Here is a 139,048-nt window from a genome sequence, read left to right as displayed (position 1 = left end):
TCCAAAGAGTGACATTGGGGGTTGGGGTTCCACCAGACGGATTTTGGGGGGACACAGTTCAGTCCGTGGCAGAAGCTAACAAGGATCCCTCCTGACATGGTGGTTGTGGAGACTGCATAAAAATGAATATGGCAACGAAGCATGGGACCCTGTCCAGTCTAGGCAGGGACTGGAGGCCCGTTTTGGGTCAGGGTTCCCCAGGGCAGGGACTGGAGGCCTGTTTCAGGTCAGGGTTCCCCAGGACAGGGACTGGAAGACCTGTTTAGGGTCAGGGTTCCCCGGGGCAGGGACTGGAGGCCCATTTCGGGTCAGGGTTCCCCAGGGCAGGGACTGGAGGCCCGTTTCGGGTCCGGGTTCCCCGGGGCCACAGGGGTTTCAGGGCACACAGGGAGCCTCTGTTCGTCCCCTCTCCCCTCCCAGCTCACCTGGGCAGGCCCGGGCTTTCCCCGCTGGAGGGGCGGGTGACCTGCTCAACACCCCACACCTTCTGGAACGTCAGAGCAAGAGTGCCTGAGGCTAGGCTCTGAGCAGGACTTCCCGTGGGCGGGCAGGGGGCACGGATTCTTTGTCTTCCCATACGGAGAGAGGGGAGCGCTGTTCTTTCGCTGTCATTGCCTACTGTGCAAGAACCAGGCCTGACACCAAGGTAGGAGAGCTGCTTTAGCCGGCCTCAGCCTCAGGAGGTGGACCTACGGGGTGGGGAGAACACACTAGGAATCCCAGCGTCCCTCTGGAAGCTTCCGAGTGGGGCCGATGTGGCTGGGGAAGGGTCTTCCGTAAGAGCGACTAGCTTGACCCTTGCTCTCGGACCCTCCATTCGCTGCCTCTCCAGCGCCTCTGCCCAGACGCCCCTCTCCATCCCCACGTGAGCTCCTCTATCCACGTATGGGGCCAGTGAGAAGCCCACAGAACCTCAAAGATCCGGCCATGCGGTTCCACTGTCTCTGGGGGCGGGGGGAGGTGTGGAGTGAGAAGGGGAGCAGTGTGAAGACGTGGAGGGAATCATCTCCACCGTCTTCACTGGCATCCTCGTTACTCCCATCGCCATCAACCGCCCACGCTTTTTGAACTCCCTCGGGGGCGGGGTCTGAGCTGGCTGCAGTGGAGGCCACGTTCACTTAGGCTGAGTCCTGGTCCCCAGAAGACACCTCTTCTAGCTGGGGAAATAGGCCACTCAACAGCATGCGTAAGGTACTCGATGTGTGCCTGGCCCTTTGTACCTTCTCAAGGGAGCAAACAGGGCTCAGGTAGTCTGGGAGGGCTTCATGCAGGAGGTAGGCTTTGAGTGAAAACTGAATACAAAGCAGCAGTTAGAAGAGTATTATACGGGCGATGAGGGCAGAGGCATGCCGTGAGCCTGGTTGGGGCCCGGTGGTGATGCTGACGTAAGAAGGGCAGACGGAGTCTTAAGACCAGGCAGGGACTGGGGACAGTCCTGGGAGGGTCTCCAGTGTCGGGTGGGGGCCGATGGAGAGCTCCGGAAGCTGCATTTTGTCTCCACTCCGCCTGGAGCTAAGTCCCACCATTTTTCGACCGGTCTCTGCACACCGACTTCCTCTCTTCACTGTCCCCCCGAAGGTGAGACCAGGCACGAGCATCCATCCGTAGGACCATCAACCCGACTCCGAGCAGAAGCCCCTTGTCGCCGGGGCCTGGGCACCTGCTCGCGGTCTCCCCGCCTGGCTCTGTGTGAGGACTCTCAAACCCCCCTCCTTCCCTGGCCTTCACGTCCTAGCTCCCCGGCTGCGCACTCATGTGAGATCATAAGTCACGGTGCCATAAACCACTCTGGAGTGTGTAATAAGTGAATTATTTACCAATGACCCTGGCTAAATGTTCGGAGGGATAAATGATTAAGCCGCAGATCTGTCAAAAAGTTCCCATAAATAAGTAATTCTGTGCCGCCGTAATGGCCTTTGTAAATTACTCATTCATGCCATTGCCGGATCACTCTCTGGGGTAAATTCCTCGCACCTGCTGATTTACTGCGGCGGCCTGGAGACGATGGGACAAATCCTGCTAGCCAGCCGGGTAGACTCCCCGGGTGCCAGGTTCCCAGAATAGCTTCCCTTCCCGTGTCACCTGCCAAGAACGTGGGGTCAGAGGTGGACTGGCCTTCTTGGACACCTGGGGCTTTGTCCCTCGGGGTAGCTGTGGTGCCCAGGGTCCTTTCCTACAGATATTCACTCCGTGAACGTGCTCTTAGCGTCTCCTGTGCCCCCAGGCTCTGCGCTAAATGCTGGGAAGCCAGAGACCAGAAGTGCGCCCCTGGGAGCTCAGTCTGATGACAGGGACGGGCATGGGCGCACGATGTGACCCGTGTCTGTCTGGAGTACGGGGCGGGGGGCGGGGGAGGGGGGGACATGGAGTCAGCGAAGACACTGGGGAAGACGTCCAGGCGTGGGGTCTTCTGAGTCCTCACCGTGCTGGAGGGGCCCGGATCCCACTCCGTCCAGACAGGCTGAGCTGTGTTCTGATAACGGCCCCACAAAGGCAGACCGCGGGGGGCTGGTCCTTCCCCCGGGGTGCAGGCTGATGGCACAGCGATGCTGGACACCGGCAGTCGGTCGCCGAGCGCACCCTGGCTCCCAGAGCCCCCGGCCGGGGTGCCGCTGGCCTTCCCACGTCATCAGCCGGAGCAGGTCCCGCAGGGGTGCTGCAGCTCAGCGGAGACAACCCGCAGGGGGGAGAGAGAGACAAGGCCCCTGCACTTGTCTGTCTGTCCGTTTCCTCGGCTGTAGGATGGGGGCGATCGTAACAACTACTGTTTCTGGAGGATGAAGTGAGTCACCGTGTCATATGCTTAGCACGGTGCCTGGCGCGGGGCGAGAGTCCTTGGCGGCTGGGTGAGCGTCCGGCATCACTCGCTCTAGTAGAAGTGGACACTGGACGCTGGATACTGAGGACTGGGTCACAGCCACACACGCGTGCACAGGCACAGGTACACAGGGACCTGCCCGGAGACCCTGCCCTGGTGGCCCTCCCAGCGCCTGCCCACCGCCAATCCCAGCACCGCCTTCGGCCAGGAGCGGGCAGTGACAAGCAGCTCCCCTCCTCCTCTGTCCTCTGCACACACACTAAGTGTCCACGTTGTCCGCTCACTCGTCCGGTCCGGGCCTCGGGTGTTAAACTCCCTGCAAAACCAGAGCGACATTACCACCTTACAGACCGAGCGCTGGGGCCGGACGATGCCTCGACTTCCCCTTCAGGCCCAGGCCTTTGATTCTCGTCTCCGACCGCCATCGCCGCAGCCGTGAGCAACCTGGGCCATCCCGGGCCCCGTCCTGCGTGGCTCAGGCCTCGGCCAAGCCGTGGCCCTGGAAGAAGAGGAGAAGCATCAGACTCGGCCTGGGCTTCGCCCGCCTTCCCAGCAGCCGCACGCACCTGTTTCCGGGCTCCCGTGTCTGCACAAAGGGTGAGCCGAGGGAGCCAGGGCGAGAAGATTGTGTCAGCCGGCTTGCCTCCGAGGAGTGTTTCAAGTGGCTGTAGCGGCCCAAACCCACCGCCCAGGGGACGGCCCCGACCTGCCGCTGACCACCAAGGCTCGCTGCCTCCTCGCCCACTTTCCCGGGGGCCATCATGTTCGCGAGTGGCTTGCTGTCTTGAGTATCAAGGGTACAAGGCTGGGGCCACAGGTCCCGGCCCTGCTCCGCCTGAGCGAGGCCTTATGTCTGAAACTTGTGAAACTCCTGCCGGGTCTCCCGAACCGGCTCATTGCACACCAGGCCCCGCTCGGAGCGGCGGGCTGGGCCGCGGGCAGCTACCGGGTGTGCCGTGCCACCTGCGTCCCGAGTTAGAGCAGCTGGCGTGCACTGAGCACCTACTACGTGCCACACGCCTGCGGGCACCTGTGCGCTCGGCTTCGTCCCAGCCTCATGACAAGCCTGTGACGCAGACGTGACCCCGTCCCCCCTTATGGCGGAGGAAGCGGGTTTGGGGAGCGCAGTCGGCCCTGCCCAAGGTCACGCGTCTTACAGAGTGTGGAGGTCACGCCCCGGAGGTGCAGTTCTGGAGCCGGAATGCTGAGCTCCGGCGGGTGGGGGGAGGGGGTTCCCACACACAGGAAGCTGTTGCAGGTTTCCATGATGTGACGTGTGTCCTTCCTTCTACCTGAAATACCATCCCCGGGGGGCAGGGGGGTTGCTGGGGGGCTCAGTCGGTTAAGCGTCTGATTCTTGGTTTCAGCTCAGGTCATAACCTCGTGGTTTGTAAGATGGAGCCCCGCATCGGCTCTCTCTCTCTCCCTTTCTCTGCCCCTCCCCTGCTCTCTCTCTCCCTCTCTCTCTCTCTCTCAAAATAAATAAACTAAATATATATATACACACCATTCCCTCCTTTCTTTCCCCAGATAAAAGCCATTTATCTTTCAAGACCTGGTTGAGGACTCTAACCCGAGTCAGGTTAGAGTGTTTCTGTTTCCCTCCAGCGTGTATCCACGGGACCCACGAATGTCTCTATGTCACGACCTCTGCTTGGGTGTCTGTCTCCCCTCCTGGACTTACAGCAGCTTGGGGACAGACGGGGCCGCATCCGTCCTTTTCGTCCAGCTTGAAAGAGCGAAGTTGGGCGCTTCCCGTCCGGCTGCCCCTCACTTCTCCTCTCCCCACAGCACGGCTTTGGACCCGCTGCTTTTAAGGGCGGTCCCCGTGCGGGTTCTCGGGCCGCTCAGCCTGCTCCAGAGGTGTCCCCGTCACTCCACCAAGAAGGCTCCCGTCAAGGTCACCGTCACCCCTGCGCAAAGCCTCAGATCACCTTTCCTCCCTGGACCCTCTCCCTCAGCTCCCAGGACACCGTACCCCCGCCCGCCCACCCCGGGCTTCTCTCAACTGTCCTTCAGAGCCTCCTCTGCTGGCTCCTTGCCCTCCAAACCGTGCAGCGTCCCCAGCTCCGGTCCTTGGATCTCCTCTCTTTTCTGACCCACGCTCACACACGTCTTGGGTGACCTCATCCAGTCTCCTGGCTTTAAATACCATCTATATGCTAATGACTCCCCAAGTTACGCCTCCTGCTCGGAATACTCTCTCCTGAATTCCAGATTCCATCATCCGAGTCCTCACGGGCTCTCCGCTCGGTGTTCAGCACACGCCTCACACTTGGCGTGTCCGAGCCCAAGCTCGTGACCTTCCCCAGTGCCCCCTCCCCGGCCCGCCCAGGCCAGCTCCCTCTGCCTCCCTTCCTGCCTCACGGTCAACGACAGCCCCTCAACCTTCAGTGGGGCCTGACCCTCGGGGTCACCCTGCTGTCTCTGTCGCCCCTCGCACCTAACCCAACAATGAATCGCGGCCGTCCCACCTTCAAAACGAGACCAGAGTCCGTCCCTCCCTGCACACCCCCTGCTCTGCCTGCTTCCCACAGCAGCGAAATGTTCCTGTGCAAACCTGTCAGGCCGTATCATTATCATTCCTCAGCTCAGAACCCTCCACTGGCGACACATCAGCGTTGATATTAAAAGCCCTGAGCCTTTGCGATGATCCCTCAGGCCCCAGGGGCCTGACCTCTGCGCCCTACACTCTCCTCCTTGCTGTTCCTCAAACACATTGGACACGTTCCCCCCTTGTAGCCTCTGCACCTGCCGGACCCAAGCGGTCCCTGGATCTCTGTATGTCCAGCTCCCTCCCCGCCTTCCGGCCTTTATTAAATGTCCCCTCCTGGGCGGATCTTTCCCTGGCAAACCCACCCCCTCCCTAGCATCTCCCCTCCCCTTTCTGCTTCATCTGCCTCTGTAGGACTTATCATCACCTAATGTGCTATGTGTTGTATTTATGCATAACGTGGCCTGTTTTCTTCCCATAAAGGTAGGGTCGTTCTGTCTGCGTCTATCCCTGCTGTTTCTCTAATGCCCGCTGCCATCGCCAGCACATAGTAGGCATTCCATAAGTACTGGCTGCATGAATGAATGAGTCTCTGGAACCCAGCACCTAGCCGCTCAGTAGTGCGCATTCGCTGAACCCAGCAAGTCCTTCCAAGTCACCCGGTCTGGTGGCCGCCACTCCATTCACATGTAAATACAGAAACGTAGCCCCGAGCCAAAGAGAAATTACTTTTGTGTTCTCCCCGCGTGTGGATTGCGACGCCTGGGTCCCATCCGTCACAGAGAACAGCCGTCCACTGGAATGTGGTTCACCCACAAACAGAAGAAGCGACTTGAAGCCCAGCTACTTGATGAGCAAAGTTCTGGAAAATGCTGTCTTCAGAAGGAGACAGGCAGTTTCTCGCTCACCTGGGAGGAAATTTCTGGTTTATTGTGTTTCTCTCCAAAGTTACGGCTTTCCAATCCTGCCAGCAGCCACCGGGGGAGAACTGCCTTTCAGAGCAGGGTTTCCAATTCTGAAAAAAAATTAATTTTAAATAGAGACACATTACACCTCCCCGCAGAGCACTTTGCGGGAGAGTGCTGCTTAGGCTGAGCTTGGCCGCCAAGTCGGCCCCGGGCTGGGGCCCTGCCGGTGGGTCGGTGGCTCCCTGGCCCAGCAGCCGGTCCCCCGAAAGGCCCTGCCTGGCTCCCCTCCCTTCCAGGGTGTCTGCACACAGCCCGGACTTCCCTCGCTCCCCGACAGCCAGGTGCATGGCACAGAGAAGCATCAAATGTCTGGTTTTCACCTTGCACCTTGCTGGGTACTGGGAGAGGGCCTGTGGACAGAATGAATGTGACGTCACTTCATTCCCTGGACTCGGAGAAGCCAGAGTACAGACTCCCTCAAGGACCACATCTTCGGGACCTTGCATCCCCCGAGGGCAGGCACTGAGCCTGGGCTGTGCCCAGGCCAGCACATTATGCACACACACACACACACACACACACTCAACAGATTGGATACTAAGGAAACGCATTAGTCGCCCGTGAGCCGGGAGGTGCTTTGCTGTGGCTGTGATAACACACCGTCCGGCTTAGGGCCATGGCCGCCTCTTCTGTGCTCCGGGTGACTTCACTTGGTTTCCTCATCTGTAGAACAGGGATGATGACCCCTCTCCTGCCCGCTTCCCAGGCTAGCGTTTGTAAGGACACAGGTGGCATCATTTAAATCCCCGTTGCCTCTGGTACAGCTGCTGCTGATGGACGCAATCGCTGTTCTGGAAAGGGACCGGCCAGCCTGAGCACTCCCAGAAGGCTTCTTGGAGGAGGTGGACCTTACCTGGAGCCTGGGATATCGTGATCATCTCCTAACTTTGCCCATCTGCAGTCTGACCTTTGCCCACTGTCTGTACCGCAAGTCTGCTGGTTCACGTCTTTGTCGTGACACGGGTCACTCCCCCGAGTCTCGTGGCGTCTGTGGTCTGGGACACCCTGCCCCACGTCAGCTCCTGCCGAGGCCTTGCTCGAACCCTGCATGCTGGCCGGGCCGACGCCCTCCAGGCTCCCCGGGCTCCTACGTCCTGGCTCTTCTGTCCCGTGAGGCACCGGCAGCCGCTCCATTCATGCATCTCACGTCTAGTCCATCTACAAGGCAGAACTCAAAAACCACCTCCTCCAGGAAGCCTTCTGTCACGCCCAGGCTGACTTTCTTGCTCCTTCTCCGTTATCCCCCTGTGCCCTGCCATGTGCCTCGGCCTCTGGCTCGGCACTCGCCCTGCCCTGTGCCTCCCAATCCCTTCCTCCAGCCTGCAAGCTTCCTGAGGCCCTGGAAAGCGCCTTCTCTCTGTGCCGCCCCGGTGCACGCAGAAGTCTCTCAAAAAGATACTGGCTAAATGACAATGCACGCCAAGGAAGAGAGCAGACTCAGAGGGAAGAGCTGAAAACCACCTTCCAGGCAGAAATACAGGCACAGGAACTGGGGTGGGGGTGGGGGAGGGGGGCACCGAGCACACCAGCACCCAGAGCCCCTGCCAGGAGCCGACCTGGGGTGGGATGGGGGGTGCCTCGCGGGGCCTGGCGGGGAGGCTGCGCTCCGGATCTGATCCCACGGGTGTGGACGTGACCGGGGCTGGCCAGGGAGCGGAGCTGGGAGACACTTCGTCCGGGGACAGGGGGGGTGGGCCCCGGGGGCCTGGCCTGTGTGCAGAAAGGGGGTCCGGAGGAGAAGCCTGGCAAGTGCTGGGTAAGAGTCAGTTGGGCAGTAATGAGGGCGGGTCAGACGCGAACTTGGCGAGCGGGTTTTCCGGACGTAATGAAGGGCCTCGAGCCGTTGGTTTCGAGTTAGTCAAAAGGGAGACTGTCCTGAGTGGGATGTTCACTCAGATGAAGCCCCAGAAGGGGGAGCTGGGCCTTTGAGCAAGGAGCAACCAAAGGCAACAGAAAATCTGCTGCCCTCCAAGCCAGCGCCCCTGCTGGGAACCGCCTGGAGGGCTGGCTTCCAGAGCCAGGGGCCTCAGCCTACCCCACAGAGGGCAGAGCCGAGGACGCCCTCCCCCCACCGAGCCCAGGCTCCAGACCCGCTGGTCCCTGCCCACCTGCCCCCAGGTCCAAAGCCTTCCCGTCTGCCCAGGCTTCTGACCTACAGAGCTGTGAGCAGGTCAGCGTGTGTCACGTACAACTGCTCAGTCCGGGGCACTTTGTCACCCAGCAGTAGATGACTAACACAGAGTGGGAACCAATGGCTCCCGAGGGCTACTTCTAAGCATAGCCCCTTTGTCCGGGGGTCCCCAACATGAGAGGTCTTGAACGGGCAAGGCCGCATCAAACCCCGGGTCTAGCGCGGGCTTCTGTGGGTCCTTCGGCAGAGACGCCTCCACGGAGCATAGCCGCCCCCGGCCCCCGGCAGTTCCAAACCCTCCTGCCTTACCTTGCCCAGGTGTGGGGACACAGCCCAAGGGTCCCTCTCGGAGGGGTTAATAAACGGTGTCACAGCCATGACGGGGTGGCAAGCAGGTGGCCCCTGAGGGCTAAGGTGGAAGAAAGCGAGTGAAAACAGTGAATACGCCTGCTGTATACGAGCTGAGGTGTGTAAACCGGGGTGTTCGTGTGGCCTCGCAGAAGCTGGGGAGAAGCAGCGAACGCTAATTCATCGGTTCCCTCCGAGGGCGGGGGAGGGGCAGGGTGCACGAAGGTGGTAACAGGGAGGGCCCTCAGTAGGGTCCTGGATATCGTCTTCTGAACTATTCAAAATGCATCGATAATCCTGAAGAGCCAGGGTGTGCCTCAGACAGTCACAGAGAAAGCGGCCTGAGGCCAGGTGGGGTGATTGGACCAAGAGGGTGACATTTGCTGGGAAACCGCGGCCTGCGTGTGACGGGTCCTTCCAAGAGGTCCTGAGTATGTGGGGGGCACGTGAGGGAGGTGTTAGCATGTGTCGTGCAGCTGAGTTTGGGGGGGTGTCACAGTGCCTGGTCAAGGGCAACCCTGTTACCTGCGGGATCCAGGGGGCACGCTGGGCTCCCGGGGAAGGTGTTATGGGCTGGACTACAACCCCCAAAGGCGCATGTTGGAGCCCTAACCCCAGCACCTCAGAATGTGACTGTAATGGAAATAGGGTCTTTAAGGACGTAATTAGGTTAAAATGAGATTAGTGTGGGGCCTCATCCAACGGGGCTGGTGTTGTTGGTGTTGTTAATGTTTATTTATTTTTGAGAGAGAGAGAGACAGAGACAGAGACAGAGAGACAGAGGGCAAGCACGGGAGGGGCAGAGAGAGAGAGGGAGACACAGAGCCCAAAGCAGGCTCCAGGCTCCAAGCTGGCAGCACAGAGCCCAGCGCGGGGCTCGAACTCACAAACCGCGAGATAGTGACCTGAGCCGAAGTTGGACGCTTAACCGCCGAGGCCCCCAGGGCCCCCAGGACTGGTGTTTTTAAAAGAGCAGGTTAGGACACACAGGCCCAGGGGGAGACCCCGGGAAGGGAGGGGAGGGGATGGTCACTTGCAAGCCGAGGAGCTGGCCTGGGTAGAAGGCCTTGTTGCTGACACATCACTGTGGGACTTGTAGCCTCCGGGCCTGCTGGAAAGGCCAGGGCCACCCCGTCCGGGGACCGTTTCCGGCGGCCCTGGCCCACTAACAGGCGACTGGAGCACAGGAGGCCAGCTCTGGAGGGTCCTGGGAGAACTGGAAGACGGAGGGTGCCTGTGGGGAGGGGAGGACGCCTGGGCAGAAGGCAGCAAGTCTCCCCTTTCTCTCTCAAACTCCCGAGTCCCCAGAGCCGTTGGGAGCCCTTTGCTCAATGTCCCTCTGTTCTGCTTGGGGACAGGACTGTGCAGAGCTGTCTCCGCCCCTCCCCACCATCTGACGGCCCATTGTGCCCGAGGGGCTGGTGGGGCACCCTGAGGGGATCCCTCCCCTCCACCCAGGGAGGGGGCGCAGCCTGGGAAGGAGGTGCAGACTGGGGCGGAGGGGGGGAAGCAGAGGGGGGCAGCAGCCTGGGGAAGGGGTGCAGACTGGGGAAGGGGAGCAAACCTAGGGTGCTGGGGGGAGGCCTGCCGTCTCTGACCCCCACCACCCAGCCCCTTGGCAGCTGGGCCTGCGCCCTCCCAGGCCCCAGGCCTTTGTGGCTCTGGTTTATTTGCCAGTTAATGAACCCGGGGAAGGCGGGGCCACCGCGGCTGCCCAGGGCGTCGCTGCAATGCCCAAGGCATCTCCTGCAGGCTGCGCCTGCGCCCCAGGCTGCCCCAGGTCACACCTGCCCAACCACCTTCACAGGTGGGCCTCCCTCGCCTTCCTGCCCACCCCCTCCAGGACCATGAAGGGCCCTGGTCATGGCTGGTGCTGGGTGGGGGGGGGGGTACCTAATGCCTCTCCCCTCCCCCGCCAGCTGTGTGTCCCCCAGCCAGTCATTCAAACTCTCTGAGCACAAGAGGAGCTTGGGAATCTGGGGTCCCCGCTCTTCCCCCAGGGCAGGAAGGTGAGGAGGGCGACAGGACTTAGATCAGGACAGACAGACAGGACACAAGCCTCTGCGTCGTGTCCGGGCTTGGCAACCTCCCACCTGTGCAACAGCGGCTAGGTTACCTAGCGTCCCGGGGCTCCGTTCCTTCATCTGTAAAAGGGAGGAAACCATAAGTCACTGGGCGGGGAAAGGAGACAAGTCACGGGGTTTGGAACACTGCAGACACACAGCCAACTCCAGCACCATCCTCGTTCCTCAACAACGTCTTAATACAACACGGATGCTGCACCCAGGGTGAATCCCGTTTTGTGGGGCCCGAAGCCTGTCCTGTTTGGGGGGGTGGGGAGAAGACCCCCTTAAAGGAAAGGAACTACAAAATTACAAATGCAGAACTAGATAAAGAAGTGAAATTGCATTTTAAAAACGAGAAAAAGAGGGGCGCCTGGGTGGCTCGGTCGGTTAAGCGGCCGACTTCGGCTCAGGTCACGATCTCGCGGTCCGTGAGTTCGAGCCCCGCGTCGGGCTCTGGGCTGACGGCTCGGAGCCTGGAGCCCGTTTCAGATTCTGTGCCTCCCTCTCTCTCTGCCCCTCCCTGACTCATGCTCTGTCTCTCTCTGTCTCAAAAAAAAAAAAAAAAAAAAAAAAAAAAAAACTTAAAAAAATAAATAAATAGAAATAAAAACGAGAAAAAGAATCATACCAAGTTACAAGTTTTTAAACGTTGGCAAATGAAGAAAAATCCTTAAAAACCCAGGGAAATAACATTATCATTTTTATTACCCGCACGACACACCGTGTCCTATTTTTTCTACTTTTTTAGCTGCATACCCTGATTTAGGAATGTTTCGTTTTTAAGTTTATTTATTTATTTTGAGGCAGAGAGTGAGAGTGGGGAAAGGGCAGAGAGAGAGGGAGAGAGAATCCCAAGCGGGCTGCACATTGTCAGCACAGAGCCCGATGAGGGGCTCCAACTCGCAAATCGTGCGATCATGACCTGAGCTGAAACCAACCGTTGGACGCTTAACCGACGGAGCCACCCTGGTGCCCCGGTTTTGGAAAGTTTCTTATCGAAAGAGCAAGATCATCCCATTTTCCTCTGGTTTGGTTGATCAAAATTTATTTTCTTATTATTGACAGTGTCTAAAAGTGTCTTTCAACTTTAAAATTGCTGTATAGATAATACCATACACAATCTTAGGATTGTTGTCAAATTCGGGGGGGAAATAGACACTTTTTTTCATCATTGAGTTGTGAGATTTCAGGACCGTTCAAGTTCTCTGATGTTATCATGGGTCTTGTTGGGAAGGACACGGGCCACTGTTAACCAGATTGCCCCTTGTCGTCATGGCCTTTTTGCAAATCTCATGCTGTCTCTGTCAAATCACCACGAAACGTACAACTTTTTCCAACGTAATCATGTAAGTCATCCCTCTTTGTTAACTGGATTATTAGAAATCTATCTCTTCCTCTTAATGCAGGATCTCTTTGGAAATACTCTGAGTGTTGCCTTATAATTCACTTTTTAACATCCAAATAATGTCTACCTAACAATTTCACGTAAGAATACACAGGAGGGGCACCTGGGTGGCTTAGTCGGGTGAGCGTCTGACTCCTGATTTCGGCTCAAGTCGTGATCCCAGGGTTGTGAGATCGAGCCCCATGCTGGGCTCCGAGCTGAGCCTGGAGCCTGCTTGAGATTCTTTTCCTCTCTCCGCCCCTCTCCCCAGCTTGCGCTCTCTCACTCTCTCTCTAGAACAAAATAAAACAAAACAAAACACAAAACCAAAAACACCCAAAAGACAAATACGCGGGAAACATCTTTGTGTGGCGTGTAATTTCTACACCGCGTCATCAGGCGGATCCCTAGCAGAAGAGCTTGTGCTTTGACGAAGCATCAGTGAGGACCAAACCCACCACTTGTAGCGTTACACGTCTGGCGATTAGAAGAATTTCCCATGGACTAGCTCCTGCCTCTATGTGTTTCAAATACTGCTTCCGGATCCGGGTGGCCCTTGCCACCCTGAGCCTCTGGGTCCGCACCTGCCTGTCCCAGTCTTGCCCGAGTCAGCCTGGCGGCCCCTGGCACAATCTTGAAGGCCGTTCCTGCGCCCGGAGACTTGGCATGATCGTATGTTGCAAGTTCTGTGAGCCACACCGCACAAGCCTTTCATCCAACCTATATATATGGACTCTCAACTCCATTTCCACTTGGGCAGAGCCCCTCAGAAAGCCCGGGGTTCCTCCACCACCTGCCATGAAGGAAGGTGGGGTGGAGGGGAAGTCAGAATGAAAAGAAACAAGAGACTTCATCACTTGTGGTTGTAATAGCTCACTCTCGCATCGTTTCTGCAGGGTCACATGGTACATCAGCAGGTGCTGCCTGGAGCCTTAGAAGGGCCCCGAACAGGGAACATCATTAATTTCATGGTAAGTCTACCTCTGGCTGTGGACTCTTGGGCTAGGTGTCATTTCAGAAGGTTCTAGAAGGTTCTAGAAGGTCTTTCTTTTTTTTTTTTTTAATTTTTTTTTTCAACATTTATTTATTTTTGGGACAGAGAGAGACAGAGCATGAACGGGGGAGGGGCAGAGAGAGAGGGAGACACAGAATCGGAAACAGGCTCCAGGCTCTGAGCCATCAGCCCAGAGCCTGACGTGGGGCTCGAACTCACGGGCCACGAGATCGTGACCTGGCTGAAGTCGGACGCTTAACCGACTGCACCACCCAGGCGCCCCTCTAGAAGGTCTTTCTGTTGTACCCCCCTCCCCCCCACCGGCTGCCTATCAAGTATAAAGGTGTCTATAATTACACGGTCAGAAATGTGTGTTTTTGGTTAAAGCACGGCCCCAGCACTTGCTCTCTTTGAAAATACACCTGGGGCTGGGGTGAGAGTGGCAGGGGGTAGGATATATAGTCCTTCACGCTTTAGTATAAACTCATTCCCCAGAGGAAGTTTAGAGCAGTAGGAGAGCTCTCGGGATTGTGATATGAAGATTCAAGAGAGAGAGAGACCGTATCACCGAAGGCTAACTTCCTTCCTTCCTTCAGTCCACGCTGTGCGTGAGGAATGAGTGTACTAGCTTCTGCAGCCAGTTTGGGGGTCACAAGTGACCCGTGGGAGAAGGTGGAAAGGGGGAGATTCCCTATAGCACTGGAGCATCATTTTTACTCAATTTTCAACCCAGAGCAATGATAGGAGAGGTAACAATTATTAGTAATATTAACAGCAATTTTTCAACACCATCACTCTGCTTGGTAGGTATTTTGGATTTTACCCAGCGTTTCAAGCCCCATGCCGGTGGCCGAGCTGAGGATGAGCCGGGGAAGACACAAGATTTTTCTGCTCTGCCCTCGCTCGAGTCTCCCACCGTGACCTGCCCCCCTACTTCCCTCGGGGGGCACGTCTGTTTGCAGGAGACCATGACTCGGGCCCAAGCCCAGCTGAACTGTACCACCACGAGCTACCCCACCCACCTGGGGTAATTTCTACCTCTCACTTGCCCGGAGGTGAGCCTTTGGCGGCTTGTTGGGGACAAAGAGAATCTCCGTTCACCTTCGCTTCTCTTTCCACTTGGGCTGTAAACAGACGTGGTGGCAAAGTCCCAGAAGAGAATCCAGAGCAGAGGAGGGGAGAAGGGAGCCAGCGCTGTGAGGGCGGGTGGCTGCAGGGTGACTGTCCCTCTTGGTGTCTCCGCGGCCTCTCGTGCAGGTGAGGGCTCAGCCTCCAGAACACAGGCAGGCTGCTGCTTTGACAGCAGTGATTCCTGATGACCCAGCACCTGAGCGAGCCACACTGGCTACCTTTGAGGAGGCAGGCCGTCAGCGGGCTGTGTGCACTCTTTCGGGAGAGGCTACAAGTCCTGGGATAGTAGACAGAAGCCAGGCTGCAGAGCACGCAGCCCAAGGTCTCCGGGAACAGAGCAAACACGGTAGAGTTTTGACATCCTGGTTGAGAATCCTATGGTCGCCTTTACTAGCTGTGTGCCTTTGGACATGCTACTGAACCTCTGCCTCAATTCCCCTACACAGAAGTGGGGGGTGGTGATGCCCTCCTTGTCGTCCCGAGGACTGAACATAATGCCGGTACAGCTTCCAGCTCAGTGTCCAGACACATTGTAGATGCCCGAGGGGGACCAGGCTCACGGAGGGGACAGACGTGTGGTTGAAAAAGCCTTCTCCAGGGGCGCCTGGATGGCTCAGTTGCTGAAGTGTCTGACTTCGGCACAGGTCACGATCTCCCCATTGGTGGGTTCGAGCCCCTGGAGCCTGCTTCAGGTTCTGTGTGTGTGTGTCTCTCTCTGTCTTTCTCAAGAATAAGTAAACATTAAAAAATATTAAGAAAACAAAAGCAAAAACAAACGAAAGACGAAGAAAAAGCATTCTCTGAGCTTCTCCCCGTGGGAGGTTCTGAGCAGACCCTGAGGGAGAATCTCAGGCTAGTTTGTGGCAGAGCTGAGCCGCGTCTTGTGTGTGCCTGCCTGCGACGGTGAGCGGAGAGCCGGGAGCCAGTGGCATTGGAAAGAGGACAGCCAGGGACACGTCATCCCCGGGGCAGGTCAGTGAAACTGCTCCCTCTGAGCTGGGCTTCGGAGGAGGAGTTCTGCTTGGAGATTTATGGCAGAAAAGGACACCCCGTGGAGGGGACCAAGGAGCCCGGGCACCGGGGCAGAAACCTGGGGTGCTCTTTGGGGAAGGTCCCAAGACTGGAGATTAGGGACCACGTGGCATATGAATAAGGCTGGAAGTCTGCCCGTGGAGCTCGAAGGTAGGTCGGGACAGGGTGGAGGGGCGCGGGGGTGGGGGGGGGGCGGGTTTGCGTATCTTCAGCGCCCGCCTAAGTGCTCAGCGTTCACAAACCTCACAAGCGGGGACCCTCTGCAGTTTTCAAATGCTCGTGTGCACAGAGACCGCTCCATTCTTCAGGGCTGGCGAGTGCCCAGAGCCGCGGCCTGGCCCCGCCTCGCCAGACGACGAGGACCGTGGTGGCCGCGAGTGGGGGAATGAGGGAGGGCAGGCGGGCAGGAGAGGCACGAGTGAGTTACACCATTATAAATACACTTTAGGGCCCTGTGACTCGGCCGTAAATCTCCGTGCTGTGCTCAGGTGATGTCACCCGATGCTCGACTGTATTTATAGCTTCGTTCGCTGTTCCCCGGGTTGTTGTTGTTTTTTTTTGTTTTTTTTTTTTTGCACCTTCGAGGTAGCATGTGTCTCCCCCCCACCACACTCACCCTGAATGAGAGGAGGTGAACTTTCAGGCCACTCCCAGTGCCTCGGAAGCATGATTTCTCAGAGCCCCTTAAATGCCTCGTTGGCGGGGAAGTTCCTCCTGTGGTCTGATTGCCGGCCCCGCGGCTCTGTAGTCCGCACAATGCAGCCTTTGCACAGTTCAGCAAAGGGACATCTCTCTCTTTGTCTCAGCTCAGGGAGCCCACTCCACGGGAGGCGCTAGGGTCACCGCCATGGACGATACCGGGACGGCTCTGCCTGCACAGGCCTTCCGAGTCAGCAGGGGACAGACGCTGAATACCTAATTTCACGTGTGATTGATGCTGCGGTGGAGATCGAGGGTGCTTGAGGGCAGGAACAAGGTGACCTGGCCTGTTGGAGGAATCAGAGGCTTCCCTGGAGAAGTGACATTTAGTGGGAGGGCTGAGGGAGGAGGGGGTGGGGTGGGGGCAGGCCCGGTGGGAAACAGCCCCATGGGCGGGGGGCGCAGGGAGGAAGCCCTGGGACCCCTTCCAGGTGCCTTCCAGGTGCCGGAGAGCACGAGAGGTGCAGAGAGCTGGAAGGTGAGGGGCAGGAGGCCTGGGGGGGAAGAGTCTGTGTCCGATCCCACGGGCAGGGGGAGCCACCAGGGAGGCTTGAGTAGAGGAGCGAAGCAGTCAGACTTGAGCTTGAGAAAGAGCACGGACGGGGCTGTGGAGGACGGCTCCGCTCGAGGAGCCCGGGGCAGACCCCAGGGGCTACTGTGGGGGGCGACCCTGCACACAGAAGGAAGCGAACCCTGCCCTCCAGGAGCTGGAGACTGAGGCGGGGATACGGACCCGGGGAGGAGCCCTCGAGGGCAGACCAGCAGGGGCCGGGGTTTGCACAGGATGGCCGCTGGTGTCTTCCTGGTGATGCTGAGGTGTGACCGACCCACAAGAGGCTGTGTGCATTTAGTGCCTGCCTCCTGGTGAGTTTGGAGACGAGCGTGCATCCACGAAAGCGTCTCCGCAGTCGATGCCAGAAACTTACGCGTCACCTCCAGAAGTTTCCTCCCGCCCCCTTCGTTTATCATTGTTTCATTTTGTGATAAGGACCCTTGAGCTAAGATGTGCTCTGAGCAAACGCTTACGAACAGAACACGACACCGTACTGTTAAGTCCGGGTGGGATGCGACACCTGTCCCCGGTCCTCCGGGGCTTACCACTCTTGTGTAAAGGAAACTTCGTACTTTTGACTACTGCGTTCCCTCCCCCTCCCTGGTCCCCCGGCAGCCACCGTCCTCCTGGTGACATCCTTGGAAGGAGGACCCTGAAGGAGGAGCCAGGTTTCTGCTGTTGGTTCTTTTTCATGGGGGGCGGGGGGGCGGGCAACATTTTCTTCTGGATTTGTGTTCTCCTAGGGCTCTTCCCAAAGCCTAGACTTGGGCTCTAGGTGGAGAGGACTTAGGCATGGGGCTGGACGAAGGTGGGGGTCGGGAGGGAGGGCTGCAGGAGGAGGCAAGCCTGCCGTGGCCCAAAGGGTGGGCACGATCCCAGGGCCCCACTGTTGGCTGTGTCTTGGAGACTGGAGGAGAGGCACTGGAGGGACATCAAATCAACGTCCTCCATCTGTCCATTTAGGAAATGCCACCAAAGCCAGCAGCCAGACCCTGCCTGGGAGGCGCAGCAGGGCCTGGTCCCTGGCCCCGGGCGAAGCTGGGAAGCCAGTGGGAACAGGCTCAAACAGGCCGCACCGCCCGCCCCGAGGGAACCCCTCCAGGGAACGGCCCCCGACTCCTTCTGAAAGGCCAAAGCGCCACAGTGTCATGGGTGTGTCAGCTGTGGCAGGAAACTGAGGCCTGGAGATGAGAAGGGTCTTGGGCCACACCTGTGACTTTGCCTGGGGATTCCCAGCTCTCAACTCCAGGAAACTTAAGGTGCCTCCAAGGCATGTTCCGTCGCTCCCGGTCCGCACTGGTGAAAACCGGGGGCATTTTTCTCTCTCGGCACCTCCCGCCCGAGCTGTAATGACCTGTCCCTCTTTCCCCCCCGAGAGTGGCTCCCGGAGAACAAGGGCGTGAGCCTTCCTCATTTCCGCGACCCAGCACTTAGCCTCCTGCTAGACACAGAGTCGGCTCGGAACACGTGTTTGTGAGGTGAACAGACAGATGCGTGAATGAGCTCGTCTTGACCCAAACCCTTCGCAAGCGTGTCCAGGGCGTGTGGGGCTGCGGTGGCATGGTTCAGGGTCGTGCTTTAAGTGAACAGCCCCTCTTCCAATAAGGGTAGAGTGAGCCTTACCTCTCGATTTCCATTCCTACGGACTCTAAACCAACCACGATGTCCGGTGACCTTATTGCAACTTCGGGCCATGATGCCGGCTGCTGGCATGATCTCCTCTCTAGGTCGGGTGCAGACGTAAGCCACCGTCCTCCGTCCCCGTCTTGTGTAAATGGATGTGATGATGTGGGGTTTAAGTCTTTGAAGGAGCCTCGGAGAATGCAAACGGTCCCGGGTCTGTGGGCTTGGGACCAGCATCCCCACCAAGCTAACCCAAGGGCCCAGGGGAGATGCAGGATCCCCCCTTCCTCCTCGGGACCACCCACCTTCTGCTCCCTTCATTCCCATTTTGAGATGCCGACGGGAGACCAGAGCTGTCTGGACGCTGGGGGTTCCGCTGATGAAGCATCTGGAAGGGTTCTGGGGTGCAGAGGTGGGAGTTAGCGAGACACATGGGGGCGAACCCTGGCCTGGGCTCTGGACCCAGCCCCGCTGGAACCTGCTTGGTGACCTTGACTCAGCATCTCACCAGTCTCCAGCGAGGACTGGACTCCCTGTTGTCTGGGGCCCTCCTGGTTCCGAGGCTGGGTGTTTGCGTCACTGGCTCACGTTACTGTTTCCATTTTTTCCTAATTAGTCTCTTCCCTGCTCTCCCTTCCTCGGCGCCCACACCCCCTCACCCCGCTCAGTGCCCCCGCCCCTGAACCTGAACCTCCTTCTCCTTTCCCCGAGCTGGTCTCAGCTGGGCTGCTCATTTGAAGCAGGGGGTCTTTCTATCCCTGGGAGTTCAGGCCATGAAATCCTCATTACATCTAACATGAGATAACCGGTCCATTTAGCACAAACTGTCTCCCCACGTTGGAGCTGCAATCTGAGGGGCCGGGAAGGGAAGGGCTGAACGGCTGGGAAGGGATGGGGCGCAGGGGCTCGCACTCGAGGCTGGCGTGCGGGAAACAACCCCTGGGAGCCTGTCTCTGCCAAGGTCACCCTCTCTGAGCCCCGCCTGGGAGCAGCTCCCAGCCACTCAGACCTGTCCCTCGATGCTGTGGACATTGCTCCTCAGCAGGCAGTCCCTTCTGGGGTCTGGCCTTTAGTCCTGCTTCAAGGGGAGCACTGCTCCCTCAGGCGCCCGCTGACACCCTAGCCCCACCCGCCAGCCTGACCTCCTTGTCCACCTCCCCCAAGGGTCCCCTGAGGTGGCCCTTCTTCCTGCCCTCACGGTGCAGATCGGAGTCTCTCCCCACGGCCGGTGAGGCTGTCCTCGGGCTCTGCTGTTATTCTTGTAGTCTCAAATCTCATCCTATGGAGAAAGAGAACAGGAGAAAGTGGGCCTTTGTGTCGGCCGGAAAGCCGAACCCCAGGCCTGACACCCGGAAGGGTTTATGCAGCCACTGGGGCCGGAGGGCGGGAAAGCGGGGAAGGGACCCGGAGAAGCCTCTGTGCTGGGAGCAGTTTTGGAGGAGGAGGGGGGCTGCGCTCACGGCTCTGGGCTCCAATCTCTGCCCGGGGTGCGGACGTGACGGCCCCTGGCTTTGGGGCCTCAGGTTATCTTCCAGGCTGAAAATCAGGATCTCGGCCCCTCTCTTCTGCGTCTCTGGCAAAAGCAGCAGGAACACCATCCTTCGCCCCTTCTAGGGGGAAAGAGGACAATTGATAGAATTGTTCTGCTGTTCTCAGCCCTCATTGAGACAAAGCATTCATTTCTGTCTCTCAGGGTGGCGTCTCCTGTGGATGGTCATAAATTGCGTTCCTGCTCACTCTTTCTGACCCCCTGAACTTTTTGCTTTTGTGCTCAAAAATTATTAATATTTCTCTTAACTCCATACATAACCTTGGGCCGCATCTCTCCTTTTTCTGGGTGAAGGTGCGTCCTCGGGGCTTATTCCCTCCGCCTCCAGGCGGGCACACTTCTGTCCGGGCAGGGCCCTGTGTCTGAGGACAGACACCAATCCAGCAGAAGGAAGGTTCGAAAGTCCCCGCTCTGGGAGCTCCCACAGAGAAAATAGTCACAGCCAGCGTCTCCTTCGCGCTGTGTGCCTAGCGCTAAGAGCTGCACAAATACCGACTCACTTAATCTCTCCAACCCCCTCCGCAGTAAGTGCTCTTATCCCTGTTTTCAGACGAAGAAGCCAAGGACGTGGAGGTTAGGTAAGTAAACTGCCGAGATCACACAGAAAGTGAGGGACAGATCTGGATGAGGATCCTCCCGGGCTGGTTTCCCGGTCCATGCGCTGTCCGTCTGTTGGGGAGAGGGGCTCCCCAGTTTCTTCCTTGCCCTCGGGAAATTGCAGGCTGAGGGGACACGCACAGCCCTTGCCCCCAAGGGGCCCCTGATGGCGGGGGGCAGATATGCGGTCCTGGGGAGGTATGTCTAGTCCGATGGAAAAGACACAGGCTTTGCCTTTGGGAACATCCACCTGTTACCGAGGGCTCAGCCCCAGGATGCCCCCAGTTTGATGCGAGTTATGTGATTAGACTCTAGGAGACTCAGTTAATTTAATTAAAATTGTGAACACAGGTGCCAGAGAGAAGAGACTGGAACAAAGGTAGGGGGCCAAAGGGGAGGACGGTGATGGAGGACCGTCAATCAGCAGCGATGCTGGAGGGTAGGGCAGGTGCCCTCGCGGAACGCCGGCTTGCAGAGGGCATTGCTTCTCAACCCTGGCTGCCCGTTGGACTCACCTGGGGAGATGTTTAAAAATACCAGTGCTTTGGGCTTCACCCTAGAACCATCAATCTTTGGAAGTGAGGCCAAGGCACTGCTGTGTTTAAAAAGCTTCTCAGGAGATTCTGTCACCGCTCGCGCTGAGGGCCACTGGTGGGAGCTGGGGACTTCAGCACTGGAATCTGGGATGCCGAATGGCTTACGTGGAGGGGATTCTGGAGAAACGTGTTTGCTACAAACTGAGCCGGTCAGGATTTGAGATTGAAGAGAGAGGTGGAAGGAGGGTTAAGGGGCTGGGCAAGACAGGTGACGTTACTGCTTTGGCTGGGCGAATTTGGTTCTGCTGCTGCTGGGGTTTCGAGGTGACAAAGAGATAAGTTTTGAAAACTCGGGCCCTCTTCACGCTGAGACTCACCGTCAAACCCGAATAGAAGCCAGGAGAAGGTGGGCAAGAAGCTGAGAATATTCTCTTCCCTCACTTCTGGGCTTTTTCTTCTCAACATTGCCCTAAATAACGATCACCGGGGGCCTCCCTTTCCTGCACCTTTATGCAGACTGAAAAGGAGAAAAGGCAGCCTCACTGATACGCCTGGAATACCTCTACCTCAGGGCCTTTGCATCAGCTGTTACCACCTACCTGCTATTTTTTCCCCCTCAGATGCCTGAATACCCGAATCCCTCAATTTCCTACAGCACAGCAGCTTTTCCTTATTCCTGTTGGTCTCCCACAGCATTTACTACAACCTGCTATATTGTGTATTTTTCTACCGCCTCTTCCTCCCCTCCAGAATGGAACGTGATGAGGGAGTGTGTGTGCGTGTGCGTGTGTGTGTGTGTGTGTGCGCGCGCGTATGTCATGGTTGTATCTCCAAGGCCTGCAATTCCGACTGCAACACAAACAGGCACAAAAGAAATATCTGTGGAATGCATGATTAATGAGCGAGTAAGTGAAAAGCCCTTATGTGTCTGCACATTGGTGTGTGGCCGTTTGAATGTATTTATGATTATACGCCTATTTCTTTGGGCTGGGTATGGCTTTTATTAACACTGTGGGGTTGCCTGTGCATATGTGCTTTTGCGTACACGAAGGATTCGCTGGGTCTGTGCACAATACGCTTCTGAATATGAGCTCGCGTGTCTCTCTGCCTGAGTATCTGTGCCCTCCAGTTGTGTGCGGATGTGTCTGGACCATTCAGCCCCGGGTCAGGTTCCTGGAAGAAACCGCCTCGCGCCGGCAGAGGGCACCGGAGAGCCACGCGCCTGCGTTCAGGGGGCCGAAACAGGGAATTCTTGGCGGGTAGTTTTAGGGACCCAGGAGACCGAGAATCTGGTGGAAAGAAGTGGAAAGCTCTCTAGACCAACAGAGTACTCTAAAGTTGTGCAATTCCTGTGCAACTTCTGTGGCTTCCCCTCAGCTCCTCTCTCAGGGCCCAGACGTCCAGGCACCCCCAACGACACTGTGAGCAGAAGCCTCTGTGGTTGGGGTGGGGAAGGGAGCTGGTCGCCAAGCTGGGCTCATAGGAAAGAGGAGGCGCCTACGGGAGCCCCCCCCCCTTCCTCTCACCAGGAGCTCCCTCCCCTCCCAGTTCCCGCATCTCTCAAGCCCAAGGATCTCCCAGCTCCTCCGTGCTTAGAGATCCTCGCGTGGCTGTCCTCCCCGTGGCCCTTCCCAGCCGTGGAGTTGGCTACTTCTCCCGCTGGACGGTACCACCCAGGATGAACAAAGGCAGGAGGCCCCTGCACCCCTGCCCGGCGGGCTGCGGGCTGCGACACCGAGGCTGGCCCCACTGTGTGCCGGGGGAGGCCGGGGCAGCGCTCCAGGTGGCCCCGGGAAGCGGCTCGCGGTGCCCGGCCCCGGGTTTTGTAGGTGGGGAGAGGAGCGCTTCGCTCCCCACCCCGGGATTCTTTAGCCATTTGAGAATTCCCAATTTGGAGAATCTAGGGCTTAGATTCCGGGTGTGGGATCAACAAGAGAAAAAAAAAAAAAAAAACCAAAAAACAAACAAAAAAAAACCCCAAGGATTTTGTGCTTTTTGACTCCGTGACCCACCACCTGCCCATCGCGTCCCCCCGCCCCCCGAGACACACAGATGCACGCACACGGCCTCCCTATCAAAGCCATCCCCCGGCCCACGGGCAGGTCCTCGCCCGGCCGCCCCCTCGGCAGCGGGGAGCCCCTGCCAGTGAGTGTGATGGGCGGGGCGCGGTGGCCAGTCCCGCGTTCCCCCCCCCCCCCCACCCCGGGTCCCGCGCCGCGGGCATCTCCGTCCCAGGGAGGGGTGTGCGTGCGCGCCGGGGGCCGGAGGGCTGGGGGAGGGCTGGGGGAGGAGACGTCAGGAGGGGCGGGGAGGGAGGGAGGGAGGGGAGGGGAGGGCCCGGAGGAGCGGAGAGCGGAAGAGCCCCGGAGAGCGCGAGCTGGGCGAGCGGCGGCACCGGGCGCGGGAGGGCCGGGGCGAGGGCGGGACCGCGCGGGCCGGAGGGGCCGGGAGGGAGGGGGCCGCGGGCCGGGGAAGTGAGTTGGTGCGCGCGGGGGTGCGCGCGTGCGAGTGTGTGTGCGCGTGTGCACGCGCGTGTGCAGGGCCGGGGGCGGGCTCCGGCCCCGCCGCCTCCTCCCGCCCGCGCCCCGCGCTCCGCCGCCAACTCGGGGCCCCGGCGCGGCGGGCGGCGGGCAGCATGCTCAGCCTCCTCGTCTGGATCCTCACTCTCTCCGACACTTTCTCCCAAGGTAAGCCCCTCCGCCCGCGCTCGGCGACCCGCCGGCCAGGCAGCTCGCCCCCACGGGGCGCGGGCCCGAGTTTCCCGCGGAGGCGCCCAAGTTGTCCCCGGCCGCGGGCGCGGGGGTCGGGCCGTCGCGGGACCCGAACGCGCACGGCGCCCTCCGGAGCCTCCGGCAGCCTCCCCGCCTCTGCCGGCCGAGGCCCGGAGTCCGCACACCCGGTTCCTGCGGGGGGATGGGGGGAGGAGGAGGAGGGTGGGATTTCAGATTTGGGGTGGGAGGTGCGTGGAAAGCTGGGGACCCGGCTCCCGAAGATGCGGCGAAGGGAATCCCGACTCCAGATCAGCCCCTGAGTGTGTGTGTGGCGGGGGGGGGGGGGGGGGGGGCTCCAGACTGCCTGGGCCGCCCCTTCTGGAGGAGGGGAGGGCTGCCGGAAAGGGGGGGCTCTGCTGGGACCCCTGCCCGCGGAGGCGGCGCCGGCTGGGGAGCGACTTCCAAAGGCAGCTTGGAAATGCCGCGGGGGGGGGGCGTGCACTGGGGGGGTTCACATCCCACTTGGGGTCGGGAAAGTGTTGATGTTGGGGGGGGCTTCTTTGGAACTGGCAGGGGAGAGGCTGGGGGAGATGAGAATGGTCGTGTATCCTGAGGCTGGGGGTTGGGGGGACCGCAGGGCCCAGGCTTCAGCCAGCACCGGGGTCTGTGGGTGTGCACCCTCGCCTCCTGGGTCTCACTCTAAGAGTCAATCCTGCCCGAGCTAGCCGCCCCCTGCCAAAAATAGAGCTGATACCCAGGCACCAAAAACCAGTCATAGACCCGGAGACAGACTGCTCACCTACTGAGACAGATACACCCACAAGCATCTCCCAAGCCGAGACAGACAGACACACAAAGACACTGACACCCTGGGGAACACACATTCCTCCCCCGTGTCGGCTTGCACATTCATGCACCCAAACACATCAAAACTCACCCAGACACGCTGCGTGTGTGCAGGCGGGCATTCACAAGGACATGCCACACACACGCTGAAGCCCTTCTACAGATACTGGCCCTCCAGCAAACAAAGAAACTTGAACAGACGTTCATATAGGCTGACACCTATGGGGATGTACAGACGACATCATGGAGGAGGTGGTCTCTTTTCGGGTGGAGGGGAAGTCAGCTTGGGCAGAATCCCCTCAGGCTTTGCCCTGTTCTCAGTTCCCTTCCGGGGCTGGCGTGTGTGTGTGTGTGTGTGTGTGTGTGTGTGTGTGTGTGTGTGTAGGGGTGGGATGTGGTGCTGGACCCCTCCTCTCCTTACCAGGCCCCTCCCCAGCTCCCAAGGCAAAGCCTGGCCGACTTAGTGGAGGGCTGGTTTTGATTCATCTTTCCAGTAAGGGCCCCCAAGCCCCCCAACACCAGCCCGAGACCCGGGGAGGGTGTGCATCCTGGGTGTGCGTGGGGTGGGAGGCGGTGCTGGGGAAGGAGGCCTGGCCCTGAGGCTGGCAGGCCCAGCAGCCACTTGGCAGAAAGTTGGGAAGATGACTTAAGTTCTGACTTTGTTGGGCTGGCTGCTAGGGGGGGGGGGGGGAGGAGGGCTGCTGGGTCAGTATCAGCGCGTGTTGGGGGCAAGCGGGCATCTGTCCCCGGTCCCGCAGCCCTGTGGCATGTCAGCAATACGGAACAAAATGAGCTTCAAGGAACAAAAGGTGCAGTTAGCGAACAGGAGAGCCTTGTGGATTGAATCGGGGACTAAACGGTCAGAGACTGAGGGGTGTGCTGTGGGCCTTTCTCCCTCTGGGGAGGGGGAGGGTCGGGCGAGCTGAGCTCCCACCTCCCCGCCTCCGAGCCTCCGACTGGGCTGAAAGCGAGACCCGACGGAGTGTGCAAAGTATTTGTGTGGGGGAGGGGTGCCAAAGAAAAGGAAGGGGGAAAATGGACGGAGGGGAGAGGAAGTCACCGCTGGCGGTTCCTGGGGGGAGGGACTGGGGGGCTGGCAGGGAGGGAAGGAGTGGGGACCTGGGGACACGGAGATACAGGGTGGGTGACCTCTCCTTGGCCTCTATCCTTAGAAAGACAGAGGTCCAGGTCAGGGACTAGGGGAGGCGGAGACGGAATGGGGGAGAGGGGTGCAGGGTGGGGGGAGGCTGGTGGGGAAAAGGGGAGAAGGGAGCAGAAGGCAGTCATATTGAGGGGGGGCATGGGGGTAGGGAGAGACTCAGCCCAGGCAGAGAAATAAAAAATCGTATTTTAAAGAATTTCAATGGGCTTCATCAATCTTCATTTTTCACTAAATAATTTTCTGTATCTTATCTAAATGAAAACCATTATCCTTCCCCCCGTTTCCATCATGTGCCGGCTCCTCAGACTGATTGCGCCGAAAATTGAAATATTTATTCATTTTCTGGGAGATTTTCTCGCTCCCCAGTCTCGGGGAGGAGAAATTGAAAAAGAAAGATTATAGCTAATCAGAGCAATGTGGGCTGACAGGCTGGCTCGGGGCGGGAGCTGCCTCCAGGGAATGGAGGGGGAGGTAGGAAAGTCAGTCCCTCCAGCCCCCAGAGGTCCCCAGGGCCCCCCAGCCACCTTGGCAGGGGGGTGAGGAGCAAAGGGAAGAGTGCCTCAGTGCTGCTCCATCCTGGCGAGAACAGGAGTCTGGAAAGACCAGTAGTGGGGAATCCGCTGTTGAGGGGACAGCTGCACGCAGGCTCCAGGATGCCCCGCTCCTGCCCGCCCAGCCCAGAGCAGGCCCTGAGGGTGGGGAGACAGGCAGAAATCAGGACGCCAGGCCCCCCTGTGACCTTGATTGGATTCCACCTTCCACTCATTTGGAGCTGAAGGGAGGCTGTGAACCCACTGCTCTGGGCTTGGCATCACCCTGGATTCCAGAGAACCTCGGATCAGAGGAGGAGGCCTGTAGGCCCTCGCTCCCACCTCCTGCTGGTCACCAGGCCGCCGACCGGTTGTCCTGCCCTGCCGTTGGTTCTCCGGCCGGGTGGGGGCGAGGAAGCCGGCGCTGTCTGCCACACTCCTGTCACCCCTTGTCTTGAGAGCCCAGGGCTCTGATGCGAGCTCCTCTGGCCTGCGTACCCTCAGGGACCAGGTCTCCGTCTCTCCTCCATCTCTCCCGTCTCTGACACAGCGCTCCGCCCTCGGTAAGCGCCCTTGAATGTCTGATCAATTGATTGGTCTGATGCACGTGTCAGGGTCCGAAGGACGCAGTAGGAAACGGTGATTACGTCGCGGGCTCGGCCCCTTGGTGGACGCGTCACGTCAGCTTGAACCAGGTATGCGCCTTCTCTGGGCCTCACTCTGCCCGTCGGTACGGCGAGGCCAGAAACCGCGCCTCGCGGGGTCAGGATGGCAGTTAAACGTGCCGTGCGTGCGCGTCAGGGCACGGGCCGGCGTCTGGCCCAGAGGTGCTCAGGAGTGCAGCCGTCAGGGGGACGTCAGTGCCCGGCAGGTGGGCTGTGTGTGCCTTCCTCGGGCTCCTCTTTATAGTTCTCTGTGCTCCCTCCAGCTGCTCGGGCTCCTGTCCTGACCTTCGGCGCCCCCTCGAGGACCTCTCCCGGAGAGGACTGGGCCGTGGCCGACCCAGGAGGGGGACCCGCAGCCTCAGCTGGCCAGAGACCTCGGAAAGCTGTGGGGCTGGGAAGAAAGCAGAGTGGAGCAGGAGCCCGGCCTTCGAGGGAGAAGGATGCAGGGCTCTTGAGGGCAGTGGGGAGTGGACACTCGGCTGAGGCGGCCGCATTTCTGAGGCTGGAAATACCAGCGATCATTTACGGAGCCCTTGTGCTAACTACCTGCTATGCATTATCTAATTTAATCTGTGCAGCAACCCCTGAGGTCAGCTCTGTAATTATCCCCCCTTCATGGATGAGAAATTGAGGTTTAACAGGTTAAGTGTCTTATTGGTAGTTGCGGGAACCAACTGACCTCAGAGCCTGCACCCTCCGCCCTGCCCCTGCCCCAGTCCAGGGACCCCACGTGGCCGCAGGGACAGAGGCTGGACCGGCACAGGTCTTTCCTGGTCCTGAGTGGAATGGGAACTCGGGAGGAAAGAGAATGAGCATCCCATGAAGGTAAACTCATTCACATTTTAAGAACAATCCTTCATTCGGAAATTCTGTCTTTCCACAATTTTTGGTATTGAGTGGTTTTTCTTGGATGGTACGATGGTGTTTATAAGTGGCTCTTTTAAAAAGGATTTTACTTGGCAGAAAAAGAGGGTTGCAGACCTGTGTTTGTTTCTAATATTGAGCACAGCCTTGCAGGTAGGTCTGTGAGCTACACTGGGGGGCTTCGTGCAAGGCTGACTCCTGAGAGATCCAGGGTCATACAGAGGCAAGGGCCGAGCACTGAGTGAGGGCACAGGGTGGGATCCCAGGTAGGCCACCTCCAAGCCAGGCCCTTCCCGGCAGGCACGGAGGCTGGGGTCCGGGGTGGCCTGTTCCGGTCCGCTTCGAGATGCCTGGCCAAGCATGGGTGAAAAGTGCTTGTGGGAGTGGACCCCACACCACAGCATCAAAATTACCTTTTATTGAATTCCTACTGTGTGTTTTGCACATTATCCCTTCTGCCTTTTAACGGCCTTGTGAAGTTAATGTCCCCCCCCCCCATTTTAGAGATAAAGCAACCGAAGCTGAGTTTAATTAACTTGTTCAAGGCCCTACCTTAGGTGTTAGATCCCAGATTAAAACTCTCTTTGTGTCCCTCTGCCAGGCACCTGCACGCACACACGAGTGCAGGGGGGCCCCTCGGAGCTGGGGCAGCCCAGAGGGACAGGCGGCCTCCTCTCCTCCTGCCCACAGTGGCGGGCGGGCTTCTCCTGGTGGCTGGCCTCTGTCCATCTCCCCGCCCTGCTTTGATGGCTCTCCTGTCTTATTCCGTGGGGGTCACAGCTGTGCACACCCTCTATCAGAAGGAGGTTTTCCATCTGTCCTACCTCGAGAGTCTTTAACTGTGGGTTTGTGTCGTGCCTTCCAATTTCAACGTTTTCGCATGTGCTATCTCATTTAATAGAGATATATGACCAGCCTGTGATGCGGGCAGGGTAGTTATTGTTCCTCCATTTGATAGATGAGAAAACAGACTGAAAACTTAAATGACTTGCTATGAGCAGAGGTTGGGCCGGACGGAAGGATGGGGCAAGTTCCGTCATCTCTCTAATTTCTAGGGGCTCCTTCCAGCTGAGGGTAGGGAGATCCCTCTCCGTTCCCCCCTGAGCTGAGAAAGCCTGGCCCTTTCCCGATCTCCCTGCTCCTGCTTGGTTTCTCCCCCAGCCTCCAGGCTGTTTTCCTAGGGACTCTGGAAACGGCTGGGGGTGTGGGGCTGGGTGGTCAGCAGTGGAGAAGGACGCAGCCATGTCATTGATCCTGAAATGTGAGAGGCCAAGGAAAAGGCAGTCTCGGGGCTCGGGGCTCACCCCAAGTGAGGGAGAAGGCCATTCACCTCTGTGACAGACCCACGTTGTGTTTTGTACGTGTTAGCACCTAACCTGACACCGACACAGTCTGTTAAAGGTGGGAGCTTCGTATCCTCGTGTTATAGACGCACGAAGAAGTTAAGCAGGTTGTCGGAGACGACAGAGCCCGGGCCTCAGCAGGGAAGTTGGGGTGGGGTCGGCAATATTCTCCGAAGAATGGTCCCTGAAGGTCAGCGCTTTGCAAGTCTGGGGACGCAGGCCCGCCTCCACCGTGTGTGTGCCGGTCCGCACGTGCGCGCACGCACCCCGCCCCCACGTACACGTGTCACGGACCCGTTTCTCGCCCCCAGACGCGTGTGGACACGGCCTGTCCATCCAGCAGAGCGCTGATGTGCGGCGTGGCCACGTTTCTGGGTACCACGCGCGTCCTTGAAGGCACTGCAGCTCGTCCGGCGTGCTCTGGGTCCCCCGTGATAGACGCCCACGCTCCAAGCAAGGTTAAGCGTGTCAGGACCCCGCGGTTCCGGTTCTGTGGCTCCAGCCCCTCTATCCCGCAGCCCCCAGCTCTGACACCTGCCTGTGCCACCCCGGTTAGGTCCTCTGAGCGCCCAGGGCGAAGGCTGCGCTAGCTCCGGGGCATCGCCGATGTCAAGGTTTGCTTCTTCTCCCTCCCCCCCGCTCGCCCCGCCCCACACCCCATGGGTTCCCTGAGCTCCCACTTTCGCCCTCCCTCCACATTTAATTTCCCCACCAACTTTTATTAACCTCTGTAGTCTCGGGGGACTGCCGCCTCATTCCTCTCTGCCCTCCTTGAGCCCATTTAACAAAATTGGGATCATATTGAAATAAATGGGCCTTGCAGCCAGCCACCCTCCTCGGAATGAAGGGTCTTCAATCCAGGGGTGGAAATCTCTAGCCCTCTCTAGCAAATTCTGCTCGTGCTCAGGCTTCATTCCTGTTGGGGGGAGGTTGGAGGCTGGCTCTGGGACAGTGTGTGTGTGGGTTGGGGTGGGGGGGGGGTGGTTAGGGTATCTCCCAGAAGGCAGCTGGGCCTGGTTTTGAGACAGAGAAGGGACAGCAGGGTGGGGCTGTCCCAGGAGGCTGTCCCACCCCACGCCAGGTGAGGGATGCAGATTCTTCTGGACTGGGCGTCTGATGCTCTTGTTCCGTGCCCTTTATCTCCTTCTGCAGCAGTGTGACAGCGCACCCTCGCTGGAAGGCGTGCGTCGGCCCTCCGTCCCTTCACGCAGCAGAAATGTGTTCTGTGCCTACTGTGGGCCAGACACCGGTGTCACAAACCAGTAAAGCCCTATCCCTGCCCTTAAGGTCTCACATTAGGATTTAAGTGCAGATGGCTTAACTTCAGTAGGCCTCAGTTTCCTTTTCCATCAAATGGGGAGAATTATTTTTTTTTAAATCAATGAATGTTTATTACTATATCCAAAACATACTGGGAGGCATTATGGAAAATTTAAAAAAACTGACATCATGGGGCGCCCGGGTGGCTCCGTCAAAGTTAAGCGTCTGACTCTTGATTTCAGCTCAGGGCATGATCTCATGGGTCATGAGTTTGAGCCCCCCATCAGGGGAGATCCTGCTTCGGATCCTCTGTCTCCCTCTCTGGCCCTCCCCTGCTCGGGCTCTCTGTCTCTCGCTCAAAAATAAATAAAAGCGTGTAAAAAAAAGTGACATCATGTGGTCTCTCCCCTCCAGGAGGCTAAGATGTGCACACAGCCGGATTCCAGGTGCCGGGAGAGCAGGGTCAGGTCAGAGCTGGAGCGTTCGGGGCAGAGGAGCCGCGTGGGCAGACGAGGCCAGGAAGGGATCCAGGGAGGAGGTGGGTCTGGAGGATGGACAGGATGTGGATGTGGCAGGAAGAGGGAGAGCACTACCAGACCCGCCAAGCTTTGGAGCCAAGGTGTGGCTGCAGAATGCGCGAGGTCCGTTGAGGCTGGTTGCAGCTGGATGTCTGGGTTGGGGAGAAACAGGCAGGGTGATCCAGAACAGACCAGGGCCGGACCCGGAACGTCTTGAAAAGCTAGGCCGGAGACTGTCCTGTAAGAAGCGTGGGGCCAGGGGCTTCTGTCGTCAAGTATGATCCCAACCTCACTCCTCACCAAATCGTCCCCTTCTCTTAGACTCCTCATCTGCTGGGGCGGCCCCTTCCGTTCAATGAAGAGGTGAAGTAGACAGGTAATCAGGGTTTGACCAGGCAGAAGTGAGCAGAAAACCTGGGGGAAGTCCCTCTTCTGGCCTGGGAAGTCTCAGATGTGTGAGCTGAGTTGGGGAGCCTCCCAGATGATGAGCAGAGCCCTCAGGTTTAAGACGGAGATGCGTGGGGGGCAGAGATCAGTGGAGGTAACCCAGACCAGCGCCCTGCCGTGTCAGGGGGCTCCCTGTGCCTGTCGGTGGGCCTATCTCGAGTGTGGGGGACCCTTCTGCTCAGGCCCAGGCTGTTTCCTCTGGCGGCCTCAGATGTGTGTGTGTGTGTGTGTGTGTGTGTGTGTGTGTGTGTTTGGGAGCTGAGCCTAGAGATTGTCAAACCTCTGGGAGCCCCTGAACTCCTTTTATCAAATGGAAACCTTTGAAGAAGGTTCCCACCAGCGGGGAGGGAGCCTGTGTGCAGCTAAGCAAAGTGTTGTCTTCATGGCTGGGCCCGGCCGGGCTCTCCACGAGGCACCAGGGTAGAAAGGTAAGTGGAGTGTGGTCCCTGTCCTTGGGGCTCTCCGGTCCCAGGATAAACACAGTGACAATACTATATGACCAAGGTTGTGAGGCAGGAATGTGAAAAATGCTGAGGTCTGAGCTCGGGCTGGCGGCCGGGAGCCTGGCCGGGGGAGGGGACAGCCCGCCTCCACAGATGTGAGGCTCAGGGGCTGCGGCCCTGGAGCTTCGGAGCTTCTGGAATGCAGCGCCCTGGACAATCCCCGATTGTGCCCCCCTGCTCCGGATGGAAGGAGCCGAGGAATCTGAAGGAGGGAGCCGAGGTCCCTCCCAAGGATTATGATTTCCAGGAACAAAGGCTGTTTCTCTAAAGCCCACTTTCCCCAAATCTCCTCACCTCCGGGGTTCAGCTTCCTCCTCCCCACCCCCACCCCACCCAGCGGAGCTCATCTCTAAATTAACTTTGTCCTTGTAATCAGCTTAGCCGAGTTGTTCCCCCTCCTTCCCGAATTCTCCCAGGAACAGCCTGGGGCCCTGCCCGCTCCATTACCCAGCATTGTCAAGCCAGGAGGTGCTTTTAATGGCTCTACCCATTCGATTCGCTTAACTGGGAGGTTATTATTACTAGGAAAGGAGCCGAGATGGGCAGAGGGGGGCAGAGAGAGGGACCTGGGGGTGAGGTGGCCGTGGGGGCGGGGGGAGAGGCATTTTCAAAGGAATGGAAACCCAGGGACGGGCAGGCTGGCAGGGTGAAGCCCCTGAGGGAAGGTTGAGGTTTTCGCCGCCTGGGTGCCCTCATCCTCCAGAAGGACTTTCATCAGGACAGCGGGTCTCCTGGGTTTTAATCCCAAACCCTGAGCAGTTGGCTTGCTCTGCGCCTGCGACCCAGCCTCCCTGGGAACCCACCAGCTGCCCTCGGCGGGACGGGACGGGGTGCCCACGCTCCCCGCACGCTTGTGGGTCACGGCTGCTGCTCCATAAGCTCGCCGCACCCACCCCTCCTCACCCCTGTGGATCCTGGACTCTGGTGCCTATCACCCTGCACGCACCCGGAAAGTCGCCCCTCACCAGGCGGTGGGAGCAGTGGGAATACACGCTCATTTTAATGTCAGTTTGAGCCAAATATAATTAGAAAGGAAAATCTGACTTTGCAAAAAAAAAAAAAAATCGAACGCCTTGCAAAGCCAAGTTGAAATGACTTCTGGATTATCTGCACCACCGCCGCTCTCCATTTGTGCAGAAAATTGAGAGCAAGGCTGCAGCGCCTGTATCTAGGGATTTGGTGTGTGTGCCCAGGGTCAGGTCATGGAGACTGGCCCCTTTCAACACAACCCCAGACTTGCATGACCCCTGGAGTGCCCCGGGGCTTCGGAGGGGGGATGGCCGCCCCAGTGGTCGGGACCGAGCCACTTGGCCGGGAGCCTCAGTTTGCCCCTCCATGCAATGGGTACAGTAGTGCCTCCTAACCTCAGAGGGTTGCCGTGAGGACTGAATGAGGGAACTGTGTATTAAGGGGCAGAACGGGGAACACAAAAGCTATTCAATAAATCAGAGTTATTATTAATATTGCACAGTGCCTGCTTCTCACAGCTCACAAGAGTGAAGAGGACAAGAGTAGTTCAAATACAGAGCCGTCCCCGGGTTCTGTGCCGAGGGAGGTGAACCGTGATGCCGGTAATTCCTAAGGTGATGGTCCCTGGGGCGCAGTGCGGTGGGAAGCTCTGAGGCAGTGGCAGAGCGTGATGGAAAGCGCCCTGGGTCGGAGTTGTGAGCCTTAGTTTCTGCATCTGTGAAATGGGGCGATGGCCCTACGTGAAGCTTGGAAAAGCACTCCTAACGCGGTGCCCAGGAAGCAAGCCCGTCGTCTTCACCCCCGTCTCTAGCAGGTTTCAACTCAGTGTATTAGAACGGATTCTCAGACTTGGGCGTGCTGGCGGGACACCCGGGGATCTTGATAAGGTGCGGACACGGCGCCTTCTGATTTGGAAGGTCCGCGGCAGGTGGAGTTTCTGCCTCGGCACCGAGCTCCCAGAGGCTGCTGGTGCTGCCGGTCCTGGGACCGCCTTTGGAGGTGTTGGAAGACGCTTTCCCCTGGAGAAATAGGCCTTCGGTGTTCTACTGAGCGGCAAGGGAAAGTAGAATCCTCGTACGTGAATGAATTCACCTGTCAGCCTGCTTTGTTGTATCACGGAGCCTGGATGGGTCACTGATTTAGGAGCTCCGATAGGTTTGTCTCAGGGAAGCAGGCTGTGGGGCAGGACAGGGGTGGTGCCCGCCAGGGCTCCCTGAGCTGCCCAGCCCCCTCCCTGCACCTCACCAGTCCCCAGCCCCCCTCCCGTCTGCCCTGGACAGCCGCTGCCAGCTGCACAGTTGAAACGCAAGCAGCCGGGGTGTTGTTGGGAAACCCTCCATGCCAGAGTCAGTCGGTCACCTCCACTCCATTTTTTTTTTCTTCTACGAAAAAAGTCCTCATAATCCAGCTCTTGGTTTGGTGGACATTTGGGGGACACAGTTCGACAGAGGTACCAAACGGGACCTTTGGCTTTGGCTCAAACATCGGGTCATGAGCGAGCGGTGTGATTTGGGAAGCAGGGTGGGTGGTGCGTAGGCTTAACTGGGGGCATGTTGGGGGGCCCCTGTCTCTGGGCAGGTCAGTTTCTCAGCAGACCTGGTGGTGGCTGGGCCAACATGGTGAGCTAACTCGCTCTTTCCCGCCTGCCCGTATCCGTGTGCAGAGCCCCAGCTGTCGAGGGAGATCCTCAGGCCGGAGCAGAGGGAACCTGTCTCTGCCTTCAGAGTTCCGATTCCCTGGGTGAAGCTTCGTCCTTATGTCTGCGGAATCCCGGCCACTAGGGGAAGCAGGAATGGGCACTGATTCTCCTTCCTCCTCCCCTCTCCCCAGAACCACACACTTTCCACCATTACCCGTGCACACAGGGGTGCATGCAGCCTGTATTCCTGGAACAGAGAACTGGGTTGGCGGTGAAAGCGGAGAGAAGATGCTTTACGAAAGCGCCAGGTGTTTAGACTCTGTTCAGGTCGGACTCACCTGACTCCACCTGGACCTCAGGGTCCGTACCTGCCGGAGGAGAAAGGAAATGCCGTAGCCTTCTGTGCTCGCTCACTTTCACAGCCAATAGGCCCTGACAAGCGGCAAGTTCCTCTCTGCGTCTAACCCGAAGCCTTCCTGCCCCCGCATGGAAAGCTGTCTCACTGGGGGCCGTAACTGAATAAACGCCCAGCATTCTCTCCGTGTGGATAAATGACGTCTTCCCTTGGTAGGTTCATCTCCTCACCTCCAGAGAAGGCTCTTCATGCTGGAGAAGCAAGCCCAGGGAGGTCACTGGTGAGCCAGAACAGGCTGTCTCTTCAGGGGTCAGATTTGCTTTCCGGGGAAACACCAAGGCTGGTCTCCCGGTGTCCCCAATCAGGGCCAGAGCCGCCATGCCCTGACTTGTTTAGTGTCCCCCCCTCTCTGCAGCTCAGAGCAGCTCGGGGCTGGGGGGCTCTGGCGTCCTTCCCACTGTCTCTAGCTGATGGTCTGGGGTAACCCCCCCCCCCCCCCGCCCCGCCGGGGCAGGACCTGTTCTAGTTTCAGAGCGGGAGCGGTTTCCTCTCGGCATCACACGGGGATGTCCTTGGCCCAGCCTAGCCTGGGTGGATCCCTACGAACTCCCTGTGGGTAGAGAAGGAAGGATCGGGATCTGCCTTTGGAGATCTCCCTGGGATACTGGGCCATATCTGGCAGGTGCAGACTCTTAGCTCTGAACTTGGACTTGAGGGAGGAGCCGTGGTTTCTGCTACGGGGTAACTAATTACAGTAGGAGACATAGGCTCCCCATCTCTTGGGTCTAAACACCCACGAAGATTGTCTAAACAGGGGGGGTTGAACCCTGTTGTGCGTCTGCCGGGAAGAGGCAGAGATATGGGTGCCGGAGGGTCAGTTGGAAGGTTCTCTGGCGGGGCACAGGGAGGGCCAGACTCGGAGGAGCCTGCCAGAGGCTAGCAGGCTGCAGGCTGGGGGGAGCTGGGAGCTGTGGCGTCACCTTGTCAGGTGTGACCCCTGCAGCATTCACACCGGAGGGCCGCTGACACACCCACGGAACAGGCAGCCAGCACCCCGGGAGGGGGCCCTGCTCCCTGGCGGACAGGGCTGCACGGCCCCCAGGGGGAGGAGCCCCCGGGGGGACAGGAACAAGGTGTCCGGGGCACTGGTGCTGGGGCCGCGGCTGCCCTTTTCCGAGGTAGCCAGCCCGGTGTGCCTGGCACGGGCCAGTCTGGTGGCCGGCCTGTGGGTGCCAGCCAGCCGCGGGCTCCTCCCGGCCGGTGCTCCGGCCTCTTCCTCCTGCTGCCCTTCCCCGTCTGCAGGTCTGTCACTCGGCAGGAGTGAAATGTGCCCTGGTCCTGGAGCAGTTGGCGCTTGATAATTTGTGGATTATAGCTAACTCTCGATAAAGATTCCCCTAATTGCTGGGCTCACCTCAGGTTCTATCATCAAAGCAAAGCCGCGAGGCCCCCTCTCGCCCTCCTTTCCTTTTTATTATCTCTTAATTAATCACTCTGGCTTTCACACTTAGCAGATAATTACAGTCTCCTGGGCACGCAGCTCATTTTCATAACCTCCTGCTCCACGCCGGCAGCAGAGGGGTGGGAGGAAGGGGAGAGACATGCTGAGAAAGGGGGGGAGCGGGTGGGATGAGGCCTGGGGCAGCAGCAGGCACCCCATGGAGCAGTTGGAGCCCTGCATCAGGCCTTGAAGAGGCTCCGCCAGGACAGGGAGGCCATATGCTCCCTGGGGGCGGCCTACCTGGTCCCCGACGCAGCCCCCCTGAACTGTGCATGGCTGGCTCCTTCAGCCTCCCTGGGTGGGGTAGGGTAGGGGTGTGGTGGGTTGGGGTAGGGGTTCAGTGGGGGTAGGGGTGTTGTGGGGTAGGGTAGGGGTGCGGTGGGGGAGGGGTACGTGGTGTGGGGTAGGGGTTCAGTGGGGGCAGGGGTGTTGTGCAGTGGGGTAGGGTAGAGTAGGGGTCCAGAGGGGGAGGGGTATGTGGTGTGGGGTAGGGGTTCAATGGAGGTAGGGGTGTTGTGGGGTGTGGTAGGTGTGCGATGGGGGAGGGGTACATGGTGTGGGTTTGGGGGTTCAATGGGGGCAGGGGTGCAGTGGGGTAGGGTAGAGTATGGGTCCAGAGTGGGAGGGGTATGTGGTGTGAGGTAGGGGTCCACTGGGGGCAAGGGTGTTGTTGGTTAGGGCAGAGGTGCGGTGGGGTGGGTTAGGGGTTCAATGGGGACCGGGGTGTTGTGGGATCGGGGAGGGTAGGGGTACAGTGGGGGAGGGTAGAGTAGGTGTGTGGCGGGGTGAGGGTACGTGGTGTGGGGTAGGTGTTCAATGGGGGTAGGAGTGAGGTGGGGTAGGGGTGTTATGGAGTGGGTAGAGGTGCAGCCAGGCAAGGTATGGTGGGGTGGGGTGAGGCACGGGCATGGCAGGGTAGGGTAGAGGTGGGTAAGGGTTCAACTTGGTAGGGGTGAGGCGGCGTTCTTCAGGACACATGCACAGGTTGCTGGGCAGAAAGCGGAGTGAGGAGCTCGAGGGCGGCCCAAGTGAGGTTCCTGCCCCGCGGGTGGGATCGAGCGGCCATCGAGCAGCGACTGGGGGACGATGGCCGAGCTGAGTCGCCATCCCAGCAGGACCCAGGTCTCGGGAAGCGTACGTTTCCAGGTGAGCAGGGACACAGGGCCTGGGGCTTATCCCAACCCCACGGGGTGACTCGGCGATGATGAGCCATCTGGTCAGGTGGGGAGGGAAAGGCCCAGGCCGCGTTCGCACCTGTAGTGGGGGTGGCCGCCGTGCGAGGTGTCCACCCTGGGTGCCCACCTCCTTTCCCCAGTGGGCTCCACCCCACAGACAGGCAGAGAGGAGCCGCGTCTGAAGGTGGATTTGAGAGGCTCCAGACACAGAGGAGTTTCCCCTCGGGGGCTGGACTCGGAGCTCCGGAATGAACCGAGTCTGCTCTTTGTGCGTCCGGCCAGGACTCCTGCAGGTCTGCAAGGAGGTGACGGAGGACGGGAGCATCTGTCTGTTTTTCCCTGTGTGTTGAGTTTTCCTTTGGGAGCCTGGCACCCTGTGCTTCGTCCTTAGAATGAAAGACACCGGGCCGTTCTCCTTTTCTGCCTTCAGCTAGTTGAGAGACCTTGGAGTCGTCCTAGAACCTGGGTCCCGGTTCCTTCTTGGACGAGTGGGCATCTTTGAGAAGCTCACAGGCGGCCTGCGTCAGACCCCGTCCCTGGCACGTGTGACCGTGCTTGGCAGGTGCCGGTGTTCCCATACCTCTTACACGACAGCACCTTGCCTGTGGCCGCGGAGCCACGCGAAACAGGGCGTTTTGTTTACAGACTGGGGAGAGGGGAGGGGAGGGTCCTTTCCTTCACCTTCAACCCGCTGCTCCTTCTGGGGTGCGTTCTTGAGCAAAGCCTGCTGGCCTGGGCCCGGACGGTTTTCTTTCCACGAATCAGCTGCGTGCTCAGGCTGGGGCCTGCTTCAGCTCAGAGCTTCTTGGGGTCCAGCTCCAGGCAGGGCCGATCCACCCCCTGGCAGACCCCTAGGCCTCAGGGGGTCACCGCGCCTGCTGCGGGCAGCACAGCCCTTGTGCCTGAAGGGTTAAATGTGGCGCGTCTCAGATGGCTTGTCACTTCTTTTTTAATGGAAAGTCTATCCATTGTTGTTTTTTTTTTTTTACTTTATTATTTATTTTGAGCCCCCTGGGCGCCCTTGGCTTGCTACTTCTGACAGTCCTCTGGCTTCCTGGGCCTTATAATAGGAATGTCTGTATGGGAGGGCGGGCGGGGGACAGTATGGAAAGAGCACTGGCTTGCCAGTCTGACTGTGGATGGTTAGCCCTGTTTGTGACCTTATGCGGTGACCTAGGCCTGCTTTCCTACTGTAAAATCAGAAGGTTAATCTCCCAAGATTCTTTCTGGCTGCATGGTTTTTAACTCTTGGCCATGCTGTGGGAGTTCACAAAAAGGACTGATTGTTCCTGAGTGAGGTCCTGGATCTCCAGTTCGGTTTTGGGGGGTACTGGTTTCAGAAGGCCAGAGCTGGGGTACCCCCAGATAGCAGGGTGGAGCTGGGGGCGGGGGTGGGGCAGGAAGCACACGTTGTCCCCGTCGTTGGATCGGGTCTGGACCTGGGGTAGGAAAGCATGGGGTGACCCCCCCCTCCCCCCCCTGCACACACCGTCCACTGTCGTGGGGATGGTCTGTCTGGCTGCTCTGGGAGGGTGGGAGGCCCCGGACCAGGGCTGTGGGTGCTCGGGTGTGCATGTCTGAAGGGCAAGCTCTGGCTTCGCCCTGAACTTCAGCTTTGGTCTATGAAAAGATTTTGCAGAGTCTTGTGGGAACATAAACATTTGGCAGATTTCTTTCCCTGAAAGCTATTTCTTCCCTTTTCTTTTTCTGGGAACTTTCGCCAGCAAGATCAAGGCCCCTCCACCCTTCCCTCCTCCCTCCCCTCTGCCCGAGACACCCCACCCCGCACTCCCCCCCCCCCACAGTGAAAACAAAGTGGTCTGGTGGGGGCACTGGGAAACCTCCCCGCAAACTGGGCCAGAAGAAAGACGTGAGGCAAACAGCTGTCCCAGGAGGAGAAGTTAGCAGAAGGGAGGGAGGTGGAGGGGAAAAGGCAAACGGCATCAGGCATCAGTGGGGGGGGTGGGGAGTGCGTTCCCGACATTTAAAATTCTTTTGGTTTTAATCATCTCAGCCCTACCAGAGCCCGGCTGTGGGGGAAGGGAGAAATGAAAACCAGCTCCGCGGACTGCAGGACAGCAGCCTCCTCTGGGACCCGCGGCCTCCCCAGCCTCCCCTACTGGGCTGCTCACCTCCCTGCATCCGAGGTTCCGAAGGGCGCCCTCCTCCAGGGGCCTTTCCTGACTTACCTCCCCTTTATCTCATTTCACAGTCTCCATTTAAAGCACTGACCTTTCAGTTTTCCGCCAGAGTGCAAGTTCCCCAAGGCCCTGGATTATGTTTTGTTAAAAACAAAACAAAAATAACAAATAACAAACCCCAGCCTCTTTCATAAGTCATGCCTGGGCCTCCTCTGCGGCGAGGGTCAGGGCCCTCAGAGAAGCTTCTGGGCCTGTTTTCCTCCTCTGTGAGCCGATTTGAAGCGATGGGCTGAGCCCCGGAGAGGCTCCAGGGGGGCGGGGAGGCCGGGAGGGCCCCGGGCCGTGTCGGGGTCTGCCCTGTGAGAGGCCTGGGGTCCTGGGCCACCTTCTCACCCCCTCCACCCCCCACCCCCGCCTCCGCCAGCCCAGGCCCCTGATTCTGACTTCTCTATCTTTTTTTCTTTAATTTTTATTTTAAGGAGGCTCCACATTCATCGCGGGGCTTGAACTCACGGCCCCGGAGATCTGGAGTCACACGCTCCACCCTGAGCCAGCCAGGTGGCTTGAGTTCTCTATTTCTTAACCCATCGGTAGGCAGCTTTCTCCATTCTCCTGACCCCCTGCCGTTTCTCCCCCTTGCCCTCCAACCTCCATCGCTGGGTGTTGGGACTGTGGTTCCCATATGGGCCCCACTCACTCCCTGTCGCCAGGGAGACGCAAACAGTGGGAGCTCCAGGGTAGGTTGGAGCCGATTTCAGGTGGGGGCCGGGTGACCCGGGGTTTCCGCGTCTCTCTTTCTGGGGTTTTTTTGGCTGCAAGACCGGGAGCTGACACGGTGGCGCCCAAGGCCCCTCGCGGTCCGGGCCGGGACCAGCGAGACCCTGTGCCGGGCACCCCACCTGGAGAAGCGTGCCCCCGCTTTGTGGGTGTGGCACGCACCGTGTCACAGCCCCGTGTGGACACTTGGCGGGGTATCCGGGACGCTTGAAGCACGCCATGCGTGGCGGCTCTTACTGTGAAATCGAATCCTCACGTTCTGGGCGTGTAGTCAGGAGACCCGCGTTCACATTCCGGGGTCCCTCCCGACTTTCTGTGTCACCTCACACACGCCCGTTTCCCTGACTGTAGCCTAGGGCTCCTAAACCCTGTCTGTGAGTACACGCTAATGTGACGTCCTGGGCGGGAAGGGCCCACTCCGCCTTGGTCTTGCACCCGTACCCCCACCCCGCGCTCGGGAGAGCACCAGCCGCTGATCCGCAAGGAGGACCCTGAGACTCAGGACCTGTGGTTCCCCCAGTGGCGCTCCCCACCCGCAGGTGCGACAATAACGAAGCGTCTGGATGTCTGCAAGTGTCCCCTGGGCTAAAATCGCCGCCCCTGGGGGGGCGCCTGGGTGGCTCGTCGGTGAAGCGCCGGACTTCGGCCCAGGTCACGATCTCGCGGTCCGTGGGTTCGAGCCCCCGCGTCGGGCTCTGTGCTGACGGCTCAGAGCCTGGAGCCTGCCTCAGATTCTGTGTCTCCCTCTCTTTGCCCCTCCCCACTCACACTCTATCTCTCTCTTGCTCTCAAAAAAAAAATTAAACATTTAAAAAAAAAAAATTAAACTCGCTGCACTTGGGAAGCACGGAGCTGGTTGGAGGAAGAGCTGGATAGGATAGACCTGAAGGTCCGGCCTCTCTGCTTGGAGCGTAGCTGGTTCTAAAATGCCACTCGCCTGCCTTCGCCCAGATGTTTGCCTTTGACCCACAGCCTGGACAGCGAAGAGAGGGGCTGCTGTCTGTCACCCAGGGGGAAGGAAAGTGTTCGGTCCCCAGCCCACTGCAAAGATGATTAGGTGCCCCCCCCCCCCCAGCCACAGCCTGCCTGTTTATCCAGGATTGGGGCTAGTGAGGGGGAGCAGGTGATGGGAGAGCCACCCGGGCAGCCCCCTAGCAGGGAGTGGCCGGAGCTCCTGGCTTCCTCCAGAAGCACCACAGTGTCTCGGCCACAGCCGATGACAGCCCACGGTGCCGGACGGTGGTGCCAGGCGGCAGGACTGACCGGGTCTCAGGTGTCCCGCCACCCCGCTCCCCCTCCCCCACCCCCGTAACTGCTGAGACTTCTCAGGTTTGAAAACCGCGGATTTGAGTTAGCAGTGAAAACCGGGACTCAGGAAGGAAGGTGACCCACTCCCCCGAGCAGACAGGGCAGTGCGGTTCCTGCCCCTGCCCAACACACGCCCCCCTCTCCACTCCCCCCTGCACACACCAGGAGGCCCCCTCTGGGAGGAGGGGTGATGAGATCAGGGACCCACTGCTTACGGAGGCCCAGAGAGGACTGGGGACACTTCTCTGGGACTGCTCCCGGATCCCCACGTCCCCAGACACCCTCCAACCTCCACCCGGAGCCCGGGGGTCTGGGGAGGGCTTAGGGAGGAGACAGGTGGAAGGAGGAAATGAGGGAAGAGGTAATGATAAGGAAGCAGCTGGGTGGAGGGCGCAGGGCGCAGGGCAGAGGAAGGTGAAGGGGAGGGCGGGGATGAGAGAGAAACCTCATCCATCCAGGAGAGAAGGGGGAGGAAGGAGGGGGAGGGAAGAGAGAGAGAAACCTCAACTTTTATTTAAAATCAGAGAGCGGTTGTACGCCTGGAGTCGTTGCCATGGCAACCGCAAAGAAAAGGAGATAGAGGCCTGGTGAAGCCGAGAAAACCCAATAGGGGTAAATGTTTAAAGCCAGGAACAAAAACCATTCAGAGATAATTAAGTAACAGGCTGCAGGTTCCAGACTCCTGCCCATTGTCGGGGGACTCGCCCGAGACTCCAGCCCGCCCTGCTCTCCCTTCTCCACCCGGGTGTCTGTCCTCCCTCGGAGCCTAGTCCTCCCTTACTCCAGGGGCTCTGGGAAGCAGCCGGGAGCACCCCGCCCCCCCCCCCCCCAGCCTCCTCCCCTCTGGCAGGGGGCTGCCCTTCTCGGTCCGGCCCCAGATGAGGCTGGACAGGCTTTCTCGACTGTTAGGAAAGTACAGTCTCGTAGGGGAAACAGGAGGGACTTGGGTCAGATCCACGGAAGAATTTCTGGGTCACTGGATGGATATGACACCTAAGGTGTGGACTTTCTTCCCTCTGGTGACCTCGAGGGTAAAGGGTGCAGGCTGACCTCTGTGTTGACCCTCGCCCTCCAGGTCTGAGATGCTGGGGTCCCCTGGGGCTCTTCCTCCAGAAGGGGGGTACGTCCTAGCTGGGAGCTTTGCTGGAGCTGCTGACCTGAATGCTTCTTAGGGCTCCTCCAGCAGGACTTAATCTTCCCAGGCCTCAGGATGGCTGAGAGCTGAGCTGGTATTTGGGGGTTAGGTGTGCTCTGTAGCCATTTTTTTTTTTTAATGACAAAGTACTTTTGTATGTTTTAAGTCAGTTTCACTCAGTCACCTCACCCCCCACCCCAGACATCACAACAGCTGGCTGGCCCCTTGCCCCACCTCCTTGGGACGATAATCCTCAGTTCTGCCTCCCAAGACATGGCGACTCTCAGAGCAGGTGGCGTTCTCTCCTCCCTCATCCGTAGAAGCCGCTCGGAACTGAAGGCCCAGATGGCTAAGTCGGAAGAGTCCCGTCTCCTGTCTGCAGCCCTCCTTCCCGCTGTTATGACCCACTTCCGGTCCTTGCCTCCAGATAGCCTAAATTTTATCCTTAGATTGCACCAGACCCTCGGAGAGTGATAAACCGAGACCGAATGGCTCTGGCCTCTCGAAGAATTACCTTCACTGAGCTGAGCATTTGGCCCCGTGCCACCGGCATGCACTGAAGAATGTTCTAAGGAGTAACCCTTGAACATATTGTATTTATGGTAGGGATGTTGCCCAGGTTATGGTTCAACACATCGCAGTATTCGTTATGTGAGGATCCTTGGAGAAAGTTCTGTAGTGGTGCTTTTCCTAAGCCGTCAGATGGTTTTTATTTTATGGATACTGTACGTTGCGTCGCTGATTTTGAATTTTTCCTTTTTGCACTTGCTGCGTGGAAGCTCAAGGCTAGCCTTGCAATTGGTCTCTGATGAAGCATGGAAGAGCTTGTGGCATGTATCGACTATATTACCTTTAGCCCAATCTCGATTTACTTCTCCAGTCCTTATTCTCTTTCCCTGCTTGCCCAGTCACCCCCACCTCACCCGATGTCGGCTTTCTTATCAAAATTTATTGTTTTGTTTTAATTTTAACGTTTATTTATTTTTGAGAGAAAGAGAGAGAGAGAGTGGGGGAGGGGAGAGAGAGAGGGAGACACAGAATCGGAAGCAGGCCCCAGGCTCCCAGCTGTCAGCACAGAGCCCGACACGCGGCTCAAACTCACAAACCGCGAGATCATGACCTGAGCTGAAGTCGGATGCTTAACCGACTGAGCCACCCAGACGCCCCTTGAAATTTATTGTTTATATCATTGACTAAGTGTCCACGTACTTTGCCTCGAATCTTTTATGCAATAAGTAAATCAATTGAGTTAAGATACATAAAACATACAGCATAGTGTCCAGCAAATAATAAGTGAGCAGCTACTAAAACGTCAGCTGCTATTTTAAGTAACAAAACATCCAAATTTTTGGTCATCTTCCTTTTCGAGGTGGAGTCCCCCGGATTAAAGACCTTCTGTAAACATAGTGAACTCCCAGCCGCACCATGGTAACACCCAGCCACTGCTCTTTCTAATCTTTTTTTTTTAATTTTGGAATACATGATGGTGATAATGACAAAGGTAATAATCAGATTTGCCTTGCTCATTACTGCTGACTGGGACTGCTATTTACATGAGGTCTAATTCCCTGCTTGCTCCAAGACTGACAACGAGAACATTCTGGGTGACAGAGGGAGGCAGCCTGCCCGGGATTAAGATTTTTCCATGGATAATCTCTAAAGTGAGAAACCCAAGGGCCCGTAATTGAGAGCTGATTGCCTTTCTTTGGATCAGTTGTGCCTAGCCAGACGGGGCAAGAACTGAGCCCGCGGAAGGCAACAAGGTGAGACCAGAAGCGGTTGACAACACGTGACCTCTGGGAGCCTTGCAGAACCGTGTCAGGTGAGGTTGGCCTTAGCTCGTTGTTTCTTGTCTGTTTCTTTTCTGACCAACCCTTCATTTGGCCCAGGGGAAAAGAAAAACAACAGGAACCCATGGCAGCCTGTTTTGTTCAGCCCTGCATTTATTGAGCATTTGCTGTATGCTAGACCCTAATAGACACTGTGCCTGTGCACAGAGGAGGGTTCTTTTTACTGCCTCAGAGCGGGCTTCTGCTTCTTTCTCTTCTAAGTGGGAGAAACTGTTTCATGGATATTGCAGCCCCATTGATGCAGACTCGAGTGCTCCCAGTGATGTGCCCGAGTGCTCCCAGCGATGGGCATCTGGAGTGCTCCCAGTGATGCGCCCCCGAGTGCTCCCATTGATGCCCACCCTAGTGCTCCCAGCGATGGGCATCCTGAGTGCTCCCAGTGATGTGCACCTGAGTGCTCCTAGTGATGGGCATCCCAAGTATTCCCAGTGATGGGCATCCGAGTGCTTCCAATGATGTGTACTGGAGTGCTCCCAGTGATGGGCGTCCCGAGTGCTCCCAGTGATGTGTACCCGAATGCTCCTAGTGATGCGGCCCCGACTGCTCCCATTGATGCTCCCCTGAGTGCTCCTAGTGATGGGCATCCCGAGTGCTCCTATTGATGCGCCCCTGAGTGCTCCCAGTGATGGGGATCCCGAGTGCTCCCAGTGATGCACACCGAAGTGCTCCCAGTGATGTACATCTAAATGCTCCCATTGATGCACACCCAAGTGCTCCCAGCGATGGGCATCCCAAGTGCTCCCAGTGATGTGCCCCGAGTGCTTCCAGTGATGTGCCCCCGAGTGCTCCCAGTGATGGGCATCCCGAGTGCTCCCAGTGATGAGCACCCGAGCACTCCCACTGATGAGCACCTGAGTGCTTCCAGTGATGGGCATCCCGAGTGCTCCCATTGATGCACCCCTGAGTGCTTCCAGTGATGGGCATCCTGAGTGCTCCCAGTGATGGGCATCCTGAGTGCTCCCAGTGATGTAGTACACCTAAATGCTCCCATTGATGCACACCCAAGTGCTCCCAGCGATGGGCATCCCGAGTGCTCCCAGTGATGTGCCCCCGAGTGCTCCCAGTGATACGCACCTGAGTGCTCCCAGTGATGGGCATCCTGAGTGCTCCCAGTGATGCGCACCCAAGTGCTGCCAGTGATGTGCACCTAAATGCTCCCATTGATGCACACTCAAGTGCTCCCAGCGATGGGCATCCTGAGTGCTCCCAGTGATGTGCCGAGTGCTCCCAGTGATGTGCCCCTGAGTGCTCCCAGTGATGGGCGTCCCGAGTGCTCTCAGTGATGTGTACCCGAATGCTCCTAGCAATGCGCCCCCGACTGCTCCCATTGATGCGTTCCCGAGTGCTCCCAGTGATGGGCATCCCGAGTGCTCCCATTGATGCGCCCCTGAGTGCTCCCAGTGATGGGCATCCCGAGTGCTCCCACTGATGGACACCCCGAGTGCTCCCAGTGATGCGCCCCCGAGTGCTCCCAGTGATGGGCGTCCCGAGTGCTCCCAGTGATGTGTACCCGAATGCTCCTAGTGATGCGCCTCGACTGCTCCCATTGATTTGCCCCCGAGTGCTCCCATTGATGCGCCTGAGTGCTCCCACTGATGAGCACCTGAGTGCTCCCAGTGATGGGCATCCCTAGTGCTCCTAGGCAAGAAACATCCTGAGTGCTCTGGGGAATGGGCATCTGAAGTGCTCCCAGTGAGTGCTCCGCCTCACGGGTGCCAAAGTGCTCCCACTGACAGGCGCCTGAACACTCCCCGAGTGCTCCCACTGATGGGCGCCCCAAGTGCCCTGTCACACGTCTCCTCACCCCTTCCTGCTTCTGCACTTCTGCCAGCCCCTCTCCTCTCTTTTCCTCAAGGTCTTTCTCTTGTTTTCCCTTAAACTAAATTTTTTAGAAAGAAAATAGCTCCATATTGGTTTTTTCTGTCTTTTATCCTTCAGGTTTTTTCTTTAAAAAATTTTTCCCCAATTACTGACGGGGAAAAAAAAAAAAGAAAGCAGCCTTTCCAATCCCTCAGTTCTTTTGCTCAGAAGACAAAAGATCCTTCAGAATTGGGGGTGGGGGGGGTGGGGAAGAATTCCAGTTAAAAATCTTCATCAGGGTCAAAAACCTGACAGAAAAAGCTTTGTTTAAAGGGAATGGGAAGGAGGAGGAGGGAACTGGCCACTAGCAACTCTCAACCTCAAAAGGCAAATATCTTGACAGTTGAAGGAAAGCGGGAGAAGGGTGCACATTCCCATGGAAGCGTTGGAATAGCTCTGATTTCCTTTTGAACCAGAGTCGTCTCCTTCTGAGGCTTGTGGGAAATGCCAGGACTGGGGAGGTGCAGGAAGCACTGTTTCAATTTCACCCTGGGTCAGGATTACCAAGAGTCAGAGTCATGGAGATTGCAGAGGAGGCCCAGGCCCTGGGACCTTGGGCCCTGGAGAGCTGTGCCCCTGGGCCTGGGCTCCCCGCTCCCCCACTCTCAGAGAGAGGGGACGAGAGGAGCACGGGGAGGGCGGTGGCAGTTGGTGGGAGAATCCTGGGCCGGACCTGTGGGCAGTGGAGGCCACGTGAGAGTGTTGCCACGGACCCGAGATGGGGAGACACAGAGGGGTGCCCTCCTGGGAACGGCGTGTGTGGGGGAGTGTGTTACGTGCAGAAACGAGGTTCCAGCTTCCAGCCAGGTCCTAACTTGGCAGGATTTGGGGCAGAAAAGATTCAGAAACGTCCACTGAAGAAGAATGAAGCCAAAGGGTAGCATGGGGCATTCGTGAGGGGGTGTCTAGAAGGGGGAAGGGAACACAAAGCCTGGACAAGAGGGAACACTGGACTCGAGAAGGAAGGGGAGAGGGGGCAGGAACCCGTCCCTCACTGAGTCCGTGTAAATGCCTGCCTTCCCGGGAGGCCATGCTGAATGCAAGGCCCGGCCGGCGTGAGAACTATTTGTGGCAAGTGTTTAATTCCCAGGCTGCTCGTGCCCTGGCGCCTGGGATCCAGCCATCGATTGATGTGCGATGGGGGAACGTGGGCCGGTTTTAATATGAGCCTGAGCAAAACGTAATCGGGAAGAGAAATTGTCTTCTGCCGTTCTGGCCACTGCAGAAAGAAGTTACATAAGGGTTCATTCAGATGACTGGGGAGCACTTTCCCCATCCTGGGCCCTGTATCTCTGGCCTGAACCAAAGAAGTAGGAGCCCAGACCTTCCATTCTGTGTTCTGGAAGTCCCAGCCACAGACATGCCGCTAGGAGGGAGCCTGCAGACAGGCCTGGGGTTGCAGGATTTTTGACCTCAGTACCCAGGGTTCCTTGTCTCGCCGCTTCGAGGAACGAAGAGACAGAATGAGCAGCAGACAAAACGTTGGAGTCTTAGCAAGTCCGAGGAGTAGGAAAGCTCGCTCTGCAGAGAGGGGGCTTTCGAAGGTGAATGCCCGCGACGGGGGAGGCGCGACGGGAGGCGAGGGTGCTTGTTTTACAAGGTGCTGGTGTCCCTCCCTTCCCTCCCTCCCCCCCCCCCCCCCCCGCCCCGGTCCTTCTCAGGTGCCTCCCTTACTGGCCGGATGGCGCTGGGCGCTGGGCGCTGGGTGGGCCCCTCCTGATTGGCTGGACTCCACTGGGTGAGGACTCAGACTGTGGTCATCCTGTCCCTCGTAACACATAAATTTTATGGTTTACTTTTTTTAGTTAGGTATTTTGATTGTTGAGGGGGAGTAAGTGGTGTCTTACATTCTCAAGAGGGACCTTCCGCCCGCCGGAGGGGCTTCCAAAGTATGTTTTTCTCCACCCAGACACCTCAGGCCCTAACCTCTCCCTCTCTGCCTGGCTTGTCCTATCTTTTCCTATCATAGTCTGCTCTCCGAACGCACGACTCCTAACTGCCGTTAGGAACGGGGATGACGACCGATTTTTTTTTTTTAAATAAATGTTTATTCATTTTTAAGAGAGAGAGAGAGTGTGTGTGTGAGCAGAGGAGGGGCGGGGGGTGGGGGGCAGAGGATCCAGAGTGGGCTTTGTGCTGACAGCACTGAGCCGACGTGGGGCTCGAACCCGCAAACCATGAGATCGTGTCCTGATCTGAAGTCGGACACTTACCGACTTGAGCCACCCAGGCGCCCCACGACCCATCTTAATTAACTACTTCCTGCTGAAGGGGGTGATGCCGGGGGGACGGCAGGGCAAGCTCAGAGGTCGATCCGGAGGTCCCATATAGTGGGAGGGTGTTTGGAACAGCTGGGCTAGCAAAATTTTCTTGGATGTCTTATTTTTCTGATATGTGTGATGGCACCTACGGATGACATAGAAAAAGCATATCAGACCAACGAGCATGAATATTCCAAGGGCAATGCCTCTTAGGGAAGAGGTCACACCATGGGCAGGAAAGACACATTGTAATCATCCAAAAAATCCCTGGCATGTCTGGTCATTTTTTTTTTTTTAAAGCAGTTTAACGATAGTTTTTCCTCCCCTGTCCATATTTATTTGGATAAGCACTTGAACTAGTTTATGGTCCTGAATCCTTAGTTTCTCCTTTGGCCATCCAGTTTCCCTGAGAACAACTCCATGAGGCATATTTAATTTTACCTCGAGCAAAGATGGATCTTGGATATCCAGATCGCTGTAAATTCAGGCAATTGTTTATCCGTCCTGGGGCGAGTGGTCCCGTTGTCCCAAATTCAGTCATTAATGTCCCTTCCTCGCAAGGGCGCATTGCTCTCTGGCATTATCAGAGAAGAGTGTTGGAAAATCAAGTCTCCCCATATGCACCCCAGGGGCTGAGAGAAAAATTCAATCAGAGGTTTTCCGGAGATGCCTCTGATAGTTACGTGCGTTTGGATGGTTGGCCGGAAGTGGGAAGGAGGACAGAAAGGGCAGCTCTGGTTTCCAGAAGGTAATCAACCGGTGTTCCTTCTGTTTCCAGTTACCCGAGGCTCTGGGTTTCCGATAGGTGGTGGGTTTGGGGGGGGCCACCATCAAGAGCCCCGGGCCCACCAGTCCCTCTCAGGGACACTGGTTATCTGAGCCCTCACAGATCGAGGTCCCCGAGGGCATTCAGATCTCTGGTGACTGTCTCCACACAAGGGGCCTGGCTTACAGTAGGGTTTCGACTTCGGTTGTCCTCTCCGAAGACCTTCTTGTTTCCAGAGCTCTGAACGGCCACATAAATGGCACCGGGTGCCAGGACCTCGGGAAGTCCCTCCCATCTGACATAGTACGCAAGGCCGCGAGTAAAGCCTCAGATTTTTTCTTAAGCCTCCTTTCCTGTTCTTTATTCTTCTCTTGATCTCGGTTGTAATATACCCGATTGGCAGCTCGTAAGAGCTCCCCCAGGGTCCCTTTCGGGCCAACAGCCAAACTTTTGCAGTCTTCTCTGAATATGTGGGGCCGAGTGAGGGACAAATTTGTCCTTCAGAATCGTCTCGGCCTTAGGGGTGTTAGGGGAGATAGCCCTACATTTAATGAGAGCCTCCCTTAACCTTTCCAGGAAGGCCACCAGGCTTCCATCCTGTGTCTGTAAGATAGTGGCTAATTCAGTGTAACTTAAGGGCTTCACCTTACTCCTTTTTAATCCTTCCAAAATACAGGCTTGAAAATGGCGGCGACACCATTCCCATTGGGATTATCGTAGTCCCAGCTAGGATCTTGGGGCGGAACTGCCTGAGCTCCAGTAGGGAATTGGAAGTTCCCCATAGGACCTCTGGTCCCATGGTAGTTAATGAGTTGCTGGTCCCCATATTTCTCAGCCAGTGCCGGAAGCCCACGTTCCTCTGTTTCGTTAAGAATCTGATTCAACAAGGGATGCCTGGGCGGCTCAGCCAGTTAAGCTTCCGACTTCAGCTCAGGTCATGATCTCACGGTTTGTGGGTTCGAGTCCCGCGTCAGGCTCTGTGCTGACGGCTCAGAGTGGAGCCTGCTTCAGATTCTCTGTCTCCCCCCTCGATCTCTGCCCCTCCCCCACTCACTCTGTCTCTCTCTCTCTCTGTCTCTCTCTCTCAAAAGTAAATGAACATTAAAAAAATTTTAAATTAAAAAACATTTTTTTTAATTAAAAAAATGATAAAAAAGAATCTGATTCAACAAAAAGCATTATATCTTTCTGGGTCAACTCAAAAACATACGTAATGTTCTGAAAAGCCTCTGTATGCTTATCTGGATCATCAGAAAATTTACATAGATCTCCACTTATCTGTCTTAAATCTCCTAATGAAAAAGGTACTTGTAATCTTATCATGGTGGTACCTCCCTGTGTTCCCCCTTCCTGCACCCTAGCTTCTTGTAGGGGAGACATGCCTGTCACATTGCGGGCCGGGCCTGGCTAAGGTAGGCCACAGGGAGAAGTGGCATGTTTTTGGTTTTGTTTTTGTTTTCAACGTTTATTTATCTTTGAGACAGAGAGCATGAACGGGGGAAGGTCAGAGAAAGGGAGACACAGAATCTGAAACAGGCTCCAGGCTCCGAGCTGTCAGCACAGAGCCTGACGCGGGCCTCCAACTCACGGACCGCAAGGTCATGACCTGAGCTGAAGTCGGACACTTAACCGGCTGAGCCACCCAGGCACCCCAGAAGTGCACGTTTTAACGTCTGGATGCACAGATCAAGGACTTGAGGAGGAGGAGGAGAAGACTTCCCTTCCTCCTTCTCTGGGTCTGTCTTGGGTATAGGCAAGGAGCCCTTAATCGTTTCCTCTCCTGACTGCGGGACTTTAGAAAGGGTGGCTGTTAAATCAGGATCCACCTTACGTTGCTTACACATATCTTGATTTTTTCTTAAGGCCCCAAAACATCGAACACAGGGGACTTCTCCCCATCTCCCCTCACGTTGCAAACCAAGTCCAGTCGTAGGATGGTATTTTAATTGATATTTCCCTCTGGCCGCCAGGTTTCCCCCTGCAGCTTGTATTGGGGCCAAGCCTCGGTGCAAAAGAAAATGAGTTGCTTTTTCCTCAGGGTTTGTGGATCAAAATCATCCCAACTTTTCACAGGGCATCCCAAAGGCATGTTGGCCTTGGTTGGGGAGCTGCCTATCTGTAGGGAAAAGGAGGAAAAGGCATCCCTTATCTCAGTTTCCTATAGCTGGCCAGGAAAATCCTCACCTCCTGACCCCCGTTGTTGGCCGGCTCTGAGACTGGCAGACGGAAGCCCGGTCAGTCTGGACAGGTGCAGAGAGTGGTCGTTCTTCCCCGGGCTTGACCCTACCTCTGAGAGCTGACCTCGTCTTCCCCGATTTCTCCTACCTCTCCGTTTCCCACCTGTGGGACTTTGGGGGGTATCGACTGTGGCCAAGTAAGACTCCCCTGGTGGTAGAAGGGTGTGCTAATTTTATTTTTGGCTGGACAGTAGTTTACGTATCGATCATCGGCTGTTGGGGGGGGGAGCGCTAAAAAGGCCAAAGTCGAGGTCTATTCCTCTGCCGTTTCCAGCAATGCCCACATAAATATGTTCCAGCCGTGTGGGTGTCCATTTTAAAGTCACTAGATTGGTGCAAGTCAGCATACGCTGGGCTAAGTGTAACACAGTGGCTCCCGTGTATCCCAGGAAAAGCCCTTCGTGTGTCACAGTCATCCACCCCTCATGGCACATCCCTCCATCCATCCATCTGCCTGCAGAAACAACACAAGTGCGGAGCGTTTGGAGGCCGGCAGCAAGGACGTGGCCACCATCTCCCCGGCCTTTTTTTTTTTTTTTTTTAAGTTTATTTATTTATTTTGAGAGAGAGAGAGAGAGAGAGCAGGGGAGGGGCAGAGAGAGAGGGAGAGAGAGAATCCCAAGCAGGCTCCGTGCTATCGGCTCAGAGCTCAGTGTGGGGCTTGAACTCACAAACCATGAAATCGACCTCAGTCGACACCAAGAGCCAGATGCTTACCGGACTGAGCCACCCAGGCGCCCCTCTACCCGCGAACTTTTACAATCCATTCATTTTAACCTTAGTCCCTCCTGACCGCACATAAAATTCGTTTCCAAGGATTTCCCCTCATGAGCCTTCTGCCACATTCCTTTGTACTCAGATTTTGCCCCAAGTCATTTCTCTCCAACAACCAGTCTCATGTTGGACAAAAATTACTTTTTTTTTTTTACCTTCGCCAAAAACGTATTTGCATTTCTTATATCTTTCTTACACGTGTGCTTTTCCACATACAAAGCTGCTTTCCTTATTTCCATCAGTCTTAAGTACATTTAGCAGAATTTTAACTCTTAGAAAACTCCGGTAGACTAAGTAGTAAGTAACTGTGAACCGTTACATCAGAATTCTTTAGAGGGAATTCCTTAGATGGGATCAATTAAGCATGTTTTCCAACAGGCCCAAATATCCTTAGTTTCTCTGCAAGAAATCAGAAGCACAGACCTGTGTTTAGTAAGTAATGCTTTCAGCATTCCATCGGATTTGGAAAAGGCCTAAGTGTCCAAAAAGTGTAATCCAGCTTATCATCCCAGCAAAACTTTACAGTTCCAGGTTATCAAGGGCCCTGAAAGCGAACTTAACGGTTGCCCGTGAAACCCAGGAGACAAAACGAACCATCCTGTTAAACGATCGTTTTGCGGGCAACTCGTAACAGAGATATTCATGGGCTTATTTGGTTCTGTAAACCGAGGTGGGAGAGTTTCATATATTGAATGCTGGTATCTCTGAAGACGTGTCTCAAAATGAAACCAACAGGCTTCAGTGAGTTTAAACACGGACTGTGTTCCACCCCTGCGTCCACTTATAAGTCGGTCCCTTGGTTCTCCGTTGTCAACTTTGCCTGGGGCACCAGTGAGGAAACATGAAGCGGGTGGCGTGAGCCTGAGGGGGTGCTCTTTGCTCCTCGACAGCGAGGGGGGGAGGAGCCCATGGCTCCAGAGGCCCCCAGGTGACACAGGAGCCAGTCATGCTGGCCGCACTGAGGTGGTGTAGAAAACAGGAGGAGTTAGGAGAAGGCAGAAGAGGTGAGGTGCAGCCAGGAAGGCCGGAGGCAGGCGAAAGCCCAGAGGGCAGAGAACCAGGTCTCCGGGTCCTGAAGCCTGTCGGCTCGGACAGGTGAGCAGATGCAGATTCCCCCCCCCCCCCCCCCAACAAGTGGCATTCGGGCAGTGCTTGTCGGGCCAGAGAAGACTGGGAAGTTCTCCGGAACAAAAGGCGTTTCGGCAGCTGCTTGGGAATATTCCTTTACGTCCCCGTCCCGAGGCGGACTAACCAGGCCATCTGCGACTCGTGGGGAGCCTGCCGGATGTCTTCTCTCCCATCCCCCCCGTGGGCATCAAGGGCAGGAGGCGGGTGCTGAGCCCAGAGGGCATCGGAGTAAGTCCGCAGGAGACGTTTGAAAATGAAAAGGAGAGTCCAAAAAATGGGAACCTGGGAGGTGAGCCATGCCAGAGGCTTGGAAATGGAAGCAGGGGGCCACCTTCCACCGTAGTTGGGAAACCTGTGAGAGGGGCGCCTCGGAAGTCACCCGCATCACTCCTAGAAGGGTATCTGAGGGATCAGTCTGGGGCTTTCCCACTATTTCCCAAAAGGAGAGGCTGGCCAAGACAGAGGAGAATGCCACCCGACACCCAAGCGGGCGGTCAGGGACCAGGGTCTGCCGACGGCCTTCAGGCGTCCACCAAAGAGTAGCCTCGATCAGGACCCTTCGGTTGCAGAGTCCGTGCATCTGGGCGTTCTTCTTGAGAGGAAATTGGGGCTCCGCCACACCGACGTCCCCAACTGTGTTGGGGGACCAGCTGGGAGGACACCCAAGGAGCCTGTCCCCCAAGGCTGGAGAATGGCCGCCACACTCTTCCCTCTTAACTGGCTGACGGGTGCCCACTGTTTGGTCTGAGAGCTTTGTTCAGGATGGAAAGAAAAGAGGGGGTGCCAGCTGCTCTTTCCTTATAGTTAGACAGCGTGGCTATCCTGGGATGAGCCCCCAAAGGCATGTCGCAGGATTTTTGACCTCAGTACCCAGGGTTCCTTGTCTCGCCGCTTCGAGGAACGAAGAGACAGAATGAGCAGCAGACAAAACGTTGGAGTCTTAGCAAGTCCGAGGAGTAGGAAAGCTCGCTCTGCAGAGAGGGGGCTTTCGAAGGTGAATGCCCGCGACGGGGGAGGCGCGACGGGAGGCGAGGGTGCTTGTTTTACAAGGTGCTGGTGTCCCTCCCTTCCCGCCCCCCCCCCCCCCCCCCCCGCCCCGGTCCTTCTCAGGTGCCTCCCTTACTGGCCGGATGGCGCTGGGCGCTGGGCGCTGGGTGGGCCCCTCCTGATTGGCTGGACTCCACTGGGTGAGGACTCAGACTGTGGTCATCCTGTCCCTCGTAACACATAAATTTTATGGTTTACTTTTTTTAGTTAGGTATTTTGATTGTTGAGGGGGAGTAAGTGGTGTCTTACATTCTCAAGAGGGACCTTCCGCCCGCCGGAGGGGCTTCCAAAGTATGTTTTTCTCCACCCAGACACCTCAGGCCCTAACCTCTCCCTCTCTGCCTGGCTTGTCCTATCTTTTCCTATCATACTGGGACAAGGGCACAGATGAAACAAGTCAGTGCATCCTGAAGAGAGGGAAGGGGGAGAGAGGGGGAGGAAGAGGCGGGGAGAGAGGGAGAGAGTCAGGGAGAGGAAGAGAGGGAGGAAGAGGGGTGGGGGGAGAGAGAGGGAGAGAGGCAGGGAGGGAAGGGAGGGGAGCCTGGGAGGTGGGGGGGGAAGGAAAGAGGTAGGGAGAAGAGAGGGAAGGGGGAGAGAGAGGAAGACGGGGAGGGGGAGGGGGAGAGAGGGAGAGGAAGAGAGGAGGAAGGGAAGGAGGAGGGAGGCAGGGGTGAGGGGGGTGGGGGAAGAGCAGCAGACCTGAATGGGAAGGAAGAAAGAGCAGAGGTGCCCTGTGGCCCCTGGCTCCTGTTGGGAGAAAGGAAAAGAAAGCAAAAACAGAGGCACAAAAAGACTAAATGATCCCAAGGCAGATGCAGCTGAGTCTGGTGTGTGTCCCGCATTATTACGGGCTCTGAGAGGGTGGAGGAAAGGGTGTGGCACGTTTTGGCCGAGGTCCTGGGTGGCTGGCAGGGGGGGTGAGGGCAGGGTGGCCGAGGGCGGCCCCGTGGGGACAGTCAGGGCCGCGGACCCCTCCCAGGCGCAGCGGAGGGCCCCTCAGAGCCTGGGTGGAGGGAGGCAGGGGTGGAAAGTCCAGGCCTAATTGCCGGGTCCCTCTCAGGCTCGCAGGGAGCGCGGGGCAGGAAATTCCTCGGATTCCAGGCCCGTAGGATCATTGCCGAGCGTAACCGCAGAGCCGGGAGGGAGGCCGAGGGCGGCCTCTCTCCATCTTTTCTGCAGTTTCCACGCAGGCCCACGAGGAGGGCGGGCCGAGGGGCCCCGGGCCGTCGGCCCCCCCGGTGGGGGCGCCCCGGGACCCAGTGCGGGGCCGGGACTTCCCTGGTGCATGGGCTGCGGGGTGCGGGGTGAGGCTGGGAGGCCCCGCCGTCTTGGCCGCATAACCGACTGTCCCTCCCCCAAGACCAACCGTACACCCCCAAGATCCCCCGTCCCCGCCAAAACTGACCCCCCAGACCGACTGTCCCCCCCCAAAACCGACTGTCCCACCCCCAAGACCCCCCGTCCCCGCCAAAACTGCCCCCACAGACCGACTGTCCCCCCTAAAACCGACTGTCCCACCCCCAAGACCCCCCGTCCCCGCCAAAACTGCCCCCCAGACCGACTGTCCCACCCCCAAGACCCCCGTCCCCGCCAAAACTGCCCCCCAGACCGACTGTCCCACCCCCAAGACCCCCCGTCCCCGCCAAGACTGTCCCCCGCAAGACCGCCTGTCCTCCCCAAGATCCCCGCCCCCACCAAAACTGTCCCCCCAAGACCGACTGCCCCCCAAAAACTCCCTCCCCAAGACCACCCGCCCCCGCCAAGACTGTCCCCCCCAAGACCACCTGTCTGCCCCAAGACCGACCGCAGACCCCCAAGACCCTCCCCCCGCCCCCGCCAAAACTGTCCCAAGACCGCCTGCTCCCCCCCCCCCGCCAAGACCACCCCCCCCAAGACCGACTGTCCCTCCCCCAAGACCGACCACCCCCTCCACCTCAAGACCGCCCTCCCCCGCTCCCTCCCAGGGCAGGGACCTGGTGGCCCTCCCTCTGCTCCGAGCTGGGCCTGTGGAATGAGGCCTGCCACACCGCGAGCGCACACAAGCGTGCAACACACACGCCGACACACAGTAACAAGCGCGTGTGCACAACTGCCCGCACACCGTTTCTCCCACTCTCTCGCGGACGCGCCCCACCGTCACAGACACGCCCACTCGCAGACACACCTCACGCTCCGAGGGACACACTCACACAGACATGCGTGCTCACGCGCACACACGCGTTCTTTCTCTCCCGCAGACGCACAGTCACACGCCCCCAGACACGCGCTCACACACACAGGCGCACACAGTGCTTGCCCAGCGACCATCCGGGGGAGCTCGGTGGGGTGTGTCCGCCGCGCGGGTCCCGGTGACCAAGGCTTCGTGCCGAGCCCCGTTCCTCTGCCAGCTAACCTAGCCGCTTCTCACACTGGCACTTAATATCTGCTCGGAGAATGCAAACAGGGTTTTAATATTATCTCCGGTAGAACATAATTAGGTGCTGCTAAAAATTCATTATCATGCTTTCTAAAGCCGAAAGAAATGACTCGTGCATCATCCGCCCCACTGCCTTTCCTCGCCGGTGCCGAGAGCTGCCGAGGGAGTGTTTTCATCATAACCGGTTGATGGGGGTGATGGGGCCTCCTTGAAGGGCAGGGGGGTTTCCTGGGAAGGGGGAGGGGGAGGGGGAGGAGGGGTCCCGCCTCAGCGCCAACCTAAAAATGGCCAGTGCGGGCTGGCCTCAAGGAGGCATGTCCCCAAACCCCCAAAAACTCACAGTCAGAGGCGCCGTGTCTGGATTTGCCCCAGGACTGTTGCACTTTCTTGGGACCGGATTATAAAATCTTTTCAGTTCTTCCTGAGACCTGCGTGTCCCCTTTTGTTACCAGATCTCTTTCCTGGGAGACCAGGACAGGTCTCTTCCTGAACTTTAACGCGGATTCTGCCCCGATAACACAGAATTCGGCTGGCCCCACAACGTTGAGATCACTCCCGGGTCTGGCTAATTCCATCAGCTGGGAAAAGGATGCACGAGGCCTTACCCTCACCTTGGTTTCCTTCCTGACTGCTAAGTGAGCCGTGTGGCTTGGGACAAGTTGCTTAACCTCTCTGGGCCTCAGTCTCCCCTAATGAGGAAGTCGGGCTAGGTGAAAGCAGAGGTTCATTTTGGCTGTAGCTTTGGGTGTTTCTATGTAAAAGGATTATGTTTTTCACCACTGTCCCTTACCTGGGGGACCGAGAGCCGGCCCCTTGAGGTTGTGTGGGCATGGCAGGTGCCGTGGACTTTATGAAAGGGGGCTTTCCTCAGTCCCTTCTGTTCCCTCCTCGGGTTTCAGGGGTAAATTACGCCTGTACTTACTAGGATACGTACCTAAGCAGCTGAGGCGTTAGGAAGGGGCAGGAAATAATACGGGGTGTGGTGATAGATGATGCTGGTTTGGCCAGGTTTCCTTAAAGGTGTAAGGTTGGAGCAGGGCTCAGGAGGAGGGGACGTGCGTAGATTGCCAGGGGAGGGAAAAAAGCACCCCGGTGTGTGGGTGGGTGCGGGGGGGGGGGAAGGAGGAGGGGCACCGTGGGAAGCCCTGTGCGCCTGGGTTTGAGGTGCTCCGCTCTTACGGGTTCTCGAGAAGTGGTCAATGAAATGAAGTTTAAGAAGCTGCGTGCAGATTGCCGGGCATATGGAAGTGAGGGGACACAAAGCAGGAGGGAGGCCGAAGGGCCCATTGTCCTCCGAATGAGACCATACGAACGGCGTGCAAAAAATATCTGGGGAGAAGGACGTCTCAGCACTGTCTCCATTTAGTCATCTCACTTGTGCTAAACCCTCACTGTGTTCTGGGGCATCAGTTCTGGAAGGGTCTATTGCGAGAAGTAGGGAGGGACCAGATAGGGGATGGGCCCTGCCCAGTGGCACACAGCTGTTTCCTAACTCCCAGCAGGAGCTAAAGACCAGAGCATTCCTTGACCTCAGTTTCCCTGTTAAATTTGCACCTAGTGCCCGAGGACTCCTTAGGGAGCCACCTTCACACACCCCGGGAGCTCTACTGTAGGGGTGCGGCTCCGCCCGCCCCACCCCCGCCACAATCAGAAGTCAGGACTTGCCCCAGATCCTGTGCCAGCCGCCTAAATCCCCGCCCGAGACTTAACCACCCCCCCCCCCACGAGGCCTTCCTGCGCAGATTTCACAACAGATGCATGCGAAGGGAGAAGGTTGAAAGTGTTCAGGCAAGCGCTGCTCCCCTGGGCTCCTCCCTGGCCTGTCCCCATCGGGACCCCGGTGCTCGAACAGTGGAAATGCACCTGCTACAGGGCACGGGCCTTGGCCAGCTTGCTGCCTCCCCTGTGGACTCCTACCTGCATGTACCTGGCATGGGTGTGTGAGGGAAGAAGCCTGGGATTTGGTCCAGGAGGGGCCGGGAGGACCCAGGAGCGACCACCCTAGGTGACGTCAGGGTCCACGGGTGCCTCCCAGAGTCCTCCGTGGAGCCCGTGGAGCCTCTGATCTCTCCTCTCATGGGCTTGGCCCGTAGCCATGAAGATGGCCAAGGGCGGTGAGTCTGCAGCCTGGGAGGCTGTGCCTGGCCCTCCCTGTCTGGAAGGGTCAAGAAGTGCAAGCCGTGCCCCCAGGGGCAGTGCCTGGTAGGGGCGGGCCCAGGCCCAGGGGGTAGGGTTCTGCTCTGACCCTGGGCTACAGAAGACCCCGTCACCTTCTAACCGAGGGTGCGGGCTCGGCAGGATTACCCGGTCAACAGAATGTTCTCCTTTCGGTTAGGTTTAGTTTGGCAAGCACTTACTGGGTGCCAGGCGCTGTTAGGTGCTGGGGAAACAGGAACGCAGTAGGGCTCCCTACGTCCAGGGGCACACAGTTCAGTGACTTTTTTTTATTAATTTTTTTTTAATGTTTATTTTTGAGAGAGTGAGACAGAGCGCAAGCGGGGGAGGGGCAGAGAGAGAGAGGGAGACAGAATCCAAAGCAGCTTCAGGCTCCGAGCTGTCAGCACAGAGCCCGATACGGGGCTCGAACCCACGGACCGTGAGATCATGACCTGAGCCGAAGTCGGACGCTCAGCCGACTGAGCTACCCAGGCGCCCCGACAGGTCAGAGACTTTTTATTTGAGACCAACAACACCTGTGTCAGACGTGGGAGGAGAGTGACCACAGGGAAGGATATCTGGCGATCGAGACGGAGTGGCATAGTTTCGGAAATCCCCGGCCACCACACTGGACCATCCGTTCTCCCTACTGGACTGGGGAGGCAGCGGGGACGAGGGAACGGGCACAGGACGAGGAGTCCGGGGACAACAGCGTTGCCGGTAACATTCCATCCGGGCCAGGCAACGCGCTGAGTGGCTCTGGCTCTGTGTCCTCTAAACTGAAATCATTTCTCTCCATCTTTAAGATAGAATCAATCCGGGAAGGCTTCCTGGAGGAAGTGCAGTGTTCGAAGCACGGGAAAGGAACATTAAATTATTGTGCTAGGAGAGGCATCGTGCTGTGCGGTGTCCCCTGGGAGAAACAGAGGCAGGAGTGAGTCGGGGGGAGGGAGGAAGTGGAGACCAAGGGTTTTGAACAGACGCTGTGAACAGCAGCGTAGGAACTGGGGAAGCCGGTGGGGGAGAGCATAACCCTAACCCTAACCTGAAGGCATACTGGCTTATAGAGGGAACCACAAATGGACCTGCTGGAGGGAACCAGATGTTTCTGAGGCAGGATCCTCCCTGACCTCAGAGCTGGAGGCCACTCGCTGCCAGCTGCAATTTTGGGACAGAGTGGCACGGCAGAGGCCCTCAAAGGTCGGAACTGCTTGCCCTCAGTTAAGGAGACCGGACCAGAAAAGGGTCCTGCCTCAGATTTCCGCAGCCGTGGGCGGCCCGGGTGTGGCTGGCAGACGGCCCGTCCCAGTGGTGGGGACTCACTGTGGTCCTGAGCGCCGCACCAGCGTCCTCCCCCAAGCTACCCAGTCCCTCCTCCCACCAGGAAGGGAGGCACAGGCCCCTCAGAGTACAGAGCCTTTCCCTGGATGGAGGCACCAGTTATGGGGGTGGGGGAGGAGCAGAACCAGCCGGAACAGGTGGGAGGAGGGGAGAGAGAAATGGGGGCTGGGGAGAAAGGGGGAGCAGAAGGAGAGGCGAAGAACAAGAGAGGCAAGAAAATAGGGTCCTGGGGCCAGGGACGGGGGGCTGGGAGGAGCAGGAAGGACAGGTGGCCCGAGAATGAGGTCAGGAGACAAGGAGAGGCCTGGGAGAGCCAAGGGAGGGAAGGCGGGGGGGGGGGGGGGACAGGATGACAGCGCAATGCGGAGGGAGGTGCAGAGGGGCCAGAGAAGCAATGGGGGAGTGAGGGAAGCAGGGGATGGGGAGACGGGGGCAGTGTAGCTGGAGGAGAGAGCGGAGACAGCGGGGACCCGGGGGGCCCCACCTCCCTCTCCCCGCTCAGCGGGGAGGGGGAGAAGGGCGGGAGGGGTGCCGACCTGGCAGGATGGCAGACGATGGCAGACGGGGACCCGCCAGCCTCCCCCGTGGTGCGGGAGGTGTCAGGGGCGCCCCTGCCCCCGCCTGGCACTCTGGAGCCGCTGGCCTCCTGGAGAAGCCACGGAGCCAAAACCACGGGAGGAGGAGGAAGGAGAGGAAGGAGCTGCCTGCCGGCAGGGGTTTCTTCTCCCCAGGCCTTCCCCCCCACCAGCCCCCCGCCCAGCGTCACCTACTCCAAATCTCAAAGGCGCAGGAAGCAAATTCGGGGCAGGCCCAGCATCCTCCTCCTCCTGTGCTGCCGGGTTGACGCGGGTGACGCATCAGCGGAGTCTACTACACGCTCGCCCTGGCCTGACTTGTCGGGGCTCACGCGGTCCAACGGCCTCTAGGGGCTGGAGCGACAGCGGGGGGTGGGGGGGGAGTGCACCCGTGATTCTCGAGCGCGTTCTAACCCGGCCCGACCTGTCGCAGACGGGGACAGTCTGGAGAAATGGACAGAGAGTGGGTTTTAAAGTCAGACTAAGGGCGCCTAGGTGGCTCAGTCGGTTACGCAACCGACCTCGGCTCAGGTCACGATCTCGCGGTCCGTGAGTTCGAGCCCCGCGTCGGGCTCTGGGCGGACGGCTCGGAGCCTGGAGCCTGCTTTGCATTCTGTGTCTCCCTCTCTCTCTGCCCCTTCCCTGCTCATGCTGTGTCTCTCTCTGTCTCAAAAATAAATAAACATGAAAAATAAATAAATAAATAAAGTCAGACCTACTTGGTTAGCGCCCCAGCTGGGTGGCCTATCGGGTGCTGGGCGAGTTTCCGAGCCTCAGTTAGTGGTGTGCCGGCACCTTTCTCAGTGATGGCCGTGCATTTATGCCCGGCTCGTTAATGGCCTTCACAGTGGCACCGGGGGTGAGGTAGGCATTTGGCGTCCCCATTTACAGAGGGGAACTCTGAGGCACAAAGATGCGAAGCGACTCGTCCAAAGGACAGGGCGTCTGGGGCTGGGGTCACGTGCCCGGCCTGGAGACCGTGCGGCCGATGACCTCGCTCCAAGGCCTTTCTCTGAAATGCGGATGATGTGACCGAGTATGGGGCCGCGGGGAGGACTAGATCCATGGGGAGCACTCGGCACATAGTAGGTCCTCAGTGTGTTCGTATCATCCCAGAGCAAGGCAGTGGGTGCTAACCTGCCAAGAAGTAGCACAGCCAGGAAGCTCCGAGTGAGGGCAGACCGCCTTTGTCCAGGTGCCCAGCAAGCCCGAGCGTCCGGGAGGAGTGACAGCAGTTCAGTCTTAGACACAGAGTGGGGGCGCCCCGGGGAAGGAATGATCATCCAGAGACCACGTCAAAGGGGCCAGCACTGCGACCTCCCCGTTACAGCCCCGTGACCTGCGCACTGCACCCCTGTGACCTCCCCAGTGCACCCCCCTGACTTCCCCACCGCACCCCTGTGACCTCCCCACTGTACCCCCACGACCCCCCACTGTACCCCCCATGACCTCGCCACCACACCCCCACGACCTCCACCGCACCTCCGTGACCTCCCCAGTGCACCCCCACGACCTCCCCACCGCACCCCCATGTCCTCCACCGCACCTCCGTGACCTCCCCAGTGCACCCCTGTGACCTCCCCACCGCACCCCTGTGCCAGTCCTACTTCCTGGCACCGGTACTGCTTCTCACTCCTCTGCTCCTCCATCCTGTCCCCCCAACTCCCTCCAGGTCCCCACCCAACACCTGCTCACTTACTAGTGGCTCAGGCTTGGGACATGCCCCCGTCCTGGGGTGCCTTCTCACCCCACCACCAGCCTTGGACCTTCACCTCATGAAAAGCAGGCTCAGCGCCCCCGCAGGACTGACCCTGGCAGCTTTGTAGCTGCTCAGATCGTCCCCGCCCCCCCTCGGGGTCCACAGCCGCATGGCCATTTGCACTAGTCCGTCTGTGCCTGGAACAAACACTCCCCAATGTGGGGAAACGTGTGAGGCGTGCTGGGATCCATCCAGGATGGCTAGAGGGCTTAGTGGGACATAACGGGATTGGGAGAGAACCTGGGCTTCTTCCCTTCTCTCCAGCTGCTCCCAAAGGTGGGTGCAAAGCGACTTTCCACGGAAGCAGCCAGCTTTTCGCAAGGCTCTCTGGTGCGCCCGGCCCGCTCGCCGGGATGCGCCAGGCCCTCCGCCAGGCCCAGGGGATCAGGTGAAGGAGACCGTTTCCGCTGCTGCGGATGGAAAGCTCGGGAGGCATTCCTGGTAATAAGGCGCCGGATGCTTGGACATCCCAGGCGCTGGCTCGGTTGTTATTTTTTTACTCTTCTTCCTTTTTCCTGAGCGGCAGATTCGTAGTGCTTTTCTGTTCACTAAGCGTTTCTCAGCCCGTTCGCTTGACTGCACCCCCGCCCCGCGAAGGGGCTGCTATCGTCCCCACTGCACCGAGAGGGGACCCTTCTATTCTGGAGCCGGGTGGCGCCGGGGAGGGCCGAGGACGCAGATCCGCGCTTTGTCCAGGTGGTTGTGCCCGTTCCGCTGCCCAGCGCTGTCCGCTGAAAGTTGCCCTGCCCGGAGGGCTCGCCTCTCTTTAAGTTGGAATAATGGAGTTGTATCTCTGTGGTCATCTGCTGCAACCTTTATTAAGCACATGATTGTGTCTGGCTCGGCGTGGGTGCGGGGTACGAGGTCCGGGCGGCCAGTCCCTGCCCTCCGGGGCCTGCGGTCTCAGCCAAAGCGCAGACATGGATGAGCCCGTCCAGGGCCGTGTAGACAGCAGAGTGAAAACAACGCCCTAACGTGGGCCGACAGCACAGTCTTTACAAGACTGTGCAAGGCGGGGGTAAGCGCGTTTTCGGGGTGGGGCGGAAGGCCACGGGGGTGCGTTTTCGGCAGCCACCCCGATTCTTGCTCCTCTTGCTGTCACGGAGCCCGTGTGCGCGTGCGTCCGTGCGTGCGTGCGTGCGTGCGCGTACCCCTTCCGGCCGCCAGCGTGCACTGGGCTGGCTGTAAGGCAGGTGGTGACGGGCGGCCTGTGTTCAGGGGGTGATGGGGAAACGTCACCATCCGGCAGTAAGATTCACTGTCCTCCAGCACCCATCAAGTTTCTCTCTTAACGCTGAGCCCTTATGAGACAGAATGAGCACCTGTAATGTAGGGAGAGAGAGAGAGAGAGAAAGAGAGAGAGAAACCCAACAGCAACTTCAAAATCAGAGCGATAGGGGTTTTGATCCTAGACCTGCTAATATTTAGTCACATCCGTGACATCGGGCCACTTATCTGCGCTTTGCCAAGCCTCGGTTTTGTCGTGTGCGGTTGGGAGAATTATCTGTAGCTCGCAGGGCTGCGCAGAGAGCGAGGTGAGGCTGTGTGTAAAGCGCTCTGTAACCCGATGATGTCATGTGTCTTTGTGAAGTTTTTTTACATTTTTTATTTTTAGCATGGAACGCACGTGGTACCAAATTTAAAAAAAAAAGCAGACGGGTACGTGGTGAAATCTCTCTCCCGTGGCTGTCTCCCAGCCACGTTTTGGGCCTCACAGGATCGCTCGGTGGTCATCCCTGTGTTTCAGGAATGGACACTGAAGGCCGGAGAGGCTGAACGGCTTAGCTGAGGTCACCCAGCCGGAAGCCCGGCTCTCACTTCCCGCTGTAGGCTGTGGTCAGAGTGGACCCCGTTGCTGCGTCCTGTGCTTTGGGGGCTGTAATCTCTCTAGAATCTTATGGAGGCCATTGATTCCCCTGCCCCCCCACCCCCACCCCATGCCATCCAGACCCACGCATAAGATTTCATGTGGCTTCTCCACCACGGGATCCCCAAACTATCCATCCCAGGCCTCTGTGTCCTCTGTGGGGCCCCTCTGGAGAGCCACGGCCCGCACACCATCTGCTCCGTGAGAAGCCCAGGGCTCTGGAGCCGGAAGACTTCACGTCTCTGCTCCCTGCCACAGTGTATCTCAGCTTCGTGACCTTGGACACGTCCTTGGGGTTCGAGTTTTCTCTCCCCAAAGAGTTGTCAATTAACATTAAGTCATTTTGGGGGCGCCTGGGTGACGTAGTTGGGTAAGCGTCCGACTTCGGCTCAGGTCGTTACCTCACGGTCCGTGGGTTCGAGCCCCGCGTCGGGCTCTGTGCTGACAGCTCGGAGCCTGGAGCCTGCTTTGGAGTCTGTGTCTCCCTCTCCCTTCCTCTCTCTTCCTGCCCCTCCCCCCAAAGATAAATAATAAACATTAAAAAAACCCATTAAGTCATTTTGCAGCCTCTGAAAGCATAAACAAATCTAAGATGTATTACCCCCCACAAGGCCTGGAGGGAGTGAGAAACGCAGAAGGTAGCTTCATACTTGGAATCTCCCCGCCCCCGGGCCTGGGCCGGAGCCTCTCCTGCCTGGTGGAGGCCATCCGGCCACCCGCCCCTCTCCAATCCCGCACCCAGAATCAAGGCCCCGGTACTGGGTGTGAGCACGACTCACACAGCGTCACGCATCCTGTCACCAGACCTCAGTGCCATCTGCTTGGCCTGGGCCAGGGTGAGCGGCGATCCCATCGTGAAGACGCGTCTCATTAAGAGGACCGGAAGATAGAGTCCCCAAGCCGCCTGGTGGGACCCACGCTGCTGCCTGGGCAAGCGTCCCCTCCCCTCCCCCGTTCATTAATGATCACGGGAGGTTTTATTCCCCCCAACAAAAGTGTTAATTAGACATCGTTCAGAACAGGGATATTACACAGATGAATTAAACCCAGACCAATCAACAAGCCCGCTCTGTGCTTCGGGTCCCCCGAACGAGAAGGGAATGAAGGCGGTAATGGGAGGCAGGCGGTAGGATGTCTACCCTAATATGGAATAACAGGGAGGAAGGTTCTCTTGAGTTCCGCACCGCTTCTGTGACGGCAGACACCTTTGTCCTTCTGCAGCTCTGTCTTCTCACCGCTTTCTCTTTGTCCCTTTCTGCACCACGCACACGCACGTGCACACACACCATTAGGATGGTGTTGTTTGCTGCTTCCCTGGTGTCTGGGCCTAGGGCCGGGTCGTCGGGGTGGGGATGGAGAGGCCACCCCAGTCAGGTGACTTCAGTTCCAACCCTCCCTGGGCCGTCCCTCGCCACCTCTCACTGCGGGCGAGGCCTCGATCGTTTAGAGCCAACCGTTTGTCTTCTGGTCAGAAGACCGGGTATATCTTGCTTACACGTTCCGTGGGTATGCAGTAGGTACTCAATAAATACCTGTTGCGTCCGGATGGCTGGGCGACACCCGGAAGCACTTTGTGGCCTGGCAGTGAGTCCCTGGTATTGATCGCCCTCTGTGGGCAGCGTGGGGAGAACTGGGGGGCACCCAGGGGGGGTGACTAGCGAGGCCCGGAGTCTGTTGACGACGAGCAACGAGGACAAAATGGGCACAGACTGTGAAGCACTTGGCTGGGACGGCGAGCTGGGCAGACCTCAGCGGACGCGCTCACACGGCCCGGAGGGGTGCAGAGGGTGGGTGGACGCTGGGGCGGGTCTGCCGGACGCCCCGAGGGCAGGCCCGACTCCCCAGCGCCCCACGGCCCGGGCCAGGGTGCGTGCTCCCGTGAAGGTGAGGGTGCATCAGACCCGATGCGACAGGCTGCTAGGGACGTGGAGCCCCCTCCCGTGGTCTCTGGGGTTGGTGGGGTCAGAGGGCATTGAAGGCACAAGACTTTCCTGAGGAGGGGGATGGAGAGTGGGACCGGAGGTCTGCTCAAAGCTCCCCTCCCCCCCCCCCCGGCCAGTCTGAGAGGAGCCGAGCTGTGGCTGTCCCTTTCTCTAGCATCAGATAGTCTACCCTGGAGCGAGACTCCCCCTTGTCCACAAAGCACCCCTTCGCTGGGCACCCCTCTCTTTACGAAACATCCCCAACCTAGGGCAGGACGTCCGTGCCCCCTTCTGAGAGGGCCGCCGCCCGGCACCTGTGGCACCCTGTATGGGAGACGTCCCCGCTGTGTTGGTCCCCACCGCTACCCAACTGCACAGATGTTTGAGCCTCGTCTGGAAGCCCGTCGCTGTGGGACGCGGCCACAGACTCTTGTCTGGCTCCCGACATTTCGTCAGTGGGGCCCGTGGAGCCAACATGAGGTTCTTCCCCCTCCTTCTCTTTGTTTCTGGATGCCTCAGTCGCCCACAGGCTCCTCTCTGACAGTTTCCATCCGGGTTCGTACCCAAGTGCTTGACCTTCTTCATGTCACTGAAACCCAAGCTCTGATAGGCTCCTGAATGATCCCGTTCAGGTTTGACCTCTGTATCCCTGAAACCCAAGCTCCGATAGGATCCTGAGTGCATCCCAAACAGGAGGTAATTGTCCAGTCTCTGTTACCTGGTCACCTGGACGTTTTACTCTGTGGTGTGTGTGCACATGCAGGTAAGCCACAGGCACGTGAGGTTGTGTCCCTCCCTTGTGACCTGCAATGTATTAGAAGCCAGGCGGGGTGCGATCAGACTCACAGTGTGCTCTCACCAGCTGTAGGAGCTTGGGGAGCTCGCCGAACCCCTCCGACATTCGGCCTCCTAGCGCTGAGTTTTACGGTTCAGAAATTAAAAGCAAGAGGACGATGATTTCTGAATCATGAAGCTGTTTGTCAGATGTCAGGGGTGATTACTCCTTGCCAGTTCTGTTAGTCCCTTACTAAGGCAGTCGGGGGCGAGGGAAGGAGGTCCTCGTGGAGGATCCACAGTGCCGCAGCCGGGGTGAACATATTCTCAGGTCACGGGGGGCCGCCCAGCCGCTTAACTGCACATCACTCCTTGGTTTCTTATCCCACCGGGTATGGGTGAAAGAAATTGAGGAACGCTGGGGACAGGAGCATTGAGATCGCCTCTGCTCGATGTCTGCTACCCGACCAGCATTTATGTGAACTCTGTGTGAGGGAGGGTGTGTGTGCACCTGCGCCATTGTCTTGTCTGTCCTCCTTACATCCTTTTCTTCCAGCTCTTTGGGTGGGGATCCTGTTTTGGATCGGGGAGTTGCAGCGGGATCTGGTAGGAGCCACGGTCCCGGCCTCCTGGCTCGTAGCTCTCCAGGTGCCCTCCCGGCCTCTTGGCAGGGATCAGTTACTGACCATCCGTCAGTTTCTTTTGTCTTTTGGGAGGAAACCTGTTCAGAGCGGCCCCCTGGGGACTGGGCCCCGGGCAGCGAGTGTCACGGAGAAGGGAGGTCCAGATGCCTGATGCTGGCGCGCACCTGCCCGTGGTGAAGGCCCGAGGCCAGGATTCGGGATCCTGCCCGGTGTCTGGCACCCTCCATGCACCAGAGGTGGGGGGCGGGGGTGGTGGTCCCAGGAGGGACGCAGGAGACCCCGGCCTTCACGCTGGGAGGGCAGATACGGAGCACGGACGGAAACCAAGGGACAGAATGAGTATGTAGTGGGTCCTACCCCACACTAGACATTCTGCTAGGTATCCTACTTACTGTTGACCCACTTAATTTAATTCTCCTGGAGCCTTGTTAAATAAAATGACGAATTCTCTTTTCTGGAAGAGGTGCGAAGGCCCAGGGAGGTGACGGTCGAGGTGGGATCAAACCGACCCGTCTGAGCCCTGCTGTGTTCCTCAGTCCTTGTCTCTCTGGCCTCAGGGAACCTTGCTGAGGAGGGAGGGAGGGAGGGAGGCCCGTTCCCGCTCCGCAGCGACCGCGGGGCCATCAGCGGTAACTGGGCTGTGCGGGTGATGGAGCACCGTCTGCATTCCAGCCGGGCCTGTGATTGGGGGGGGGGGGGGGACGTCCCTGGAAGAGACTTGCTGCCACCCAAACCGTAGGTGTGGATCCCACAGAGCCCCGCGGAGCCAGGGGTCTGGGGCCGCACAGGTGGGTCTCTGCGCCCAGAGGCTACCTTCCGCCCAGCCCCGCCACCGCAGACACCCGGTGCGGACGGACGCTTCCCTAAGGGAAGCACCAGAGTCGGGGCTCCTGGATCACCGGGAGTGCTCCAGGATCACCGGAACTGCTCCTGGATCGCCGGAAGTGCTCCGGGTTGCTCGTTTTCCTCCCGGGAGGGAGGCTCTGGGGACTTTGAAAGTGGGGGTGTCTGTGGTGACAGTGTAGACGGCGCCCCCTGGAGCACAGAGCCGGAAGAAGGGGACTCAGAACATTTACCAATCCATTTGTTTATGAATCACTGTTCCGGACTTACTTTCTGCCTAACTTATTGGGACGGGCACAGGGGTGAACACAGAGCGCGGGCGTGCGCATCAGCCGGTGGCATCCTGGGCAGCCGCGAGGCTGCCGAGGGGGCTCGGGATGTCATGCGCTTCATGCCCAGGCAGCGGGGCACTCCACTGGGTAACCTGAATTCACACCTGGACCCCTGGTGACGGGCCATGTTAGTCGCTAGGGCCGTCGTCACAAAGCTGCACTCACGGGGAGGCACAGGGGTGGCTGCGTGGGTTCAGCATCCGACTTCGGCTCAGGTTATGATCTCACGGTCTGTGGGTTCGAGCCCCACGTGGGGCTCTGTGCTGACAGCTCGGAGCCTGGAGCCCGCTTGGGATTCTGTGTCTCCTTGTCTCTCTGCCCCTCCCCTGCTGGTACTCTGTCTCTTTCTGTCTCTCTCCCTTAAAAATAAATAAACAGTAAAAACAAATTTAAAAAACCAACCAAAACACCAAAGCCCCACAGATTGGGCAGCTTGGGACGCAAATTCATCTGTTCACGGTTCTGGAAGCTCCAAGTCCAAGATCAAGGTGCCAGCGGACCTGGTGTCTGTGCCGCAGGCAGACGGCTGCCTCCTCCCCGTGAACCCACGTGGTCTGTCTTCTGTGGGCCGACCCCAACACCTCCTCTTCCCACGGGACACCCGTCAGATTGGGCTAGCACCCTCCCTCATGGCCTCATAGACCTTAATCACCTCTTTAAAGGCCCTCGATGGGTCACGCTCTGAGGTACTCGGGTCAGGGCTTCCGCCTGGAGTATGGGGGACACCTCAGCCCAAGCAAGGGGCACAGAGAACAAGAACAGTTGGAAAGGCTCCTGGGCCCGTCCACATGTGGGCAGGCCCCCCAGGGGCGAGAACGAGTGTGTTTTGGGAGTGGCAGTGGTGCCGACTCTCCCAGATGAGCCACAGCCTGGATGACGGGCCGGGGCCAGTGCGGCCTGGCCCAGCCACTGGGGCGGATGCCCCCCACGTCAAGGGAGGGTGGTGGCTCTCGCGTTTTCCGGTCGAAGCTTGAAGCGGGGGAGCCGGGTGGCTGGAGAGCTATAGGGGCAGAGCTGTGAGCCCGGAGCAGGGAGGCCGCGGGGAGGGCTCTGAAGGCTGGCAGCCTCGACAGGTGCCTCTGAGAAGCCGTGGCCCGTCTGCAGTGAGCCTCCACGGGCTCTGGACTCCGAGGGGGCCTCGGCTACACACAGTCACAGCTCTGCTGTGGGAGCTGGCTTTCCCACGACGGAAGTCCCAGAAGATGCCATGGCATCCCGGGGGCCACTGGTGCCATGATACCCGCTGACGTCTGGGGACCCGCTGACACCGTGGCAGCAGCAAGTTCCGACATGGGGTCTTCAACACCTGGGCTCGAGTCCCCACGTTATAGGACCTTAGCCAAGTTCCGTCACATCTGAGCTCTGCTTCTCCATTTATGGAAGGACTCCCTCGTATCCCCTTCCCTGGAGTTGTGGGCGTTAGTTAAATGAACCGGTGTCCGCAAGAGGTTAGCAGGGTGCCCAGTATGCTCCAGTGTTTAATGAGCGAGCGCTATGTTAAATGGTTAGCTCTCAAGCCCTTTTTCTCGTTCCAAACCCTGTCTGCAGCCCCCTCCTCCAGGAAGCACTCTGTAAGCTCACAGGACTCCTCTACTGAACCTGGGCTCCTGAGGCCCCACTTGGTTTTCCCAGGTAGCTTTGGCTTGTCATCCCGAGCGTTCCAGAAACACGGTCTCCAGAGTGGGGGCCTGTCTCCCGTCCTCCCCACATCTGTCCCCGGAGTCCAGCACAGATTCCCCCCTGCAGGGCCCACGGCTGAGCCGGCTGCCCCTCACCCCCGTTGCCTCAGCAGGAAACCGTCCGGGCTCTTGTGTCAGCTAGACGCCGGGCAGGACCGGCCTGCCAGCCGCTCAGAAACTCTGGTGGAGTCGTGGCCTGGCTCTGTGCCCACAGACCTTCCCGGGAGGCTCTCTTCTACCGGCCCCCCCATCTGCCTGGCTGGCGGGGGCGGGAGGCCGGCCCTCTCTTCCCCGGGGCGGGCGACGGACCCGGAGGACAGAGGCCTGTGCAGAGGCCATGTGTGAGCCGAGGCTTATGCCTCAGTCCACGTGGTCGTGAACTCGGCAGATGTGTACGTGTCTCTGCCACGTGCCAGGCGCTGTTCTAGGCCCCAGAGATGCACGGTGGGGAGGTGGATGAGGCTGCCCTGGCGTGGCTGGAGGGAGCCGGCTGGACGTGCTGGCAGGAGGTACAGGACGCTAAGCAGACCAACCAGGAACAGGGGCCGTGATGCTGGAAGTAACCAACTTCTGGTCCTTCCGCAGCTTTGCCTCCCTGGGCACTAGGAGAGACCGCGCTCGGCCCTCCGAGATCTCACAAAGGGAAGACTGGACCCAAACGGGGCACCCAGGGTCTGGGGAAGAGGGAGCACCCCGTGTCACATGGAGGAAGTCTTAGACTGGCCCACTAGATAGAAGCACCCCAAGGGACATGGTGCGTTCGTGGCTGTAACTTCGGAATCTCCAACAGGCATGAGAAGTAGGTCTGGCCGGTGCGGACCGGCTCCAGAGGGCCGGGCGGGGGGATGGATGTGGACGTTGCAGAAGCAACAGAACTTCTGGACAACCTGAGCGTCCAGCGAATGAGAAGGGCTGCTTCACGAGGCAGCAGGCCCCGCGGCCCGGGGGGCTTCCGGAAGAGCCCGGAGGGCCGTGGGCTGGGCACGCTGGACCGGGGACTTCTGATTGAGGAGCACGTTGGCCAAGGTGACCTCCACCGTCCCTTCCAACCCCGGGGCCCTGCCATTCCACGAGCACCGTGCGCGGGCCCAGCCTGCCTGGCCTCGCATCATGAATGCCTGGACTTTGCTGACGGTCACTGTGTCTTGCTTGCAGTAGGGCTGTCCATGACGAGCCCTGACGGATCAGCATTAAGAGGGAAAATCGCTTGGAAACGGGCTTCCCTTTCCTGACCCTGCAGCTCTGTCCCTGTTTTATTTTTCCGTATCCGATGGCCAACACTTAAATTGCTGGACGCCCCTCATTCCCACCAGTTGGCCGGTGGAGAAAACGATTAGCGGCATTGGCCCCAGACGCGACAAGGGGAGGGGGGTGGGGAGGGCGGGGGTGGCGAGGGGGCCGGGACGAGCGTGCGCTCACGTCCCCACATGCCAGGGACCTCCCAGCCCGTGCCCCACACCAGCTCATCAGGCTGGTTTGCCTCCCGATTGTTCTTGGACACAGGGGCTCGGGGTGGGTTGTGCCTCAGCATTGTTCCCCTCGCCTCCCCCACCCCTTCGTGTCCCCTGACGGGCCCGGGTTGTAGATACAGTCTGGCCAACTCTATCGATTTTCTGTTTCGAGGCCTTCTTGCCGAGTGGCCTGGCGTTACCACCCCTGGTGGTGTGGGTCTCAGAGGCAGGTCCCAGAAGGCGAGGGATGTGTCTGTCTTGTTCTTTGTAGGGAGCCGTGCTTGTCACCTGTGGGTGTTGTTGTTATGTTTCGTGGTTTGTTTTGATGTGTTTGGTGTTTGGTTTTCGGTAACCATGCCGTCTCCTTGAGGGCTGTTGGTTTGCTTATAAAACAGAGCTCCGAAGAGAGCATCCGGTTGATGCTGGGAGCAGGAGGCGGGGTCCCCCAGGTGGGTCTCCTCCGGACAGTCCCTCGTCGCGGCTCACGCCTGGGGAGTGATGTAACCCTCAGTGCCTCCGTTCGCTCACTTGTGTGTCTGTTCGATTAACCATTTACTGGGGACCTTGTAGGAGCGCATTCCTGGGCTTGGCCTCCAGGAACGTAGATCTGAGTAGCCGTACGTGTAACCAGGGGTGTAGACCGACGCGTGCCGTAGACACAGCAAGGAGGCCCCATAACGGAGGTAGGAGGCAGTGGGGTGGAGGAGAAAGACCAGGGACTCCAGAGTCCGACAGACTGGGGTTCGAATCCCGACTCTTGCTTTCACTGGTTCTGTGATCTCCTTGAGCCGTGGTTTGTGGAGAGATTAACGTCTGTCTTCCAACACTGTGCTGAGGAGGAATTAAACTAGATCATGCAGCAGCATCAGACCCCATAAATATGGGTCCCCCCTCCCCTGTCTGGGCGAGTATAACGGGTGGCTCATTTTGCCTGGAGGGCTTCACGGTGGGGGAGGCCGTTGAGCTCAGAGCAGGGATGGAGGGGAGAGTCGCTTCAGCATTTCCTTAACCCAACCCGGTAGGGAAAAGACTGGGCCGCTTCAGAGAAGGAGGGCTGCTGTGTGCTGGGGGTGGGTGGCCAGAGGCAAGGTGGGGAAGGGGGCGGGGGCCTGGCTGTGAAGGGCCTTGGGTGTCCAGCTAAAGATTTTGAACCGTATCGTGAACAGCAAGGACGTAATGGAGTTTAGAAAGCAGTGAGTTATGGACTCGATTTCGTGTTTTGGGATCATAACTCGGGGGCGGGGGGGCAACGTGGAAGCCAGAAGGAGGTGTGGAGGAGGGGAGAGACAGCAGGGTGATGACCGACAGTCAGTCAACAAACGCTTATTGAGCAGTTATTATGTGCCAGGCACTCTACAAAGCTGAGTGAGGTAGGATCCCTGAGGGAGAGAATAGAGGACACGCTTTGGAGAGAGGCACGGGTCGGAGGGAGCCTGAGTGGGGACAGCCAGTGAAAAGCGGTGGACAAGGCTGGCATTCCTCCGTGCAGATGTCATTCCCACCGACAATTCACGGTGTGGCAGGCGGTCCTGGGACTGAGATTGTCCAGGAGACCGAGTGCCAGTTAGAACCAGGGACGCTCAGGAAAAGTATTTTGGAGTTGGAACTGATCATGGATTTGAGGCAAAGATTGAGGGGAGGAGGAGATCCAGGCCCCCTAGGGAACGGCCCCTCGCGGGGGGTGACAGCAGGCCGGGGATCTAGCAGGGGGAGACTGCTGTGGGCCGGGCTGGGAGTCTGGGCTCTCCCCTCCGCTGTCTGGGGCGGGCCTCTCCTCTCGGGAACCCAGGGCCTTCACAGAGGCTCGTAGGACTTGCTGCACTGCCCAGCGCGGCCAGCGCTCGGGAGGTGGGGGGAGGGCCGGGGACAGGAAGAGAGCTCTTCATAAACCAGAGACTGAAGAGGTGAGGTCCGGGCAAGACGGTGGTGGTAGGGCCTTTCCCCGGGGACAGGTGAGTGAGTGTGTGTTAAGTCAGATGGTAACTGAACAAGGCTTCCAGGTGAGGGGGGCATCCAGGGTGGGGGGCAGGCGGCCCCCGTGCCCCCCAGCTGCTTCCCATTTCCCTTTCCCACCCCCTACGCCCCATTTCCCGTAGGGGGTGGGGCGGGGGGCCGCAAATGTTCTTTAACACGGGCAGCAGGCTGCATCCTTGGTTGTGCGTGGCGCCCCCTGTAAGCTGGGCCTCGGTCGCCCACGTGCTGCCATAGGGGAGGCGCCCCCTCCCTCCGGGTGCTTTGGGGACAGAAGCCGCTGCCGTGTGCAAGGGGCCACCCGCTGGGACAGCGGCCAGCAGCGTTCTCTGGGTGTTCCCCGAGTGCCGGGCCCTGCTCCGGCTGGACCCGTGCACACGGCCTCGCCACAGAGTCACCTCCACCCGAGGTCAGCTCGTGTGCCCCTTCTTCCTGACGGGCTGTTCCTCGGGCCTGTTGCCTTACCGAGTGTCCTGTGAAGGACTGACATTCGTCGTGCGGGCAGGAGGATGGTGGGGAGACCGCGAGCTGCGTGCAGATCCATGAGGGGAGAGTGCGTGGAAAGCGCCTTTGAAACAAACACGGGCACAGGCAGGGCACCAGCTGGCACCGCTCCTCTCCCGGGGGGGGGACCGCAAGCGGACTTCGGGCCGCCCCGTCCTCCTGTTTGCCTCCGCCCTGCCCCGGGCCCCTGCGCACTCCCTTCCCCCCTGCCCCACGGCCTCGCCCCAGCCAGGATCAGATATGGCCTTTGTCTTCATGCCTCGCCGCTCCCTTTCAGGGATAAAGGCCTCCGTGTCTGGGAACACTGACAGTCCAGGGGACCCCAGGGGGCAGGGCTCCCGCCTTTTCTCTGAATCTATTGCCACTCTCCTCTGCCACCTGCCCCGTGCCTGGGCACCTCATCGCGGTGAAATTGCAGGGGCCACCGGGGAGGCTTCTGCCTTCTCGGGTCCCCGCCATCCAGGGAGGAGAGGAAACAGAGCGGAAAACGGGCCTCCTGGAGAGGCAGTGAGGAGGCCGGGCGGGGGGCCGTGAGCCTCAGGAACAGGGTGAGGCTTCCTGGCCGGCTCCCCCCAGCTGCCACCGAGACCAGCCGTGGGGTGCCACAGGGCGCCGGGGCCCCTGGCAGCCCGTGCCCGGTGGCTGTGGCCACGTGGACTGCGTGGATCCCCTCCCAGGGGCGGGAAGGTGCCCTGCCAACTAGGGTAAGGCGAACTGCGGGCCTCGGTGTGGACGACAGAGGGCTAGAGCAGCTTCAAGTCACTCCACTAACACCTGCCTCTGACGCAGCGTGCTGGACGGCTAAGCACGCGCCCGCCTCTACCCGCCTGGTCCTGGCAGTCGCGGGTGAAGACACTGAGGCCCCGAGGGGCGGCTCGCCTGTGCACAGCCACGTTGCCGTTGAGGCGGTACAGCCCGGAGGTTAGGAGGACGCCCTTGGACACCAGAAGACCCAGAACTTAATCCTGTTTTCCCGTCGTAACGCCATAAGTAAGACGAGGTTGATTGCTTGCCGCGTAATGGGGAGTGTTGAGGATTCCGTGAGACCGTCCATGTACAGTGACGCGCGTCCTGTCTGGAACGTTCATTCGTCCATTCAGCAGGTGTGAATCGGATGCCGCCTTGGTGCGGGCACGGTGCTACCCGCTGGGCCCACAAGAGTGGGTGCGGCGGACGGGGACCCTGTGCTCCTGGAGCAGGGACTGTCTGCACGGCCCGAGGGGCACCCTGTGCACAAAGCATCATGTGAAAGGCGGCTAGAAAAAAGTGGCAAAGGGGTGCCTGGGTGGCGCAGTCGGTCGAGTGTCCAGCTTCCGCTCAGGTCGTGATCCCGCGGTTCGTGAGTTCGAGTCCCAGATGGGGTTCACCGCTGTCAACGCAGAGCCTGCTTCGGATCTCTGTCCCCCGTCTCTCTGCCCGTCCCCTGTGTGTTCGCTCTCAAAACTAAGCTTAAACACGAAGGGGCATAGCCGGAGGTGAACCCCCTGCTGTCTGCCTCCAGTGCTGGGTGTGACATTCTCCCTGGACGAAGAGGAGTTCCTCTGCACCGTCCTGGGGGACCCACGCCAGGCAGCGTCCATCCTTTCTGGATACCCGGCTCAATGGGAAGTAGGCCAACTGGACGGTAGTAAAGCTTCTAGAAACCGTAAAACTCATTGTTATTCATCTCGTATCCTTAAAGTACCAGGCGCTTTTTCTGGGCGCTGAGGATACAGCAGTGAGCAAAATGTGTGTGTTGTGTGTGTGTGTGTGTGTGTGTGTGTGTGTGTGTATTTCTACCCTCACAGATCTTATAAGGCTTCGTGTCAGGGAAGGAGACGATAAACAAATTAATACATAAAATAAAAGGTAACTTGGATATTGATATGCGCTATGGGAGTAGTAACACAAGAGAAGGGGCTTCCGGAATGTCGTGGGCAGTTGTGCAATTTTAAGTGATGTGGTTCGGTAGGAACTCACTCAGAAGGTGGTACTTGACACAAGGTCTGAAGGAGGGAAGGGAATAGACATACCAGGGGGAAGCGTTCCCGGCAGAAAGAACAGTAAATGCAAAGGTCCTGAGGTTGGAGGGTCCCTGCTGCGTTTGAGGAAATCCAGTATAAATGTACCAAAGTGAGCAAGGGAACGAGTGGTAGAAACAAGGTGTGTGTGTGTGTGTGTGTGTGCACACGTGTGTCCATATACAACATGCACGTGCATGCAAATCGTGAGGGGCCACACGCACACCCTGTAGTTCTGATACTAACCATCCAGAGTTAGCTCAGACTCCACGTGTTCCGGGCACAGCCCCAGCCAGGGTGGGATCCCAGGCCACCTCCTGAGCGCCCTTCTGACCGCGGCCCCCTCAGGGGCCAGGAACGACTCTAACTTGGCAAAGTGCCTTCCTTACAGCTCCGCTAGAAAGGACGCAGATCGGGACCAACCCGATGAGGAGAGGAGCCCCCACTGCCCTCCCTGCAGAATCAGGCCATCACCCTCCCGGCACACAGAAGAGTTCACCAGCTGGAAAGTTCCCCTGAGCCTCAGCGTCCAGTGTTTATTGGGGTTTGGTGAGTGAATCACCGGCCCCACGATGGAACTCACTGAACCCTCTTCCTCTCCCAGGTCTCAGCAGGTCAGGCCGGTGTCTGTGGCCCGCAGCCCCAGCCCACCGACCCCGTGGCTGGTCCACCAGCAGTCCCAGCCCCCACCCAGACTCACTTCCTTAGCACAAACCCAGGTGTGGTCCAAGAGCCCAAAGACACCCTTATCACTGGGGAAGTTCCAAGGCTCGAGAGCCTCTGTCCCAGGAACCCAGTTCCAGGACCAGACAAGTGGTTAGGAGACGAGAACCTTGAAGGAATCACAAGGACCCGGGTTTTCACTTCGAATGAGATGGGAAGTCAGTGCTGGGTTCTGAGACCTAATTTCTGTGTTAACAGAGTCACTCTGGCTGCTGTGTTGTGAACAGACTGTGTGCGGACAGGGGACCCATCCGGTGGCTCCTGCGGACGGGGCTCGTCTCTGGAATTATTTGAGGATTAGAACCGGCAGGATGCACTGGTGGAGGGGAAGCAGTGGGAGAGAGGAAGGGAAGGGCAGAGAACGGAGCTTGTCTTGAGGACCCGGAGGAAGAGGGTGCTCTTTGCTGCGGGGCCCAGGCTTGGGGGAGGAAGATGGGGAGCTCCGTTTTGGAGGGAAGTGGGAGGTGCCCGTGGGACACACAAGTGCAGCCGTGAAATAAGTGTCTTGGCTGAAGCGGCCGGAGCTGGGGGCGGGGGGGAGGTCTGAGCTGGCTGGAGGCGGTGGGTGTGCGCCCGGTGAACTCGGCAGGGAGCGAGGGCAGAGGGGACCACAGCAGGCACAGGACCAGGGTGAGCCCCGGGAGAGCGCCAGGCCGCCAAGCCCCGGGGGCAGCGGCCGGCCGTGCCAGATGCTGCTGGTCCGTGCAGCAAGGTGGGAGCCAAGGGGAGGGTAGATGTTGGATGTAGCCGCTTGGGGGTCCTTGGTGACCTTGACCCCGGAAACCGTGGCGTGGGGCCCCGGGAGGAGAGCCCCGCGTGCAGGAGCTCGTGGTTTGCTGTGAGTAGAGAAGCGGGGCGGGAGCCGGGCCAGGGGAGGACACCCAGCCGGCGTGTGCGCAGGGCCCGTGGGGAGGAAACAGCAGTTTAAGAACGCGGGCTGTCTGGTCACGAGAAGAGGAGACTCTGGGGCACGTCATAACTCTGCTCACATGCTTGAAGCACTGTCATGTGGAGGAGAATTAGATTCATTTTATGTGACTCTAGAGAGAGGAACCAGCCCCGGCGGTTAGAGGCCGCGGATGGGGGGGGGGGCCTGCAGGGCCGCCGAAGGGAGAATTTGTGCACCTGCTCGTTGACTCGCTGAAGACAGCCACGGTGCGTGCCTACTGTGTGCGTGACACTGGCCTGGGCGCCCGGGGTCGAGCCCTGCGGGGGACTCAGCCCCTCGGGCTGGCAGGGAGGGCGACCCCCCCGGGGTCCGCCTGGGGAGGTGGTGCGGAGAGAGGTCAGGCTGTGCGGGGGAGCCGTGAAGTCTCGTGGAGGCCGGTCACCTTCCGATGACTGAGAACCTGTTTGGCTTAAATAAATGAGGCTTAAAAAGGTACTTGAACCTCAGTTATCAGGTACATTTTCTGGATGGCTAGGCCGTGTAGTTACAGCCTTAATAACATCGAGGGCTGAGAGCTGGGTGCCGCTTTGTCGTTTACGGAGCACACGTGATCCCGCCCAGATCGCTCTGCTGTCCCTGTTTTCTAGTTGGGTGAACTGAGGCTCAGCGCGGTGAGCCTTGCCCGAGGTCGTAATTGCTACAGAGCCGGGGCCACAGCCACGTTCCCGAGTCCCCGGTCCCCTGTGCACGTCCTTCCCGGAGCGGCCAGGGGCTCGGCCACACTGGTTATAACCTGCTCTGACCCGCGCACACAAGAGTTTCAGGGCCAGGGTTTGGGTGTCCTGTGGAATGTTCCATAAGCCGTGCCCCCTCCCCGGTGTGGCTCCCACAAAAATGATCTGCTCTGAGTGAGCTGGCAGGTCCCTTCCTCTGCCCAGGACTTTCCTGCGCCTCCCCCGGCCCCGACCCTCCCTTTCTCTTGACCAAGAGATCTCTGGAGCCCAAGAGCAACCTAGCCCTGGGCTTCCGCGGGCTTCCTCCACCAGCACTCCCGTCCTTGGCTCCTTGGTGCCGATGACACTTATCAGGTCCCCGAGATCAAAAAGGGTGAGGAATCCAAAAATGAAATAAGAAAGATGGAAGGATCAGGCAATCATCATCATCATAACAACTAAAACTTGCCCGGGGCTTAGTCTCTGTGAGGAAATACTGATATCACGTCCGTTTTACAGACGAGGACACTGAGGCACAGAGACGTGAAGCCCATGGTCCCAGGCTGCACAGCAGAGCTGGCTACTGACCAGCTTAGCTCCTAGATGCGCCTGCCTCCCGTGAGAGGAAGAGGGGAGAAGCAGAGACCAGGAATGGTGTCCATCCAGCACGATTTTTCGAGCCTCCGGTGTACGAAGCCAGGAGGGAAGAAATAGATGTAGTTCCTGCCCCCAGTGAACCCACAGCTGCAGACGCACCCAGCATCAAAGCGGGAAGGGATCTCGGAGCTGTCGCCCAAAGTGGGACACAGAAAGGTGCAGAGAAACACCTAGAAGGAAAAGGGAACACACACCTTTGCTCGTGTACAAAAATAACATAAAACACACAAGTCAGCAGTTCAACACAGGCCCTGGACAGCCGTGACCGTGCATCTGTCACAGCCAATACACGTGCGGTGGGGCTGGGGCACAGTCCTCGCCCCGCAGCTGGAGGAGGAATTGCAGGGGTAAGAAATCTTATGACATTGACCACAAGCGCAGGAAGCATTTACTGCCTTTGAGAAAGAACGAGTGGGCTGGTTTGGGAGTGGAGCTCACTCTCGGGAGAGAGGCAGCAGAGATGCTAAGCCGTGTGGCACAAGCTCGGGGGTGCGGAGGGGGGCAGCTATCAGGGAGAGCTTCTTGGAAGAGGGGGCATTTGCATGGCACAGAAGAAGAAAAACTTGGGTTAGCAAGTGAGGAGGCAGAAGGAATAAAATGTATTTGTAGGGCGAGGTAGGAAGAGAAGGTTAACTTTGGGGTTCAGTTCAATTCCACAAGCGTTAGTTGAGCGTCTACGAGGAGATGGGCGTCCTTGCTCAGTACAAGGCTGGATTACAAACAGCGTCTGTCCTGAGGTGCTTGTAGCTCAGTGCTTCTCAGTCCTAGGGCTGTAAGTACCCTGTGAGCTCAGTGCTGCGCGGGCTGGGGATCCGGGAAGGCTCCTGGGGCCCTGAGCCTGAACTGCTCTTGGAGGAGGAAGAGGGGGGGAGCCCGGTGGCAGGGGAGGGGAGCATGCAAGTTGGAGGGCTGAGGCAGGATGGGCACGGAGACCCCTGGCATGCTGGGGTTTCTGCAAGGCGGAGCGCATGTCCTGGAGAACAGAAGACACTGTGGGAGCAGTGAGGTTGGCCGGGACCTAAGCTAATTTGTGCTTCGTCCGGGGTCACTGGGGAGCCACTGAAGGTTTCACACGGGGTGGCGATAGATTTGTGTCTTAGGAAGATCATTCTGGCAACTGTGTGGAGAATGGATTTAAGGGGCGCAAGCTGGAGGCGGAGGAACCAGTCAGGGGTGTTGCCATAGTCCAGGGAGAAAAGAGGGGGCTTCAGCGAGGGGAGTAGGTGTCGGGGACAGGGATGACCGAGACCTGTTGAGGAGGCGTGTCCGGGGCTGGCTGGCGCGAGGTAAGCCAGGAGGGGTCCGCGGCGAGTGCCTGGTTTGGGTGCGGGCAGAGAAGTATTGGGGTCAGTGGGCAGAAGGACCAGGAAACCAGGCTGAAGGTGCTCGGGTCACAACGGCCACTGCCCGCTTGTGACGAGGGCTGGAGGCGCAGTCACAGCCCTCCTGGACTGAGCTGACCTCATGTTCCAGTGAGCACTCCCTGGGAGCCCCCGCTTGGGGGCCGTTGGCCGGTTTTGAGGTTTAAAGCTGAAAATCAGTGTCTGGAGGTGGGGCTCGGGGAGAGGACTGTGTGTGGCTGGAGAGAACATCCAGAGCATCTGTCCGAGAGTTCCCGGGCCCCAGGGCCTTCGGCACCTGCCACGGGCAGTGCTCCTGGGCTCCAGCTCAGCCCCGCCTGCAGCCTCCTGGTGAGAGTAGAGGCTGAACCCCAATGCCCTCCACCCCAGGGTTCTGCAGGGGCCAGGGATGTCAGAGAAGGGGCTCGGAGGCTACCAGAAAGACGGGACGGGATCACTGATTACAGCAGGAGCCACGTGACCTTGGGAGGCCGCTCAGCCCTCAGAGTGGAACACCTTCAGTGTTCAAGGGACCTTTCTGGTGCTGGGGTACAGCCTGCACCCGAGGCACCCAGAGACACCAGAGCTGTGCTTCTGGCTTTGCTGGTGACCGTCACTGCACCTCTCTGGGCCTCGGGTCCCCCGCCTGTGAAATGAGAGGGTTGGTCTCTTCCGGCCGTGACGTTCCGAGACTTGGGAATGCGGTCGGACAGCGGCTGTCCAGCTGGCCCATCCTGCCCTCACCATGTTCGCTTTCCCAAAATTGTACCTTCTCCTGATTCCTTCCTGGCTGCCTCCCCTTCCTCCTGCTTCAGAGATGGACATGTGCTCAGCAGTGCTCAGAGCGGAGGCCTCTCTCCAGCCTTCAGTGCTGGCTGACGGCCCTCGGCTCTTTGATGGTGGCCCTGGGGGGGGCCCCCAGACGGCCCGGCGCGGTGGTGAGGTTTGCTCACATTCACATTCTCCTGTGTTTGCAGTCGTCCTGCCTCTGAGCCCCTGCTCGTGCTGGTCCCTCTGCCTGGAAGGGCATCCTCTCCTTCCTGCAACAGGGAAGACACCACACCCCTGACTCTGGCTCCTCCCCCCCCGCTGCCCCCCCCCCGTGGTCATCCACAGTTGCAAACAACGAGCTGTTCTTATCAGGGTCGGGTCACACCACAGATAACCTATTTTAGGGAGACGAGGAATGGCTGGTATTTTATGGTGTTGAGTGTGTGTGCCCCTCACGTCTGCCTCACAACTGAACACCGCCAATACCCGCCACGTGGCCACTGGGACACCGACACTGGACTTCCGGTCACCTCCTCTTTGGGGGCCGCACAGACGCAGACTCTCTCTCCTCCCCCCTCCCATCCTCCCCTCCCTGACTCAGCCCCTCTCTTGCCTGCGCTTTCCCTGGGTTGGGTGCACAGCAGCCTTTCTCAAGTCCGCCCTTGAGGCCCCCCACCGTCCGGAGGATCAAGTCCACACGCCTCAGAATGACCTTGGATGGCCGCCAGGCCACCCCCACCGCGCCTGCCTCTCCGGGATTCCCAGATCGGGGTCCACTGCCTGGCGACCCACACTGAGGACCATCCCCCTCCGCTTCACGTTCTCCCAACCATTAAATCCTGTTGATTCTGCCTCTCCATGCATTTCAGATCTGTTCCATTTCTCTTTATCCGCTGTCTTAGTTCTGCGTGCTTATAACTTCTCTCCAGGAGCCGAGCCACAGCTCCCCCGGCTGCCGGCGGGGCTCTCCAGGCTTTACCCCTCTCAGCCGCTGTCACCGAATCCCAGGGCTGCCCTCCAGCCGGCAGGCAGAACGACACAGGGCCCGGCCCGGCCCGCTGGTGCTCTCTGTCCCGTCAGAACCGCGTGGAGAGGCCGCGGTCCAGCAAAGACCCTGCCTCCCGGCCTTTGCTCACGTACATGCTCTTCCTGGAGGGTCTCCTCCACCCCCCGCGGTGGGCTTCCCCATCTGCTTGGTGGGCACCCCCAACACTTTGCGAATCTTAGTCCCCGTGAAGCCTTCCTGGTGGCCAGCCGACCCCCCAGGCCGAATCCACTGTCTCTCTCAGTCCATTGCTCCCCTTCCAAACTTTATCACTGCAGGCGCCTGTAGCCCCGTGTTGCATTCACGTGTGAAGGTCTGTGCTCCCGTGGACATTCCTTGGGAGCAGGAGGCGGGTGGGATTCTGCTGCCTGCCTGCATCCCCCAGCACAGTGGCTGACGCCTGGGAGGGTCAGGGTGCATTCAGGGTGGAGGGCGGGGGTGAACAAGTGCATTCGAGACCTGCCACAACCTGATCCCACTCTACGTGGCCTGTAATGTCCCACAAGCTGTACGAACGTGGAACCTGATAATTGCCACGCACATGGAACTTGCAAGTCCGTTTAAGGGGATTATCACTTTTAATCCTGACAGCCCTGCCCTTCCACAAATGCCCAGAGCTCCGGCCACGCCGGACTGGCCCCCACACACACCGCGCACTGCCCGGCCTTTGTCTTCGATGTCCTTTGTGCCCAGGATCGCTTTGTCTCTGTGCCTGCGGGTACGAGGCTTCATCTCGCCCCCTACGCAGTCTCTTCCCCAAATCACTCTCTCCTCTTCCCCACGATCAGGATTAATCATTTCTCTCCTAAACACCAAAGCCGATGACTGGCCTGAACCTTATCTTTAGCAAAAGCTATTTATTATAAATGCCTCAAGAGCAAGGCTGTGCCCCGTTAATCTCCTTATCACCGTGGTGCTTAGTATAAACTCTGGCACACAGTAGGTCCCCGAGACTTATTGCTGATTCGCGTGGAATAGAATCGAGCGGAATTGTCCAGGCTTCAAAGTTCTTCCAGGTTTGGCCGGAAACAGAGGCAGAAAGCCATCGAGGTGGCAGGAACGGGCTGGAGGACCGAGGGCGGGCGGCCTCGGCTCTACAGGACCCCTTCCGCAGAGGCCGTTGACGAGATTTCTTGCCGACCAGTTGCCTGTGGATGTTTGTGGAAGCGTCATTATCGCTATTATTTAATTTTTGATTCCCCCGGACGGCGTGCTGAGTGCCGTGCCCGTGGCCGAGCTAAGCCCGTGCCGGGAGCTCGTCTTGAGCGGCTCTCAGAGCTGTTCCTGGTCCCCAGAGACCCACTTGTGAAAGGCACAGGGTGGATTGGGGCGCTGGGGGGGGCAGGGGGGAGACCGCAGAGCGGGAGCCACACCGGTTCCGATTTCCAGCAGGAGTGCTGCTGTCGCTACCGAAACCCGCGCCCGCCAACTCACTGGCAGAGTTCCTGGTCGCTCCTCTTCCTCCATTCTGAGCCGTTCACAGCTAACGTATATTTCATCGAGAGGTCCCTGCAGAGAGGCCCGTGCCCGGAGGCTGGGCCTACACTGACGGGGAAGGCAAGGCTCCTGACCGGTTTGCTGCTTCCGGTGTGCGTGGAGGCAGGGGTGATGGATGAGGCCCCCCCGCTTTCCCAGAGTGCCTCCCCGCTCCTTCGTGGGCCCTCTCGATGTCCCCTGTCCCGTGTCCCCCCGCCTGCCCTCGCTCTGAGAGGGGGAGCTCGCCCCTGACTGTGCCACCTGCCCTCCCTTGAGTGCATGGGAAGGGGAAGCCCGGTTGGTCGGCCTCAAGAAGGTGGGGGCAAGAGAGGGCTGGGCTCAGGAGCGGAGGGAGACTTCTCCGTTTCCTTCTGCACACCCACAGCTCACGTCCTTGGCTTGTGGGGCTCTAACAGAGCTGGGTTTCAAGGGATGGGCGGCCCGAGGCCCTGAAGGCAGGGGTCTGCTCAGCAGCCAAGGAGAAGCCCCCTCTGCGGGCAGCCACCCCCCGAGGCAGAAGCGACCGCCCCTCCCCGTGCCCTGGCTGCCCAAGCACCGTCTCGGGAATGCCAGCATGCCGTTTGTCTGTGGGCCTGCAAATACTTTATTGGCATCTCGTGGTGTTGAAAGTCATGTAATTATGAGTAGAATTTATATGTCGCCAGGGTTGCCCGGGCGCCCTCCCTCCCTGTGCCTCCTTCCAGGCACTGCAAATACCGAAGGCTGGCTTAGAAAAGAATCAGACATACCCGCCTTTATGTCTATGCACCCTGCAGATAAGGTTTTAATTGAAAATTGGTTCCTCCGGTCCCTGTGCCTAATTACAAGCTGCCCACCCTGGCCCCGAGCACAGAGACCAGCCCAGCACCTGCAGGCGAGAGCGAGGCGGGTCCCTCGAGGGGGCGGGTCCGAGAGGGGCTGGGGGTGACTGGCAGCCTCCCTGTCCCCCCCTGTCCACCACCAGCGCCTTCTCGTTTCTTACCCAAGAGTCAGCGCTGCCCTGGCAGGCAGGGCTCTCCCTCCCCTCCCTCCTTCCTCCCGGTCCCGTGGCTGGCGACCTCGAGTGGGGACAGGACCCAGCTCGCAGCTGGCTTCCTCCTCCCTCTGCCTGGGCTGGGCCCGCCTGGAGGCCTCCCAGCCCACCCGGGACCCAGGGCCTCGTCTTCCCCAACCTGCTCTGGACCCTCCTCTCCCAGGAAGCCCCTGCAGCAGCGACCTTCTGGATCTCCTGCCCCTGTGTCCATCCTGTGGTGCAGGGGAGCAGGGGAGGGGCTCGGTCACAGGCTCCGTCAGCTTTCTCTGCTGGGGGCTCCTGGAAGCCCGTCACCATGGGGTGGGAGAGGCAGGGGCCAGCTTGCTGCCCGGGTGGGCGCCCCTGGCCTCCACCCCCACCCACCCTCTCAGCCGTGGTCACACGTCACTGCTGTCACATGTGGCTCTAACAATAACTCCCCGCCCGAGAGCAGGAGGAAAGATTCACTTCCCGGCTCCAGCGGGCGGCTGTGAAATATGATTTCTGAAGTGTTAATAATGCATCACGTTTGGATAGCACTTTACATCTTGCCGAGCGGCTGGCTGGGCTGCGGGGCCCGCTGCTGGCTTTGCTGCAGGCCTTCTCCTCGGCAACATGGGCCCGCGCCCTGCTGCCTCAGTTTCTCTTTCTGCCGCAGCAAAGGAAGCCTTCGGTCTTGGCCTTCTGCGGGAATCTGGGGGGGCCCCCCCTTGCCCTTTCCTTCTCCCGCGAAGCCCCCAGCACTGTCCCCTTCACTCGTGAAACCCTCATCAAGTGCCTGTTTTGTGCAGCACTACAACCTTGGACTTGGGGGGTTGGTTGGGATGGAGATGTGCGTCCCTGCCCACCCCCCCCCTGCCCCGGCTTTCTTGTGTGTGGGGGTGTTGGCAGGCTGCCGGGGCTCCCGGGGGTCCCAGCCTGCTCACTTCTGTGGACCTGGAGGGGGAGCCCTGCCCTGTCTTTGGGCTGCTCAGAGCCACTAAGCCTTTAATGCCCCTGACCTCCCAAGGGCTGGAACTTTCAGCCTGCCCGCTGCAGCCTCTGCCTTTCACACGTGCGTGTGATAAGGACCCCATCTCTTCGTAGCTTCCCAGGGCTTCTCACAGACCTAGAATATTCCCCTCTGTCCGTGTCACTGAGGCCTTTTCCACCTGTCATTCCAAAGGCTTGGGAAATCTCTCCCATTTCCCAGCCCGCGTTCACAGCCGCCACTCCCGGGAAGCCCTCCAGGAGTGATCCGAGGGAGAGAGAAGACGGGTAATGTTTCGCTGGGTTACCCCACGTTCCGCCACCGCTCCCACCCCTGACCTGCTGGAGAGCCCGTTACCGCCGGCTGTGCAGCATCCGCCCCTGAAAAGTATATGGAGATTCTATTTTTGTGAACTTACATTCATTTTTAGGAGATCTGGATTTCGGGTTTCTAGGGACCCTGCTCCACCACCACCGTCTGTCTGTGCAACATCTTTGGACCTCGGTGTCCTCGTCTGAAAACGAGGCTGTCGGAAAGGTGGTCACCAGGGCTTTCTGTAACACTCTTTGATGACACTCCTACTTCAAACAATTCTCTGGTGAATTATTAGGTAAAGAGAAGAAGCCCTTTGATAAGCATGTAGTTGCCTTCCAGCTGACTGAGGCCATCGAGCAAGTCAGGGGCTGTGTTTTCCGGGGCGGGGGGCTTGCCCATGCTGTGATGTCCTCACAGATTGCTCCTGTCTTGGGCTGAGTCTGTGGTCTGTGGGTTGGGCCCGGAGTGGAAGCTCCCGGAGGGGCTGGCCGGGCCCGGGGCTCCGTAATTCCGTCTGCACTTTGTCCTGCACCCTGGGTGCTGACTGAGAGCTTCGAGGGGCTGGGGGGAGGCCCTTCTGACTCCCCTCACTTCTCGCTTCCTGGGAAGACAATTCCTCGCAAAGTTTTCCCAATGGGTTGTGCTGCTGCTGCTGCTGAGCTGACACCGTAGCTGACGAGTTATTAAAAATCCTTCATTATTATTCTGCACCGTCTCTTTCCCTCCTCCCTCCCTGCCCTGCCCCAGGCTTGTGAGGCCCGTGGCTGTCACTGAGAGATGCCTGGAGGCCCCTAGCCAGGCAGAGGCAGCCTTTTCCAGCTTCCAGCCCCCCCCCACCAAAGTGCCATCCCCCCCGGCCCCCCGCGGAAGTGGCAGCTGGCCAGAGGTTCGCAGCTGGGTTCCTGATCCCCTTGAGGCAGAGCTTGGGGAGCTGGTGCGGGTGTGTGGGTGCTCGGGGGTCCTTATGTCAAGGAATGGCTGGAGAAGGATCTGGGCTCTGGAGACACCTCCGAGGTGGGCACGTTCCAGATGCCGCCTGGGACCTGATGCTTCATCCCGGGGAGAAGGAGTGACAGGGCAGCTCCATCATCCCACTGCCTGAGCTGGGGGTCCAAACCGAGCTCATCCATCACATGTCCCAGTAATCAGATTTGGTTGCAGCGAGAACAGAACATAATACTCAGCTCCTGTCCCAGCCTCAGTGATGGGTCCTCGGAGGAGAGCAGGAGGAGGAAGTAAAGAAGGAGGAGGGGGAGGAGGAGGGGGAGGGGAAGGAGGGGGAGGAGGAGGTGAAGGAGGAGGGGGAGGAGGGGCAGCAGGGGGAGAAGGAGGAGGGGGAGGAGGAGGAGGAGGAGGAGGAGGGGGGGGGGGCCTGGAGGGAGAGGCCCTGCTCCAGAGTCAGGTGACAGATAGGCAGGGTCTCCAGAGCAGCTCAGCGCCTCCACGGCCCCCTCCCCACCACAGCACCCCACCCCTACCCCCCCACCGCCATGGGCACCCAGGAAGGGCTCCTACGGCCTGGGTCCGGGCCAGGGATCGGGGGTCAGCGTGGCGTGGGAAGGTGCTCGGGCTCTGCCTCCTGAACCCCATTCGCTTACTCGCTCTGGATTTCGGTCTGCTCAAGCTGGCGTCTTCACATCTGGCTCACTCCTCCTGGGGTCTCGGGGTCGGGGTCCCTTGGTCCCGAGCCTCAGCCTTGTTCAGCCCCACTTCCTAGGGCAGAAGGCTCTGGGCAGCCGGCTTGGAGACAAGAGGAAGGAAGCACCCGTAATTAGCCTGAGAGCTCGGGCCGGCACCCCCACCTTGACTTGGTCCCCAGGTCGAACTGTAACCATCCAGCCGGAGGGGTGGGGCAGGAACAAGCTGAGATCCGTCAGGAAGTGGCGCTGCCTTAGGGACGGTGACTCTTAGGACCGAGGTGGGCGCCGGCCAGAGCTGGGGCTTGGGTTTGCCCGGCACCCAGCACAGGCATTGGCGTCGGCAGGGGGGTCAGGCCTGAGCGCGCTACACTTAAGGGTGGGGGTCGAGGCGTGGTTTGCGTGCTCCTTTATTCGATCGGCATCTGTCAATCACTTCCGCCCAGCAGGCGCTGAGGGAGTTTGCGGTGCTGGTCGCCCTGAAGCTCGGCTCAGTTGGGACTCGGGGTTGAATGACCGTTAGGATTAGGTTCCGGTGGGAATTGGCGTTGGCGTGGAGGTGGGCTGGGGGTCACGTGTGGGGTTGCCGTGGAAATGGGAACACAGGCTGGCATGAGGCTTCTCCTCCCCCCCCCCCCCCCCGGGCTCTGCTCCTTGACCGCCCCTCCCCTGGCGTCCCTGGGCTCGGCTCTGCCCCCCTGACTTACTGGAATCCGTTTAGTGACAGCAGCCATCTGCTGGTCCTCCCGGTATCAGCCCTGCTCCTTCCCTCTTCCTCCTCCGTCCGCCCTCCCTGCATCCCTGCCACAGCTGAGCCGTCCCGCAGCTCAGTCCTGGAGCCTCCGACCCTTGCGCCCCGCTTCTCCGTCTCCCTGTCCTGGGCAGGACAGGTGAGCCGTCTCCCACCCACCCTGCCCCGCACTTCTGCACCCCTGCCCCAGGCTCGCTCGCATCTTCTGTGTCCTGCACCTTCCTGTCTCCCGTGTAGCCAGGGCTCTAAGTGACGTGACCGTATCTCTCCTTCCCTCCTCCTTTGGTCCATTTCCCAAGGCCCACCCGTCTGCCCTTCCTCCGCTGACTGCCTTCCGAGAACCTTCTGCCCCGTCCCTCCAACTCACCTCACCACCTCTCCCTCCCCTCATCAGTCCCGTGGGGCAGATGCCTCATAGGACACCTGTCCCTTCCAGCGGCCCAGCTAGGAGCTGGTGATTTTGTTGAGAAAAGTCATTTCCGCGGGAGACGAGGTGTCGGGGATGCTGGAGTCAGGGCGCCGAGTAGAGAATGTCTCCCCCTCCCTGTTTCATTCCTGGGTGAAGCAGTGAGGCCCCAGGTCATCCCTCCCCTCCCCCGACTAGCCCCATGCTGAGACATCAGGGGGCGGCTGGATGAGGTGCCAGGATCTCAGAAGAGGCTTGGGAAGGAAGGTCTAGAATGATCCGAGCAATCTGAGTACAGCAGACCGTACTCACCGCCACCTTCCATTTCGGGGAACCTGCACACACATCTGCTGAGGGCCGGGTTTCCAGAGGCTTCTCTGTTCCCCACTGTCCTCCCTGCCCCCCTCCTCTTCCTTTCCCTGGCTCTCGGAGTCCCCCTGTGCTCCTGTGAGGACCTCCTCCCACCCCACCACATCCATCCTTGGGAGGACGGTGAGCTTGATTGACTCTGATAACCAGGGGAGGCGTAAGCTGCTCTTTGGAATGCACGGCGCCCCGTCCCCCTCGCAGGGAGATAATCGAGGGGGAATATTGGCTCATCCGGGAAATGAGGTGCTAAATTTGTTGTGAGATCCGTGTCACAAGCAATCAAAGGGAAGTTCTCTCCATCGAGGGCTGGGCAGCGAAATGAGCAATCATTAGGTTGTTGCAGAGACTGGGGACAGCGGAGGTGGAAGAAGGAAACCCCCCCACCATTCCCCTGGTGGGAGGCACACAGGACCTCAAGTAGTGAAGGAGAGAATCAGATGCAGGGAGGGTAGGAAGGAAGAGGCAGGCTGCCTTCTCCAACGTTCCCCCGCACCCGGACGTCTGACCCTCTTTGCCACAGACCCCCAAGCCCCTCTTCATGCAACCTTAGTGAGCACCTCCGTCAGCCACCTGCTCCTGGCTTCTCTGGTGTCTGGGTGGCCCCGAGGCTGACACGGAACACGGGGTGAGGGGACAAGCGAGCAGGGCTGGGCGTCCCCAGATCAGTGAAGATATCGGTGAACAGAAGAGTTGAAAAGGGCGCGTGCGGGAAGCTGATGGGGGCTCAGACCAGAGCGGCTGGCTTGGGTGGCACCGGGAGGCCTGCCTGGAGGAGGGGGATCTGAAGGTTTCGAGGCCGTGGCAGGGTGACTGGCACATACACGTGTGAGTTGCTCTTCCCCTTCTGTTCACCACCGGCCCCCGTCAGAGCTGCCCTGGCTTTTGCGAGCGTCCGGGTCCCAGGAAGAGTCGTCAGCATGCACAGGCTTGACGAGAAAGTGTCTCCATGGACCCTGGTCGTGCGTCCACCGCCGATGTCTTGCAGACCCCCGGCCGTGGTTCGCGGAATGGTTTCCACGTCCCCGGGCCTCCCCTGTTCTTGGGGGGTTGTGATCCAGCTGAAAGCAAACTGAGGCGGGCAGGACGGGAAAGATGAGCAGACAGAGCCCGCCCTTGCAGCCCCACCGTCATCAACCCCGCAGGCCCACCCCTGGGTGCCCCCCACCCCGCGGGGTGGAGTGCAGCCACGTGGGGACCCGCGCCCACGTCGCTGGTTACAGAGCCTGCGCCTCGGGCTCCCTGGGCTCCTGCAGCAGATTAACGTTCCACGCCCCTTGCACGCACAGGATGAACCGAGTCAGATGGATCGATTCGGCAGCCGATCGGAGCTGCTTTACTTTATGGAGGATTGATCCAGATGACCCCAACTCGGGGCCTCCAGAAGTGCCTCTGTGGGAAATCTTTTTAATGGAGATTAATTGGAAAAGCCTAGAATGTCCTAGCTATGGTGGCTACGTCTCAACACTCGTGTACGGATGCCCAGTAACAAGCTCACGAGTGGCGTGAACGCAAACAAGGACACACGCATGCCCCCCCCCCCCACACACGCACACACGCACCAAGTAGCCACCTTTCTGCTTCCCACTCGCCCGGCGGGGCCCACACGTTGCAGCTCTCCCTGCCCCTTGGATCAGCCACCTGGCCTCCACTTTGGTCTTTCTGAATCTACACCTCTGTCTTGGTCTGTGTCCAGTGTCTCTCAACAGCACAGAAGTTTCTGGAAGGTGGAGACTGAGGAATATGCCCACAGGGGGAAAGGGTTTATTTTTAATTTTACTTTTTATTTATTTATTTTGTTCTGAGAGAGAGAGAGAGAGAGAGAGTGTGTGTGTGTGTGTGTGTGTGTGTGTGTGTGAGTGGGAGAGGGGCAGAAGGAGAGGGAGAGAGAGAGAGAGAGAGAGAGAGAGAGAGAGAGAGAGAGAATCCCAAGCAGGCTCCATTGCCAGTACATAGCCCGACGTGGGGCTCGATCCCACGACCCCGGGATCACGACCTGAGCCGAAATCAAGAGTTGGATGCTCAACCGACTGAGCCACGCAGGCGCCCCCACAGCGTTTAATTTTTAAAGAGCTATGACCTTAGTTCCAATTTCTTTCTGCGCCTGGTTTCCAGTGACTTCCAACTGCTCACTGGTCCTTTATGTCTCCATGTCTTGGCTCATGCTGTTCCCTTTGTCTGGAATGCCCTCCTCCCGCTCTCTGGCTGTTGAAATCCTGCTTGTCGTCAGGCCTCAATGCACTTCTCATCAGTAAGTGTGTATTTATTGAATATCTACTGTGTGCCAAGCAAGGCCTCCAGTGTCCAGCCTGTACGAGTGGAGGAGGCCAGAGCTAGCAAAGGCCAGCAAGATCCGGGTCTCAGGCCAGGGGAAGGCCAGTATGGAAGTCAGACGTACGGAAAAATGCAGCGTTTTCACTCATCTGAGGTGCTTTCTCCTCCGTTGCTCCTACACCATGGCACTCGTCCTGCTGTGTCGCCCGGATCGTTGGCTGTGTCTCCTAGACTGAGCTCTGGGAGGCGGGACCAGCCCAGCGCCCAGACAGCGTTTGCTCTGCATTCGGCACCAACAGCGTATTTGTCGCATGAGTGGATAAATATTGAAGGGAGCTGACTTTCTCTGGGTTCAGTTGCTTTATCCATAAATTAATTCAAATAGTCAAACAGCAAGCATTTGTTGAGCACCTACTGTGCGCAAAGCACTTTTGCCCTCGTCGCTTTGGAAAATGCACCTGTATGATTACATCTGTTGTCTCAAAGAGTTTACGAGTCTTGTGGAAAAGGAGCCCTAATGAAACACGGTATTGCTACAGACCAAGCCGCGGGTCTAAATTGACACAATTCTATGCTTGGGCCCCATCGCTGACGTGTTGAGTTTCAGGATTAATTGCCCGGAGACAAAAGCTTTCCTTATGCCTCTGCCTTCTGTCCTAGCCCGGTTTTTGACCTGTTCTTTTTCTCTACCCCTGGGCTCTGTTCAGAATTTCTTCCTTTAAACTTTGGTCCCGCAAACCATTTCAGTCCACCTTGATCGAACTGTTACAGACCGATTATTTGATAGGCGCGTGTCTAAGTAAGAAGAAAGTATAGGAGGTGTGTAAATAGCATCATAAAGCACCAGAACTGAAAGAAAGAGACCTTAAATATGACCCCGAGCCCTCTGGTGCATTGTGGACAGGCGACCGTCCACCCTTATCTGAACACCTCTAGGGCTGGGGGGTGCGCTGCCTTGTGCTACTGGCAAGTTCTTATATGGGTAAAAACCAGCCTGGCCCCTTCGGGGCCACGGTCACGGATGTCTGGCGTGGAGGCTTGTAATGGAGGCCAAGTGATGGAGTCTGGGGATGCCCCGGTGCCGTGGGCTTGCAGTGTGTCTGCGAAGTCAGCCTTTCTCAGAGACACTGCTGGGGAGTCGGTGCTGGGCTAGAGCCCCCCACCCCCACCCCCGTACCTCCCTGTGTGTGTTGCTCACCTGGCTCATAAAGTCTGTTAGCTCCATCTGGAAGTTCTAGAGAAATCTTTGAGGTCATCTGTGGCGAAGGGTTCCCGGCCCCAGAAGGAGATAAAGTCTAACACCTAGATCTCCTGGGCTTTTTCTTTTTCTTTTTTTTAATTTTGAGGGGAGGGGGGCAGGGGGCAGGAGGGGGTGCAGAAATACAATAAAGCTCATTCAACTCAGAAACGGACAGGTGTCCTTAAGAGCCACTGCTTGGCAGGAGAAGACCCGAGTCTCCTGACTCTTTTTTTTTTTTTTTTTGGAGAAAGAGAGAGAGACAGAGCGCGAGCAGGGGAGGGGCAGAGAGAGAGGGAGACACAGAATCTGAAGCAGGCTCTAGGCTCCGAGCCATCAGCACAGAGCCCGACACGGGGCTCAAACCCACCAACCTCAGCATCATGACCTGACCTGAAGTCAGATGCTTAACCGACTCAGCCACCCAGGCGCCCTCCCCCGCCCCCAAGGCTCTTGGTTTCAGGGTGAAGGCGGGAGAACGCATCCTTACGCCTGCCCGCCTCCGTCTTCTGGATTTCTGAGTTGATGCTATTCACTCTGGAGACCATTCCTAAAGGTGCCAGGAAACCAATCCCGAGAAGGTCTGGGAAGCAGCCTGCATTTCTTCCTGGCCTTGCAGCCTGCGGCAGGGGAGACTCAGGGGTCCCATTCTGGCTGCTGCCAGACCGTACACGGGAGCCACACCCCTAACGGGATAACTGAGGAAAGGTTTCCTTGAGCTGAGGACTCGCCGGAGGCCCCGGGAGGAGGGAGTGGGGCTGGGCCCCGGGCCGGGCGGGCGGATAGCAGGTGAGGCTGGTGCATGGACCCCTCTGGAAGGCCTCCCCCAGGGCGCCTGTGGAGGGACCCGGCCAGATGGGCCATCTGCTCTGTGGGGGGGAGACCAGGCCTGGAGTTTCCTCAGACGCTGCCCCACCTCACTCTCTCCTCCTGGCCCTGCCTGGCTAATCCTTTCTGAAATCCCTTCCATTTCTCAAGGATTTCACTCCTTTCCCTTGACCCAAATGCTCATGGCCTGGCCAGAAGGTGGCCTCAGATCCCTGCCCCCCGCCCGCACCGCCCCGGGCCGCCTCCTCTCTGTCCCGCTTTGTCCATCTTCCCGGCCTTCTTTTCTGTAGCCTCCCTCTCGCTGTCCCTTCCCCTCCCTCCTTTTGGAGAAGGAGGGTTTCCGGGTAAGGACTCGTCCTCTCCTCTCTTGCCGCCTGTGCGGGATGGGCAGGGCTTGGGCAGCCTGCCGACGGGGCGTCCGCGGTGGCGAGGCAGGCCTGCCCCGAATACGTCTCTCCTGTACCGACCCTCAGTTTCTTCGCATAAAGGTGTTGCATTAGTGATGAAGGCCCTGCGCCGCTCTGACCTTCAGACTCTCTTTCTAATTGAATTTTCTTGTTTCCCTTTCCTGTCTTGCTTCCTTCTCTTTCAGCACCTCAGCCAAGGGCACCTCGGCTCCTTCCTTCCTTCCTTCTTCCTTCCCTTCCCTTCCTCTTTCTCTGCTCCTTTTCCCCGCCGCTCTGCGGGCGTGGGGACGGCTGGGGGGCAGCAGGTACAGGGTCGGGCGGCGGCAGAGGGCCCGCTTCCTCTGCCGCCCCTCCCCGCCCCCCACACCATTCCCAGCACCTGGCCCCATCTCCCGGGCCTCTGGCTTTGTGACAGTCCTGGCCCCGGCCGCCCCCCTCCTCCCCTCTGTGTCCCCTGTCCGCACTAAGTCCTTGCCAGCCACCTGCCTCCTCTCCCGCGCCGCCCTTCCCTTCCCACGGAAGCCAGATTGAAATTCGGTTTTTCAGCAAAACTGTCCACCATTCCTGCCACTCCCCTTCCTGCTCCCGCTGTCATACCTGCTACGGCCAACCCCACTTGGGCTCACGGTGCCCTTGTCCTTCCCAGAAAACATTCTCAGGGTCCCCTGCCAGGGCACATTTGCATAGAGTTGTCAGATCAGGTCTGGCCCGGGTGTCATTGGGCTGGCAGGGCGGAGGGGGCTGGAGGTCCAAATGGGAGCCGCGGTGGGGGAGGGGTGCACGTGTCTAGCTGCACCTGCCAGTGTCTTTTAGTTCGGGAGCTCAAAGTCCTTGTGAGTGGGCCTGGGCTGACAGGTCACCCCCGAGACCGGGACTGCCCGCCCTCTGCCCCCCCTTCTCCCATCCTGAGCCTAGCGCAGGGGATGCGGGGAGGACTGGTGGGGAGTGCCTTGCAGGGGAAGCAAAGAGTGGCCTTCCTTCCTGTGCTGGGGCCCCATCTGTCCTAGTGTCACAAAGCCGCAGACTGCCCTCTACACCCTGTGGGGAGGCTGCCAGACTGGCCCGGCTGCAGGTGCACCGGCCCTCTCCCTCACAGTCCAAGAGGGACGGGCACAGAGCTGAGTCCTTGGAGCGTCAGCAAGGCCTGGCTGAGGCCCCGGGACAGCAGACGACGCTGCAGAATCTTAGAACATCACAGCGGGAAGGCCCTTGGGGTCCAAGCGTTCAGCTCCCTCTCTTTATAGTTTAAGGAAGCTACGACCCACACAAGTGAAGTGACCTCCCCAAAGTCACCCCGTCGGGTGGGGGCAGCGCCGGGACCAGACAAGCCCACATCTCCTGACTTCCGGCCCACGGCGCGTCTGTCCCTCCCTGGCAGGGGCTGGGCTAGGTGCCCTTGTCTCTTTCAAGTTTCTGTCCTGCTTCTCCGTGACTAATCCACTGGCCCAAACCAATAAGCCCATGCTCCCCATCACTGGGAGTACCAGCCGGGGCCCTGGGGCCAGCCTCTGCAGCCGGCCTCTGTGGTCTGCTCAGATGCAAGGAAACCAGGCCAGATTGTGGCCACTTGTAAAATCCCATCTGGTCCCTGGAAAGATTCCCCTTCGGCTGTCCCTACCATACCCCGGCCTTGGAGATGGCATCAGGCTGGCTTGGCCAGGCAGACTGGGGGGAGGGAGGAGAGACGGGTTCTTCTGCCTGTGACTTGGCGTGGGGGTGGGAGGGTGGGAGGGTGGGGGAGGTTGGTGGGGAGGTTGAGTCAAGGCACCGAGGCCCCTGCTGCCCAGGGTGACTTTCTCAGGTCAGACCGTGAAACGAAGGCTGACAGACAGCAGGCTGGGGGCGCTGATAGTCTGAATGTTTGCAGACTTGTCTGGGGGCTCACCCGGAGGTCCGCTCTCAGCCACACTTGAAGTTACCTGCTGGGAGCCTCCTGACCCCTGGTTCATCACCTGTCAGGGCCTCTCGAAAAAGCCACGTCACATCTGGACGTTTCTGATTGTGGGCTGGACTCTGTGTCCTCCAGATCGGCAGAGCCACGGCCCTCGTGCCCCGGCAGCGGGGAGCTCCTGGCCCCAGGGTCCCGAGCCCCCTTTTATCTGCATCCGCGTGTCTCTGCTCCCCATGTCCTCGCTCTCTCCGCCCCATCCGGCACCCCTCCTGCCCTCCCCCTCTCCCTCCCTCCCTTCGGCTGCCTTCTCTCCTCTATCAAAGGTGCAAGTCTGCCTTTCTCCTCTCCTTTCCCCTTGGCTGGCCCGGCCCCGGAGAATCATGATCCTCTTTTCTCCGTCAGATGAGAAGAGCCAACGGGAGGCCCCCCCCTCCCCCGGCTGTTGTATTTTTCATGGAGCAGGAAGGGAACGGCTGGGGTTGGGGAGAGGGTCTGGGGGGGACGGTGGGCGAGCGAAGACGTGAGAGCAGGCAGCGGGGCCAGCGGGGCTGGAGGAGGAGTGCAGTGTGGAGAGATTTAGTTCCATCTGAAAGCTGTCGGTGCGAATCAAAGGCTTCCCTTTGAACCAGCGGCAATCTGGAGTGCAGAGCTCGGGGACGGCTCCGCCCAGGGGGCTCATTACTGCATGTTTGATAAATCCGGGGAGACAGGGCCCGGCCTCCGCCAGCCCCTCTCCTGCAGCCCAGCTTCCTCGGCCTCTCGTGTGCGTGGCCCCACTCCCTCTCTGGTTCCTGGCTGGCCCGGCAGGCAGGGCTCTGGGAACACGTGTGCCGAGGCACGGGCACGGACAGGGGCCCGTGGGGTGCAGAAGCACGTGCCTGCATGCAGTTGTGCAAGAGGGCTGTGTGTGCACTGTGAACATGTGTGCAAGACGGTGTGTGTGTACTGTGAACATGTGTGCAAGACGGGCTGTGTGTGCACTGTGAACACATGTGTGAGACAGGTGTGTGCATGCCAGTGAACATGTGTGCGAGGCGGGCGTGTGTGCACCAGCGAACACATGTGCGAGAGGGCTGTGTGTGCACTGTGAACAGGTGTGCAAGATGGGTGTGTGTTCACCATGAACATGTGTGGAAGACAGGTGTGTGTGCACCAGCGAACACGTGTGCAAGAGGGCTATGTGTGCACTGTGAAGACGTGTGTGAGATGGCTGTGTGCACACCAGTGAACATGTGTGCGAGCACGCTATGTGTGCACCATGAACATGTGTGCGAGGTGGGTGTGCACCGTGAACATGCGTGTGAGAGGGCTGTGTGTGCACCATAAACATGTGTGCAAGATGGGTGTGTGTGTGCACCATACATGTGTGCAAGACGGGTGTGTGTGCGTGCACCGTGAACATGTGTGCAAGATGGGGGTGTGTGTGCACCATGAACACGTGTGCAAGACGGGTGTGTGTGCACCGGCTAACACGTGTGCGAGAGGGCTGTGTGTGCACCGTGAACACGTGTGCAAGACGGGTGTGTGTGCGCACCGTGAACACATGTGCAAGACGGGTGTGTGTGCACCGGAGAACATGTGTGCGAGAGGGCTGTGTGTGCACCATAAACATGTGTGCAAGACGGGTGTGTGTGTCACCGTGAACACGTGTGCGAGACGGGTGTGTGTGCACCAGCGAACACGTGTGTGAGAGGGCTGTGTGTGCACCCTGAACACATGTGCAAGACGGGTGTGTGTGCACCGGTGAACACGTGTGCGAGAGGGCTGTGTGTGCACCATAAACATGTGTGCAAGGCGGGTGTGTGTGTGCACCGTGAACACGTGTGTGAGAGGGCTGTGTGTGTACCGTGAACACGTGTGCAAGACGGGTGTGTGTGCACTGGTGGACACGTGTGCGAGAGGGCTGTGTGTGTACCGTGAACACGTGTGCAAGACGGGTGTGTGTGCACCGGTGAACACGTGTGCGAGAGGGCTTTGTGTGCACTGTGAACACGTGTGTGAGATGGGTGTGTGCGCACTGGCGACTGCGTGTGTGAGGTGGGTGTGTATGCACCAGCAAACACGTGTGCACACGTGCTCTGCACGGGAAACACGTGCCCACAAGGAGCATGTGGTGTGTGTCTGAGAATCTGTACGCTAGAGGTCACTTCCTAGCTCTGAGTCAGAAATGGGACTCCACCTCTGTCCTCACCAGGCCCAACGGGAACGGGAGGGGACTCGGGCAGGTGGCCTCTCCTGGCGTAACTACCTCTGGGGAAGGCAGTGTCGCCTGGGAACGTGAGGGCTGAGGAGGGGTGGGGGAGGAGAGGGTCTCCCAGGGGGCGGCATCAGGGGGGAGGTGCAGAGGCACCAGGGCCCCCTTGCACGATGGCCTGTCTGTGCCGGGAGGTCCCAGCGATGGTGAGAGTAGGGAAGACAGCAGTGGCCGGGTGGGCATGGTGACAGTCCGGGAGCCAGGTGTCCTGGCCCTTTGCTCTGCTCACTGGCCCCGCTACTCACCAGCTGTGTGGCTGCCGGGAAGTTGCTCTTCTCTGAGCCTCAGATCCTTACTGGGGAGAATATTGGCGCCCGCCTCATTGGGCGCTTTTGTACAGGAAGCGAGCTGGCCCCGGGGAGGTGCGTAGCCCGGGGAGGTGCGCGGTCCCGGGACTGGCACTTACAGGCAGGGGCTGTTTGTTATGACGGCTGCTGGTGGACGTTGGGGGCTCAACACTTAGCGTTTTGCAAATCGCTGAAGCCTCTCTGCGTGCTGCTGATGTCCTTCCAGCCTTGGGAACCGCTGCGTCCTCCGCGTAGGGGTATGCACGTCAAGCTTCTCCCGTGGCCGGTGACAGCGTGCGGACCAAGTCCCCTGAGGCTGCAGGGTGCTGGCCAGCCCCGCGTCGAGGAGCACGGCCCTCCCCGGAGGCGCACAGGATGGTGCTGGAAGTCTGAGGCGAAACGTGGGGATCGGAAGTCGTGGACGGGCGCAGAGGGTCTCCGGGGCGGGGGCCGTGAGTCACGTGCATCCAGGAAATGCTTCTTGCGTATTCCTGTGGCGTGGCATGGTGCCAGCGGCAGGGGCCGTGCATCTGAGAAGGCCGAGATCCTTCTCGTCTCTGCCACCAAGCAATGTCTGGGCCATAAGCGCCCTGAGCCTAATTTCCCTTTCCTCGAAAATGGAGATAGCAGCCACCGCCGTGCAGTGGATTATCAGGCGGGAAATGTCTGTGAGGCACCTGCCTCGGTGCCTGGTGCCTAGCTGGCATCTCATAATTGGGAGTTATCGTTATGAAGGGACATTGCTGGGACTGAAGGGACAAGGGAGGTAAATCAAAGCGTCTCTTCTCCAGGGGCTCCCAGGAAGGAGAGTGGGAGAGACCGAAACGCACACACCAGTAACTGGTGATCCAAGGCAGGCTGTGAGAAGTGTTGTAGCCAGAAGCCCAAACAATGCGGGGGCAGAATGGGGGAGGGGCTTGGAGGGGGGGGCAGCGAGAGGTGGGTGGGCAGTCGGGGGGGGGGGATTGCCCAGGGAACCTGAAAGGAAGGAGGCCTGGGAGAGAGGGGGGCAGGGAGGTGGAGGGATAGGGGTGCGTGCAGCTCTGAGCCGTCCTCAGCTTGGGTGAGAAGCACAAGCCCCTTCCCCCCCACCCCTTGTGCTCCGCGTGTCTCCCCAGCTGTTCACCTGCCTGCAGACCCCGGTGGGGGGTCCCCTGTCCCGGGTCGGGGCACCTGCCCAGCCTCTCGGCACACACGTCTAAGGGGAAGAAGTGTGCAGAACACGAGAGGCCCTCTGCCTCTCCCCCTCCATCTCCGGGACGCTCCCCTGCCTTGGCCTGGCTCCATGACTCTTGAGGTCTCTGTCACTGGGTCCCGTCTGCTGCCTTTCCCTGCAGACCCCGCCTCGGGCCTGTCTTTTCCTCTTCTGGCCTCCTGCTCACCAGGACCAAGTCTGCCCCTCGCTCCCCTCGGCCTCCTCCGTGTGGGTGTCCTTGCCAGCCTCCCCCCAGTCCGTGTGGCCCCATGCTGTCCCCTCCCGTCCCCTGCCCTGTCTCTGCCTCCGCAGGAGCCTGACTGGGACAGGCATACTCTGCCTCCCTTTCCTTGATGGGGTCAGGGGGTGGGGCGCAGGGCGAAGAGTGCTTACTTCTTCGGAACACCTGCTGTGGGCCTGGCAGCCAGGCCACTGTGCTGGGACAGCACGGCAGGGGGCCCCGAGGGACACAGTCCAGCCTCCAGGAGCCCCCAGGGCTCAGGCGCAGGGGTGGGCAGCACAGTGGGAACCACACGATAGCAGAGGTAAGAAGGGTTCCGAGGGCGAGTGGGGAGCCATGGAAGAGAAGACTTCACAGGAGGTGAGTGGGAGAGCAGGGTTCCCTGCCCCCGACCAGGCGGGGTGACAGAAGCCTGGAGAGGGCGCAGGAGCTGATGAGGGCAGCGTGCAGCCAGGTCGGGACAACCCGCGGGATCCGGCCTCTGTCTCAGACGCTGTCTTGACTGCAGGGGCTGCTTTGGGGCAGGAAAACGTGCGTGTGCTTTTCACAGGTCCAGGACCCAGGCTGCCCTCCCATTGAGTGAGATTCCCGAGACCTCTTCATCTTCCCTCCCCTCTGACTCTTCAGGGTCATTGCTTCCATCCCTCTGTCTCCCGGCTGAGTTGCTTCAAGTAGGCCTAAAGCAAAGCAGGTTCCACTCTTAGATCCCCGAATCGATGGGTGTCGCCTTCTCGGTCATGTCCCCGCTCCGGTCTCCGGGGTGCCTCTAATTATCCAGCTGCCAAGGGGCGGGGAGGGCCGTAGCCGCAGTGAGTGGGCCCACGCAGGGGGAGGTACCGGGCCTGCCTTATGCCTCACCCACGAGCCTTCACAGAAGCCCGGAGGCAGGCGTTATCACGCCTCGGTTTACCAGTGAGGAAGGGAGGCTCAGAGAGTGACTTGGCCAAGGTCGCAGTTAGGAAGTGTGGTGCAGGCACTGTGCAAACCTGCCTGTGCTCCTAAGAGGGACCCTGCAGTCTGTGCCCAGACTTGTCGTTGTGCAGGCCAGCTGGGCTGGGGGGTGGGGGGGCACGCCCAAGCCACCGGCCCCTCCCTCCGGCAAGGTCCCCATCTCTGCACACGGCTTCACACTCCATCCTGCCACAGCATCAGCTTCTTAGTGTTTCCTGGAGACCTCGCTGGGAGTCCAGGGTGTCCGGTCACACAAGAAGGCTGTGAATACGAGTCCCATCTCTGAGGCATGGTGACTTGGGCTCCGGGGCCAGGGCCGTGGGAAGGAGAATCGTGCGTGGGTGGGGGGGGGGGGCTGCTCGAAGCTGGTAGCAGCACTAGGGAATGCGCAAAGATATGAATAAATTTGAATAATAATGAGGGCAATGCCTGAATTAATAATGCTCGCTGCTCACCTGACCCACCCCCTCCCCCAGGATCTCAGCACCTGCCGCTGGAATCCCTGGAAATGCGGGATGGATGGCAGGTCGGCAGAGTCGGGGGCTGCCCATGGAGTGTGCAGAGGGCGCCGGTTCTAAGTTCCCAGCCCCTGCGGACCCCAGGAGCTGAATTTGTACACTAAACCGAGAGCAGAGGCTGCCTCGTTGTGTTAAATCATACGCTGGCCATCACTCCCAGCCCTGCCCCCCCCCCCCTCTCTCTCTCTCTCTCTCTCTCTCGGTCCCCTTTGTGTACCGCAAACAATGTGGGTGTCAGATGTCCAGGGAGACTCAGAGGGAGGAGATGGCACGGCCCTTGGCTTTGGAGGAGAGGTTTCCTTTCTGGTAGAATCAGTAGGTCATATGCCCCCACCCACCAGCTGCCTTCTTCCCCATGACAAAAACATGGGCATAGACTCTTACGGTTTGGGACAGGAACGTCACGGACAGAGCTGTGACAGCAGGGCTGGGCGATGAGACAAGCTGTGTTTGTCCAAGGAACTACGGGATCAATCCAGGAGGACTTGCTGGAAGAAGAGAATGTGGGGCCAGTTTGGAGAGAAGGGGAGAAACGGAGCTGGAGGCGGAAACAGAAGGGAGGGGATGAAACCTGGCGGGGGGGGGGGGCCTGTCTCTGGTGGCTTCGGGGGAGGTCTCAGAATGAGGAGGGACAGGTTCCCTCTGCTTACACAGAGGAGTGGAGAAGAGAGAAATTTTGGAAAGGGTTGGATGCGGGGACCGTGGTCTCTGCGGAGACCTGGGAGCTGGGGAGGGAAAGGAGAGGGAGGAGTCCCCTGAGCTGCTCTGGACCAAGCTGACAGACTGGGGACGAGGCTCAGAGGCCCCAGACCTCAGCCTCTGCCATCTCCCCTCTCCGCACAGCCCGGGCAGCCGGAGCGAGGTGCCCAGGCCTGCCCCACCGGCCGGCGGGACCAGCGCTGGCTCACGGGGGTGGGAGCCGGTGGGGGGATGGGGGGGAGCAGCCGCAGTCCAATTCCCTGCTCCATTTGGGCTCCACAATTAAAGGCAATTACGCAGCAGCTTCTCTAATCAAACGCTCCCGGCCGGGCGGCCATGTGTGGCTCGGCAGCCGGAGGGAGAGCGGGACAGTCACACGCGCGCTCGGCTCCCCCACGGCGGGCGGCTCAGCATGGGGCGCCACGTCCGCGTGTCCGCACCCGTGCCCCGGAGCTGGGGGGGCAGGGGGCAGCCACACGGGGTGGGGCAGGCGAGCGTGCCGAGAACTGGGCTGCGAGGCTCGTCGCGGGCCCCCGGAGACCCAGGCAGCCTGTGGCCGGACCTGCCCTCGCGCGCCCACTGCGTGTGTCCTCGGGGACGGTCCTGCGTGGCTGCACATGTGTGCTACCTCACTGTGCCTCCTATGACACGTGCAAGGGTACTGTGGCACATCCACACCCCGGGATTGGGGGGGGGGGTGGTATGACCCTGTTGTGGACGCGGCACGCGTCGAGGGGGGTGGAGGGAGGCAGCAGGTGGCGGTCCCGGGAGCTGGAGGGCCGAGCCCCAGGGTCGAGGCCGCACTCTGCCGCTCGCTTCCCGCCACCCCCTGCCCCTGCCGGCGCCCTCGGGTAATTTCCTCGCCCCTCGGACCTCAGTGTCCTGCTTGCAACACGAGAGGGTTGGCCCGGCCCCGTGTCAGTCCCTTCTGTAACACCGCGCCCCTCCCTCTGGCGGCTGAGCCTCGGTTCCCGAAACCCGGTCCCGTGGGCCGGGGAGGGGGCGGGGGGAGGAGGGAATCCGGGGCGAGCGTGTGCATCTTGGAGGCAAGGGCTGGGCTGCAGTGGGGCAGGGGCTGCAGGGTGGCCGCTTGCTGGAACCCCTTCCCTGCCGCGTGGCCTTACCCCGTGCCCGTTTATCTCCGCCAGGGACCCAGACCCGCTTCAGCCAGGAGCCGGCCGACCAGACCGTGGTGGCAGGACAGCGGGCCGTGCTCCCCTGCGTGCTGCTCAACTACTCGGGCATCGTGCAATGGACCAAGGACGGGCTGGCGCTGGGCATGGGCCAGGGCCTCAAAGGTGAGTGGGCTGCCCCCCCCCCCCCAGCATCCAGCCTCTCCTGTCCTTGTGCCCCGTCCCCAGCACACGCTCCTGGGCGGCCATCCTTCTCTAGCTCCTGTCCGAGTCCCCTCTCCTGCCTCTGCCCGGGCAATGTCTGCTCAGAGGCCAAAAACCTATTTTGGTGTCAGCCTGGGCACTCACTTCCCTATGCATTCCGGAAGACGCAGCCGGTGCTGAAGCATACGTGACGATTCGGGAAAACACAGCCAACAGCCTCCTGTATGACGGAGCAAGGGAAGGCGCTTTGGGGAAGGCCTCCCGCCAGTGGATGAGCAGAAAGACACCTCGGTTCTTCTGCCTCTGCTGCCTGTGAGCTGGGCGGCCTTAGGAAAGCCGCTTCCCCTCTCTGGGCCTCAGTTTGCTGCTGTGCAAAACTAGGCGTCATAGTCACGGGCTTATGAGTGGCGTTTGTGACTTTTGAACCAGATGAGAGAAGATGCTTCGTGAAGAGTCACTGGTCGCCTTAAGGCAGCGTCATGACACGGGCACAGGAGGGGCCGCGCATTTCTGTTCTCTTTGTCGCATCCGGGGGCTGAGGTTGTTGGCGGTGGGTTCTGCACATTAGTACAGGGAGGGGGGTTTGTCCTGCAGAGAGAGGGGTGGGCTGGGGGGTCTACTGGTGACAGAAAAGGAGAGAAACTGGGAGAGAGAGATCAATAGATATGGACTGAGAAGGATCAATGTTCCCTGGACAGAGGGAGATAATGGGAGGGAGCCGCTGGGGAGCCCGCGAGAAGGGTGCCCGGGAGGGGGTGGAAGCCTGCAGGGGAGGGGGTCCGGAGGCTCAGGGGCCCACCTGCCACAGGGACCGTGTGGGCTAGGGGCTCCTTCAGGGCGCCGGAGGACCCTGCCTCGTCCGCCCCTCGCATCACGAGTGAGGGTGCGGCCTTGGCTCCCCCGGCCCCAGGGAGCCCCATCTGTGCTGCGATGCCCTATATTTCCAGCACCCACATGCCCTCCCCCTCTCCCTCTCCGTTCCTCTCTGCTTTTTTCCCCCTCTTTTTTCCCTATTATTATGAGAGACATTTGTCCGCCAACAGCTCTGGAGATTTCTTCTCATCTCCCCCTTCCGGTGTCCCTGTCGCTCCTGCCCCAGGGGTGACATCACAGTGTCCCACGTGGGACCTCATCCGTCTTATCCGCTGTGGCGAGTTCCCAGGCCAGGGTGGGGGGGAAGGAGGGCCGGTCTGGGCAGGTGCGGCCCCCGGCGTGGGGAGGAGGACCCTCGTGGGCCCGGGTGGTCCAGGCTGGTTCCCAGGCTGGCACGGGGTGGGGGGCTCACCTCGCTCGCCCTGTGTGTCCCTGCAGCCTGGCCGCGGTACCGGGTCATGGGCTCTGCAGACGCTGGGCAGTACAACCTGGAGATCACGGACGCCGAGCTATCTGACGACGCCTCCTACGAGTGCCAGGCCACGGAGGCCGCCCTGCGCTCGAGACGGGCCAAGCTCACCGTGCTCAGTAATGCCCCGGCCCCCCTTCCTCGGGCTCTTTCCCCCGTGTCCCCTGGACTCCTCACTTCCCGGCCTCATCACTGTCCTGCCCCCCCCCCCGCCCCGCCCCCAGATCCTTCTCTAAACTTCTCCCAAAGCCCAGTCCAGCAGAGGAGAGCAAAGCAGGCACGTGGGCCTCCCCTGGCGGGACTGTGGGTGCGTGAGGCCTGGCGCCCGGTGTGCCCGGCCGGACTGGGCTCTGCCTGCTGGACATAAGGCCCTGCCAGGGCAGAGCCAGGGGGGGTGGAGACAAATCCCCTCCTGGCCCAGGCGTGTCGGTGCTCCTGTCCTCCCCCTGCTGCCTCCGGCCCCGGCAACTGCCCCTTGGGCCCCTCCTCCTCCTCACTCAGCCCCTACCCCGCTGCACCACACCGTCTCCTTTCCTCCCTGGGCACTGAGAAGCCCCTGGAGGCCCCTCGGGAGCCCCAGGGAGCAGGACCGGAAGGAATGAGCCCCGAGGGCTGAGACCTGGGGTCGGCGGGCTGGGTTCTGCTGGAGCAGAGCAGATGTCCCTCTGTGGGCCTCCCCGCTGGGGCCCTTTGCACAACGGGCTCCCTCCAGCCTGGTGCGGCCCAGACCCTCCCTCTTCCCTTTTGCCCTCCGTGCTGCCCCTTCCCCGTTTCCTACTGAAATCGCTGAGATGGGGGAACAAACCCCCGGGGAGGGAGGAGCTGAGATCCTGAGCTTGGACACGAGGAGGGTTTTACGTGGGGTCTGGGGAGGGCATGAGAAGTCTTCCTTCTGTCAGGGAAAGGCTGGGCTAGGAGTCGGGATGTCCGGGCCATTTTGGCAGTGTGACCCAAAGAGGTCACGACCCCTGGGGATCAGTCTGCCCGTCGCTAATGCGTCACGGGGCCACCAGCCTCTCCTTAGCAACTTCTGCTTTGCCGCTCCTGCCCCAGGGAGCTGTGAACCGGGAGGGCCTGGGCAGTGAGGTGACGGGGTGTCAGGGCCCCGCAGGGCGAGGACTCAGGGCTGCAGGGGGGCTCACTCTTCCTGTCGGATGAGCAAAGCATGGCACTGACGTTGGGGAGACTTAGGGTGGCTCCAGGGATGGGCGTGGGGTGCCATCATGGCGTCTCCCGTCCCTCACTGGGTGTGTGTGAGCCCCGTGCCAGCCCGGGCCACCTAAGGGACGTGGAATTCTTGGAAGTCCTTGTCTCTTCTTTTTTCCCTCCCTAAGGGCCTGTGTTTGGGGCCCTGGAGGACTCCCATCCTAACGAGGAGGCCCTGATACTCTCTTCCCTCTCCCACCTGGACCCCCAGAGACAGAGAAATAAAAGACAAAAGGCCAGCCAAGCTTCTCGGCATCGCAGGAACGGGGCTTATAATGGCGTCCAGTGTCTTGGGTCACTCAAGGAAGGCTTCCTGGAAGAGGAGGATATCAACAGGGACCCTAGATGGAGGAGTACCTTGTTAAAAAGCTTGGAGACTGAGGGGAAGCGCACAGTGGGGCTGTTGGGTGGCCAGTTTGGAGGGCACGGTCCGTGTGTGGGCCTTCCCAGCTTATCTGGGTGATTTGGGGGGCACAAGGCAGGGGGGCAGGACGAGGCCCCAGGAGAAAGAGAGGTGAGAGGTTAGTGCGAATCTCCTTGCCCTTGTTCATCTCTCTCTCGACCCCCCCCCCTGCAGCTGCGTGCAGACTAGGGAGGCAGTATATCTCTTGCGCGCTCCCTGCTCACCTGCTCCCGTCCACCTTTGCTCGTGGCACCGGGGACTGGAGACTGGGCAGGGCGGGGTCCAGCGTGGGTTGCGTCCAGTGCCTGATAGATACCCCCCCCATCTGCAGCCTTGCTCCGAGGTGGCCTCCCCGCCCCCTGCCTCAGTCCAGGCCAGCCTGCGGACTGAGACACAGACACGGGATAGACTTGCAGGCCTGTGGCCCCCCATCATCGGCAGCCACAGCTGTACCCCAGCCACCGCGGGGACGGGCTTGGCTCCAGGGTCAGTGGGCCCGGTCCCTGCCCTGGCCCCGCTGCGTAGCTCACTCTCCTGCCTCTGGGCACATTTCTGCACCTCTCTGAGCCCCAGGACCTTGCCTGCAAATTGGGGTTACTGGTATTTACCGCAGAAGCGTTAACGCAGGACGCCCGTGGTGAGGGCTGCCCGCAGCCCGCACGCGGCCTGTTGCCACGTCGGCCGGCGCTCCACGAACGGCGGAAATGTCGCCGATCACGCCACAGTTTACAGTTGGCTTCACATCCACGATCTCATTCCGACGTCACAGGGTGTCAGTGTTATTTTCTAGAATTTTACACACACACACACGTGCGTGTTGATGGACAGATTTGTCACAGTGTGTTCATAAACAGGCCTGCACACGGACACGTGCCCTCTAACTGATGGCCGAGCAGACACTTCAACAGCTCTGTTTGCCTTTGCCCCAGAAACGGAGAGAAAGATTAGTGACAGAGGGATGGTCTTTCCCTGAACGAGGGGAAAGTTGCCAGCGTTCTGGGGAAGGGAGGGCCCATGGGAGGAGAAGCCTTCCCTCCGGGGGGCTCCTGCGTCCGGACACGGTGCCCCGTGTCGGCGTGCAGGGCCTCTGCTCGTCCAGGACCTTCTTCCTGGGTGAGACAGCAGGCGTGACCTTGCAGGGGTCCACGCAGACCGGCAGACCCCGAGTGGTGGCTCTTGATCCGTTTCCCTCCACCTTTAACTCCTTGCCGTCCCGCTTGCAAACCTGCACCCGTCTGGCCCCAGCCCCGGGTCCTGCAGCTAGCAAAGGGGAGGAGCCAGGGCCCCAGCGGGCCGGGAGCTGGCCGTCGTCCGAGCAGCCGAGTGAACACATGTCACGTGTCACTCGGGCCCCGCACATTACAGGCCAGACCCGGCACCCCAGGTGACCTTCACGAGGGCCCCTGGCGAAGAGACTGAGACTCTCAGCCAAGATCCCACGGCAGGTAAACAGACGTGCTGGGGCTGGAGACCAGGGCCTCCTGCTTGGAGTCCCCACCGCTCTGCGTGCACGACGCGGACGGGCTGCAGGCGGTTCCCAGGCTCGGGACCTGCATTTCCTACCCTCCAGGACGGCCCTGCCCGCCGCCGGGCTCCACGGGCCTCCAGGGCCCGCGCTCGAGGGCTGTCTCCCAAGAGCCCCCCTGGGTCTTGGTGGTCGTTCCCAGCACAAGGCAAACACAGGCCTCTTGCGCCGCTGGCCCGATGAACGCGGTGCAGCGGGAAGATCATAATCGAAATTCTGCCTCGATCTCTTCGGTCCCTTCCTCATCCATTCAGCTAACATCCCCGAGGGCCTGCTGTCCACCGAGCTGTGCCGGACCTCGGGCTTTCGGAGAGAGAGGCCGTCCTACCTTCAAGGAACATGTGATTGGATCGCTTGAGCATTTAGGAGCCTGTGGGGACGGGGCACAGAGAGACCCCCTCTTTCTTGGCGTCGGGAATCCGATCCATTCGATCCCTTAAGTTGTTAGCGAGAGCCTGCTCTGGCCGCTCTTAGGTGCTGGAGACAGGAGAAATGCCAGTGACACTGGAAGGGGTGGTCCCTGCTTCTCTGGCGTGACAGCTTAGGCTGGGAGGAGGGCCCGGACCGTCCTCCCACGTGATCCAAACACCAGGCAGGTCAGGAGGTCAGAGCCCCCGCCTCTGGGTCAGGAACCACCCAGAGTCTGGCTGGCGGGTTGTGGCAGGGGAATGGACGGCAGGGGCGAGGACGAGGAGGCAGGAGGGTGCAGGGCTGGCTGGAGGAACGCCGACCGGCAGGCAGGCTGAGACGCCGGTGACGGTGCCCGCGGCAGTTGGCGGCCATCGGAGGTGTCTGCTCAGGGAAGTCGCACAGTGTTAGCAGCGCTGGAGAAAATAACCTGCCAGGGGTGATGGATGTCGACGGCCGGGGGACTGGAGGCGGGGGGCCCACTCGGGAGGCTGCTGTGATAGAGCCGGCTCGGCAGGCCACCCCAGGGCACAGGGCACTCGGGACGGCACAGATTGAGGAGCCCCTCCCGTGCCAGGCTTCCCCGGGTGTGCCCAGCTCTTCCCTGGTTGAGGCCACCCCCCCCCATCCACCACAAGGGCTGGGAAAGAACAGGTGGCCGGTGGCCTGGAGTGCAGCCCCCCGGGAACAGCAGCACCCTGCCACCGGGTGGTCATGCAGAGGGAGGGACGCCTCCAGGGGTGGGGGCTGGCCGCGCCCTGACCGGCTTCTGTGCTCGCCCCGCAGTCCCCCCAGAGGACACCAGGATCGACGGCGGCCCGGTGATCCTGCTGCAAGCGGGCACGCCACACAACCTCACGTGCCGAGCCTTCAACGCCAAGCCCGCCGCCACCATCATCTGGTTCCGGGACGGGACTCAGCAGGAGGGCGCGGTGGCCAGCACGGTGAGACGCTGCCTGCCCCCTCCCGGGCCCCTCGGCCCCCGCCTCAGGGCGCCTTCCATTCCCACGTGGGCCCGACCCAGGCTCGGGGGCCACAGACATGAGAGGAGACCTCGGAGGCCGTTCTGGTCCAGCCCTCTCACCACGTAGTTGGGGAGGCTGAGAGCCACGGAGCAGGCGGGAGCTGCCAGGTTCGGGGTGCAGTCAATGGCAAGTGGAGCCTGAGTGCCGGTAACACCAGCTGCACGGATTAAGCACCTACTGCATGCAGGCACGGTGCACGCCGAGCTCCTAGGGGACAGTCCCTCTTAAGCCCCCGCAGCTTCGTAAGGCAGGTGTCCTTTCCTACTCACCACGGTGGTCAGAGAGGTCGCTGCCTTGCCCGAGGTCACACGGCCAGCAGGCAGCACGGCTCAGCTGTGCTCTCCCCTGGACACCTCCACCTTCAGCCTGTAGTGGGTGCGTGCACCCAGGTGGCACGGGTGAGGCGTTGACGTGGCAGCGCTCGCCTGTGCGTCGCGTAGCGAGGAAGCTGCCACCGAGAAGCCACCCAGGGACCTCCTGGGAGGAGCTGGAATCAGGATCCACGCCCCCTGTGTGGGGTCCCTTCGGCCAGCTGCGGGCACACAGCTTAGCCCTTTGCTGGGTCCTGGGGGACACCTGCCCGCCTGTGTGCGGCGCAGGGCGGCCCCGGGGGCGGAACCGGGTTAGCTCTGCCCCCGACGGGCTGTGTGACCTCGGACAGGTCTCCGCTCTCTGGCCTTGGCTTCGCCACTTGACCGAGGAGAATTCGGCCTCCCAGGTGTTTAGCTTTCTACCACCAAGACACCTGCTATTTTTCTCCTTTAGGGCTACCTATTTGGAGATAGTTTGGCGACCAAACAAGCCGATTTGTTAATGGCCACTTGGGGTCCAGCTCTCCTCTTACGTTTACTAAAGGCAGCGGCCAGTGCTAGCGAACCACACTGGTGCTGCTCCTGCCCGGGAAAGGCGTGCGTGTGGCTGTCAAAGCGCAGGGCCCGGTGCCGGCAGGCAGTCCGGTTTCCCTTAGACAGCTGCAATGTGGAAAACAGCCCTAGGGGTCCTGTGACCACATTCAGGGGCCTCAGGTTGGCCACCACGGAGCCAGTGGGACAGCCGGTGAGCCCTCCCTGCCCTCCAGGGGCCTGCGGTCTAGCCGTAGAGCCCCGGAGCATAGAACCTACCAGGCCAGGATCCGTGAGCCCGGAGCAGAGCCGGACAGACCGACTGGGAGGGTCCTGAGGGCCGGGATGGCCACGGAGACTTTGCAGAGAGGAGGAACTTGCCCTGCGCTCCACAAATCCCAGGAATGGGGCTCAGAACCACGGGGCGCAGGAGGACACACACAGTGGGCTCCAATGGCAACCGTGGCCTTCCGTCAGGAGGGATGCAGGGCCGCGGGTTCATCAGCTTACGCCTGCAGCGTCCTCGTGTATCACGTTCATCAGGGGAAGCTCTGGGGTCTGGGGGCAGGGCCTTTGGGGACTCACCGCATTTTCTCTTCGGTTCTATAAACTTAAAACGTCTCCAAAAAATGGAGTCTATCGATTGAGAACCAAACCAAAGCCAACCTGGGGGAGAGGTTGGGGCCGGAGGTTTGAAGGCTGCTTCTGGTAAAAGTTGACATGCCTCTCCAGCGCAAGCCCGTCTCTGGGCCGGGCCACCCTGACCACAGTGTTCGGAGGCAGGGAGGTGCTTTGGCTTGACCTGGCCTCCCACCTGTCCCGCCCCAGGAGCTGCTGAAGGATGGGAAGAGGGAGACCACCATCAGCCAGCTGCTCATTAACCCCACAGACCTGGACATCGGGCGTGTGTTCACCTGCCGCAGCGTGAACGAGGCCGTCCCGAGCGGCAAGGAGACTTCCATCGAGCTGGATGTGCACCGTGAGCAGGGGTCCCACAGCGGAGCTGGGGGGAGGGGTGGGGGGAGGGGGCCTTGGGTGCCCGTCGGGAATCCTCTGGGGATCCCAGGACAGATGCTTGCTGTCACCACCCCCTGGATCCCCCGGCGGGAGCACCCAGCGGCCGTGGGCACCGAGGGTCGGGGGGGGGGGCATCAGCTGCGAGCCAGGCCGCTCCTGGGTCTCATCCAGCGTGTGACTTGGGCTGTGCTTTAATCTCTCCGAGCCTCAGTTTCCAATTCTGTGTACTTGGAAGAAAATCGAATACGGACTTCCAATCGCTTCTCTGAAATTCCAAATTAGAAGCGATTTCCTGGCAAGACGTGAACTGAGGCTCTTCATAGTTCACTTATCTATCCCCTACGTCACTGTGGGGTGTTGCCCAGACCCTGCGGGATCCTACATAGTCCGTGGTCTGTGCATGCCAGTCCCTTTCCAGACTGTGGGGGATGCCAAATTCTGAAACACATTCCAACCCATGGGCTTCAGAGAAGGGACTTTGGACCCGTTCCTGCCTCTTGGGGCTGGGGGGGGGGAGGGCGCTTAAATGATAGTGTCAGATTATCCCCAAATGCAGGCTGCTACTCAGGGGATGCTCAGCGCGGGGTCCCTCCGCCCACAGGAGGGAGGGAACTGGGCAAGGATTGGAGGCGCCCCTCCCCCACCCCTTTGAGGGAGCCACGCGGGGCCACCCTGACGCCTCGTGGCCACAATGCACCATTACATCCCCTAATTGTCCCTTCAGTGGCAGCCTGGGTCCCGCACCCTGGCCGGCCCCCTGGAGGCTCCACGGGGTAAAGGTGAGGGAGGTGGCTTATTTATTGGAGCTGATGCGACGTGACCTCCGACCCCCAGGTCTCCGCACAGTGGGGAAGGCTGGGTGTGTGTGTTAGAGAGAGAAAGAAGCTTGAGGGACAGAAAAGCCCCTTCCCGTCCCCTGCTTTGCAGACCCTCCCACGGTGACCCTGTCCATTGAGCCACAGACGGTACAGGAGGGCGAGCGCGTCGTCTTCACGTGCCAGGCCACAGCCAACCCCGAGATCCTGGGCTACAGGTGCAAGGCGTGGGGGCTGGGGGCACCCTGGGCCTGGAGTGGGGGGGGGGGTGCCGGGGGTTGGGGTAGTGCCGCTGGACGTGGCGGACCGGGCCCCGAGCCCTGATCCCGGCCCTGTTTGCCATCTCCCCAGGTGGGCCAAGGGGGGCTTCTTGATTGAAGATGCACACGAGAGTCGCTATCAGACAAACGTCGACTACTCCTTCTTCACGGAGCCTGTGTCCTGTGAGGTTCACAATAAAGTGGGAAGCACCAACGTCAGCACCTTAGTAAACGTCCACTGTGAGCAGCCGCAAGGGCGGGGCTGGATCGAGGGCCTTTAAAGGGTCCGGGTGGGGGTGGGGGTGGGGAGCGGGAACGGGCATGGGGAGGAGGGAGGGCAGCAGAAGGGAGACAGGATCGGTTAGAGCTGACCCCCGATGAGACTGAGACCCTCACTAGTGTTCCCTTGTACGCAGTTGCCCCCCGGATCGTGGTTGACCCCAAGCCCACGACCACAGATATTGGCTCTGATGTGACCCTCACCTGTGTCTGGGTGGGGAATCCGCCCCTCACCCTCACCTGGACCAAAAAGGATTCCAACATGGTAAGACGCCTGCTGCCTGTCTTGAGTGCTGGGGTTGGCTGGGGGGGGAGGACTCTGGCTCTGGCGGGAGAGCAGGGTTGGGGCAAGGGGAGGGCAACAGTGCTTTTGGAGTCGAAGCCAGAGTGCTTCTAGGGTCCTGGGGTTTGGGGGAGGAGGAGGCCAGTGCTTGAGATCAAGACCCACTTCTCCCTGCAGAACAGCTGGCCGGTTCGGTGGCCGTGGGAGGGACACACGGACCTGTGCTGGGGAGGAGATCTGGTGGCTGGACCTACACAGGAGGGTGGGGAGGTTGAGCCCTGCAGCTCTACGGACACCTGCGTTAGATAGTTCGGGCCACGATCGCAGAACGGGGGTTCCAGGGTGAAACCTCCTACCTTGTTTGGCGGGAAAAGCCCTAGAACAGACCACCCGAGAGGCTGCGTCCTCTGTAAAACCACCGCAGCCCGCGAGGCCCCGTTGAGAGTCAGGGAACGCACCCTTTTCCCTTCTGGGAATTCACTTGTGGCCCTTCCCGCTTTCTTTCCAATGCCTCCAATGCGGGGCCCCACCCGGACCCAGGGGCCCAGGCCCCACGGCTCCCCACCCGAGGCTGCTCTCTCTGCCCAGGTCCTGAGTAACAGCAACCAACTGCTGTTGAAGTCAGTGACCCAGGCCGATGCCGGCACCTACACCTGCCGGGCCATCGTGCCTCGGATCGGAGTGGCCGAGAGGGAGGTGCCCCTCTACGTGAACGGTGAGCGGCCCTCGGGGCTGGGGCTGGGCCTGGGCGGGCAGGTGCCGCCGTGTTCGGCCGGCCCTGACCGCGTCTCCCTGCTCGCAGGGCCCCCCATTATCTCCAGCGAGGCGGTGCAGTATGCCGTCAGGGGTGACGGTGGCAAAGTGGAGTGTTTCATCGGGAGTACGCCACCCCCCGACCGCATTGTGAGTGCCGGGTCCGCGGACAGCCAGCCACCTGCTTCGCTGCCAGCTCCCCACGCAGCTCCGTCCCTCTGCCCCCCATCCTCCCTCGGATGCCACCTCCTCTCTCACTTGTTGCGTGTCACCCGAGCCACGTGCTTAGCGTTTCCAACCTCGCGTTCCTCATCCTCAAAACGGGGGCGGTGTCCTCGCCTGATAGGGTGGCTGTGAGGTGACTGTAGCAACAGGTGTGAAAGGTCGGGGCGCCCCGGCTGCTCTCTGTCCCTCGTCCCCTTCCCTTTCCTGGGCCTCTCCCATCTTTTCCCTGCTCCCTCTTCCCCTCCCTGCCCTGCCTGGCCCCTGCCCCTCCGCCCCCTGCTTCTGCCTCCTCCTCCCAGCTCCCCTCCACCCTCCTTTCTCTTCCCCACACCATGAGCCATTAATTCCTTCCATGCCCATTAACCGTCAAACCCCTCATCACATTTAATGACCATTTGGCTAACTCCAGGGCTGCCCAGGGACACTTCATTACCACGGCCGCCTGGGCAGCCGGCGGCTCTGCTCCCGGGGGCTTTCCTCGCAGAGCTGGGAGGATTGATCCCTGGAAAGGAGCCAGTGCTCAGTGGTTCCCCTTCCCTCGGGCTCCATTCAGGGAGGGGACCCGGGGTGAGGGGGGGGTGCCCCGAGCTGGGAGGTCAGGGAGGGAGGAGCCTGGGGATACCCTCTCCTGGGCGAGTGATCCTCCCCGTTATAAGGGTCTGGGCAAAAGAGCGGTTCATCGGCCCAGCCGCACCTGCGTCCGTGGGATGGTTATGAAGATAGAGACTCCTGGATCTCTCCCTTGGAGATTCATAGTTAGGAGTTAAGCCCCAAGAATCTGCACTTTAAAGAACGTCCCTGGGCATGTCCAAATGTTCCCGGCATACATCTCCATCATGTCCAGAGCCACTTTCCTCCTAGGCTGGAGGTTCCAGGCCAAGGTTCCAGGCAACAGGGTGAACTGGTGTTTGTTGCAGGGCGAGAGCTGGGCTGGGCCTAGGGACGCACAGGGCTCATGGGGCGAGGGTGCCTGGAGCCCGGGTCGGGTGTTTCTGCCGCCTGCCCCTTCCTTCTCACCGCCTGCCCTCCCCACCCCAGGCCTGGGCATGGAAGGAAAACTTCCTGGAGGTGGGGACGCTGGAGCGCTACACGGTGGAGAGGACCAACTCGGGCAGCGGAGTGCTGTCCACACTCACCATCAACAACGTCATGGAGGCCGACTTTCAGACACACTACAACTGCACGGCCTGGAACAGCTTCGGGCCGGGCACGGCCATCATCCAGCTGGAGGAGCGAGGTGACCGTGGCCAGGGCGCAGGGCAGCCGGGGCCGGGGCGGGGGGGGCTCCGTCTACTCTCCCCCAGTGGGTCTCGTGGGGAGAAAGCTCTCCCGGGCCCGCCCTCCGCTCAGCTGGGGACAGCCACTCCCTTTTTTAAACATTCATTGAGCATCCACGCTGCACCCAGCCTGTGCTAAGGGCTACAGGGATGCATGTGACAAGACACAGGCCTTGCCCTCCCGGAGCTTTTGGTTCCATGGAGCAGTGCTCAGAGTAGAATGGTTTTTCAGGAGGGCAATCAAATGCTTTGTGAAAGGGCATAATACCACCGACCTCACTGGGTCGTCCTTAGGATTAAATGACACGTGTGTGTAAAACACTGGGCACGTAGGAGGTGCCCAGTAGTAGGGTGTGGTTCCCCACCTCTTCGAGAATCCTTCCGCCCATAAGACACTTTGCATGTCAAAGGGGGCACTGCCTTTGACTTTTCCGGAAGCTCTGAAGTCTGAGGAGGAAAAGCTGGGCCTCCCATCAGGTGTGTCTCAGCTGAGGGTGCCGGCAAGGGGTCAGTGGGGAAGAACGGAGCAGCGGGAGGAAGGCGGAACCCACCCATCGAGGAGGGGAAGAGCTCCCTGCAGATCTGATCCATCCAGGACCCCCAGGCAGGGAGAGAAAGCCCGAGGGGGGCTCCCTGGATCCTCAACTCTGGGGAGCGGGGGAGCCAAGGAGAACCGTGGGAGCCCTGGGAGGGTAGGTGCCCATGCCACCCTGACAATGGTGGGGGGGGGGGGAAGGCGGTGACAGATCGGGAGGCGACAGCTGGCCTCAAGAGCAGCCCAGCCCAGGAAGCAGAGGCCAAACCTCACAGGCGCACGGGCTGCAGGGCAGGGACGGACCGACCGCCAGGGCCAGGGTCACGTTGTGCCACACTGCGGGGATGACACATGGCTGTGCCCCCAACTCACCAAGCCGGAGCTTGGGCCTGAACCCGGACACAACGCAGACCTTCCTCTCAAACTCCCGGGCTTGAAGCAGACAGTGTGCCCTCTGCGTCCCTGGATGCGGGCGGAGTTCGTGGTGCCGGGCCTCAGGTCCCCACGAGCTGCCAGCCTCACCCTCGCCTGTCTTTCCCTCTGAAGAGGTGCTGCCCGTGGGCATCATCGCCGGGGCCACCATCGGAGCGGGCATCCTGCTGACCTTCTCCTTCATCGCCTTGGCGTTCTTCCTCTATCGCCGCCGCAAAGGCAGTGAGTAGGGGCCTCCCACCGCCCAGAGCTCCCCGCCTCCCCGCCTCCGGCGCAGGCAGACCCGAGGCGCGGCCAGCGGGTTGGTCTGCAGGGGCTGGCAGAACGTGTCCAGGGCCGCCCCTCCCTGTCCCCAGGTCGCAAGGACGTGACCCTGAGGAAGCTGGACATCAAGGTGGAGACGGTGAACCGCGAGCCACTCACGATGCATTCCGACCGGGAGGACGATACCGCCAGCGTGTCCACTGCGACTCGGGTCATGAAGGCCATCTATTCGGTGAGGGTCCTGCTCCTCCTGGCCCACTCCCCTGTTCACGTTCTCGGGACCTCCATCCCCGCCCCCAGCTCTACTAACCACCTCCCCTCTGTCCCCCCTTTGTCAGCCTGCCTTGGTCCTGCCACCCCCCCCCCCCCCGCCCACACACACACACGCGCTCACGCGAGTACACAGGCGCACAAACGCTCATGCGTGTACCCACGAACCTGCGCGCGCACGTGCTCTGCCCAGCGGGTCTCCCTCCAGGGCAGCACAGGCGGGGGCGGCCCTCCGTGGGTGCCCGCTTCGCCGCACCCTTCCCGCACAGGGCTGGAAACCCCTGGAAGTTTTCCGGTCCAACTCGCCCCCCTGCTCCGATGAGGAGACAGTCCTGAGAGGGGCTGCCACACTCCCAAGGTCACTGTGCGTCAGCGACAAGGACCAGGGGCCCACGCCCTCTCCTGGCCTTCCGACCCCAGACCCTGCCAGCCACCGGGGGGGGGGGGGGGGGGGGGGGGCGGGGGCTGGGCCTGGGGCGGGCTCCGCAGGGGGGCGATGCCGGCCCGGCGCTGACGCCCACCCCTGCCGCTCCGCAGTCCTTCAAGGACGACGTGGACCTGAAGCAGGACCTGCGCTGCGACACCATGGACACGCGGGAGGAGTACGAGATGAAGGTGCGCGCGCGGGGCAGGCACGGGCAGGCGTGGGAGGAGGGGCGCGGGCTCCCCGCGGGACCCAGCAGGTGCGCCAGGGCCGCGCCTCCACCCCGCCCCTCGCCCCCAGGACCCCACCAACGGCTACTACAACGTGCGCGCCCACGAGGACCGGCCGGCGTCGCGGGCCGTGCTCTACGCCGACTACCGCGCCCCCGGGCCCGCGCGCTTCGACGGGCGCCCGGCCTCGCGCCTCTCGCACTCGAGCGGCTACGCGCAGCTCAGCTCCTACGGCCGCGCCCCCGCGTCCGACTTCGGCCCCGAGCCCGCGGCCCCCGGGCCCGCCGCCCCCGCCGGCGCCGACTCGGCCGGCCCGCTGTCCTTCGAGAACTACGACAAGTTCAACCCCCACCCCTTCCCCGCGGCGGCCGGCTACCCCACCTACCGACTGGGCTACCCGCAGGCGCCGCCGTCGGGCCTGGAGCGGACCGCGTACGAGCCTTACGACCCCATCGGCAAGTACGCCACGGCCACGCGCTTCTCCTACACGTCCCAGCACGCGGACTACGGCCAGCGGTTCCAGCAGCGCATGCAGACTCACGTGTAGGCCCGGAGCGCCACCGAGCGGGGGCGCCTCTGCGGGGCAGAGGACGAGGCTCTCCCGGCCGTTCCCTGATATTCAGGGGCGTTGCGCGTCGCTGCGGGGGCTGCGGGGCCCGGACCGGCCTGCCGCCGCCCGGGGCAGGTGGGGAGCAGGTCTCCCGGAAACACCCCCTCCCGAGGATGGTGCTCTGTGCATGCCCCAGCCTCCTGGGCCTGCCCTTCCCTCTTCTTCGGGAGGACGTGTGTCTTCTGACCTGTGCTCTCGCCTGACCCCGGCGCGGGGTGGGCCAGGGAAGCGGAGGTGGTGGAGAGCCGAGGGGGGCACTTTTTAGCATTCCCATTCTGTCCCCACCCCACCCCACACACACCCCCCCCCCCCCCCCCCACCTCTCGGCTCCCCTGAGCGGACAGGGCCGTGTGAGGATGAGCAGGCCTGGGCCGAGGGGACACGCGGCGTGGGGTGGGGTGGGGTGGGGTGGCTCTGGCCCAGACGGGTGGGAACGGGACAGCCTGGCCGGCCCCTCTGCTCTCTGCACTCGTACCCTGGCAGCGTCCCTCCTTCCGGGGGACTGCGGAAGGCTTTGGTGGGTTTCTTGCGGCTGTGCACTCCGCAGCCCTGGCGCCGAGTTCAGACCCAGCCCTCATTCGGCTGAGCCGAACGCAAGTGCCAGCCTTCCGGCTGCTCCCCGTGGACACCTGTGTGTCAGCCTTCGCAGGACCCGCGTTTCTCCAGTAGCGCCCTCCTCCTTGCCCCTCCGTGCAGGGCCAGCCAGAGAGGTCAGGGTCGTGGTGGAGACAAGAACGGTGGGGACCCATGTCCTGTTTGACCAGCAAGAAGGCTGTGTGCTACAGAGCAGTTTCCAGAGTCCCCTCCAGAGGGGCCCCTTCCCTCCCCAGCGGGCCCTGCGTCCTGGCTTGAACTCTTGAGCCTGGTGCCATGAGGGTGGGATGCTATAGGCTGTTTTTCAAAGACAACAACAACAACGACGACAGAAACGATAAAAACCTCATGTGGGGAGGAAAAACTAAAAGCTGTAGGGATTCCCCCACCCCAAGTCCCAATGGGAAGGAAAGGGGGCACCTGCTCACCAGATTCCCAACACCGTCCATTACTCTCAATTTCCAAGCACTTTGAATCCATTTTTAAACATTCAGGTGGTAAGACCTGTCGCCAGCGGGCTCTGACAGGTTTAGGGAGGGGGCCTGGCTCTCAGACTCGCTGTCCTGCCCACCAGCTAGCTGGCCAGAGAGGCCACCCTCTGGGGGCACCGAACCGTCGACAGGTTTTGGCTTGTTAAGTGTCTTTTTTTTTTTTTTCCCTTGGACCAATCAGATTCCTTCTTCCACTTTCAGTGCCTTGAGTGTCCAGCTTTGGTTGACCAGCCCTGTGTGGGTGGCCACAGGGGACAGGTGCTGCGAGCCCCAGAGACACCGTCAGGTGTTGCAGAACGTGGGGAGGGGGGCGGCAGGTGAGGGACCTGGAGAGGAAGGAAGGGCTGACCCAGTAAGGTAGCACAGGGAGGGCACTGCAGGCTGTCATGCCCATGCTGTTCCCACACACGCATTCCACATGGCCATTCACAGCCACCACCTTCTGACCAAAGAGAACTGTGCCCCCGCCCCCGGCCTCCCCTTCTCCCGACGGGCGGGGCCTCTGGGGCGATCCCCAGAACGCGCTTTGCCCTTTCTCGCGGTCACCGCTCATTAGTCATGTTTGTTTTAATGAGTTACATGCTCATCAGCCACGGGCCATCGCCACCTTTGCGGATGGGTCTGTGGGGTGACATTCCTCACCGTCCCTGCTGGTGGGGACCAGCTAACGCCCAGGAAGAAAGTGGCTCAGTTCCTGTGTAGCAGGCTGCCTCCGTGTCCCCCTCGGCTGCAGCAGGGGCAAATCCTGGGTGGCTCTTTGCCGGCTGGGGGCCTTGTCCGGGCTCCAGCTGTATTCTGTCCCCTCCCCGTGGGGTCTGACACCTCCCCACAGAGTCCTACGTGAGCCACGCGAGAAGATCTGTTAAGGATGCGGGTTCCTGTGCAGATGATTTCGCACGTATTTTGATTCTCTTTGCAGAAACACAAGCCATTCATGATGCAAACAAAGTCTAAAGATGGCAATGGCTTTTTAAACTTTAGGGATATTCCAAGAAATGCTCCGTTGTGTTTGGGTTTTGGCCACACTCTGTTTCCTCCTTTTTGGTTTTAGTGCTGGGCCCATTCTGTTGAAATGATGGAGAGGAGGGGCCCAAGGTCACTAGCTAACTCAGCTGACGCTACAGGGACCATTAGTTTTCAGAAGCTTGTTCACAGCCACTCACCGTTCTCTGTTCTTTAACACATGAACCAGGGCCTCCCGGGTGTTGAGTTTGCACGGTGCAAGGCACAGAGAGACACCAGCAACCCAGGCCCTCTCCGCCTCTGCAACTTGCACGCTGGTCTGATCACAATCTGAATTTGGGCCTGCCTGTTGGGCTTAATGGGATTGCTTTTCTGGGGAGCTGAAGGTGCCCTTCCTTGAACATAGAGCTTTGCTGTCTGAGGCGGGGGCCCTCCAGCAGGGTGCCTGAGTACTTGACGTGGTCACCTTGGCGATCCTGATCCCCTTTCACATTCTCGTTTTGGTGGGAGAGCACCGCACTAGGGGTCAGGACACTTGGGACCCTGTTCTGAAGCTGCCATTGACTGAGTGACCTTGGCCTAACCTCTTTACATTTATTGCCCCCGATTTTCTGGCCTTAAAAGTAGGGGGGCGGATTGCACAACCCTAGAATTATTCTCTTCTTGCTGTATTCGTTTGGTGAGGTGAAGGGCCCAGCCACCCCTTGTAAGGAGCTGGAAAAAGTAAGTGAGCCGGGGAGGGATGGGGAGTAGAAGATTCTCTCTTGAAAAAAAGCTTGTACTGTGGGCCTCTTGTTGGAAGTGTCGTGAATGAGTTTCCATCAGGGTCCCCTGGATCTCAAATGGCAGCAAAGCATACCCTAAGCCTCGGTGACATTGGTGTGGGGGGTATCCTCTGACCGTTGGGAACGGCCGCTCATGGTTGGGGACCCACTCGGAATGCTGCCGGTTTGGCAAAGCCACCTGCCGGTCTAGGGCAGGGCATGGGGACTTTCTTTCCTTGGTGCCCTGGTTCCAGGCAGCTTTGACTCGGGGAGAGTGAGAGCAGCCACCCCCAACCCCGTCCTCAGGAGCCAGGGATGCTGCCTCGCTCTCGCTGAGCGGGGTGAAACCTCTGGGCCCAGGTATCTTGAGCCGCAGGGGGAGGCGTGAGCTCGGCCAGCCCGTCTGTGAAGCGGCGGGTAGGAGGTCAGCCAATAGAGGCAGGTAGAGCAGCTTTAACGTAAACTCTGGAGCTCGAAGAGGTTCTTGTGATTCCGGCTGAGCCGCGGTCTCTTTCCTCATGGGGGGGGGGCCCAGCCTGCACCCCAAATCCCGGATCCGTCTAAGCCCAGCCCCAGAGTCCTCGGGAGGTCAGGAAGGAGAGCCACAGGGGACGGAGTGGTGTTCCCCGGAACGCCAGCCCTGGGATGGAAAAGGTCGTCTTGACCCCTGTCCTGGAGCCCCTCTTTGCCCCCACGCTCGGTCAGGAGCCACAGGTCCTGGGCTCCTTAGTGAGGAATCCAGTGGTCGGCCAGGTGGTAAGAAAACCACATCAAAACCCAGCCCCCAGCGGGACCGAACTGGCTCAGTCACTGCCTCGCTCCTTGCTGTGTGGACGCTTCCGTCCGTGGACACTGCACTCCTCGGCCGCCCCAGCCCCGGAAACCCTGGCTTCTCTGCCACGTTAGCTCAGGTCTGTCCTGAGAGGGTCACCACCCTGCGCCCCTGCAGGCCCTCGTGAGGGAGGCCCCTGGAAGGCATCCGTGTAGCTCCTGACTCAGCATGACCAGCAGGGAGATGGCCGTGGGACACTGATGCGCACAGACCAAGGGGCACAACTGGAAAGACATTTATTTTTGTGAAGAGGCTATAAAACTCGCATTTAAATACCCCACTTCCTTGTCCCTGCCTTCCCCTACCTCCCGCCATCCCCCATAGTCTCTGTCCTCTCCCGGAGGCCAGCCTCGTTGGCCTGCTCTCCCGCCTCTGGCTCCTCGTGGCAAGGGCGGAGATGTGTGTGGCCCCCTGGGAGGGTCCAGAGAGTGGGGGGGTGGGGGAGGGCAGGTTCCCGTTTTCTTGCATCACTGTGAGGGAGCTCCAGGCCCCGTCCCTGGAGAAATCATTGCTGCGCAGAAGCCACAGGCCATATGGGCGGTTCTGGTACAAGCCTGCCCTTAGAAATAATAACGGTGAAAATAATAATAATGAATAATAATAGCAAGTCCATTTGCATAGAACTATCACATTCCCGCCAGCCTCCTGCCCCTGCTCCTGGCTTTTCGCTGGCCGTGACCACTGGCCTTTTCGAGGGTTGGTGGGCCATGGGGCCACCTACGTGCTTCTGGAGATCAGATGCTGCCCCCCCCCCCCCCCAGAATACCCCTCCCTGGGGAGAGAGCAGCCAAGCTGCCGGTTCAGTCACGCTCGACACCACCTTGTAGCAGCCGTGACCCCGGAGGCCTGGCTGTTCCGTGCTGGCCCAGAGGCGCCTGGGGCCCCGGTGGTCGGGTTGTCCACCCTGTCCGCCCTTGGGGTCCCAGCCTGCGTTTCTGGCTCGAGTTGAGTTTTCTGCTCCCAGACCCCGATAATAAATGGATCCATGATGACAAGACAAGAGGAAAAAAAAATATTATTTTTGTTAGGACAGACCATCGTAGGTTTTTAGCAATGTGTCTGTGTGTCCTCACGCCTTTTCCTATTCTGCCTGTTTTCATTTTCCTTTTTTTTAAATATTATGTACTATATTTTTAGTCTCAAACACACTATATATTATATATATTTAATTTTTTTATATATATAAATATAAATGTTTTAAAAAGTACCGTGTTTTGTGTTATTCAGTGCACGAGCAGCTTTAGCTACCTAAGAGCTTGCCAGATTTGGGGTGAAATGGTCAGATTTGGGGAAAAGGTGAGAGACTGGGCTGAGACCGCGGAGCCGAGGCATTTGTGTCGTCTGCGGGCCATCATTTATGTTTGTGGCTGTAGCGAGATCCTGAGACCTGGTAAGGCGGGCAGTTTGCGGGGGGCGTGCAGACAGCTGGGGGGCCGGGCCGTGGGAACACTGCACCTGAAAGTCTGGTGCTAAGTCCGATCGCGGGGCAGGAAAGGGGGTGACTGGACCTGGGGTCCAGATCCTGAAGGAACAGAGCTTTGGGTAAAGAGCGAAGTTACCAGGCCTGCGGCCTCTGGCTGGGAGTGAGGAGGTGTGAGCAGGTGCCTGGAGGCCCACACGCGGCCATCCCACTGGGAAATTCACAATACTGCTGTCTAGTGGCCTTCGTGAGGGTTTCACTCTGCACGCTTCCCTGGAGCCTTTGAAGATCACAGGGAGAAAAAAGGTCGCTTTCAGATAATGTGTTTTTTTTTTTTTAAAGTTTATTTATTTTGAGAGCGAGAGAGTGGGGGAAGGGCACAGAGAGAGAGGGAGAGAGAGGGTCCCAAGCAGGCTCCACGCTGCCAGCACAGAGCCCAGTGCGGGGCTTGAACTCACGAACCATGAGATCATGACCTGAGCCGAAACCAAGAGTCTGACGCGTAACTGACCGAGCCACCCAGGCGCCCCCAGATAATGCTTTCTGAAAGCTATAAATCACCAGAGAAACACAAGGGTTTATTGTTTGCATCATCCACGTGCCAGCCAGGCAAACTAAAGCTGGTCCACAGCAGCCATTCTGTGGCCCAAGGGACACAGGACACAGTCGGGGATGGAGGGAGGCATGGGGAGGTTGGAGGTCACGGCCCAGAGCCCTGCTGAGGGAGAGGCTGTGTCCAGGACCAGGAGCCTGCAGGTAGCCTGAGGCGGGTCCCACCTGGGCGGGACCAAGGGGCCCAGGGGCAGGGGGACCCGGAGGCGGCAGCCGGGTAGGTTGAACTGGTGCAGGTAAAACATGGCGTGATAGTTGGGTCCAGAAGCCAACAGCACAGACTGAGAAGAACAACTGAGGCGAAGAGGCACGTGTGTGCAGACAGGGAGACCCAGGTGAATTCCCTTAGGCCCAGGAGCGTTCGGTGGCCGCTTGCCGTGCTGTGGGTCCGCGTGGGGTGCACCGTCTTCCTCTCCGCATCCACAGAGCCCAGCTCGGGGCCGGCGGGCGTTGGGCACCAGCCTGTGAGCTATAGAAGGCATCACTCTGCTCCGGGCACAAGACAGGCCAGGCCTCTTCTGGTGGTGACGGGGGCCCAGCCCTCCCTTAAGTCATCCCCAGCCTGAGGACAAGTCATAATCGCCAAGCTCTGTGGCTTTAAAAGCCACTCCCTCCTTGTGAGGTCTTCTGCCTCCGGCCTGAGGTTCTGCCCTCCCTCGCGCCAAGTTCAGGGTCCCCACTGGTCTCCATCAAGACCATCTCCCCAGAGGATGCACCTGTTCAGCCCTTCCTCCCTCCCTCTCACGTCCTGGTAGCTGGAGGGCTGTCCTGGGGCCCCGCCCTGCACACCCTGCCTCTGGGCTCAGGTCCCAGGTCTCCTCGGCCCAGTTGGTACACATCCTTGCCTCCTCATTTCCAGGTTTTACTCATCTTTAGGGCCCAGCTCAAAGGCCCCCTCCTCCAGGAAGCCTTGACTGACTCATTACTTATCCACCTTCTCTCCCTCCTGGGAAGTCCCAGGCCTGGGAGCTCTAGCTGGCTGGTCTCATTTGCACCCGTGTGCTCCGATGGCAGGGTTACATGTGGGACACATCGGCACCTTCCTCTTAAAGGGCACTGGGGGGCCCCTGGGTGGCTCAGTCAGTTGAGCGTCCGACTTTGGCTCGGGTCATGATCTCGCGGCTCGTGGGTTCGAGCCCCGCATCGGGCTCTGTGCTGACAGCTGGGAGCCCGGAGCCTGCTTCGGATTCTGTGTCTCCTTCTCTCTCTGCCCCTTCCCTGCTCATGCTCTGTCTCTCTCTGTCTCAAAAATAAACATCAAAAAAAAATTTTTTTTTTTAATCAGGGCACTTGAAGCCCGAGATCATGTATCATTGATTTCACTATCCTCACCACCCAACAGAGCATGGGGAGCAGGAGAGGAACATAAGCAGCCTGTGAACCCTGAGTCGACCTCACCCACGACAGCATGGCGGCCCCCAGCACGGGCTGTCGCATCAGCCGGCCGTGCGGATGGATGCCGCCAACACTAACGTTGAGTCTCTCCGAGACCCCGGGCCGCTGAACAAGGCCAGCCTGACCTGTCCGGGCCAGTGCGTGATAAACCAAGTGACCTGTGGCTTCCAGACCGAAGCACTTCATTGCTAGTGTGAGACCCTCTGGCTTTCCCTCCACCTTCCTGGCCAACAGGAGCTCGTTTATTCCAGACGGCCCGGTCCGTGCTGGTGGGTCCCTCTGTTCCCCGGGGCCCCCGGCGGCTACTCAGAGCCGAGCCCCTCTGCCAACCCAATGTAGCTCGAGAGAGAGAGGAACATTTGTTTCGTTAAGATGACGAGATTGTGGAATTGCCTGTCACCATGCCGTCCCAGGGCACATCCTGATGGATGTGGGACCTCACTGCCTGCCCCCTCGCACCTCGGGGAGTCACTGTGCCTCTCTACATCTCACTTTTCCCCTGCGGGAGCTGAACTGATGGCTCCTGTCCCCATCTCCGGGCTTAACAGAGTTCCTAGCACAGGACCACTCGGTAAATGTCAGCTTCTGTCGGCCTGGCGAAAGGGAAGCGGGGGGCACCCGCCCTTGTCCTTAGAGAGCAGTGGACAGTGAGCAGTGGACAGTCGCACCCCCCCCCCAGCACTGCCTCGCACCTCCACAACTCCCGGCAGGTCAGCACGCTTTTCTGAGCTACCTTTTCTTGGCCTGTAAAACATCGTGAGTCCTCCATGCAATGGGATACATAAAACCCCTTGCAAATTGCTCAACGCTGTTCCAGCGTGAGTTGATTACCTCGGTCCACTGCCCCCGCGCATCCCACCCCCACTCTGCAGCATCCCGCCATACACCTGACCGCCACCAACGTTCCCCACACACGCACGCCGTGTACTGACAGCTCGAGCAGCGACCTGATGCCAGGGGATGTGCCTCGTGGAGCCTGTCCGGCCGGCCCCCAGGGCTCTTTGCAAAGCAGAAACCTGGGGGAGGAGAAAGATGGCTTCCTCACTTTTCCATTTCCTTTACTCACTGCAATTAGCTGCACAGAGGCAGCCTCCCGGGGAGAGCAGAACCATTAGCTCCCAGGATTGGACGGGGAGTTTTGTCTTTTTGTTCCTCTCCACATAATACTGCTCTCTTGGTGGTCGCTCTGCAAACACATCCTGCATTCATTTGCAAACTGGGGGATATTTCATATTCTGAGGCTCAGATGCACCGTCCGGGTCCCCAGAAGAGACGCTAGTCGGGACTTTTTTTCAGGCAGAGTCATGCCCACACTCCTGGTCTGGCACCCCCCCCCCCTTCATGGGGACCTGGGAGATGACCAACAACACTGTTCTCCTCAGAGCCTCCTGACGGGATCATACACTCAAGAGTCGAGGGCATCTCTGGGGCACCTGCTCCAACGACATAGCCAAAGCAGGAGCCCCTTTTCGGTCTCAGAGACAGATAGGCTCTCCATCCAGACCCTCTGGCCCAGAAAGCAGGGAATCTAATGCTGGGGCTTCCCTCTGGCTTCTCCGGGCACCAGCTCCGTACCTCTGGGAAAACCATGGGACCCTTCCAGGCCTCGGTCTCCTCATTCACACCAAAAATATGTATTGAACGATTACCGTGTGTCTGGTCCCGTTCTGAACCTTGGGGGTACAGCGGGGCAACACTGAGTGCCCTGCCTTCATGGCCCTCACAGGACAGTGAAGGGGGTCAGAGGATAGACCGATGTCAGCGGCAGGTAGGAGGGGGAGACCGAGCAGGTGAAGGGGGTGGGTAGCAGGGCTGGTAGGAGGAGGGGGCCGTACAATAAGATGAGAGGAAGGGTAGGCTTGGGAAAAGAATATTCCAGGCAGAGAGGACGGCAACTGCCAAGGCCCTGAGGCAGGAAGGAGTTTAGAGGGTTCAAGGCCCAGCAATGGGTCTGCTGTGGGCGTCCCGAGAAGTGGTAACAAGTCCTACTGGAAAAGCCAGTGGAACAGATCTTGGGAGGATTTTCAGGCCATTAAAAGGACTTTGGGAATTATTCTGAGAGATGCGAAAATGTAGTAAGTCGAGCCGTATGAAATTGCTGTTTTTCTAGGTCAGAAATGGTTGAACATCAGCAATTTTATATGGTTCAACCTAATAGATGTAAACGTGCAGTATTGCTAATTTATTATCACCACTTTAAAAAACAGCCTTTTCTATTATTTTGGCAGCATTAATTGGAAGACATTTCTTCCTTGTATTGGGTGTGATTCTGCCTCCTTGCAGTTTTCACCCAGTGGCTGTAATTCAGCCTTCAGGGCATTGCTGTCTGGGGAGCCAGCCCCCCCTTCCCCGCGCGGCCTTTTTGATATTGAACCGTGGTGGTTGCCATGACGTCATGTCTCTTCTGAGACTCCTCTTTTCTGAGCTAAATATTTCGGGTTCTGCAAACCCTCTCTCTTGCAAACCCTCTTGCGACGGGGTTCCCTGACTCTCCTCTCCCATACCGCCCCCCCCCCCCGGCCTTCTGAGTGCGTTTGCAACCATGGGTAGGAAGGCAGTGTTCCTGCTGCACCCCACTAATCAGGGAGAGCTCCACACCTCCACCCGTGTCCCTTTGCCTCCCCCCCTTCAGTAAATACAGTGTCTTCTGGCTCTTCCCCAGGAGGGACTGGTGGCCCCCTACCCTCCCTCTGGCCTTGAGAGCCATCCTGTCCACCTCAGTGGGAGAATGTGCCAGATTCTCAGACAGAAATCCCTAGGAGATGCTGTAAGACGACTGACCGGCCCCCGCAGCTCGGCCGTGGCAACCCCAGTCCTCCCAGGTGTCCTGAGACCTGCAGTGTTCTGTGCGGTCAGCCTACTTGGAACTTTTTTTAAAGTTTATTTATTTATTTTGAGAGAGAGAGAGAGAGAGTGAGAGCAGAGGAGGGGCAGAGAGAGAGAGAGAGAGAGAGAGAGAGAGAATCCCAAGCAGGCTCTGTGCTGTCAGCACAGAGCCCAATGTGGGGCTCGAACTCACCGACTGTGAGATCATGAACTGAGCCGACACCAAGAGTCAGATGCCCGAATGACTAAGCCACCCAGGCGCCCCCTACTTGGGACTTTTTAATGGGATGACCAACATCACAATGACCCAGATCTGCCTGTGGGGTCCGTTTGCTCCCTGGTTTGAGCATCAGGAGGTAAGGACTCTGGTCCATGCTCCATTTTTAGCCACGTGACTTCAGACGAGTTCCTGAAATGTTCCGAGTGTAAAAGTTTGTGCCTGTAAAACGAGAATAATGATGCTGCTTCCTTAGCTGGACAGAGAGCTAGCACAGCTGGGTATTAAATGAGCATGCGTCCCAATCCCACTGCTCCTTCCGGGCGGCCTCCAGTCCATGACTTAGTCCGGCAGCCCCTCAGCACTGCCCTGACTCCTGCAGTGGCTACATCATCTCCCCAGTTCCATATTTTGTGCCCTAGAGTCTGTCTCCCACATCAGGATGCCAACAGTGGCTCCCTAAGGACTACTTACCCCCTTAGGAAAAAGAACCTGGTCTTCATTCCTCCATCAATGCTGGAAAACTAGGCTTTCCCTAAAATAGCACAGCCTCCCTTACTTCCCACTGTGGCCTCACTGACCTCCTTGCTCTCTGGGATGATCTGTCCTGGAATGAAATGCTAGACCCCTTCCTTCAGGGAAACCACCTGAGGTTTTGGGGGTGCTTCTGGTAGGGGAGAAGCGGCCATATATTAAGTAAGTGCATCAGGCCTTTCATACAAGTGATGACGTGCAACGTTCAGAGGAGTGCGCCCCTGAAGCTAGACCTTAAAGAGAACAGCCCCTCCTCCATGCAACACCCGCTGGGCCTGCTCAGAGAAGAGCTCAGCACGTGAGCCCCGGAAGCTTCCGGCCTCAAAGCCCCCAGGGCTCCGGTTCTCCTTCTAATAACCTAAAGGCTATTAACAGTCTCTTCAGTTATTAAAACAATTTTCTGATGCCTGTCCCTTTGGTCCTGGCCACATGCCATGAAAAGAAGCTGGAATCCCAGATCCCTCTTTGAAAGGGCAGCCCTTCACCAGGGTACGAAAGGAGACACAGACCTCAGTGCTCAGGCATTGCCCTTTCTTTCTCATGGGAGGACACGGACCTTGGCGCCGGGCACAGGTGCCTCTCAGATTTAAAATCTCCTTGGGGGGTAAAAAAAAGAAAAAGAAAAAGAAAAAAAAAAAAACCTCAAGGCAAGCATAGAAACCCTGGCTCTCTGGCAGATGGCAGAGAAAAGCCTCAGATCTGGGTTCAGGTGTGTCGGCTGATTGCATGGGTCTGATTCAGGGATTGGAGGCCCATCGACAGGGCTGACCCCCCCTGAGGACTGGGAGACACCCTCACATTTTTGGTTGGGCACAAATCAGGGAACAGATGTGAGCAGAATGGGACTTGGAAAAGGCAGGGTGTTGAGTCGCTGATCCCTGAGTCTCCTTCTAGGCACTAACATCTAGGGGTGTGAGATCCTGAGGTCCCTCGGGGATGCCAAACTGGCGGTCACTGAGCAACCTGGATTTTCAGGAGCAGACACCTTCAACGCTCTGCACCAGCTCTCCATTCAGAACACGTGGCTTCTGTATCTGTAATGGTCACTCACGGCAGATCAGTGGCAAGAGCCAGGATCTGGGGTTTGTGACCTGAAGGCCTTCCCACCACAGCTTGTTTCCCTCACCCTTGGCATTGACTCAGGGAAGCACCTCAGATTCCTTCCAGGCCTCCAATATCACAGAAAAAAAGACTTACCTGACTCTTATTTAAAGACTCAAATGAGGTGCCACCTCCTCCAGGAAGTCCTCCACTCACCGTGCCAAATTAAGTGCCCCTCCTTGGAGGTCTCACAGCGTCCCCTCCCACCCCTTCATTTGTGGCATTGCTTTTATACCCAGCACAACTTGCCAAGGTACAGACAGTCGGAAGAGGAATGTCCTTCTTTCCGGAGTAGGGCGCCCCCCTCCCCCCGCCAACACCGATCTCGCCCCCTCCGGTCACACCCAAGCACACTGCAATCTACCGTCTGCTCTTGGCCAAACCTTCCAAACACACCGTGCTTTTCACAGTGGTCACTTTTCAGTTACTCTGTTACAGGATTCTTTTTTAAACCCACGTTAAATCATGACCTCCCTACAAATATAAAGTGAACATGTGTCAAAAATTGTGTTTAACCCGTTAATTAATGAGAGATCCGGTAAGATGTTACAACTGGTTCAAAGAAAAATCCCAAAGGCCTCACTTAAATACGGGGCAGCCAGGAATTCTGAGATGAATTTACAAATAGACGCAAACCTGGCTTGTGCACAAAGCGCTAACCCACCGGGCACGGCTCGCCTGCATTTGCACGGACGGGACCTCTGCATCATCAGTGCTGTAGAATTTCCGGGACCACAGAAGAGCCGAGAGATGACGAAAGGCAGAGATAACTTTCATGGGCAAGGCAGGACATCCAGTGACCCTTTTTGTCCTTTTAGGAGTTTGTCGGGACACTTCATTGACCTGTGTGCAGAAGTGAGCACGGTCAGCATCACTCCTGAAACTCCCTCTTTCTCTCACTGGGTGGCGTCGCCTCGGATTTGCCCCATCTCTCCGACCACTCTCTTGAAAAGGGCTCCTCTCTTTCTACCTCTTTTTCTCTCTCTTAACTGTAGGCCTTCTCCAGGGTTCTGTCCTGGACCTCTTCCCCCTCGTCCCACACCACAGAGGGAAATCTCATCTAATCTCTTGCCTTTAAGCCCCCCAGGTTAGGCTGGTGACTCACAGACCTGTCTCCAGCCGGCTTCCTTCAGAGCTGCTAACCTCCATGTTTCCATATCCTCCCCAGCACCGAAATACAACAGTCTCGTTCCGTAGTTTCGTGACTATGGAACCCACCTTCTTCTTCCTTGAATGGCGTCACCTTTCACCCAGGGGCCTCCGCTACCACCTTGGGGCCCGGCTTGTCTCTCTCCCCTTCCGCACCCTCCCGGATTCCCCACCCAGACCTGCCAATTCTGCCCTCCTTACCCGCCCTCCAGCCGGGCTTCCCCTCTCCGCTTCCATCCCACCACATTGGTTTTGGGCTTCCTTCACTCCTGTCCGTGTTAATGTGACCGGTCCTACCTTCCCGTCTCCAGCCTGACCCGGTCTCAACCATACTTGACTCTGCTGCTGGAATAATCCTTCTAAAATGCAAATCTGCTGTGATACTCTCATCCCCGAAATCTTCCCATGGCTCCCTGTCAAGGTCGGGACAGAATGAAGCCCATTAGCAACTTGGTTGGGGGCCTCCATGACCTACCCGACCCCTCTGTCTCCAGCCTCACGTCTTGCTGTGTCCCTTCGTGGGGTTTAAGGAAACACCTGTGAGTCCACTTTCGGTTCCCGGGGGTGATGGACATGCCATTTCTTGCCTCCTTGGAACGGGTGGTTCTTTCTTTGAAACACGCGTCCGTGCCCCTGTATCTTTTCCTAACTAACTCCTGGTCATCCTGCGAAACCCATGCTGGGCTTTGCTCCTCCCTGGTGATCTTGTCGTCCCTCCCTGCTCCTGTCTAGTTATGGGCTCTGCCCACGTGCTCCTTCCCTGTGCTTCCAGCCCTGCGCTCACGGTCACAGACACACTTGTGACTGTCACCTCTTGGCAGGAAAAGCTGGTGGCTCCTTGCTTTTCTCTGTGACCTTGGTGTTGTTCATTTGCCTGGCTTCCTCGTGAGCCTGGGAGCCCCTTTCAGGCAGGGACTGGGCTCAGTGTGTCCCCCTTGCCCCCTCAGTGTCCTCTCCCTGCACATTTCCTCAGGATGACTAGCCCCCAGTGGGTAGCCCCTGCATGCAGCACCCCCCCCCCACCCAGGTAGACTCTCAGGGGGAACAGGAGGTGCCCGAAGCCGGCAGGGAGTGGAGGAGAAGGACGCGTGACAGGCTGGTGACCCGGGCCTCTGGTTTCATCTTTTAAACCTACTCAGCCCTTCAGCGTGGGACTCTGTGCCCAGTTCCCGGGGTGTGGAGACACCTGCACGATGGTCTCTGTCCTTCGGAGACACGCCAGCTGAGAGCGGAGATACACCTGTGTGCAGACCCACGCACTTTCGAGGTAACCTGCAGACCCTGCACACGCTCACACGGGGAACCTGAACGCAGCGCGGCTTTAGCAGGAAGAGAAAGCCATCGCTTGTCACTGCTGAGGGTTCAGAGTGAGGGCAGTGCAACCTCTGAGCAGGGACCTGAAGGCTGAGAAAGGCAGCCTCCTTGTCTCCCTGGGGAAAGAAGGCACCACGGGCAAGGCTCCCAGCACCTGCTGTGGTTTTCCGGGAAACGCCTCGGTCGCCCACTTGCGTGTGGCCTGGGTGCGGGGTGGGGACGAGCAGCCTGGTGCTCCACGGGCGAAGAGAGCCCCTGCCCCACCCCCTCAGGCCCCAGGACTGCTCATCTCCACGCCTGGTTTATTATGCACGAGGCAGGCAATTTGCTTCCCGCCCCGGGGACCCATCCCGGAGACAAGAAGGTAGTTTGTTCTCTGTAATGGCTGGTATTGGACTGTGCCTGGTGCGGCGGGAGGGCTGGGGGCTGGGGCCTCGAGGCTCGCTCTTTCCTCTTCAGTGGCTTCTTTCCTTCCCCCACTGCCCCCATCCTTCTGCTTTGCGTTCTTGAGCCTAGTGGTTCCTTCTCCCCATCACCTTCTTCTTTGTGTGGGGACGGGGTGAGCGAGGAGGGGCATAGGGATGACAGCAACCATCCCTTCCCTGCGAGGACTCAGCTTCTGGGGACTGGCTCCCCCCACCCCTCCCTAGGCCATCTCTGTCCCTCCTTCTCCCTCCAGCTCCCTCATCATCTGTTCTTAGCTGACTCTAACCTTGATCCCTGTGCCCACAGGAAGATACCCTAGCACCCTCCCGTCGTTTCCAGGTGATGGAAATTCCCGATGGATCCCAAGGGTGGGCACCTGCCTCACCTGGGGCTTGCCCACGGCCTTCCCATTCACCAGAGGTGCTTCCCTCATGAAGTTCAGAGTCTACCAGGAAAGAGACAGACGGACAGACAGGATTATCCAGAGATTGCCAGGCTGGGGTCCCCTTGGGGTGGGGGGTGTCAGATCTACCAGTGACCGTGGCCGGGCCGGGGGGTTTCTGCACGCACTCAGAAGGAAGCTGGGCGGCGTCCCTGCGGTCCCCACGCAGAACTCTCCCCAGCTCTGACCCCTGCCCTGCCCTGGGCCCTCGGCACCATGAGGCCAGGCTGCGGGACTTGTGTCCAGGGCGGTGTCCGCACGGCCCGGCCGAGCGTGAGTGCGGACGAGCAGGTGCACGTCGTTCGCAGTCTGCTGTGTGAGCTGCGTGCGGGCGATGCCTCGTCTCTGAGCCTTCGTTCTCCCCTCTGCAAAGGAAGGGGGCTGCCTTGCATGGACTCTGAGGCTCTGCAGACTGTTTCCATGTGAGGGTAGAGGCTATCCCAGAACATCGCAGGCAGGGGAGTGTCCTCTGTGCTCACGGATTCAGGAGGACTCCCGGTACAAGGCAGCCCATGAGGAGCAGAGCAGAGCGAGGAGTGGCCGGGGAGGGCGGGATGGGGGGGTGGGGGGCAAGAGGGATTTGGGGCCCGTGTGTGATGGAAACAGGGCAGATGCTGAGCTGGGACACAAATACAGCTGAAGCAGAGTGGGGGGATGGGGTGGCTAGAATCAGGGGGCGCAGAAATCCTCAGGTGATGTCCTCGGGGAGCAAAGGGTGCAGGAGAGGAGTCAGAAGGGCGGCTGGGAGGAGAGCAAGAGAAGCGTCCGGGCCAGGACATGGCCAGGGCTCAGCGGCCCAGGAGCCTGGAGGGCACTTGCCGGGGGCGTTGTGGGGACCCGGGCCTCCCTGAATCTCTCCTGAGCCTCGTCGTCTGAGAGCCTGTCCCCTGCGGTTTGCTGAACTTCCCAATAATGTGGGGGCACCTCCTCCGAAGAACTTGGGGGTTTATGGTCAAGGGAGCCCCACTTCTCAGGAAAGGAAGGGTGGCTGGCCGCCGAAAGGCTGGAACCCCTGGGGCCCGTGTCAGTGCGGGGCGGTGTGCGTGGCGAGGCCTGTGCCCCGGGTGGGGATGTGTCCGGGTGGGAAGGTACGCACCGGGGCGGCTGAGGGAATGAGGGGGCCTTGCGTGCACCTGCCGGGGCTCGGCCACTGCTGGGCAAAAGACGGAGGAGGCGAGGGGAGGCAGAGAGCCCCGGGGGAGGTGAGGGATACCCAGGGAGCTGGCCAGGCAGGAGGCAGGACGAAAGGGGCGACAGGGAGGAGGAACCTTTCCTGGGCTGCAGATCTCAGGAAAGAGAACAAAGGAGCAGGCCCGAGGCAGAGGCAGAGAGAAGGGTGAGCAGGAGCCAGACGGAGGAGGAAGGTGGGGGGTGGGGGGAGGGCAGAGCTGGAGGAGGCCAGTTCCCTGGGTGTGGCCGGGCACCTGCTCCGAGCCACCGCGGGCCGGCCCAGCCCGGGATCACACAGAACCTCCCGTCCTTTCCCCCCCTGGTGGCTCCTGCTCGGGGAGCGATGCTAATCCCGCCGGGTCAGGGAGGCCCAGGGAAGGACCCGCAAGAGGCTGCGGTACAGCTCAGAGCGTTGGAGGGGCCCAAGACGGCCCTGCTGGTGGCAGAAGCCCCCTCACGGCAGCTCCCCACACCCCTCCATGGAGGAGGGGGATCCTTCCTGCCTCGGCAGGCCCCCAGAGGACCCTGCATCGTCTGCTCCGCAGGGAGGATACGGGCCACACCAGGTCACAGCCGGTGCCAGACGTGTGCTGGGCGTGACGTGTCACACGGGTGCTGAGTGGACGCTGCAGGGACAACTCCCTTCCGTGTGCAACGGTGTGCCTTGCGCCCAGCAGGACCCCCCGGGAAGATCATATTTTCCCATCGTATTGACGGGCGAGTCAAGGCTCTCCTCCTTCAGCTCTGGGAGCGCTTAAAACTGAAGCCGTAGCATCCCTAGGCTTGAGCAGTCTGTTTTTCTCTTTAAAAAAACCCCAAAACCACGCTTAATATGTTTATAGGTTTGATTTATTTTTATTAGCTTCCTTGCTGGTCAACATAACATAATTATAAATTCAAGATTACAGTGAAAATCACTACCATTTTAATTTTAAAAAACAGCGTAGGAGGTTCGTAGGCTATATATACTGTCTCCCGTATTTCTCCTGGGAACATTAAAAAAAAAAAAAATCCTGTCACGTAATAGAAAAGGTTTTAATCGGAAAGAGAAGGAAACAGGCGAGGTGGTGGGAGTGGGGAGCACGGGGCAGGAACCTGGGAGGGAAGAGAGCCTCCCCTCTCCACCTCCCGCCGCCCTGGGAGGGACTGGGATTCCCGTCAGCTCCCGGAGCCGAGCCTGGCTCCCTCTGGGGCCCCTCCAGGCTCTGAGGGTACAGCAGAGAACCCCGAGTCTGTGGCCCACAGCCCCAGGGTCTGGCTTCCCACAAAGCAACCAGGTTTGGGCCCGCACAGGAAGGCCCCTGTCCCTGTGTCTCACCTTGTAGGAGACCAGTCCTCAGTCAGGGCCCCATTGTCCCTCCCTGGCACGTAGGTGAGTAAGGGGCCACGGGCCAGGCCTCCTGCCCCCCATGCTCCCCAGCCGCACCCCTCCTGGCACGCACAGGGGGAGAAGGGTAAGGCAGCCACGTTTGCCTTGGCTCAATTATCTGTCAGGTACAGAGGGGATGCCTCAGCCACCACACGGGCCCGGCTGGACACTGACCGGCCCCCTCCAGCCTGGGGTCCTCGCCGGGCAGGGCAGGAGCTCCATTTGGCCTTTCGACGTGATGGATGCCAAGAAAGAAAGCAAACAAAATTCCGGGCCGTTTCTGATGACAGCAGTTGCAGGTGGGAGGGAGGCCTTAGGACTGGCCTGCCATTCCCGAAACGGACAGGAGTGTATGTCCTGATGCCGTGTGCTGGGCCCCTGTCTGTGACAGTGAGGACGGCCACGTTTTAGGATCTAGCCCACGTCTAGGACCACGTGAGCCCCTTCACACACATACTTCCCTCGATCCCCACGACGAGGCCTCGCGGACCGTGGACTCAGGCTCTCGGAGGAGGGACTGGTCCATCACACGGCTGGTGGGGTCCCGCCAGGGCCCAGCTCGCCACGTGCTGGGACGGGGCTCCGCGGAGGGACTGGGAGGCCACACAGAGGAGCAGAGGGTTAATGCTGCTTGTGTGAGCTTTTGCGTGTGTCCCTCTTTAAAGTACGCACAGTCTATCCCGCTTCTCCGATTCCTTGTGGGGATGTAATGAGCAAGTTTGGCACATGTAGGTGCTCAGGAAAGAGGCACCTCACCCTTCAGCCTCGCGCCATGAGTCCCTCTGCACACAGGGAGCTCTGAGCCAGGAGCCTGGCTGGACGCAGACGCCCTGGAGGACCGTTTGGGGTCAGGGGTCCCAAACTTTTCTGTGCCCAGGAGCCTTTGGGGCATCTGCTGAATCCTATGGACTCCTCCGCACTGTTGGAGAGCAAGCATTCCTGTCCCCTTCAAGGTCCTTCTGCCAGACGAAGAGTCCAATTGGCATGAGACGGATTCACAGAGGGAAATCATATTTAATAGCGCTTATATGGGGACTCCACGCAGACACGGAAATTCCGAAGACAGTCGGGCAAAATGAGGTCAGTATGTCACCCTGAACTAAGGAGAAGGGGGCAGGGGTCTGGGACTTCCGAGGGGAGGCAAGTAGTTCACAGGGCGACAAGGAGAACAGATGTTTGGTAATTAGATGTTTGCCCTGCCATACAGAGGGGTCACTCAGATCGAATTTATCTCTGCTCATAACCCTTATTCTGGGAAGGACCCCAATTTAGACTCTTCTGTGTGGTTAAGGGAGGGGCAAAAGTTTCTGAATAGTCCTGATGCCAAAGTGGCCCATTTGGGGGCAGCCTGCCCTTGACTCCTACATGGCAACGTTCCCAGAGGCAGGAACTGAAACGTGTAGGGTTGCAAAGGAAGCCAATTTTACTGAGATACCGTTACTGAAAGAATCGAAACAAACAAACACATTTATGACACGGTAATCTGCCACCTTCTTCAATAATGCATTCAACAGCCAGGTCTAGCGGCGGACCTAATAACTGTCATAATTTCCAAGGTGGGATGAGCGTGCATGGCATTCCAGGGGGCCTGCGGCCATGGGTAGAATGTGAATGCACCTTGGTCTCTATGAGAGACAGAAGCCCAGGTATTGCTAACACCAGTGGGGGTTGTAGGAGAGAAATCCTTGATTCGCTTAGAGTTAGGGAAAATGTGTTTCCCTCACCCAAGTGCCCAGAACTCCCCCCAAAGCCTGTCCCTGCATCTCAGGTTGAGAGCAGAAGCGACGGGCTAAAACGCACGTTACCATGAATGAACAGCAACTTAGGGGTAGACCACTGGGGAGGCCAGCACGCGCGTCTTCCTTCTGCATGGCTCTGCCCAGGAGGGCTTTCTGGAACATGCAGGTGGTTTTATGAGCGAGGCAGCCAAGGACCTGGCGGTGGAATAAGCCACCTGAGCCCCCGAAGGAGTGGGCGGCAGAGGCAGGGCTCACACTCCTCGGGGCCCCTGCCCGTGATCCCAGCTGACCTCTGCCTCACCGTGCCCCCCTTGCCCCCTGCCCTCCTCTCCTGAGAAGAGCACAGCGGCCTCTGTCCGGCCTGCTGTCCCCGCCCCTCCACACCGCATGCGGACGTGGCTCCGCGTGGTTCCCCGTAACCCCGCATTACTCTGCATGGTTCTCCGTGGCTCCACGTGGCTCTGTGTGGCTCACGGCTGCACATGACTCTGCTTGTTAGGACTCGGGCCGGATGGCAGGAAGGAACAGGCTCAGAGGAGTGGCAGTGGCTCCGAAGAGAAAGGTTGGCTTGCCATTCAGGCGGGACATGGGAAGGCCACTGGCACTGACTGGGGGTGAGGGAGTTGGGGCCAGACGCCCTTGGCTCTGGATAGATCAAAGGAGCCACCCACGTAATTCCCTGGGAGTTGAGGGCCACGCAGTCTTTGGGGGGCACACGGAGCAAAGAATGGCAGCCCCAGACTCCACGATCTGCCTGTGTCCTGACTTGCTGTGGCACCTCGGGCCGTGCGTCCCCACTTGGAGCCTGTTTTCTCCACTGAGAGAGCACGAGCCCCTCCCTCTCTGTTCTCGGGGGCGACCCGTGAGCGCTAAGGTGCTGTGCACCTGTTTGTTATTATTAACAGGAAAACACAGGGTTTCCCGGGTCATGTGTGTGTGGTTGTCCTCTGGAGCCGTCTTGTTTGGACGGAGCTTTAAATCCACAAGATCCGTGGAGACGGGCGGTAATGTAACATTGAACTCCTTGTTACGTGCAAGAAAACTGGCTGGAACTCTTCACAGGTGTTTCCCTTATCCTCGATTTATCGTCCCTGTTGCTGAGTCGGCTGCCCTTACTTACTCGTGGCTGGGAAATGTCACAGCTC

At 59.3% G+C, this 139,048-nt stretch overlaps 1 protein-coding gene across 5 annotated transcripts; it reads left to right on the top strand.

Annotated features, from left to right (window-relative positions):
* Window positions 1–23,386: 23,386 nt before the first annotated feature.
* KIRREL1 (kirre like nephrin family adhesion molecule 1) lies at window positions 23,387–123,396 on the top strand. 5 transcript variants are annotated; one of them, XM_043568591.1, is made up of 15 exons: window positions 23,387–23,610; window positions 103,932–104,081; window positions 105,432–105,581; window positions 109,791–109,948; window positions 111,700–111,850; window positions 112,816–112,921; window positions 113,055–113,203; window positions 113,380–113,507; window positions 114,066–114,240; window positions 114,328–114,428; window positions 115,542–115,740; window positions 116,862–116,969; window positions 117,104–117,243; window positions 117,819–117,896; window positions 118,006–123,396. In XM_043568591.1, the coding sequence occupies exons 1-15, from the start codon at window positions 23,559–23,561 to the stop codon at window positions 118,480–118,482; spliced, it is 2,322 nt and encodes a 773-aa protein (XP_043424526.1). In that variant the 5' UTR covers window positions 23,387–23,558; the 3' UTR covers window positions 118,483–123,396. The 5 variants fall into 5 exon arrangements, with proteins under 5 accessions (XP_043424526.1, XP_043424527.1, XP_043424529.1 ...); XM_043568592.1 differs by having other exon boundaries at window positions 23,389–23,610; window positions 114,114–114,240; XM_043568594.1 differs by having other exon boundaries at window positions 23,389–23,610; window positions 118,339–123,396.
* The last annotated feature ends 15,652 nt before the right edge of the window (window positions 123,397–139,048 follow it).

This window comes from Prionailurus bengalensis, chromosome E4 (genome assembly GCF_016509475.1).
Source record: "Prionailurus bengalensis isolate Pbe53 chromosome E4, Fcat_Pben_1.1_paternal_pri, whole genome shotgun sequence".
NCBI classification, from domain to species: Eukaryota; Metazoa; Chordata; class Mammalia; order Carnivora; family Felidae; genus Prionailurus; species Prionailurus bengalensis.
This window is presented reverse-complemented; position numbering and strand designations above follow the sequence as displayed.

What these genes read in the sequence shown, in the direction of transcription:
- KIRREL1 (XM_043568591.1), top strand. Translation starts at nt 23,559, where the DNA reads ATGCTCAGCCTCCTCGTCTGGATCCTCACTCTCTCCGACACTTTCTCC. An exon ending in GGCCAAGCTCACCGTGCTCA is followed by an intron (nt 105,582 to 109,790) that starts GTAATGCCCCGG and finishes CTCGCCCCGCAG; the next exon opens with TCCCCCCAGAGGACACCAGG. An exon ending in CACCTTAGTAAACGTCCACT is followed by an intron (nt 113,204 to 113,379) that starts GTGAGCAGCCGC and finishes CCTTGTACGCAG; the next exon opens with TTGCCCCCCGGATCGTGGTT.